This window comes from Schistocerca gregaria, chromosome X (genome assembly GCF_023897955.1).
Source record: "Schistocerca gregaria isolate iqSchGreg1 chromosome X, iqSchGreg1.2, whole genome shotgun sequence".
Lineage (NCBI taxonomy): Eukaryota > Metazoa > Arthropoda > Insecta > Orthoptera > Acrididae > Schistocerca > Schistocerca gregaria.
Window position 1 is genome coordinate 71,280,437 of NC_064931.1, and position 135,697 is coordinate 71,416,133.

The 135,697-nt window shown below is 41.4% G+C and overlaps 1 protein-coding gene across 5 annotated transcripts; it reads left to right on the forward strand.

Annotated features, from left to right (window-relative positions):
- The first annotated feature begins 20,957 nt into the window (after positions 1–20,957).
- Positions 20,958–66,074, forward strand: LOC126298414 (RNA pseudouridylate synthase domain-containing protein 1-like). 5 transcript variants are annotated; one of them, XM_049989736.1, is made up of 6 exons: positions 20,958–21,671; positions 21,796–22,316; positions 28,983–29,129; positions 29,517–29,701; positions 43,031–43,222; positions 43,263–47,437. In XM_049989736.1, coding segments are annotated over exons 1-4 (852 nt in total). In that variant the 5' UTR covers positions 20,958–21,488; the 3' UTR covers positions 29,518–29,701; positions 43,031–43,222; positions 43,263–47,437. The 5 variants fall into 5 exon arrangements, with proteins under 5 accessions (XP_049845693.1, XP_049845694.1, XP_049845695.1 ...); XM_049989737.1 differs by having other exon boundaries at positions 43,031–43,202; XM_049989738.1 differs by having other exon boundaries at positions 43,031–43,182.
- Positions 66,075–135,697: the final 69,623 nt, after the last annotated feature.

Sequence of the window (135,697 nt, forward strand, 5' to 3'; positions counted from 1 at the left end):
TTCGTTACAGGATCATTTAGTAATCGCGAAAGCGTTACGGAGATGATCGATAAACTCCAGTGGAAGACTCTGCAGGCGAGACGCTCAGTAGCTCGGTACGGGCTTTTGTTGAAGTTTCGAGAACATACCTTCACCGAGGAGTCAAGCAGTCAGGATATTGCTTCCTCATACGTATATCTCGCGAAGAAACCATGAGAATAAAATCAGAGAGATTAGAACCCACACAGAGGCATGCCGACAATCTTTCTTTCTACGAACAATACGAGACTGGAATAGAAGGGAGAACCGATAGAGATTATAAAAGTACCCCCCGCCACACACCGTCAGGTGGCTTGTGGAGTATGGATATAGATGTAGAACCTAAGGACATCACACACATCCATGCCTGAGGCAGGATTCGAACCTGCGATCGTAGCGGTCGTGCGGTTCCAGAGTGAAGCACCTAGAACCGCACGGCCACATGGGCCGGCCGTTTGATAGGTGGTGTGACTTCCGTTTGATGGCATAGTTATTTTTGAAGAGGTTATATGGCAGACATATACGTAAAATTTTCAGGCTCATTTGACAAGCAAGCAAGATTCAAATTTCATTTCTCTGTTCAGAAATAACTGTGCAAGAATAAACGCATTGATTCTACTGATTAAAAAGCATTTCAGAGATGTGCTGATGTTTATTTCGCGAAACAGTAATGCTAAGTTTTACAGAGCAGGAGTACAAATCACTCACTCAACACACCAGTATCTTTTGCAGCAACGACAGTTCCATCTTTAACGTGTTGGGGGATGATACGATGACGGTAATATGTTGAGGGCCAGCACAATGTGCTTATTTAAAGCGCCCGTCTTGAGCCTGCATGACCTGTGCAATAGAATATGAATTATATTGGCGAGACTCAGTCTATGGCAGAGGTATGTTAAACAGCTCTTCGATGATATTGTAAAGTATCTATTGGACCATGAAGTGTATGATGAGGATTACGAGTCTACCAGTATTACTTCTATAAATAGAAATTTCGTACAAGTGGAGTTTAAAGACAGTATTCCTAAGTCTATTACTGTTCCAACTGGTTTTCACGAAATATATGCTTAATTTAAAGTATACAAAAAACAGTTATTTGGAAAGCATTGCACAGTGATGAACAGAGTTGATGTAGAAAAAAGAGGACGACAATGTTTTTTTTTATGATCGTTATCAATTATCCACAGTTCACAAGGTACATAATTTTTATTGAAATTTATAAAAGTTGTATTTAATAAATAACATTTTTACGAATTGCACTTGTTTTACGCCATAATACTTATCATAGGAGACTTAACAGTTCAGATGTTGGAGAGAGACAGAGAGAGAGAGAGAGAGAGAGAGAGAGAGAGAGAGAGAGGGAGGGCCTTCATAGTTCATACGGTACGTTTGTAATGCCATAGAGAGCCTTTACAGTTCAGCTGCTTCTGCTGTGTCCATGACACTTAATGGATTATACATGAGATGAGCTTTTTACCCTGAAAGGTCTGAGAGTTATATTTTCTTGTACAGTTCTCAGAGTTTTTTTGAACATATGGCCATTAGCAACTGCCGTCCTATCACGCTCCTACAGCAGTGGGAAGGGTCTGTGACACATTCAGCTGTCAGACAAGTAGATTTCCAATAATGTGGTGAACAGATGTTTGAAATTTTAAGACAATAGGCAGCTGTAATAAAACAACATACAGAAGAACCTATTGCAATGTGAGTCCAAGAACAAGATGGCTGGACTGACAGTGAGTAAGGCAAACTTACAGTTGGTCATGTACATCCATCAGAGAAATAGTTTTTACTTCAGTCTACCCCTAGTTACATGGTTTGTTCACGGCTCTTTTAGATGGTTTCTTGCTGATTTTACCCAATATTCTTCCTGCAGTCACATTGTCATGCCCAAGCATACATGACAAATCACAAACATGTATAGGTATTGAATGGATGAACCGCCCATGATGTTTGTGGCCACAGAGGGGGACAGGAGGAAGAGGAGACTGCTCTTCAGGAGCATCACCGTATCACGGGCCGCATACTCCCTCAACCGCATTCGCATACAGCACAACAATGCACTATCGGGCTAATGGGTTGTACAACCGCTGTATAAAACCGTGTTTTGGCCGTATACTCCACCACCCATTGGAGGCACTGTACCACCCCTTCTGGAACTGCGTTTGAGTTTGCCTCTTTATTATACCATCCGCCTAAAGCACTGTACTAATGCATCTGAAACAGCATTCGGCTACAGTACTATACTCTGCCATCCATCTAAGGCATGGTTTCACACCTTCCGTAACTATTTCTGAGTAAAGTGCTATGCTATACTTCTCAGCTATAGTGCTGCACTGCCTGCACACTTGTGATGGGCTGTCTCCCCTCCCCCTGCCACAAACACTTTGTGTGGGTCTGCTATCTGACACATACGTTTGTGATTTGTCATGTATGCTTCTTCAAACATTTGTTTACCACCTCATTGAAAATCTACCTTTCTGACAGTTGCATGTGCCACAGACTCTTACCACTGCTGTAGGGTTGTGATAGGAAGATGGTAGATAATTGATAATGGTCATATGTTGGATGGAACTGTGAGAAGCTGTACAAGACAATATAATTCTTAGACCTATCAGGGTAAAAATCTCATCTAGAGTCAAATTTGCTGAGTGTCTCGGACATAGGAGCAACAATTGGACTTTGAACTCTCTCTCTGTCTGGTATTGCAAATGTAAAGGCTCTCTCTCCAACATCTGAACTTTCAAAGTCTCACAGGATATGAGTATGATGGAGTAAAAAAAATGCAACTTGTAAAAAACATTATAACAGCTTTTATAGATTTTTAATATACATTTTGTACTTTGTGAACTGTGGAAAATAAATAATGATCATTACAAAAAAAACATCATTCTGTTTTTTCTACATCAGCCCCATTCATCACTGGGCAGTACTTTCCAAACAACCGCTTTTATGTGCTTTAAATTCAGCATGTATTTCACGCAAACCCACTGGAGCACTAATAGGCTAAGGAATACCATTTGTAAAACTGCTGCTTGTATGGAATCACTGTTTATAGGAATAATACTAGCACACTTAGGTATAGTACACATACACACCTATATACACACACTTTACTCATCATCCGTATCATGCACTCCATGTTCCAATAGATACCTGACAGTACCATTGAGGAGCAGTTTAATGTACCTTCACCATAGAATCATTCTCTGTCTGGTGATCTGCATCACTCAGGCCATGCAGGTTTTTGACACTTGGATGCTTTAAATATACACATTGTACTGGTTCTTAGGATGTAACTTCATTGTATCACTCTAAAATGTGCTGACAATGGATACACTATTGCTGCCAAAGTTACTGCTGTGTTGAGTGAATGGTTTGTACTTGGTTGTCATACAGTCTTCAATGTATTTCAGCTTGATTCGTAGCTGATTCCATTCCATATGAATGAACTGCACCTCTGTACCCTATCAGACATGCTCTATTTCCACTGTAACTTCAAAGTCTGTTTCAGATGCTAAACCAACATTAACAAGCTTAGATCCATTAGTGGTCAACTGACAAGTAATGTTGAACAACAGCACTCCATAATGACATAGCAGAGACTTGATGAGTGGTCCAGTCTTTGGATATTGTGGAAAGTAAGGTTCTAGAAACAATTCTGTGTCCTGCTTCAAAATATCAGGTGGTGAATGAGCGAGCTTGTCTGCATTCTGACTTATTGGCGCCAGTGAAGCATGTAGTGGAAACAAAAAGTGTGGAAATCTCTGTGGGAGGCTTACCACTCTTTGACAAGGTCATGTTTGGCTACCACAGGACACCAGCCTTTGCAGCACCTTTTCTCTTTCATGCTACATGTCTATCCACATGCTATTTTTTCCCCTCCCTTGGAGTCTTAGGTATTTTCGGGAATGCACTCTGAAATTTTGGCTGCCCAGCATCAGAACAGTCCCTCAATTGTTTTTTCCTTCTTTCTTCATTCTCCATCTCCTCCATTTCCTCCACTTTAGCGTATGAGGTCTCTTTGTGTTTTCTTCTTCCCTGTGTGATCCTGAAGGCCAGCTCATGCATTTGAAGCATAACAGGTGACTGGGTAGTGAATAATTCCCATCCCCGTATCGACAGATAAGGTTTGCATGTACCTCTGGTGTAGGATCAGCCCAGGTATGGCTGACTGCCTGAGCTATTACCTTCCAAATTGCCACTTGATCCCTTGGTCTGGAGTTCTAGAGGTGTAAACAATCACATAAGGTGGGTGAGTCCCCCCTATGAGGGGCTTTCCAGTAGCAAGCAGTGCGTCATTTGAGAGGTTTGTCTTTTTTTCGGAATGAGACAGTCATCTTCATCTCAGACATTGTCTACTAAATGGTAAACAGAGTGAGGCTAAAGATTCAGTGACTCTCCCAGCTGCACCTCGGTTCCTCACGGTGTCACATACTGAAGGAGGTCAGTCTTTCACTACACTTAATCCGTTTGTTATTCAGAAAGTTGTTGATGCAATTGCAGGTCCTGTGAAATCCTGTTCTAGCTTACATAATGGGAATTTGGCATTGGACACCAATTGTGATTTTCAAGGCCAACAACTGCTTACAGCTTCACTCCACCACAGCTATCCTGTTAGTGGCAAGGCCATCATACACTGAATTATTCATACGGTTTTATTTAAACTTGGCTGCTTGATGGTCTGACTGAGGGAGAAACCCAAAATTATCTCTCTGATCTGGGTGTCACTGCGGCCCATCGGCAAGTGAAAAAGTTTGATGCAAACTTACTGCTGACACGCACGTTTTTCTTCATATTTGACCGAACAGTGCTTCCATTGAAGATTAAGGCAGGCTATGAAGTCATCATGATCCGATCATACATTCGAGACCCTATGTATTGCTGCCAGTGTCGACATTGTAACCACACTTGCGTGTCCTGTCAAAACATGGCCAGAGTGTTACTTGTGATAGAGATGCTCATCAAGATGACTGCCTGCCTCCTTCTCTCCATTGTATCAACTGTAATGGTGACCATGCAGCCTCATCCCGACCAGGAGATCTGGATGAAGGAAAAAGTACCCTACCCTGTTGCTCGCAAGTTGTTGACTAATTGAAAGCACTGCATTTTAGCATCCAATAGCTATAGTACCATTCTTGTTATGCCTCGCACCACGAAGGACATGGCCATGCAGACTTGTTACCTCCAATTCTGTGCAGCAGTTGTGACATAGGTCAGCATCATGGTAGCATCCCTCTCTCTTTCTCCCACAGAAGTGCAACAAGACACCAAATCTTCGCCCCTGGCTCCCAAAAACGAAACTGCGTTCTCACGACCACCTTGACCTCTTGTGTTTCCTTCTGGTCTGTTATGACCTTCCCCCAGAGGACGGCATTCTTTCTGATGGAGGAGTCATGATACTTATTTGGGATGACAACCATAGCCAAATCATCTCATTGAACACTTTGGTGCAAGCTGTTACAGTCCACATTTTCCTTTTTCATTTCACCTTCTCTCTTTGTGTAATGTCTACAACCTTTCGTCATTCGCTGTCACCAGGGCAGATTTACTCCAGCTTATTTGTCAGCTTCCTCACACATTTTTGGTGCTCGGTGAAGTTTAAGGCCCACCATCCCCTTTGGGGCTCTTCGAGAACCTGCCCCATAGGTTCCCTCTTGTCTGACCTTCTCATTCATTTCACGCCATATATCTACACACTGGAGCACCCATGTTCCTTTCAGACTCCATGCACACCTATTCCATTTTGGACCTTCTGTTCTGAACTGCCCAGCATGCCCGTCATCTCAAGTGATCCATTCTTTCTGGCATGTACTTGAGCAACCATTTCACATGTGCTATCAGTTTTCCGACTCCTACCCCACCTGCATGTTAACTCAATTGGCAGATTCCTAAAGCTGACTGGAGACTTTACTCCTCCCTGGCGACCTTCGACAAATAACATTTACCCAGTTGCGATGACCAGGTGGAGTTCGTTATGTACGTTATCCTTACCAGTGCAGAAATTTCCATACCTTGCACCTCTTCTTTAACGCTCCGTGTCCCGGTCCCCTGGTGGACTGACGCATGCCATAAAGTGATTTGCATGCAGAAACGTGCTCTGTATTTTAACTGTCACACTATGATGGTGAACTGTATTCGTTATAAAAAGTTGTGTGTACAGTTTTATCATATTCTTCGAGATAGCAAAAAAGCTAGCTGGATTTCCTTCACTAGTTTTCTTAATGGCTGTAGGACGTGAAACGGGCCGACTTGGAGTAGGAGAGGCACCACAGGACATTTTAATTTACACTGTCTATACTTTTACAAATAAATTCATAAAACTTTGTTAGCATGACAAAGAAGGATTCAAGATTCACACTCATAGCAGGGGAAATTCAAAAACATAACCAAACAATTTTTTACATGTGAAATTTCATCATTTTTTCACTTGGTATTGGCTGCATTTGTTGCTGTAGGTACACTTTTCTTCATAAGTAAGAGAGATTCTTCGATGAATTTTGCACAGCATACAAACCATACTTACAGGTGTATGAAACTGTAGAATTTCCCAAATCTGTTAAAAACTGTGGTAAAAATTGAGATAATTACGTATAAAATTCGAGTTTTCTCTAAACACAAAGTTTAAAACGTAACAGCCCATTCATTTCTCCATACATTAAATAAATTCTACAGTTTCATACGCCTGTAAGTATGGTTTGTAAGCTGTGCAAAATTCATCGAAGAATCGCTCTTACTTATGAAGAAAAGTGTACCTATAGCAACAAATGCAGCCAACAGTAAGTGAAAAAAATCGTGAAATTTCACATTTAAAAATATTATTTTTTTGTTTTTGAAACTTCCTCTGCTATGAGTGTGAATTCTGAATCCTTCCTGGTCATGCTGACAAAGTTTTGTGAATTTATTTGTTAAAATATAGACATTGCAAATTAAAATGTCCTGTGGTGCCTCTCCTTCTCGAAATCGGCCCGTTTGACGTCCTACCCCCCTTAACAGTTTCACTCCCTCTTTCGTCATGTGGGTCAACCTCCATCGTCTCTCTGGGACCAAGATTCATTCCCCGATTTCAGCGTCCCTCACCTCAAATCATCTTCATCATCATCATAATCAATCACATTCAGTTTGTAGGAATAAGGATTGCAGTTTAACTCTTTTCATACATATATATCAAATTTCCACCACACCAAGGCGTGTGCCATCCATCAAAAGGGTGTGTGGGTCACAGTGGTACAGCTGGCTGTGAATCCTACAGTTAGCTGGGAACCTATTCAAATCTGAATTCACCATGTGCCCTAGTGTAAGAATGCAGAGTCTAGTACTTGCAGGGCGACGTCAGTGCTCAGTGGTTTACTATGTTTGAATCTATTGAATCTACTGCTACAAATGCCAGTATGATTCTATACCAGTTGAGCCAAAGTGACCCACATGTCTATATTATAGGACATTTTTCTTTACAAACACCCTTACAGTTAATCAGAAATGAGAGGTGTCTGTTGTTAAAGAATCTGATGCCACTTCTGCTAAGCATCAAACCTAAGGAAGGCGACTGTGTATACTTTGGAAGCCTGCATACAACACATCGTCTAGAATATCCTATAACACTGCTAGTTGACCCCATCTGTTATTCCACCTGCATATGCAACAATGAAAGAACGAATATAGGTCTCTGTCATGAAACTTTAAGTGTTCTAGTTTAGTGAACCTGTGCGACTTGTACTCTACAATATGTATCGCTATGGTGGACATATCTTAACTGTTCTTCGATAATGTTGTCAAGTATTTGTTGGACCACAGAGTTAGCATTCCTGACTTCTGGTTTGTGTTAAATACGGGGTACATCGTGGTTTGGAGTCTGGCAGTGGCGGCTGTTTGAAAGTAATGGGCTATTACTCTTATAGGATGTCACTGTTTTGTCTCATAGATTTACCGTCACTGACAATCATTTTATAGCTATTATGTGAACATACCATAATTTCCTAGCTGTAATCGAACGTGAACTTTGTAAAGCGTTGATGTTTTGCATCTCCAGAAACCTATAAATGGCTTCTGTCCGACTTGATCAATATTGTATTTGGTGTCCAAGGTAGTAATTTCACTTTCTTAAAGTTTGTGATCATAGTGTTTCGAACTTGCTAGCTGAATGTAATTTTAAGGGCTGCTGGATTAAATCAGCATCAGCATGTGTGCATTGTCTGTGTTCTGCACTCCCACCTTTTGTGCATCTGTGTCCTTCTCAAGAAAGACGAAAAATAGTCTGTCGGTTCAAAAAATTGCACTGCTCGTCAGAAGTGTTTATGGAATGTTCAACTTCCAGCTTGTGGTGGTTTTGGAACTGTTGTAAGAATGCGAATCCCTTAACGTGATAATTCAATGTATAGTACTACTGTATGTCAGACATACACCTGTTCTGTGAGTTCGAAGTTATAGTAGAAACATAAAATTTATTGTACTAGCTATCATTGAGTTGGTGCATACAACCAAAGATCTACATCGCTAATTGGCTGCTCAGTTTTGGAAAACGTCATATGTCCTTTTTGGAGACAGAGTAATATCATGTATTTCATCTCTTTCAACCTCAAGAGCTTGTCCAGTCCATTTAATCCAGAATGGCGACACTGTATTGGGTGTGAAAAGAGGTGAAGAGGTGAACTACACGGCAAATTTCAATGTTGTCAGTACAATATTCGTTTTCAAAGCATAGGGCTACATCTGGAAAGGAATAAACTCTTATTTAGGTGGAAACTTCATTGACTTCAATTTGTTATTCGCTGATTTCACCATTGTGTAACACAGAATTGATGCGGTAATATATACCGATATGCTATTCAATAGCTGTTCCCATTTTTGAATAACTCATAGTAAATGTGATATAACTTCCGTAGAAATGATACCACTTTGCTTGCATTACTTCAACGTCCGATTGAGGAATCCAGTCTTATGGAACCCTTAGAAAATCGCCTATTTATACTCTGCAAACTTTTATTCAGTGGCAACTCATCTTGGGAGTCGCATGCGCGTCCCAGCAGCCAGAGATCACTGCCCGGTGAGCTCGAGGGTAGCTTCAGTGCTGGCGTGCATTAGTCATATGCGATGGCTAGAGGTTTCACACCCTATTCTTGTCAGTCCTCTGGCTGTACTCTCGGGGCACGTCTTTCATATTCCCTCCACCAGACTGACTTGGTGGCCTGTGCTGCGTCGGAAGCGTGGATACAGTCATGTGCAGTCAGTTGGAGCTGCAGTCTGGCATGAAGGTAGTTCAGTTTTTCTTCTCGTAGTGTCGTGTACATGTATGGTACTGGTTACAGTTCTTGTAGAAAATATCGTTACTTTCCCATCATACATATTTGACACGTTTTGATGGTTACGATTCAACTTGTCAGTAAGTATAAGTGCACTTTATTCTCAAACGATGCTGCTACACATTGTCGGTTATCAGCCACCATCCATTCAACACCAATTTACTTTAGTGGTAAATTATACAAACATAGTACTTTAACAAATTATATTTATTATATGATTCAGAGACACCGAAGAAGTGTACACCGCACCTTTAGGTTATCAAATTAGTAGTATGCATGTGGTGTCCCTCTCTGCCCGAAGCTTCCACTGATGGACGGTGGGCCGACTACCGACTGTCTGACTCTTACGTCTTAGGTGAGATAGTAGCCCAGGTAGTTGACATCTCTGACCAACCTTCTGGGCGAGCAGGAGTGGTATGCGATGGCAGGCTTCCCAACCATGGAAAGGGGGCTCTCCATGAAAAGGTTTGTTTAAATAAAGATGCAAGTGTTCATGCTACAAAGCATACAGGTTCGACTTCAACACAGGGAATAAGTCGAGGCAGTGCATCTGGAGGGTCTGTCCCTCCTGGTGTTTGTTTAAATAAAGATGCAGGTGAAAGGACTCAAACTTAGAGTTAGGAGAAGCAGTGATCATACACGTCTTAGTGAATAGAAGCTTACAGTAGGACTCAGCCAGTATCTCAAGTGTGGACCAGTATGACGGAATTCTTCACTGTTATAAAAGTAGTCCAACAGATCTGAGCTGGGTTGTGTTGTCATAGAGCCACGGGCAGCATTTCAAGTCAGCCAGCATGACAATGCGCCATTTTAAATTTCCTGCCAATTTATACTTAGGACAACCACCCTCTTTCCATAGGAAATACACCAGCGCAGTTGTTCTGTTTTTTGAATTTCTCGCGATTTTTTACATAGGGCAATTGGCCTCTTTCAGATGGGGGCAGGCTGGAGGTAGAGAAAGCCCATGATGTCACTGATGACGTCGCCGGTGACCTGCTTTGTCCGCAAGTTCCCCTATACTATTATACTTTCGTAAACCAAACATCTATCAGCGGAAAAGTGCTCATATTGGAGTTCAGAAAAGGCGAATATGCTCCTGTTTAAGAGTCTAAGAGAAAAGTGAGGTACTGTCTGCCCCATCCTACCTTCCTCGGTACCTTTAAAAATTCTCCCAAAAATTTTGACATGTGAACATATGCACACTCTTTTTGACATGCGGCTCTCACACCCATAAGCTCTGCTAACTGTAACTCTCTCACACCCGCTAGTCCATCACTGTTAGTCGCTCATACTCATCCACTACTAGTTGTCCTTTCTCACTCATTCAGAAGAACTCATTGACATTAACTCTTTGTATCTCTCTGTCATTGTCTCCTGTCTCACTGCCACAGTCTCCTTCGTTCTGTCCTACTACTACTACTGTCTCCTCTGTCACTGTCTTCTTCTTACTCTATCTTACTGCTACTATCTCATTCATTCCTTCACACTCCTGCTGTCTCTTCTCACCGACACTATCTCTCTCTTCCTCATTGTCATTGTCGTATAATTTGCCTTTTATTATCACTGGCTGTCACCCACTTCCACTTTCTCCTTCTCTTTATTCCTCTACCACTGACATTGTCTCCTGCATTCTTTTCCTACCGCTGTTCTGTCACTGTCAGCTATATTCCACTGCCACTGTGTCCCTCTCTTTCCCTCACACTGCAAATACCTCCATGATTCTTTCTATACCACAACCAGAGTCTACTATCGTCCAAAATTTATTAATTTTCTATCTATTTACCATTGCCACTGTCTCCTTGTCTCTCAACATATAAAAATGCTAATATATTCATACACCAAAATGTTTGGAAAAATTTTTAAAGGTTCGGATGGAGGTAGAATGAGGCAGCTGGTATCCCACTTTTCAGTTAGAGTCTTATAAACCAACAGGAAGATATCTGCATTTTTTGTACTTCAATAAAAGCATTTTTCTAGTGATTCTCTTCTTTCCCCTGCTACAGCAGGGCTTGTCACTCAGTAAAATTTTGACAGTTTACTTATCTTACATGATATACTACGAACTATGTATGATGGGCACCAAGCAGATTCCATATTTTTAGATTTCTGGGAAGTGTTTGACACAATGGCCCATGTACGCTTTTAAGAAGGTATGAGCATATGGAATGGGTTCACGTAAATGTGAGTAGCTAGAACACTTCTCAAGTTATACAACTCAGCATGTTGTCTTCGATGAGAAGTGTTCATATGAGACAAGGGTATCGCCAGGAGTGCCACAGGGAAGTGTGACAGGACTGCTGTTATTCTTTACATACATAAAGAATTTGGCAGACAGGGTGTGCAGCAATCTGAGGTAGTTTGCTGATGATCCTGTGGTGTACAGTAAGGTATCGAAGCTGAGTGACAGTAGGAGGATACAAGATGACTTAGACAAAATTTGTAGTTGGTGTGATGAATGACGGCTAGCTCTAAATGTAGAAATATGTAAGTTAATGCAGGTAAGTAGGAAAAACAAATCCCTAATGTTTGGATGCAGCATTAGTAGTGTCATGTTTAACACACTCACATTGTTTAAATATCTGGGCGTAACGTTGTAAACCAATTTGAAATGGAATGAGCATGTGAGGGATGTGGTACAGAAGGCGAGTGGTCGACTTCGGTTTATTGGGAGAATTCTAGGAAAATATGGTTTGTAATGTCGCGAGTCAAAACGCAATAGCATTTATTGCACTACTTTTCAGTACGGCTCGTAGCTTTGTAGCTGTTGTCGGTGACAGAAACAGCCGCTTGTATCTTAGCGTGACGCATTCACACCTGTCGCTAACCTAGCCGTGGGAAGCGGTACCTGTGTCAATTGGAGCGACAGTATATTCAAGAACCCTAAGAATCTAAATATAGTATATTAAATACTATTCAATGTAGTTAAAAGTCAATGTACTGCCCTTCATTATTAAAAAGAAGATGGTGAAAAAACTCAGCTTTCTAGCGGGAATACTTTCATAGTTAGAGAAAATTACCTAAAACACCCCAAACCGACACTTGTAAGATTAAAGTCAGTTAGGATTCATAACAGTTTGTCTTTTAGTATCATTTGGAATATGTACTGAAGTACACAAAATGTTAGGTCAATTTGTTTTAATTTTAATAATTAGAAATGTTAAATATTTTTCATTTTCGTAAACTAAAATTCAGAAAAGATCAGTATTTATTTAATGTGTTGTTGTGTGAGTAAATGAGAATGAGTGAGAGTGTGTATGTGGGACGTACGAAAAAATTCAATATTATTTCATGCTAAACATTACGTAACTATGTCATGGGAAAGTGTTAAGCAAGCAAGTTGCACTGAAAAATGTAATTTCCCCACCGTGCTGATGACGTGTGTCCAAGAGTACCTTTTGTAAAAAGGCAGCTAGAATGGCCATTTGCAGAGTAACAGTTTTCTAAAGTTATTTCAACATTAGTTTTATTTTCGTTTGGTTTTGTTAAACATTTTATTAATATTTGCATGATGAAGTGACATAAATGCATCTGTAAATGTTGATTGGCGTAAGAAAGCTTTAGCGCGAAAAAGAACTCGAAGGATTGTTTTGATTGGCTGGTCATTTTGAACAACCAGTCAGAGTTAAGCAGTTCCCGCACACTACTAGGTAGTTATACTAGGAGAGAAGCAGACTGAAGACCCATTCCCGCTCAGGCTGCGGAGGTGAGCTGATCGCTGCATGTTAGCGCTAGCTCCCCAGCATGTACCGACGACGCGGAACTGGAGGCAAAGCTGCTGCCCTGCTGCAATTGCTGGGCCTCGTGCTCGGCGCATCAGAACGCGGGGAACACAAGAAGACGGCAGAGCGGAAGGAGCAGTGTTATCGCTGCCAAAAACTTGGCCATGTCGCCAAGTACTGCCGTAATGCAGTGGCATGCCTTCGTTGTGCGCAAGCACACGATTCGCGCCACTGCCCCAAGAAAGACGCCACACGCTGCTGCGCCAATTGCGGCGGCCCTCATGCCGCGAACTCTCGCGGCTGCAGCTACATCAAAAACTGGAGCCGCTGCGACAAGGCTAGACAGAGACAGAAGACCACCAAGAAGGCGGAGACAGCCGAGGTCGTTGCGTCGTCGCCACCCCCCGCCTTTGGCGGATCCTTGGTGGCCGATGACGTGGCTGTACCACCTGACGCAGTCAACGAGGCGTGCGCCAGGGTCCGCGCCGCCGCCGATGAAGAAATTGCTGCCGTCAAAGCCGCAATGGCGGAAGAGAGGGCAACACTACAAGCTGAGCTAGCCGAGGCTCGGCTGCTGGTGCACAGTCTCCGTGATGCATTGGCCAGCCAGCCCCACCCAGCACAGAAGAAGGATGCTGACACGCAGACTGCCGCCCCCGTGGAACCCGTAGCAATACAGGAAGCCACGAGGGTGGAAACACAAGACGCAGCCGCTCAGACAATCGTCATTATGGAGGAGGCCCCTTGCCCCCTCTCCAAGACGCAGCTGCAGAAGGTAGTGTCCATTCACTTGGATACTCTCAGGTCCTACAACGCCCGCCCTCCTCTCACTCCTGTCCAGTGGGAAGCTCTCTTCGTCTCAATAGAACAACAGGAACAAGAAGAAGAGAACGCAAGTCAAGAACAAGGGGCGAGGACCGCCGAAGACGCCAACTGGGAGGATGTGACACATCCGAAAGTGTCACAAGCAGACACATTCCACAAGAAGAAGAAGAAGGACAACAAGAAGAGGCACCCTGACGGCAGGAGGACTTAGAAGACCCTCCTCACCGCGCCCGACACCCATCACCATCATCATCACCATCAAATATCCGCTCTGTCAGTCGCTGACTGACAGCCCCAGGCGTCGACAGGGCCAGTCAAGTAAAGGCCCCTAACCGACGCATACCTGTCAATTCACGTGACCTATCGCCTGTCTCCGACCGGCAATCATACGTATCCATTACGCACAACCGTCCCAGTTATCCCCAAACGTCCCAGCAAACCTCACCCCATCTAAGCGGAGTAAATGTCCAACGACAACAAACTCCTCCTTTACATCCTCAAGAAGAGGAATTTCATGTGCGAAGCAGCAGCAGCAGCAGACTGAAGACCAGTCGCTAGTCAGCTGTCGGACATGCGGGTCATGTTGAACGCTTCCGTCTTCATTATGTGTAAAATGAAGAAATAATTGGCTTCTCGCGTCCAGATTGTGTGGCCAGAATAGCAGTTTCATTTACGGACAGTGTCGTGAAGTTTGGAAGTTTTTAGATTTTTTTTTTTTTTAAGGAGAACCGCGTGTGAACTTGCGGCCTTATTAAAAATTCCACAGGGCATGTTTCATATTCGTTTATGGAATATTTGGCGAGCAGCTTCTGTCAAAGAAATCCTCTGAAAAGGACCGAATGTGATGCTCATATATAGTAACAGAGTATTGACTGTGAAATCGCGTATCCATCGGGTCTGACTTAAAATGCAATTCTGCCTGCTTTGTGTGTGAAATATATGGCATGAACTGAGAACAGTGATCTGGTTAGTTAAGTAAATTCGGGCTGATGGCAAATGTTTATTTTTGAACCTAAAGAAATTAAAGAACTCGTTGCAGAATTTTGCCATTTTTCTAAAGAGATGCAGCAATCGCCCTCCACACGAATTTTGTTATAAGATGTTACAGGACAGCTTGCTACCAGAGTTTACGCGGACCTTGCTAACGTTAGTATTGACGGTGTTTTTCTTCAAAGCTGCTTTTAACATCGGCTGGACAGTATCTACGTATGCAGAAAAACGGGCTAGTGATCAGACGCCGTACTGAGGTAGGCGGAACTTTTGTAGTGCACAGTACGATGAGAGTCAGTGAACAAACATTTACTCCACAATCATAACCCGCCTCGCCGCAGGTTCATCTGTAAGGGAGACCGCATGTAGGACGCTAGTGCGACCTATTCATGAGTTCTGCTCGAGTGTTTGGGATCCGTACCAGATCGGATTGAAGGAAGACATCAAAGCAGTTCAAAGCGGGCTGCCATATTTGTTACTGGTAGGTTTGAACAACACGCAGATCACTGAAGTTAAGTGCTGTCGTGTTTGGAAGGGTGACCATCTGGGCCTGCCGGGAGATGTTGGCAAGTGAGGTGCGCTCGCCCCCTCGTGAGGCCCATTGAGCAGCTCCTTAACTGAGAAGTAGCGGCTCCGGTTACGAAAACTGACAACGGCCGGGAGAGCAGTGTGCTGACCACATGACCCTCTGTATCCGCATCCTGTGAAGGCTGTCGGCGTAGGATGAAACGGCGGCCGGTCGGTACCGTTTGGTCTACCTAGGCCTGTTCAGACGGAACTTAGTTTCTTTTTCAGGACTACAACATGGGATTCCAAGAGCCCCTCTGATGATAACGGAGACACTTTATAACATATTTCTCCTTCCTACATCACTTTATAAGCTATGTTTTCGCCTCATATTGGATTTTACGTGCGTGTTTTACGTGTGCAAGTAGAATATCTGTAAAACGGATAACATTCTCCATCTATTTCCTGTGCATAACAGTTTTGAAATCCGCGGCTCGATTGTAGTAGCCAGAAACCATGTTTGTGAGGTGTTTGTCCATAGCAGGCATAGATGTTTGAAAATGGGGTGATTGCGCTTCTAGATCCACTGCTGCTGGCGAAAAATTGGTAAAAAACGCTTTTTTCGGGTTTTCTCAGGAATCAGTCATGAACTAAATGGTGGCTACATAAGTCATAAGCCCCTTAAGGTGCACTGTAGACGACATCTAATGCAAAAGAACCAACCTATTTGCTCCATTTGCCTAAGCTGGGGTAAGTGTGTAATAGTTAAACTTTGACCCTGTACTCTAGGATAATTACACTAAGAAGACCCTTCTGTTAGTTACATAAATGGTGCTTATCCCGAGGGCTATCCAAAGCAGTTTACCATGCTTTTATACCACCTGTAGAATTCACGTGGAGCGTTTTGGAACACATTGGTAGCTCATGTTGTTGCATGCATACCGATGACCATTAACACATTTTACTGTGTTGACTATTGAGCTTGTGAGAAGACTTGATGTGTTGAGATTTTCTTCGGTTTTTGTTGAGGATTTCTTCTAGCAATTTGCAGTCCCATTAAATAAAACTGAAAATAAGAACTCGAGTACACTGGACAGCACCACCCTTATTGACAACACACATTGCTCTTGCATCGCATGACGTGAAGAACCACTGTGCTAATGAGACACTGCTGGGAGCAAGTTTGTCTCTTCGCAGTATTGGTCTCCATTCGCTACAATATTTGTAAATCAAGTGCACATGTTTAACAAATAGCTTTATTTCACAATGACTGTTATGGCTTATAAGAGGGCGAATGGTTTACTAAGAAGCTAAAATTCTGCAATACCACGTGTACAAAAAGAACAGATTTGTTAAGAGCATACTTCTTCAAAATCGACTGAGAACGTTACGAAATTAAAAACGCATGCGGAACGAAAGTAGGCGTTTTCTTTTCTCACAAGGAAATTAAAGTTTTAAGGAAAAAATAAGTTCATGAAACGATGTTTCGTAGTCTTATACTCTGACACGAATTTGCACACTGTGAAAATCAGGAAGTGGATTTTACCGCTTTTCCCCGTCCCTGCCTGGTTTGGGCCAGTGCAGTTCATGTCACACCGGCGTGCAGCGTGAACGCAGTCTCACAGGGGAGGTGCGACCGCGTTTTGTTTTCATGCAGTGTTATTTCCTGACATTTTGTACGTCGCGATCTGTATTTAAGGTATTCTGTTACCTCTAATCTGGAATTCCTCATTTTGGAAGCATTGCGGCGTGAAAAGAGGGTTGTTAACGGCGCCGGTGTTATGTGATGTTAGTGAAGGGATAGCAAAACTAGTGCTCTCACTTTCCGCTCATGTGGTGTGCGGCGTGTTTTGTATCAGAATTGCAACTTTACCTAGGTACAAACGAATAAAACACTTACATTGACAATCTCCTGTGTCTACGAAGAGTCGTGTGACACACACAAATACGAGGACGTGCTGAATAGTAATACCTCAGAATTTTTTATGGGAAAACTCTCGAAGCTTTTTAAATAAAACAACATAGTCAACCTGGCGAGGAACAAATTTGTCCCAACGAGAGAGCACTTTGTTGATACAGTCACTGTCGAATGTTTGACTTTATTGATTGAGCAACAACCTCACTCCTGCCTACACCGCTTCATCACTATGAAAGTGAAGTCCTCGAAGGTGCTCTTTAGTTTTGGAAAAAGATTCTGTCTTGGTTTTCGGCGTCAAAATGGTGAACACAGCTTTCAGCACTTGTCAAAACGCAAAAGAAATTGTTGACAGATGTCGAATATCGTCTGTTTCGTGTCAGGATTGTTCATTCGGGGTCCCCACCCTGCACACATTTTTCTGCACCGCAGTTCTGCAATGATGGCCTGTACACGCTCTCGTGATGTGCCACACTTCCCTGAGAGCTATTTCTGTGTTATCTAATGATTTTCTCTGACGAGCTCATCAAATCGGTTCCCGTACGCGGTCGTCCACTCCGAACTCTATCACACACATTGAGGTAAGCACCATCGTCTCTTTCATTACGAGCACGAACGCCTCGGCGTCGCACATTACTGACATCAGCGTACACAGCTTTCATTCCCCTACGAATAAACTAGATTTCAATTGGAGGCACGTTTTCTACTGTTAGAAACTCGATTACACCACGCTGTTTCTCACGCAGCGACATACTCGTTGTTACGTTAAACACCGACTAGTTAAACGCTACAATTCTTAACCCTCTAGAAGCAGAGGGTTGCGACTTGTATCAGCGAAGCGGGAAAGTCGACCGAGTAACATGTGATAACCGATACTGAGGCCAGAATAAAAAATTCGCAAGCATTAATTACTTTTCAGCACGCCCTTCTAGAATTTCACGACTACGACGAGAATGCAGAAGTATGCTGCTGGGGATGGAAGCAAGAAGAAGCGTAGTTAAAAAATTATTCGATACCAATCTGTAATCAATTCTATTGACGATTCAGAATAGAAGAAACGGACATGATGTTCATTAACACAGAAATTAAACTGTAAATATTGACAATGTGCCATTCTGCGCCTGCATGTGTTTTTCACCTTGAGATTAATACTTATAATGCGTACTAACTAGACTGTTCGTTGCCTTCGTAATGTCCCCCCTCTTGCTTGGTCCCTAAATGAGGTAAAGAAATTAAAACCGTGTCACTGATGATTCCTTCGAATCTTTCCAGCGACTTTTTTAAAGTGTTATTGTTTGGTGTTAGTAAAGTACACCATTATTCTGCTCATGCGAGGTACTGGATCGAGGTTGCTAGAAGACTTATAAATTGTATTCGAAACCCAAAGTCTCAAGGGAAGTGTGTACTTGATTACCCTAAATTTCCGTGTTAGTTTACGTAGCTGTGTAAATAAAAGCCAGAAGAAACCATAATTTATCCATTGGCGTAGCTCATTCGAACAGCAGCGGAACAAAATTATCAAACGTAATCTTCCATTGACAGTTGTAACGCTATAACCAACAGCTGAGTCAATGGTAAACCATGGCTGTGATCACAAATTGATAGCTATCTGTGGCTGTGGCACAGTCCATACGACATTTCGATTGTTGGGTAATATACTGCGACACGAATTTGTCTGTCGTCACGGTGTTAAATCAACAGAAATTGTTGCAGAGTGCTATCTGCGTCACCGGCTTCTCGTTATCGTCTTTTCTTGTTGGGCTTTTCCTGTGGCCTGAAAACGAGACACTGGGGTAAATGTGCGTATTCTGGGTGACGAAAATTCCAACATTCCATTTTTCCAGTTTCACTGATCATGTTCATCGGTACCAAATAGTAATTAGAAAACTGAATGAACAACAATAAATGTAGTAACAATAACAAACTAATAATGACTGCAGTTTACTGCTTTATTGGAGGTAGCTAAAAATAAAAATAAATAAAAATAGGATGATCCTTCAGTTGTTACAATGCAAGGGTTTTGTTAGCGTTTTTTTTTACTGAATTCCGTTCTAGCTATTTGCAGGACAAAAAGAAAAAGAACTGAAGCGATACACATCGGCAGTCCAACGAGATTTGTACCAGCAACTTCACATTCCTTACAAGGGAATCGTCCAGTCGGACTGTAGAAACCCATTCTGAAATTTTTCACGCAGCAAAAACACACCCAAAGAAACGCTCTGTCAGAACTTTAATTGCTAAGGAGCACTGCAAATCTTTTAAAAAAGATGTAAAAGTTACTCATTTTTACCGAGCACTAGCGCGCGAATCGGCGAATACGGAGACAGCCGCGACAACAGGACGTAGCGCCGCATAGGGCGAAGTCCAAAGTGCACACATGTCATTTTTAAGTGTTAAACCGTAGAAATAATGTTTCAAATTATTAATTTGTTGAACAACTTGGAATTCATATTGACAGCTAACCTGTTGTAGATGCGGATGTTACACAAATGACTAGTGGAGGAAAAGTAATCAAAGCAGCGTATGATGCTACATTACAGTCGATTTCCATCAGTCAGAACTTTAATGTGATGACCTTGAATGTTTTATAATAATTCCTGTAGCATAGTTCGTATGATAATTTTAGGATAATTTAGATTTTGCCAGTTGTGAAACAGCTCCTTGTTTATTTCCTGTGGTCGTCACAAAAATGCGAATTATGTGTTGGATGACAAAACAAACATTTTCCATTTCGCCAGGCACAACTGACAAGGAAAATTAATGTATTCAGGTTTTTCACAGAACTTATCAGTTTTATTTAGACAGAATTGTAATGGAGTAAGAGATGGTCGTGGCCGTTGTTATGCTTATTGTGCTGCGTACCAGGCATACTTCACGCAATTCGTAAACTGTGGTGATGCAAATTGAAATGAAGAAATGACTAAGTTTAAGAATATTGTTCGACTGATAAACCGGAAGTGACAAAGAACTATCAGACACGTTACCTTCTCCGAGGGAAGTGGAAGTCTTACAACGCAAAATGTCGAGCCTGAATGCCTACTGATAACTCCCTTAGAGACCATGAACGGATTGGCCTACATTGTTGTATGAAAAGAGAACAAAGTCTACTGGTTCAGAGACTGCTTTTCTGAACAAGGAAGACGAGTGAATTGGTACAGCATAAACATTTCGGAAACCCATGTACATCTGAGGTACAAGGCATTACTGTATCTAAAATACAGCCATTAGAGTCACAAAGTTTACACGGGCCTTTAGTTATATGTTTTGTAACATTTCGTAGTGTTTTACAATCGATATTGCAATTCGCTCTTGCTGTTAAGCCAGGTTTACATTTAATTGCAACTTTATTTAATTTTAGTGAGTTTTTATCATCATGCCTCCATGGTTATGCCTTATATATTCTTCCAGTAATATTACAGTCACAATGATTACAGTTTAATGGTCGGCTGTCAAGATCACTCTGCCTTTATGTTGTGTACTGCGGATTGCAAGCTTAAATCTGTATCACTATTTTTTATTAATTGAGAAACATAGTGTTTCATTACTTCTGAACGTTTTGAGACGTCAGAATCACCCTAAAGCAGAAAGCTTAACACGTTTGTTTGATAATATGTGCGATGTACGCGTAATGTTGGCAACAGTTGTCTGAAGCTCCGAGTAGTATTTGGCGTCGCTATTCGAAAGTGAATGTCAGCCAGTAGAGATGTCAGTTATTAAACCACGTTGTAAATATTATTGCCAGCTTTTGTTTTATCATCAGACGACTTAATAAATTTATGAAGTTGTTTGTGTGTCAAAAAAAGAGTGTCGTTTCGCCAGTAGGAAGATGGTAGTTGCGTTGTGCTGAAATCCATGTATTTAAGAGTATGTGAATTGTAATTTTTGCGTGCTAGGAAGCAGTAGTTATTATACAGCAATAAGCAACGGCAGTGTTTGTTGACGGGGAGTGAAGTACATCTGACGACAACCAACAGCTGAAATAGTTTGCCATGTTCTGTAGCCACCAAACACGTCTGGGAGGAAGCTTTTGTGCATCTTCTATGTAAATTGTCATTGTGGTATATTTGTTCGGGTTTTTTATCCTTCTGCATCGCCAGCAGAGTTCATAAATGCCGAAACCCTACTTCAGATTACAGTCCCTGCGTGTTAAGAATAAGAATCACAAAATAACCTTTAAATTTTATAGGACTTAAGTGATATCGACAAGGATTAATAATGAAGATTAAAAAGTTTTTTCTGAATATAGTATTAAAGATGTGGCACAATTTTCTCGCTGTTTGGAATTGGTTCCGCGATACGAAGGAAAGTTCAGTCCAAATTCTGCATTTAAGTGAAAATTTTATTATTGCAAATAAATCTTATGACGTTGTTATGAACAGTGATGATCCATCTGTTAAGGTCAGTATGTTACACTATAATTGTGAATATACTTATTTCTCAGTAATATATTATTGTTTATACTGATTTGTTGTGGTAATGGTTTTTGCCTCTTTCTACCTTCACTTCTCAACCGTCCATCCAGGTTTCTTTACAACTGCAACTACGAAAGTTACATCCAGAATTAATAAACCAGAAGCTTGCACATGACTTTCACTTCGTACATCGTTTGGACTTTGCAACAAGTGGTGCTGTTTGTATTGCTTTACACAAACGTGCAGCAAAAGCAGCTGCAACAGCTTTTGAAACAAGAAAAACGAAAAAGTATTACGTGGCCATTGTTCGAGGACATGTTGCTAAAGAGCTTATGGACATTACAGATCCAATTGGTGAAGACAAAAGGGAACGACATGGTAACCATCGCATGTGTCTGGCTTCTGATCCTAACAGCTGCTACGCAAAATTTGCACATACGCGATTGCTAGTTCTTCAGCGTGGGCTTTATGGAACATATCCAGCCACAAAAGTATTGTTAAGGCCAGTCACTGGAAGAAGGCATCAGCTGCGCGTTCATTGCATGAGCATAGGTCACACCATTGTTGGAGATTACACATATAGTAATAAAAACGATAGTTTACCAACTCGAATGTATTTACATTCTTATAGGTGAGTATGGACTGCCATAGAAAATTCCAACATTTTGCTGTGAAATTTTTTTTTGTTAAGAGAAGTATGTTGAATAATAAATTTATATTTTTTTTGAGGAGGGGGGGGGGGACAGAAAATATGTGTAAGTCAGGGATTTCCCAAAGAAATTTTGTGTATTTTACATTTATCCCTTCATCTCTTAATTACGGTATCTTGCTGTTACTGTGTGATGTTTCAATTCCAGACTGGTTTGTCATGCTGTAATTGCACTTTGTGACCAAAAACTTCCAGGCATTTGGGGTCTGGCTTTGCATCTGAGGGTATAAAACACACACACACATAGGCCTACTCTTCATCATATGAAGTTCCTGTCATTATGTGAACAGAGGTAATTGATGCAACCCAGATGTTATAGTGAACTACATCCCTCTGTTCCGCTTATTGAAATCGTAGGAACCCTCAAGCTCAGAGATTTCACATGAATTACATGTACCCAGATCCACTGTGTCTAAGTATAATGTGAAGTGGAAGTAATAGGGTTTTCCAAAACCCATCATTACCATGACAACCTAATAAGTCAACTGATGGTGAAATTGACAGTTACCATACATCCAATTGTTGTTCAAGCATAGCACAGATGTAAGAGACTATGCATTCCATTGACAAGTAATAGGAATTTATTTTCTTGGCTTCCTGCTCTCCAGAAATCCCTGATTACAAAACAAATGTAAAAGTTTACTCAGTGATGCAGTCAGTGCTGCCACTAGTGTAGAAAATGGTTTTGTGTTGTGTTGTTTCTGAGTACATGATGTGACTTACAAATGGAAATGTGCTGTCTGTCTGGTTTATGGTATTGTGTCAACAGTCTAATTCAGTGCAGGAAGTTGACAGTTTGAAAAGGCTTTGTCTGTCTGAGTCCAATATTACTTTTGGTAGATGGAAAAATGGATGTAGGTATTCTTAAGTGTGTTACACAGTTACATGCTTACTATATGTTGGCAATGGTTAGGAAATCTAGATTTTTCTTATTAGTGTGATTATATTCTTGTCCAGAAAGCAGAGATTGTTGTATTATAATTTTGAAGAAAATTAGGATGATTTGCTGGAACTAATGGCACTTGTTCAGGCATATAAGCTGAACATCTTACACACACGGTTTTTGGATTTTTTAATTTTTATATTTATTTTACTTTAAGTTCAGAGCTCCAGTATAGTCTCTCAAAGTGGTTTGATGAAACTTTCAAAAATACTCGAGAAAATAGACTTTGAAGTTTTCTGAACATTTTTTAATATGCTGAACTAAGAGAGTGGTCTGTCAACAAGCAGTGTGGCTATTTGATAGTGTTTACATGATGTGTGGGGGTCATGGGTTTGAATCGTAGCAGAATCAATTTTTTAAACAAAGTTACACATTCTGTGATCTTTTACATGAAGCATAAAATTCAAAAAGATAGAAAAAATATAACTTGTGATTTTTTTTAACTATACAATCTTGATAACAATCTTTTATAAAAGATTGGTAATTAAGCATTTTTGTTTCCAGTAAAAACTGGATTTTTGTGTGCAGTATATAATTATAAATAATAAGACAAGCATTTATAAAATTAGATGTGTTAATTAGCATATATTTGATGAAGTTTATATTAAAATGACAGATATTCAAAGTGAATGGAAAAAACAGACTGAAAGAAGACTCGATTTAGCAATTACAATTCTTGTGTGCTTTGTCTTCTACACGTCACAGAAATGCTAGTAGAACATGAACCTTTGTTTAAAAATTTGATTCCATGTGGAATTGAAGCCAGGCCACCCACATACTGCTTGTTGAAAAATATGTACCATATTTTAGCATATTAAACATGAATGGAAAACTTCAAAGTCAATTTTCTCAAGAATTTTTGATAGTTGTATTGAACTGATTTGGGGGAGGGGTATATTTGAGTTCTGAACTTCATGTATTATAAAAATAAAAAATTACCTAAATCTGATTGCCATGTGGTCCCCTTATTGATCGCGAACAAAAGTAGCAATTATAGGTCTGATCTCTCTGCATGAAAATCTTGTAACAAATATTTACTACACTTCAGCCAGTGAAAGGTAAAGTTTTCATCAACCCGAAGGTTTGATTGAACACCATAGTGCTGTATTAGGCATGATCCTATTGGAGATGGTATGCTATTGCATTCCTCCAACCTTTTAACTGCCATATCTAGCCAGTTGCAAGAGACCTATAGTGTAACATAGACTCCAAAACTATGTCGCTACTCAGCATTTTTAACTGTAGCAAACTTTGCTAAAGGTGAAAATAAATTACTTACATATAAAAACCCCTAGGACTAACTGCTTCCAAATGTATGGCAGCAAGTTCTTTGTACCAGAACATGGTGCAAGGCTACAACAAAATTTAAATGCTGTAGCATTAGCAGTTAGGTGTGCCTCTGTATATTATTATTATCATCATCATCACTTATTTATTTACCTCGAGACGCTGTAGGATCACACAAAGCATTCTGCTTCATTTTAGCACTCTTTCTGACCTTCCATGATTCTCTCATTTTTTTCTTCATCGAGTCTCTTCCCATCCTGTCACTGGTTTCTTTGAGACTTCATTCTCTGACCTAACATTCCACTTTCTGTATTGAATTTTTATTGGATCTCTTTTTTGTGCTTTTTCTATGCCAGGTTTGACTTGTGTGATCCATCATATTGTTGACTTGACCCCTTGTATATGTGTCACAATCCTGTTGGTGAATATGGTTGGTGGTAGCCTGCTGATGTGCTCTGAGCGATTTGAGCATTTGTTTTCTGACTGCTGCTAGGTTTGACATCTTCTCTGTGGTTGTCATAGAGTGTAATGTGTATCCTCCTTCTATCAGCTTTGGGACAAGAATTTTTCTCCTTGTTTTGCGCTCTCCCTACAGTATGCTTTCCATTTTAATTTTCATATGGAATATTAGTGTCTTACTTGCATATAGTATTTCAGGCTTGATTACTGTGTTGTTGTATCTCATCTTTGTTTGAATGGACGTGTGTTTATTATTATGTATGCCTTGCATTTTGCCGTAAGCTCTATTCATTTTTTTGTGGTGAAGTCTTCCATGAGATGTTTTCTGCTCTTGTAGGTTGAAATATTTCACCTAGATATTTAAAATGTGTAACTCTCTTTGTCTTGCTGTATTTTGTGTAATTTTTTGGCATTTAATTTTGAGCAGAAGAATTCAGACTTATGGTAAGAGATTGGGAGGCTTACTTTTCTGCACATTTTTTTAGTATTTCTATTTGTCTGGTGGCTGTTGATTCATTATCAGAATGTGTGGACAGGTCATCAGCAAAAGCTGTGTTTGAGATTTCTGGCTTGTCCCAGGTTGTGTTAGTTTCCAGTGTCCTTGGATTTTCAGTTCTTTTTCACATTCCCCCATTACTTTGTCAAGGATCAGGTTGAACAATGGTATTTATTTATTTCCCCCCTCTCTCCTGTTGCATTTGTAAATGGTGTGTTGGAACAGTTAACTAATGGGAAGCTTGTTTTCATTCTCAAATTTCTCTCGTTCTACTATTGTGGTCTTTCACAAGCCATATGTGGGGAGGGAAGTAACATGTTACTTGACTCTTGTTGGAAAGCACATTGTTGCTTCGATCCTGAGTAGTTCTTTCTGCAGTTTTCTGTTGTGGCATTATACATACAATAATATCAGTACCAAACAACCACATTGAGCCTCCAGTGTTATACTCCTAGTCATTTTTATGTATCAAAAAGAGTAAAAGTCCTATAACATCCTCTTGGAGTACACATGAAAAATATATATCTATATAACACCAGATGATTTCCCCGCATTAAGAGTACATGTAGAGTTATATGTACTAAGAGACTGTCAAATCAATCCCAGAGTTAGTTGCATAATATGTAACATCGAATTTTGGTCACTGTGTGATCATTCAGAACTGAATATACATCTTCATCTATACTCTGCAAACCACTGTGAAGTGCATGGCAGAGGATACACCCTATTGTATCAGTTATTAGGGTTTCTTCCCATTCCATTCACGTGTGGAGCATGGGAAGAATGATTGTTTGAATGCCTCTGTGCATGCAGTAATTACGCTAATCTCATCCTGATGATCCCTGTGTGATGTGTAGCAGGGTGTTAGTATATTCCTAGAGTCATCATTTAACACCAGTTCTAGAAACTCTGTAAAGAGGATTTCTCGGGATAGTTAACGTTTATCTTCAAGATTCTTCCAGTTCAATTCGTTTGGTATCTCAGTGACACTCTTCTTGGGATCAGACCAACCTGGGACCATTCATGCTGCCCTTCTCTGTATATGTTCAGTGTCCTCTGTTAGCCCCATCTGGTATGGGTCCCACATACTTGAGCAATATTCTAGAAATGGTCACAAAACTTCCCCATTGGTCTACCAATAAACCGAAGTCTACCATCTGCTTTACGCACAACTGACACACTGCTGACACAAGTATCTATTTCACTCATCTTTTCAGTGGTATAAGGATCAAATTGGTGCAATGCTCCCAAGTTTTCCCTTGTAAAGGAACATTTGAAAACAGAGTTGTGCATTTCTGATTTTGCTTTGCTAATCTCAATTTCAGTTCCTGCCTCATCCACGAGGGAGTGGATATTATTTTCGGTGCCACTGACGTCATTTATATACAACCAGAATTTCTTTGGGTTTTGTGAAATGTCATTTGACAATATTCTTCTGCAGTAGTCATTGAAGGAATCACACATTGCTCCCTTGACAGCCAAACATGTTTCATTCAAATCTCTATACCTGTAGCCCTATGCTTTATTTTACTCCTATTAGATGAGTTTGTGGCACAACTTGCCTAGAAGAAGGGATCGGTTGGTAGGGCATATTCTGAGGCATCAAGGGGTCACCAATTTAGTATTGGAGGGTAAAAATCGTAGAGGGAGACCAAGAGAGGAATACACTAAACAGATTCAGAAGGATGTAGGTTGCAGTAGGTACTGGGAGATGACGAACCTTGCACAGGATAGAGTAGGATGGAGAGCTTCTTCAAACCAGTCTCTGGACTGAAGACCACAACAACAACATGCAATAATCTCTGTTTCTTTGTAAGTTTCCTTACAGTGACTGTATACCATGGAGGTTCCCTTCCATTATGAACAGTTCTACTGGGTACATATCTATCCAGTACATGGTCAACTATTCTTTTAAACTTGACACGTAGTTCCTCTACATGCTCCTTCCCTGTGCTGAAAGTTTGAAGTTCCCCAAAGAGGTATTTTATTTAGGATACTGAATGTATATATCTTCCTGCTTGTTTTAGTTGTCCTTTGTACTTTGATAATCATTATTGCCACAATGTCATGATTACTGATACCACTTTTGATGTGGATATCCTCAAAAAGGTTAGGTCTGTTTGTTGCCATTAGAGACAATATATTTTCATTATGAATGGGGTTTCTAACTATCTGATCTAGGTAGTTGTTGGAGAAGGCATTTAGTAATGTTTCACATGCTGTCTTTCATGCCCACCATTAACAAAATGCAATTTTCCCAATTAATTATTGGGCAATTAAAGTCTCCACTGATTGCAATATGATTGGGGAACTTGGGTACAGATGAACTGAGGTTTTCTTTGAAGTTTTCGGTTACATTAGGAGAAGTCTGGTGGGTGATAGAAGGATCCAATTACAATTTTATGCTCGCCCTGTTTTATGCAGCTCCAATTTATATCTGTGGATTTGAGTTTCCTGTCTACTGTAACAAATACACCACTTTCATGCCCTATTTGTCTATCCTTTATATATACACTAAAATTTTCTGCAAAAATCTCACTGCTATCAATTTCAGGTGTCAACCAGCTTTCTGTATCTAGTATTATGTGAGCTTCACTGACTTTCTGGAGCGCTTCAAACTCTGGCATTTTATGTGAATGGTTCAACAACTGATACTTCTGGGTTTCTTACAGCTATCGTTATCTGGGATGGATGGAGAGTCACCTAATGTAAAAAAGAAAGAAAGAAAAAAAAAAAGAAAAACAAACCTTGTGCGCATCCCACACGCAGTCAGCTACCTGAGTAGCAGCTTCTTATGGGTGGTGCACACCTGACCCCTTTAGGGGCACCCTACAGTTCACAACACTATTTCACAAGTACAGGAAGTGCAGCATAGCTGTCAAAGAACCTCCGATGTTTCTAGTTCAGTTCTTCCACTTGACTCAGAACCAAAGGCCCTCGATTGGTTCTGGAGACAATGCTGAAAATTGTGAGCTTTGTTGAAACTTCATGCACAAGGCTAATCTTCTCAGTATTCTCTGCCACTTGTTGGAATGACCTAAGAGCCCAGATGACAGGCACGGAATGTTTTTCAGAAGTTTAGAGACTTGACTTTGACCTGGGCACAGCTACCTATTGCATTCTGGATCTCGTGGATAGACAGTGTGAGCTGTGTTTCATAAGATTACTGTTTACAGAATCCATATTGAACATGGAGCGAACAATAATGGGTGCCCGGACATTTTTGGTCACTTAGCATGTGTAGTTCTTGTTGGCTTTACCGTATTTGTCTGAGAATAATGTTTCACATTTTAGCACTTGAAAGTATGTTATGAAGCTGTTAGCACCATGAGATATAAATTTCTTAAATGAGTAAACTCTGTGCATGCCTACAATACAGACATTTTTTTAAAAATATTTCTAGGCTGGTTATACCAAATGACATTGAATCTATAGATATTCAGACTGCAGATCCATTCGAAAATGAAAATAATCCACACACATGGATGGTGGTAGAAGCTTTAAATGACTTAGATGAAAATGTATTCAAGAAATTGGACACCCAAGACTGGTGAGCAACAATTCCATAAGTTATTGGTTAGTTACAGTGGCTAACGTGTCCATAGTATGCAGCTTGCTCTCTGTGGCTTCATTATCTTCTATTGTTATAGTTTCTGAGGAGATTATTTGAATAATATGTGCTGTACACCTATTCCTGAGCGTGTAGCATTATGACGACGATACTTAACACATCTGGGACCGTAAATTCTGATGTGCCACACTTTTTGCTATTTGGCCTCTGTGAAGTAACATTTTGGCCAGAGGGATACAGTTAATTAAATTGTGTGAATAAGAATGTAGTATTTGGGAATGTCCATATGTAAGAATCAATCAGAATAAGTTTCTATAATTTTCTTGTCTTTTGTTAATGCATAATTTGACTTATTCCTCGTTTCAGAAGGTCTAATTTCTTGATGGGATCTATGGACAACGTGAATGAATGAAAAAGATAAATTTACTTTGGATAGAGGTAATTGAAGTGACACATTGGGTCAGACAGTGGGTTTAATTCCCTGTAAAAGTTAATGAAGTGTTGTCCATTAACGTATGTCTCCCTGCTGCAAGGAATTGTTCCGGGAAGAAGTAAGTATGTTGTTGTTAGGTGTTCTTATAAAATTTGAGATATTACAAGTGTGACAAACTATCAACCCATCTTGCTGTTTACAATTTTTTCTGAAGTTATTATTGAAAAAGGTGTATATAACTGGATTCTAATACACCTAGGAAATGTAAAAAAATAGTCAATGGCCAATAGTATGGTTCTCATAAAGCGATTCTGACACATCAAACAATCTTCACATTGACTGATGACAAGTTGCAATCTCTAGACTGTTCTGTTTGCATTATTTGTCCATAGACCATTCAGTAGAACAGTAACAGACATGTCAGATACATTACAGAAACAATATATACATATACCAAACATTACCAAACCATGATAGGATTAGGTGGGCATAGGTCAGGAAATTGGACATAGAATCATACTAGCATTCACCTTAACAGCTAATAAACATACAAAGACCTGTCAATGCTGTGGCAAACATAAATCTTTTCGCAACAGATTCCCTTCTCTGAGGTGTATTGTGTTGCAAACAAAACTCAGAAAAGTGAGCACCAACAGCAGAAACATTCTTGTGCAAAGAAACAAACAGCATAGATCAGGCTGTTCAAACAAGTGCCCCGTGGACGGGAGGGCTCATGGCCTCAGCTCAGAGCTGCAGCAGTGCCGGGAGCTCCACGTCACACTTGCTAGTACTCTGTCCCCCAGTGGACATGCTGGCTCCTCTCGAGATTGTCCCATGTTTCTTGATGAGTGGGCTGTCCAGGAGATCCGGGCAAAGAAAAAAGTACCATACCCAGTCGCTCGCAAGTTATTGGCTAGTCGCAAACCCTGTGTTCTCCCATCTGGCACCTATAGTTTTGTTTTTGTTACCCCCTTGCTCCATGGAGAATGTGGCCAAGCAACCTCAAATTCAGTGCTGAGGTTGTGAAATTGCCCAGTGTCAAGGTAGCATCACCATCCCCTGTACAGCTGTGCACTGAGCCACCAAACTCTTGCTTCAAGGGGCGAAGCCACCAGCTACACAACCGGTAGGCCGGAAAGGACAAAAGAAGTACCCCCGTGAAGACTTCCTACATCCCTCCAGCCAGACAACACCTGAGTCTTCCTCTGCTAACCGCAAAGGCTCGAAAAAGTCCACCAAAGACAAATGGTCTCCTTTGCAGACACGAAGGTCCTCTTCGACAGTGTTCCTACATGATACCTTAGTCCGACCGACTTCTGTGTCGGCGGTGCGCACCGCCAACAGTTTTTTGTGTAATGGAATGTTCGCGGTCTTCAATCCAATAAAGAGGATTTACGGCTGGTTTTGGCATCACAGTGTCCCCTTATACTCTGCCTTCAGGAAACAAAATTGTGTCCTCATGACCTCTTTGAGCTTTGACATTTCCTCCCAGTTTGTTTTGACCTTCCCCTTGACGACCTCAAGGGGAAGGTCAAAACAAACTGGGAGGAAATGTGAAAGCTCAAAGAGGTCGTGAGGACACAATTTTGTTTCTTGAGGCAGAGCATTCCGTCACATGGGGGCATCATGCTGCTCATACGGGATGATGATCATAGTCAGCCCATCTCCCTGACTACCCATCTTCAACCTTTTGCTGTTTGCCTTTTCCTTCCACACCTAATGTTTTCCCTTTGTACGAGGGTCACTCCAAAAGAAATGCACACTATTTTTGTAAAAATGCAGTTTTCATTCTGCACGTGTGAAAGTTTTACAGTGTGTAGATACATCCTTCTCCGCTTGCTTTCAACCTTAGTTCAACCTGTTCCCATAAGTGGTGTCATCACAGCATGTCTTCAATATGGCTGCTACACTTGATGTTCGTCAGAGGCAACGTGCTGTCATAGAATTCCTGTGCTGTGAAAATGTGACATTGGGAAACATCCACAAGAGGTTGAAAGAGGTGTATGGAGATGCTGCTGTCGATCACAGTACAGTTAGTCGGTGGGCAAGCAGGTTACGTGATGAAAGCGGGTACAGCAATATTGAGGATTGTCCTTGCAGCAGAGCAGATATCGTACTGCAAATACTCCCGACAATGTGCAGAGTGTTAACGAATTGGTGACTGCTGACAGACACGTCACAGCGAACGAATTGTCACGCTACGTTGGAATAGGGGAAGGAAGTGTTTGCAGAATAGTGAAAGTGTTAGTGTTAAAAAAGGTTTGTGCCAGGTGGGTTCCCAGGGTGTTGACAGTGGTTCACCAAGAAACAAGAAAAACAATATGCAGCGAACTTTTGGAACAGTACGAGAATGGTGGAGATGAATTTATTGGAAGAATTGTGACAGGTAATGAAAAATGGCTCCATCATTTTTAACCAGAGACGAAGAGGCAATCAATGGAGTGGTGTCATGCAAATTCACCCAAGAAAAAAAAAAAAATTCAGAACCACACCTTCTGCTGGAAAAGTTATGGCTATTGTGTTTTTTGATTCAGAAGGACTCTTGCATGTGGACATCATGCCAAGTGGAACCACCATAAATTCTGATGCATATGTGATGACACTGAAGAAACTTCAAGCTCGACTGAGTCGTGTTCGACCTCATCAGCAAAAGCAGGCCACATGTCAGTCAAAAAACCATGGAAGCGATCACAAAACTTGGATGGACAACACTGAAACACATGCCTTACAGTCCTGACCTGGCTCCATGTGACTATCATCTATTTGGGAAACTGAAAGACTCTCTTTGTGGAACAAGGTTTGAAGATGACGACTCCCTTGTGCACGTTGCCAAAAAGTAACTCCAACAGGTTGGTCCAGAATTTTACCGTGCGGGTATATAGGTGCTGGTTCCAAGATGGCGTAATGCAGTTGAGAGGGATGGAAATTATGTGGAGAAATGAAAAGATTGTTCCTAAAGGATGTATCTACACACTGTAAAACTTTCAAACATGTAGAATAAAAGATGGATAAAAAAAAAGTGTGCATTTCTTTTGGAGTGCCCCTCGTACTCTTCATATCCCTCCATCGTTCAGTGTCACCAGGGCAGATTCCTTCAGCTTATTGGGCAGCTACCTCACCCATTTCTGCTACTAGGTGACTTCAGAGTGCATCATTCCCTTTGGGGTACTCTCTTGGCCGATCTTAATCAACTCAACCTCTTCCATCTTAAAACTGGAGCACCCACATTCCTTTCTGACTCCTCGCACACCTATCCCCATTTGGACCTATCCTTCCACATTGCCCAGCTTGCCCATCATCTTGAATGTTCGTTCTTTCTGACACCTACTCGAGTGACCATTTCCCATTTGCTGATTCCTACCCCACCTGCATGCACACCCAAATGGCAGCTTACTAAGGCTGACAGGTGGCTTTAATCCTCCCTGGCGACCTTCAGAGAACAAGATTTCCCCAGTTGTGATGACCAGGTGGAATATCTCACAAACATTATCATTATTGCTGCAGAACATTCCATTCCTCCCATTTCTGCTTTACCATGCTGTGTTCCAGTCCTTGGTGGACTGAAGCATGTCGCGATGCAATTTGCACGCAGATACGTGCTATCCACATTTCAACTGTCGTCCTGTGATGTCAAACTGCATTCATTATAAACAGATGTGTGCACAGTGTTGTTACGTTCTTTGCAATAGCAAAAAAGTTAGCTGGCTTTCATTCAGTAGCTCTTTTAACAGTTCCAACGCTTCCTCCGTCATGTGGGCCAACCTGCGCCTGCTCTCTGATCCATTTTCCAATTTTTGGCCTGACAGTAGTGTATGATGTCATGGTGGACCATATTGCTATCTGCAACACCTTGGGCTGCCACTTTGCAGAAATTTTGAGCTCTTTCCACTATCACCCTGCCTGCCACCAGAGCACTTGCCCACAAAAGGCATAGGTCCCGAGTTCAAGTCTCGGTCTGGCGTACAGTTTTAATCTGCCAGGAAGTTTCATCTTCAGCGATGTCTTGATCATCTTTATTCATGAAGCATCGACAGTTGCTTTTGTTTTTCCCCTGACAAAACTGTCTGTGTGAATATCTGGTGGTGCAGTTGGTTTCTCCCACCATCTTTACATCTTGGGCCTGTTACTCTTCCATTCGTTGAAACTTCGAAATTCCTGGGGGCTCATGCTCGTTAGGAAACACTCTTGGTCCTCCCATGTGTCTTACCTGGCAGCTCACTGTACACGGTCCCTCAATGTCCTATGTGGCCTCAGTGGTACATCCTGGAGTGCCAGTCGAGGCACCCTCCTCCGTTTGTACCGGTCCCTTGTCCGTTCGAAACTTGACTACGGGTGCTTTGTTTATGAATCTGCACATCCGTCCCTCTTACGCCGTCTCAATGCTGTCCACCATTGTTGCAGCCGTTTGACCACCGGCACATTTTACACTAGCCCGGTTGAGAGTCTGTATGCTGAAGCTCTTGAACTACCACTGTCCTACTGCCTTGGCTTTCTCCTCAGCAGGTGTGCATACCATTTGTCTGCCATGCATGGCCACCCATCCTATGCCTCTTTGTTCGATGATTCCTTTGATTGCCAGTATGGGGCACATACCTCATCTCTGTTACCTCCTGGAGTCCACCTTCGCCACTTGGTCTGGTGGCTTAATTTTGCACTACCTGCAACTTTACTGCTGGGTGTGATCCCTTCACCACTTTCACTTTGTGAAGCAGCCTGTGTTAACCTTGGCCCTCATTCGCTTCCTAAGGACGCTACTCTATTCTCGCTCTATCGCCTTCAGTTTTGCAACCTTCGCATGGAACTTAGTGATAGTACTTCTGTATACACTGATGGCTCTCGGACTGACCATGGTGTCGGGTGTGCCTTCGTCATTGGTGCCCATGTCTTGCGATATCGGCTTCCGGCACACTGCTCGGTATTTACAGCCGAGCTCTTCACCCTGTATCAGGCCCTGCAGTACATCCGGCGACAGAGGCTTTTCAATTGTGTCCTCTGGTCAGACTCACTCAGTGCCCTTCAAAGTCTACTTGTGCTGTACACCACCCATCCCTTACTGCAACAGGCCAAGGAAAACTGTCACTTGATCACTCTTGGTTGATCCACTGTGATGTTTGTGTGGGTTCCTGGTCATGTCAGTCTGCCAGGAAACTAGACTGTTGACGCTGCTGCCAAGGCTGCAGTCCTCATATTTCAGCCCACTAGTTCCTATATTCCCTCCAATGATCTGTGTATTGGCATCTGTCAGAAGGTGGTGTCCTTTTGGCATCGCCATTGGTCGTCCCTTCAGGGGGATAAGCTCTGGCTTATTAAGCCTCTCCCAGCAGCTTGGATGCCCTCCTCTCGGCCCTCCCGTCAGGAGGAGGTCATTTTAACTAGGTTGTGTATTGGACACTGCCTTTTTAGCCATCGTAATTTGATAAGGGGCACTCCCCCACCACTTTGTACACATTGTGCCCAAGTTTTAACTGTCCACCACCTCCTGATGGAATGCCCATTTTTTAACCGTTTACGTTCCCACATGAGTTGGCCATTTGAGTTATTGGCTGTTTTAGCAAATGACGTGCGGGCTGTCAACTGTGTTTTACTTTTTATTTGTGAGCAATATGGCAAAGGCCATTTAATTTTTAATTTTGGACATCCGTTTGTGTATTGTGTCTTTTGTAGCCCTTTCTCCACATCCCAGTTTTTATCTGTCTTCTCTTATGTCACTTGGAATTGACATATAGTCTTTTTTAGCTCCTCTGTGTCTTTGTGTTGCATTGTTTTGACTTGGGGGTGTAAGACCCCAGTTATTGTTGCGCCCTAAAACAAAACAAAATGAGTAACTCTGTCCCTTCAAGTAAACAGATTCATGACTGTCCTTTTTAGTTCTTGGGGATGTGTAGTGCTGGCAAGAAAAAATATCTACTCGCGGAAGCCCACTTTCTGCTTCATTAGAGGAAATGTATCTTTAGTGTCGGAGATGGATGCCCCCAGTGCGTGGTGTCTTGCAAAATGCTTGTTTCTGCAAAGAAATAAAATTTACAGTGCCATTACAATTAAATAGAAGGCCTGCTCACAAGGAAATGGTTTCCAATTTGAAGAGCAGTATACAGGAAGATGGAAGTTAAAAAAATATTGTGATTGAGGATTTTTTTATAACTCTAAGAAAACTTCGTGTATTACTGTAATGTGTTTATTCATTTCATCTGAATGCGAAAACCTAAATGAAGCCGTAATTTGTGCAATTTATAAAGTAGTCCTCATCATAGCACTGACTGGCAAAACATTCTGTTTGGGACCTCCCATTAAATCATTTCTGGTAGCAATAGAAGAATGAGTAGTCCCAAGGGGATTAGCAATTTTTGATGGTTTTTTTTCTCTCAAAGCAAATGGCATCCCATTGAATCCTCGACATGGGAGGTGATCTGGAGCCACAACTCAGCAATAAAGCTCAAAGTCCCACAGCATTTTCTCTCACTATCAGTGAGAGCAGAGATGTATGTGAATGTGCTCTACTTGCTATTGTTATACATGTTGTAGACATGCAAATTATTGAGAAGTGGTACCACTGGATTACATGACAAGAGGGCTCAACATTTTTGAAGTCATGTGAGAGTCAGTTGATAGCGAGAACATTCTTTGAGAAATCTTCAGCCTGTGGCCACAAACAGTGTACCACAAATGGATGGGTATCAGCAGGGTTAAAAAGTAAACTTAAGAGGGACTTTGAAAATGAAACTTGGATGTAATGGACATTGTAATGAATTGTGTATGCAAGGTTGGTGTTATCCATCATCAGTTCAAAGGGTTTCTTTGAGATATTGACCTTTTTTATTTATTTAGGAAATTGCAATGTTTTTAGATGTGAAAGGGGAACAAATTCCTTGCCACAGAGAACCAAAATGGATGTTGCCCATGCTTTTCTGGCTGATATGATGATGTATCTAAATATACTGAATGTGTCACTATAGGAGAAAGATTTGTTGATAGTACATGGGGCATGACAAACTAGGGAGCGCATCAAGTTGAAATAATTGCTTAACACTAATAATGTGACAAAATTTCTCTGATCATAGTACACATTCAGAGATAAGCTCTATTTGAAGTGTTGATGGAGAACAGAAATCTGATGTTTTCACTTGTGTTGATTCTCTAAAGTTAACTTCTGACATATCTTTTGTAAACTGTGGACATATAGTTAATCAGCTAATACATAGTTTTGAGCCACAGTTCCAAAAACTAAACTTTCTGGAGATGCAGTTACAATTGTTTAGCGTTCCTTTTTCAGTTGTACTTGATGATGCATCAGCTGCAATGCAATTATAAGTAACTGACTTACAAAATTCAATTTTATTGGAGGACAGGTACTTCTGCACTATGCCAACAGTCGTGCGCAGTGGTAATACTGGTTCCTGTCAGATCATCGAAGTTAAGTACTGTTGGGCTGGGCTCACTCTTGGATGGGTGACCATCCAGTCTGCCCAGTGCTTTTGGTAAGTGGGGTGCACTCAGCCCTTGTGAGGCAAACTGAGGAGCTACTTGACTGAGAAGTAGCAGCTCCTGTCCCGTAAACTGACATACGGCCGGGAGAGCGGTGTGCTGACCACATGCCCCTCTATGTCCGCATCCAGTGATGCCTGTGGGCTGAGGATGACTTGGCGACCAGTCGGTATCGTTGGGCCTTCATGACCTGTTTGGATGAAGTTTAGTTTTTTAGGTACTTCTGCACTATGGTGACAAGTCATGGGGTAGCGATATGCATGTATACAGATGGCAGTAATATCACGTACACAATGTATAAAAGGGCAGTGCATTGGTGGAGCTGTCTGTCATTTGGACTCTGGAGATTCATGTGAAAAGGTTTCTGTTGTGATAATGGGTACATGACTGGAATTAACAGATTTTGAACATGTAATGGTAGCTAGAGCTACACACATGGGGCATTCTGTTACAGAAATCTTTAGGGAATTCATTTTTCAGAGATCCTCTGTGTTCTGACCAGGGGCAATGCAATGGCCGACTGCCTTCGCTTAACAACTGAGAGCAGTGGCATTTGGGTAGATGTCAGTGCTAACAGACAAGCAGCATTCCATGAAATAACCACTGAAGCCAATGTGGGATGTATGATGAACATATCCATGAGGACAGTGGGGCAAAATTTGGCATAAACACACTATGGCAGCAGACGACTGATGTGAGTGCCTTTGTTAACAGCACAACATTGCCTACAGTGCCTTTCCCGAGCTCAAGACTGTATCAGTTGGACCCTATATGACTGGAAAACTGTGGACAGGTCAGACGAGTCCTGATTTCAGTAGGTAAGAGCTGAGGGTAGGGTTCGAGTGTGGCACAGACCCCATGAAGTGATTCCCAGAGGAATACACACCAAACCGAATCTTTGGAGAGTTTTATAACATGGTTTTTCCAGTTTTTCTTGCTCAGCATATATTCCTAAAAGTTTTGTTCATTATACTCTTCCTAATTCATTTCCAACCAGTACCATGAGGAGATCCTGGGTTTGATACATTTTTTCCATATTGAATGTAATTTGTGTTCTTCACACTGTCAGCCTGTTGGCATTGAATCATGATTGCAGTGACTTGAGTACTTGATCAGTTGTTACAGACAGAGATGCCTCAAAATTGCTCACTATTATCCATCAGATACTAATTTGATTTTATAATCAAAATGAACTGATGTGAGTTCCACAATCTGTGATCTATTTTTCAAATAGAAACCACTTGTTTACTATAATCTTTTATTCCTGTTGCTTCCACATTGTCTAAAAGAAATTCCTGGCTCAGTATTGAAAGCCATACAAAGATCTGAAATAACTCTTACAATACTATTGTTGTTATTTCGATTTGTAATTATTCCATTTGTGTAATCTGTTATTGCTGTTTTTGTACTTCCACCTCTTCGAAATCCATACTGATTACTATTTAGTAGCTTGTAGCCATTGAAGTACTTGGTGATTTGTTGCTTCATCTGTCTGCCAAATACTGAAACTGCTGAAAGCAGTGATATGGGTCAATAATTTTCAACTGTATACCTATTACCACTCTTGAATAAAGGCATTATTGCGTAAATTTGAATCTGTGGGAACAGTCAAGCAGTGAAAGCCTCTCGAGGGCTCACGATTCTTTTGTGAGTGTGTTTGTGGCAAGCAGGGACCCCAAGCTATTGCAACACCTACTTCCTGTTCTGTGTTGCAATCTCTCATCTTTATCATTCCATTCCTTACTCTCCTTTTTATTGTGGTAGCCTTTATGTTGACCACTTATTGTCTAGGTTCTGCTTTCCTTTCTTGGAATATTCATTCATTTACTTAACTTCACCTTTTGGCTGAAGTAATTCGTGGTTCCTTTCTGGGTTTCATCTTCATTTTGCAAATTTTTCTTGTTGTGTGGAATAACTGAGAATAACATCTCAAATATCACATTTTGCATGCAGTGTTGAATGTCATCTGCCCACAGTATCTGCATAGACTCCTATATGCATCTCAAAGCCAACATGGTAGCCGATCTGACTTGACAGGGTCAGTATGTACCTTTCTGGTTGAGCGCTCTGACAACATGGGGATCACACTACTGATGCCTGAGCTGCTAGCTTCTCTCACGTGCCAAGGAGTAGATATCCATCTTCTTGGGACATCAGGACTCCCAGCAATGCCTATTGTGCGAGATAGCCTTTGCTGTATCTGTTTGGGGCCCATGGGGATAGCCCTTGATTGGTGGAGGTGGCATCAGGGTGGACATTTTGCACATTAGACATTACATGAAAACCATGGCCATTCTGATCCAACCATCTCATCAGACAGGTATAGACATTTCAGTGTGGATACTTAATAACCCTGCTGCTTTCCATACCCTGGAAAGAGAGAAAAGGCAGTCGCCTGGGAGTGAAAAAAATTTATCCAATACTTTGTATGTACTCAAACTGATGGGATACTTTTACTGGAATGAAGCCATTATATTTTGTGGAATGTATTGAACATAAATTTGGAGAAGTTTGAATATTTGGGAAAAGTGTGCAGTGGATTGCTATTGATTAAAGCCTTCCCTGCTGCACAATCTACAGCTTTTCAGGTATGTGATAGTCTGCGTGATATATCAGTGATCATTGCCCCACACAAGATGAATATGGTCCAAGGAGTCATATTCCTCAGATTCCTTTGAAGGAAATGTATTTCCGCAAAAAGTTAGGCATAGTGTACAGATGTGATGTCAAACCTTATGTCCCATCACTCATGAGGTGCCTCTGACACATATGCTTTGGTCATATGTCATACCACTGTATGGCAGACCCAAAATGCAGCAACTGTGGATAATGACTCCATGTGGGTAAACCTTATGAACAACCACCATCGTGTGTCAATTGCATGGAACACCATCCTCCACTTTCACCAATTTGCCGAGTTTCCAAGACAGAAAAGACTGTCATATACTTGGTGGTGGTGGAGGGGGGGGGGGAGGTGGGGGGGGGGGAAGAAGAACTGGACACCTACATCTTACCGATATGATGACCAATCATGCAAAAGCCACAGCCATCTCCATCACTACCTCAATTTTTTCCATACCAGTTATCCCATGACCCACATCTCATCAGGAATCACTTCTAGAACCTGCCCAGAGAAGCAGCTTCTTCATCCAGCATCTACCATTGAGAAAGCTCCCTCTCAGAAACCCTCTCTCCACAGACTCACAGATCAGAGGCACAACACCTCCCAATGATTGAAGCAAAAGCAGCCACCAAAGACAGTGAAGGAGGAAGAGGGGGAAAATGAGACTAAAAACTTGACCATTCAATGGAACTGTTGCTCTGCAAGAAACATGCTTCACTGGTGACCATTCCTCAACACACAGTGGTTATTGTGCATTTTATCAGACCCGTGCTGGCCCTGAGAGTGCATCTGGATGGGGGTGTATTCATTGGTTCACACAGATGTCAGCGAGTGGATTCCTCTTCATACCATGTTGGAAGCAATAGTGGTGCTGGTGCAAGCGACCTCCACAATCGCCATTTGCAAAGTTTATTTACCTGCAGGCAGACCACTTAACTCCCCCCCTCCCCCCCCCCCCCCCCCATTCTCTTCTGCTACAGGACTTCAGTGCACACCAGTTCATGTGGGGAAGTACAGTTTCATTTTCTTGTAATTGACCAACTTCTTACTGATCAATAACCGTGTCTCATCAGTGATAGTGCTTGTACCCACTTCAGTGCTGCCAATGGCACCTTTCCAGCTATCAACCAAATAATCTCTTCCCCCAGCTGCATTGCTTCATTACATTGGTCACTGCATGTCAATCTTTGTTATAGTGGCCACTTTCCGGTGATAGTGTCGCTTCCTAGTCAGTGCCAGGTTGACTGACTACCACATTGGATGGTTTGAAGAGCCAATTGGCAGTTGTATGCATCAGCTGTTACCGTTGCCTCCTATCTGTTGGATTGCATTGGCAAGGTAGTGCAAGACACCCCTGATGCGACCACCCACGTTGCTGAAACTGTTTGTCCCCTCTCTACAGTTCCCCTCCATTGCCGGCCGATGCCTTGGTGGACCAGAGAGACATTGCAGTAGGTATTCAGGATCGCTGAAGAGCCCTGCATCAGGCCAACCTTACCACTTTTAAACGACTTCGTGCTAAGGCTCACTTTCTAATTAAATGCAGTAAAAAGGAATACTAACACCACTATAGCTCTCCCTGGGAATGTATGCCTCTTCATCCCAGGTGTGACCAAACTGTGTAGTCTTCTGGACCACAAAAGATCCATAGTTATACCAAGTCTCTTCCTTTAGGATGGGCTCTGTACTGGTATGTCGGAGCAATGTGCTGAACACCTTATCAGTACGTCCTGGGGAGTGGATCAGATGCCCTACCCTCTATTTGCGCCAAGCTCTTGACTGTTTGAAACTAGACTGTGGCTGTTTCATTTATCCATCTGCACGTCTGTCCATATTGCACTGTCGTAGTACTTCCCACCATTGTGGAACACGTTTACACTGACCAAAAACTCTTCTTATGTACGCATCACTTGGACGTTGCTACACAGTCTTGATTTTTGGGACTCCTCTTTGACAAGAAGCTGACTTGGCTTCCCCATATTCATAAACTAAAGACCATTGGTCCAATCCTGCTTGGACCATTGTTGCTTAGTCTATGTCTCAGTAGTGCCTTGGGTTCTGAAATTGTTAGACCCAGTCCATCATCATGGAGTTTGAGTGGCCACTGGTGCTTTTTGGACTAGTCACATAGGCAGTCTCTTTGCTGAAATGGGGATCTTTGCTCTTCAGTTCTGATGATACCATCTCTTGCTTACCTGTGCAATTGCCATTCGACAGTTTCCTGATGATCCAGCATATCCTTATCTTTTTGCATACAGGGGGCGTCAACCGCCTGCACCCGCCCTCTAGTAGGATTAGCAGTTGGAATGTGCCACGCAGCCCTCCCTCTGCCAGGACCTCGATCTATCCTTCTCAGAATATACTGCCCCCTTCCCTATAATCCCCCTCCCTGCCCCCTTGCTTTCTCTATGTTGGTACCCAGGTCACAAATTGGGACCAAGCTGTGTCAAGGTACTAAAGTCTCAGTCACTTCAATGACCTTATGGTGTCTGTCCCTTTCAGTTCTTCAGGAGTACCAGGGTGCTACCATATTTTACACTGACAGCTCTAAAACCATGGATAGGATAGCTTATGCTGTCACATCTTCTCCCTGGAGCAAGTAGTGTTTTTAAGGCATAGCTGATGTCCATTAACAGATACCCCAGTTTTATTGAAGACCTGTCCATTAACAGAGACCTGTGACCTCATTTTAATATGTTGTGACTCATTGAGAAGTCTAAGTCAGGTCATGCCAGTTTGACCACTTAGTGCTTGTGCAAGTGGCACAGGTGCTTTTCCTCCTCCCTTCCCTCTTTCCTCCCATGTAGTGGCTGTAGCATCATGTGTGTGATAGAGACAGTACTCACTTTAGTGTTGTCTTCAGTGTGCTGAAGTGTTCGTTCGGAACCTTATCAAATGGGACACTGTGAATCAGTCTTGTGAGTATTCAGCATGAGCTGAAAAGGTTTGGATTTAGGTGTGCCTTTTTTTAATGCTCAATGGGGAGATTTGTATTTGTTTCTGAAGTCTGATGAGAAAGCACTGTGCTTAATTTGCCACCATACTGTAAATATCAAAGAATTGAAAATGCACTGTCACTACGAAAATAAACATTACTCAACACACGAGGGGATTATTGGACTGAACAGAACTGATTAAAGTCAGAATTGCCACAATCTGAAGAGGTAAGCCTCTTTTATATTGTTCATTCTGTAAGAAAAACAAAAATATTTCTTTTTGTAACTGTACTCATATCTACAGAAACTTGCACTATTTCCCTTTAGATATTTTGCTAAGCTAAATTATGAAACTGTTTAGTGTGGTAATATTTTAAAGTTAATTATTGGTGTTGTTATCCTGCAGATATGTGAGCTGAATTGCACACCGGAAAGTGCAGTTTGAGCAAGCTACATTATTGCACTGAAAACTGCAAAAACTGGAAGACCTTTTATGAACGACTAATTTGTAAAAGAGTGTTTTGTAGAGTGTTTGGAGGTAATGTAGAGTGTTTGGAGGTAATGTAGAGTGTTTGGAGGTAATGTAGAGTGTTTGGAGGTAATGTAGAGTGTTTGGAGGTAATGTAGAGTGTATGGAGGTAATGTAGAGTGTATGGAGGTAATACGCCCATCTATAGTGGCCCAGTTTGAGGCGGTAAGCTTGTCTGAACATACAATTTCTCAAAGAGTGCAAGAAATTGGTGCAGAATTAAAGGAGCAGTTTTGCAGTAAATGTTGTATGTTTGTAGAGTACTTGATTGCCTTTGATGAGAGCACTGACAATCACAGCATAGCTCAACTTACCATTTTTGTAAGGGGTTTAGGAAGATATTTTCCTGGCTGTAGAGGTGGTTTTGAACAATATACACTTGTTACTCGAGTGCCTATACAGCATTGGAACTGATGGGGCCCCTGCAATGCTGTTGCAAGGGGTAGATTTTGTAGGACATATGAAAAAAAAGTACACGAATCTGAGCTTCCCCCAGTTTTGACAGTACACTGTCTTTTTATATCTAGAACAGCTAAGTGCAAAAGTTTTCCACAAGTTTAGGTCCATCGTAGATAATGTTGCAAAAATTGTGAGGTTTTGTAGACAGCAAAGCTTGAATCATTGGGAATTTAAAGGATTCTTGGAGGATATTTAATCAGTTCACAATGATGTGCCATTTTAATTGCGCTGCACGATGGTGAAGTTACTCAAAAGTACTCTGTCTTTTTTCATTTGAGACAAGAAATAGCTCTGTTCGCTGATAGGAAAGGTTTTCTACAGTCAGACTTGGATGATGAGCAATGTATCGCTAACCTCGCTGTCATGAAAGATAACATGGGGTTGCAAGCTAAAAATAAATTAATCAGTGTTATGTGTGACTATACTGAAAGTTTCGTATTGCATCATTTGCTTTTTAAAAGCCAGCTTCAAGGAGGAAATTTGTACAATTTTCCCCTCCCTAAAATTCTTGAATTTAGGTACTTATGAAGACATAAACTGAGTAAAATCTGCACTCAAAGTGTTTATGATGCCATTTTCAGTGTGTGCCCAGAGGATGCCCCATCAAGCCTCCAAGTTGAGCTGATAAAACTAAAGTCCAATTCAGTTTTGACAGACTGCTATTATCATTATGATGGTGATTTGATTTCATTGTATAAAGGCACTGATCAACAAGAATTCCCGAGGATTCACGTCCTTGCCCTGAAATATATAGCTATGCTTGGGACAACATTAGTTTGTAAACAAATGTTTTCAATTATGAATATTAACAAAACAAAACAAGGTCAAGTTCATCTCATGCTTTGTTGGAAGCTATGCTTCAAATTTGCAACTGCCAAAATGATTGTTCCAAATGTCGGAAAATTAGTGGCTTCAAAATGGTGCCAAAGATAAACAGAGAATGTTGTAAATTAGTGCAAAATAAGGAGTGCAATAAAACTATTCTTTTTGTCTGTACACAAAATTGGCATTATTATTATTATTATTAATTTTACTACTGGTATGCTGCCTGACATGTAATGATTGGCAGAGCCCCATTCACCAAACACCACCTCAACTCTCGCCTCCCCGTTTGAAGCCATTCACTGCTTTTACTGGTGTCACCCTGTGATATCTGCTATTTGTGACCTTCTCTGTGAACGTAATCATACTATCTGCCCAATTGTCTTTATCTGGGTCCCAAGTTGAAAGTATCCTAGCGAATTAAATGTCTAGTAGTTCAGCTAGATGCCCCCCCTCCCCATTCACTTTCACAATCCCAGGTGCACATATGTAGGTGCGACTAAGGGCTCTGCTCACGCAAAGATGGCATGACATCTGGTGTGCTACTGTCCCCTATGATAAACTCTGCACTGTCAAGGAGACTACTGCTGCATGACATTCTCCCTCGTGTGAAGGAATCGACCATTGCATATCGCCCCCACACTGGTCATACCAGAAGTAACCCCTAGTATTCTTTTATGTAACAAGCCTCCCACACATCCTGGTTGAATGCCCCTTCTTCCTGACCCTCCATGTTAAGCATGGTCTTCTGAATTCTTTACCTCTCATATTTGTGGCCAACTCAAGCGAAATTGAACTGGTTCTCTGTTTTCTGCATGACAGTGGTTTTTATTCTGAGATATAATGTTTAACCTACCTTTGGGGTTGAGAGGGAGGTGTGGCTAGGGTTGGTCGGTGGTCACTCCTGTCACAAACTGGTTCAAAGACCCTTGACCCTGCCTTCTTTGCCTGCTTCTTCTCTTATTTACATCTATATCTACACTATTCAAGCCACCTTACGTTTTATGGTGGAGGGTACACTGTTTACCCATGTCATTTCCTGTTCCAGTTGTGTGTATTTCATGAGAAGAATGATTGCTGGTAAACTTTGATATTTATTGCAGCTCTCAGCAGACGTGTCTCCTGCAACGCTATCTTCAGCGTTTTCTGGACCATCTCTATTCGTGGAGTGTCACAATTTTTTTTTGCTTTTGTGGTACCAAATCAGTTTGTGTCAACTTCTGGCAGTAAAAGGCATTTCTTCCACCGTCCTTACGTCTGGGCCAAAATGCTCTTCCGTTCGTGGATACAATTACATTCGATAGGAAACTCAGTTGGTCTCTCCACATGTCCTACCTGATTGCATGCTGTACCCGATCCTCAATACCCTTCGTGTCTTGAGTGGTACCTCTTGGGGATCTGACCAGACTGTCCTCCTCCGCCTCTATCGATCTCTTGTCCACTCCAAGTTGGATTATGCATGCATTGTCTACTCCTCTACACGGGTGTCTATCGTACGCTGTCTAAATACAATCCACCATTTGGGGATCCGTCTCGCCATTGATGCCTTCTGTACTAGCCCAGTTGAGAGACTATACATAGTAGCCGGTGAACTACCACTGTCATATCGGCACGGCATCCTGCTTAGTATATATACGTGTCGGCTTTCTTCCATGCCAGGCTACCCAACCTGTGACCCTTTTTTTGATGACATTCTTGACTGCCAATACGAGATGTATGTTTCTTCTCTATGGAATCCCGGCGTCCCCTTTGTCACCTGCTTCAGCAGCTGCAGTTCACACTTCCTGCCACTTTCCGAATGGGTGAGAGCCCTTCACCACCTTGGCTTCAGGCACAGGTTTGTGTTCATTTTGACATCAGCTCGTTCCAGAAGGATTCAATACCTGAGCTGACCTAACGCTGCAAGTTTCTCGAACTTCGCTCACAACTTGCCGATCACATATTTTTGTACACTGATGGTTCCAAGTCCGCCCATGGTGTTGGCTGTGCTTTTGTTGTCAGGGATGATAAGTTTCAATACTGGCTTCTCGACCAGTGCACAATATTTACGCAGAGCTGTTTGCTCTCTATCAGGCTGTTCACTATATCCGGAGGCACCAGCTCACTTGCTGTGTGATCTGCTCTGACTCCCTCAGTGCCCTTCAGAGTCTGGACGATCCAGCTCCAGTCCACTCCATCGTTTGACAGATCCAGGACTGCCTCCATTTGTTCCCGGATGGGTGAGCTCGAGTGATGTTCATGTGGGTTCCTGGCCATGTTGGCATGCCTGGGAACGACACTGCTGATGCTGGAGCCAAGGCCATAGTCCATCTCGGTCGGCCCACCGCTTACTCTGTTGCTTCACAAGATATTCGTAATTTTCTCTATTGGCATATCACGTCACTTTGGCATAACCATTGGTGCTCCATTCATGGGAACAAACTCAGAGAAGTCAAACCTCTCCCAACAGCTTGGTCGCCTTCCTCCCGGCCATCTCGCCATGGGGAAGTAATGTTAGCTCGGTTCCGAATAGGGCACTGTCGCTTTAGTCACCACTACTTGTTGAGTGGCGACGCTGCACCCAGCTGTCCTTTCTATAGCCAGCCATTAACAGTCAGACATTTTCTGATCCTCTGCTCCTTTTTTAGCCACTTATGTTTCAGGGTCAGGCTGCTGCCCACTTTGCCGGACATTTTAGCGAATGACGTGCTAGCTGTGGCTCACGTTTTAAGTTTTTTTAAAAGCAGTAATATGACGAGAGGTTTGATTTCTACCTCCGGTGTCTTGTCGATGTCTTTTAGATACTCTTCTGTAACGTCTTGACGCTTCAGATTTGTTTTTTCTTCCTTTCTGTATTGGACCTTGAAACAGTTTTTTACCCTTGCAGTCCCAGCATTCTGTAGTTCTATATTAGGCGCTTATGACCTTAGATGTTTTGTGCCTGCTTCCCCCATAAAAAAAAAAAAAAAAAATAATCTCTACACTGCTGCAGCTCTACAGAGCCCTTGTTCAATCCCACCTTACTATGGGACTCTGGTTCATTGTATGGAGGCACCCTCAGCGTTGTGTTTACTCGACCCAGTGCGCCACTGTGGCTTTTGCCTAGCGGCAGGTGCTTTTAGGATGGGTCCAGAGACCAGTGTCCTTGTGGAGGCTGGAGTCCCTCCATTGGAGGTTAGGTGTGCACAACTGCTGGCCAGTTACGTTCCACATCTTCGTTGTTCTCCTGCGCATCTGAATCACCATTTCCTTTTCGACCCACGGTGGTTCATTCCTGCATTGGCCAACCAAAGCAGGGCTTCCAATTGCAGTTCGTGTCTGATCTCTTCTTTCCGAACTGGAATCTTTGCCTTTACCAGCTATACTTGATGTCAACTCATGTACACTTCCATGGTGTACACCTAGGCCGCGGCTTCGCCTGGACATTCTTTCACATGGCCCTAAGGACTCAGTTAACCCCACAGCTGTCAGCTGCCACTTCCTCTCGATTCTTGACATGTACCGAGGCCACGAAGTGGTTTACACCAACGGCTCGATGGCTGATGCTCATGTCGGCTTTGCGTATATCCATGGAGGACATATTGAACAGCATTCCTTGCCTGATGGCTGCAGTGTTTTCACTGCTGAGCTGGTGGCTATATCTCATGCTCTTGAGCACATACATTCATGCCCTGGGGAGTCATTTCTTCTGTGTACTGACTCCTTGAGCAGCCTACAAGCTACCAACCAGTGCTACCCTCATCATCCTTTGGTAGTGACCATCCAGGAGTCCATCTATGCCCTGGAACGGTCCAGTCGTACAGTGGTGTTTGTCTGGACCCCAGGTCACGTCGGAATTCCAGGCAATGAACTTGCCGAGTGGCTGGCTACGCGGAAACCGCTTATGGAGATCGGCTTCTCCACAACTGACCTGCGTTCAGTACTACACCACAGGGTTTTGCGACTTTGGGATGCGGAATGGCATAACCTTAGCATGCACTCCAAACTGTGTGCCATTAAGGAGACTATGAATGTGTGACACTCCTCCATGTGGGCCTCTCGCAGGAAGTCTGTGGTTCTCTGCCGGCTCCGAAGTGGCCATGCTTGGGTGACACACGGCTACCTACTGTGGCATGATGACCCACCTCAGTGTTGGTGCATCACCCAGCTGACAGTGGCCCATATGTTGGTGAGCTGTCCTTATTTGGCTGGCCTGTGATGGACTCTTCAGTTACCGGACTCGTTGCCATTAATTTTAGCTGACAACACCTCATCAGCTAATTTAGTTTTGCATTTTATACGTGACAATGGGTTTTATCATTGTATATATGCTTTCGCACATGTCCTTTATCCCTTTGTGTTCTCCACTCTAATACTTTTTGGCTGGGTGTTTTAATGTGTCATAGAGTGGCTGGCCTTTCCTTTTTATTCTTGTGGTTGGTCAGCCACGGTCTTCTGCACTCTTGTTTTTATCACTTCTACCTGTTTCTTGCTTCTCTCTGTGGTTTTCTTTTCCTGTTTTGGCCATAGTAGTGTTGATGTCCCCTGTTGTTCTTCTGGTTCTTCCAGTCTCCTGTTATTGTGCTTTCATTTCTTCTTTCCCTTGTGTAATTATTTTACCTGGAACAAGGGACCGACGACCTTGCAGTTTGCCCCCCCCCCCCCCCCCCTTTTGAACGAACCAACCAACCAACCAACCTTGCCCATTGCCCTGATGTGGCACCAGGTTCAGACTGCACCCACAATCAAATGCTGAAACATCTCTCAGTGGATTGTCAGCGTCACATTCTTGCCCTCTTTAATTGAACATGGAATGAGGGTGAGTTCTCACCTCAGTGGCAAGAAAGCACTATAGTTTCAGTACTGAAACAGGATAAGTACCCACTAGAGACGGATAGTTATTGTCCAATTGGTAAGTAATCTGTAAGTTTCTCGAATGCATGGTGAGTAAGTGGCTACGTTGGCTAATTTGGTTCACCTAGAGCCCACCATCTGGGCAGCTTTTGCACATCATCAGCACCTCAATGTTGTCTTTTCGACCTACAGAAGGCTTATAGCACGACATGGTGTCACTACATTATGCTGGTGGCTATATCCCGTGCTCTTGAGCACATCTGTTCATGCCCTGTGGAGTCATTTCTTCTGTGTACTGACTCTTTGAGCAGCCTACAAGCTGTGGGGTCTACTCTCAATTTATGCAAGAACTTCCTCTAGATCTGTATGTTCTGGGTTCAAGTGAGTTTTTTCTCAACACCCTGATGTCCAAGAGGACGGGGTCCTGCAGGGCTCTGTACTGAATGTCCCCCTCTTTCTGGTGGCCACCAATGATCTAGCAGTGGGTGCGGGGTCTTCGGTATTGCCCTCCTTATATGCCAACAATTTTTGCTTTTATTATTGCTTCTCTAGTATGGGTGTTCCTGAGCGTTGTCTACAGGGTGCCATATGAAAGGCACAGTCTTGGGCTCTCACCCATGGCTTTAGGTTTTCGGCTAGCAAGACTCATGTTATGCACTTCTGTCACTGTTGCATTGTGCGCCAACACCCATTGCTTTACCTAGATGATCAATTACTTCTTGTAGTTGAGACATACCGCTTCTTGAGACTGGTCTTCAATTCCCGGCTGACGTGGCTTCCCCACCTTTGCCAACTTAAGTGAAAGTGCTGGCGATACCTCAATACACTTCACTGCCTCAGTTACACTAGGTGGGGTGCAGAGTGCTCTACCCTTTTGTGGCTTTACAAAGTCCTGATTCTGTCCTGTCTTGATTATTGGAGTCTTCCATATACTTCATCATCATTCTCACCATTGCAGATATTGGACCCCATTTATCAGTTTGGGCTCCGATTTCTGAACGAGACCTGTACACAGCTAATAACCTACTAGTAGAGTCTGGAGTCCCTTCGTTACCCATCAGACACCTACAACAGCTGCTGAATTACACAATATGGATTCGTAGCTTGCCTGAACACCCCAACTGCTGTGTCCTTTTCTATGGAAGGGAGCTCCACTTCCCACAACAGCGACCCATAACTTGGTTTACAATTGCTGCATGCCTGCAGTGTGTCTATTTGGATCTGGAACTTCCTCCACTGTCACTTCTGGTCAGGGAGACATCACATCTGCTCCCATTGATTGTGCCCCGACCTTGGATTAGTCTTTAAGTCTCCTTTGGTCCAAAAGATTCTGTTTATTATATGGTTTTTGCTGCCTGTTCTTAGCTGTCTTTGAGAAGTATCCGGGTTCAGAAGTGGTATTCACTGATGGCTTAACAGTTGACAGACGAACAGGCTTTGCGTTCACACATGCATGGTGCAATGAACTCCCTCTCTGCCAAACGGCTATAATGTCTTCATTTCTGAGTTGATTGTCATTAAATTAGCTCATGTTTGTATGTATATTGGCAAGTGTGTCCTAATCTGTAGCGACTCCCTGAGCAGCCTTCGCACTATAGACCAGTGGTACTCTCCTCACTCACTGGGTACGGCTCACCAGGATCTTACCTCTGACTTCCATCAAGCTGGACGGCCAGCCAGTTTCATTTGGACCCCCAGCTGTGTTGGGATTTTAGAAAATGAACAACCTGACTGGTTGGCCAAGTTGACCACCAGGGTGCCTATTCTGGAAATAGAGGTACCAGAACTGGACCTTTGGTCATTTATGTGGCATAGATTACTGGAAATATGGAACTCAGAATGGTCTGCCCTGTTCTTTCCAAACAAACCGAGGACAATTAAGGAGACCACGTTCATGTGGCAGTCTTCCCTGCATACTGCTTGCAGGGAATCCACCACCCTGTATCAATTCCACATTGGCCACACTTGACTGTCCCTTGGCCACATTCTCAGACATGAGGATCCCATTCACTACTGATGCGGAGCCCACCTGACGGTGGCACACTTTCTCAAAGACGGCCCTCATTTGGCTGCTTTGAAGCGGCATCTTAATCTTCCTGACAGGTTCCCTCTGGTGCTAGCAGACAATGCCAAAACAGCTGATCTGGTCTTACATTTTTGCCTGTGAAGGTGGTTTTTATTCATCCTGTAAGGCAGGACTTTTTGGCCACATTGACCACCTGAGGGGTTGGGGGAGCACCGCCCCCCTCCTCCCGAGGTCCCTTGTCGGCCTTCACTATTTTTCATTTTTTGGTTTTAATGCCTTGTTGTGACTAATCTTTTAAAGTCTTTTCTGTGCTGTCTTTTTTCTGGACTTTGATCTCTGTTCTTTATTGTGTTTGTTACACTTAGGTTTTCCAGAATTTGCCTTTTGCTTTTCCTTTAAAGACTACTCTTGGTTTGCCAGTTAATAGATGAAGGGACTGATGACTTTGCATTTTAGTCCCTTTCATTGGAGAATACAGAAAAACCTCAATGAGGGGTGCTAAAGATATCTTGAGCCATCTTTACTTTTACTGTAATAAAAAATAATCAAGTCACATGCAAAGATTAAGAAAGTTTTATTATGAACTGATTATACACATTTACAAGACAGTGCCATCTTATGATATAAAAAAGTTACAATTATGGTTCTCTTCCTTAAACAATGAATTCTGTGCACCTATTCTTCCTGAAAAATTGGTTAATTACATCATCAATAGGACAATCAATGTCAGGGTGAGTGTTCAACAGAGCTAAGCCATTAAGTCGATCCTCCTCCATTGTCGACGTCAGCCGTGTCTTTGTATGCTTCAATGTTGAAAAACTTCTTTCTACTGTAGCAATAGACTGTAGTCTGTATTTATAATGCTATGTATCGAAGGTAGAAAAACAGTAGAATATTCGCAACTTTTATTGAACAAATGCCAGACAGAATAACGTACTGCGATCACTAGAATGGCCGCAATTTTTCTCGTTTGGTGTGTGTTAGCTATCTATGTGCAGGCAGAAGTGAGTGAAGTATGATGACACAGATGCACGTGCTACATAGGAAAGTGCAACTACTTGATAACTTGATTCAGTCAATTTGACTAATGAAAGAAATAAGTGAACAGTGTTCGGGCTGACTGGCAGGGGTGGTGCGGGTGGAATGCGAGTGGCTCTGCAAGGGGGGAGGGGGTTGTGCGCCCTCCATATGTATCTACCACTGGTCTCTTTCATTCCAAACAAACCAACCAGCCAACCATCTGAAATACTTGTGCTTTCACCAGCAGTGTACTACGTTGTCAAATCTGCCACAGATCGCCGCCTATCCTGCTTTATATAGTGAACAAGCGTTCAACTTCCGTGTTCTGTGTGTGTCCAACACCTTGTGGCTTACTTGTAGTTTCACCATTCTTCAGTTGTTTTCCAAATATGCTCAAGACAGTAGCGCACAAAAGGCTGCCCAGCATCAATGTTTTCTAGATGTTCATTCCCAAGTGCCAAGCCATAACAATCACACCATTGTAAAACATACTTACATCAGTGGATTTCACCATTCGCAGCCTGTATCGTGGCTAGAATGATTCCCAATATGGCTGCTCCTCTTGTGTACTTTCCCTATCATGTCACATGCCTGCAGGGCCAACAGATGGCATCCAGTGCGCAGTGGGTAGTATTCATAATGTTTTGGCTTATCAGCGTATTCTGGGTACTAGATTAGTGATACCAAACGAATGACCTCTGCTCATTTTTTTTGGAATACACATTTCAAAATTAGTGGTGAATACTGAAGAGAAAGCATTGTATGTATTGTTAGCACATGATTGTGAAAGCACTTCCAATGAGGACACATTACTTAGACTATTTATAAAACTAGCACAGTTTATCATAGAGAAATTTCCTCTATAAGAAAGAAGTCTTAAATCAGTATTAATAATTTCTATCTTTGTGGTGTCCACATTGGAAAATATTTTGTCTATAAGACTCGGGGTGTTTTTGTGGGATTGTTAAGAAGAAATGTGTTGATGCTGTGCAATACATTAAGAAATAGCTCCTTTAATCCACAATTATTCACAAGTTTTATATTGAAGTGCCTACAGACAATTATAGTGGATTTTTCACTAAACATAAAGTCCAACAGAGACTATAATATATTAATAAAAAGAGTCTGTCCCCATTATGTGTTCTGTGCAGAGTTATAATTATTACATTACCCAAATCCCCATGTAATTGATTGGCAGCAGCTTCAAAATGCTTTTCAATACTCAATTCTTATGCCTTACAACTCCCTTTACAGTCAACATTAGATTTAAGAAAAAATTCTTTTAGAACTACGGTCTTGTGTGATCTCTCAAAGGCTTATGATTGTGGAGGTCACAAGATTTAGGGAGGTCACAAGATTTGCTCAGAGAAGGCCTAGCATTATGGAATCGCCGGACCTGTAGGTAACTGGTTACAATCATACCATGACAATAAAAGGCAGAAAATATTTATAGCTGGCCCAAATGGCTTATCCCAAAGTGTGCTGGTCTGTGATTTGGTGGTGATTGAGAGTGTGTCCTGTAAAGAATGTAGCCCCCTTAGGGTTCTGTGCTTCGGCACTTGCTGTTCCAAATACATGTGAATAATCTGCTTATGTGCATCATCAAAAAAATCAAATTTTATGACGTTTGCTGATGACACAAGCATTATAATAGATACCAAATGAGTTACCAAACTGGAGTCTAAAGTCAAAGACATACTTCTGGAAATTGTATCCCATTTGGCAATAAACTCCCCTCCAGTTAATCCAAGATAGACTAGTCTTATTTACTTCCACAAAAATCACAGAGACCCAGAAGTAGCACCTTAATTACCTAGCAATAAATCAAATGGATTCTTCTAAATGTCTGTATTCATGTAGATGGCAGACTGAACTGGTAACATGTTTTCCAGACATTGACACGTTTGTCATATGCAACATTTTCTCTAAGAGTCATCTCATTTTGGTGACAGTAGTATCTCACTGAACTTAATTTGGCTATTTTCATTCAATAATGTGTTAGTGCACAATTGTCCCAGAAACGTGGGAGAATTAAAAATGCATAACACAAAGAAGAGCAGTAGAAATCATGTGGGATACTGCCTCAAACCTCATGTTGTAATATTGTTAAACAACTCTGTATAATGACCATAACATATGAATACATTTACTCCCTGGCATGATACATTTTGTCACAAATAACCCTACTCCATTTGAAACAAATTGCAAAACCAAGGCCATAACACTAAAAGGAAAGATGATCTCATCTCTCAGCTGAAGCATGTGGCACTTGTACGAAAGGGGTTAAGCACACTAGTGCTAAACTCTTCACTGCCAAATAGTATCAAAGACACAAGAAATAACACATGTCTGTTTAAAAATAATTTGAAGAAGTATATGCTTGACACCTCATTTTACACTATGAAGAATTCTTTATCAGTGGTAAGCAAAACTTTTTGTTATGACACACTCATACATGCGAAGAATTTAAAAATCCCTTTGTCTGTATTTTAATTGACAGTGACAAGGAAAACATATTGCAGAACACACCACTGTTTGTAAACTTCATTATTACTGCTGCATAATTATTTTTGATTTACTCGTTGGTATTTATGTTCTTTCTATTGATATTTATATTTAATGTATTATATGTATTAATTTATTCATGTCTGTAATTTTTCAGCAACTGAAGAGAGAGTGTGTGTGGAGAAATTTCAGTCTGCAGTTGAAAATATATTTTTATTATGATTTACCAGTTCTGACAGATTAATCTGCCATCTTCATAAGCCTACAAAATCTAAAGATTTATAATATCCCTAATTTTGTAGGGTTGTGAAGCTGTCAAATTATTTTGTCAAAACTGGTGTGGCATAATAAAAATATATTTGCAACTGAAGACTGAATTTTATCCTGAAAAAAATATATGTTTTCATATTCTGTGTGTTGACTTGTTTTCCATCCAAGCAACTTGCTCACTCGTATTGATCTACAGACCATGTATACCATGAGTAAAAAAGAAATAGGAAGTTATGTTATACATTAACATGCCTTCATTTTTAAAGGATGTAAACACACAAAAAGTGAAGTTGAAAATGTTATTGCTTAGCAGGTGCTTGTACTCTTCTCTGAAGCATAGGAAGATATTGTCTTTTTGGATCATGTTTACTGTCTGTTTAACTTATATAATATAAGTTTACTCTGATCTTATTGAACTCCTGTAGTTATAAATTAATTGTATTACTCGTATCATGTACTGCTCATGTGTTCAAACAGTGTACTTATATTATCCACTGGACCAAACTAAAAATAACCAAACATTTTCTTAACTGCTGCTACAAATTGATGTGTACATAAGGTGGCAAAGCAGCAGCAGAGTCTCTGTGGCAAACAACATAACAATAACATGATAGCCTTTTGGTTGCAGTAAAAAATAACTACATGTTCGTAATATAAGGCAGTAATGCTCAATGTGAGAACAAATTATACAACCAAAATGTCAGTACACTACAAACATAAAATGTGAAGGAAGGGCAAGCCACCCACTGCAAAGACTTCATGTTTTACAATGTGTAGATGTCACGTGCCTGGGCTGCCGAGCACTGTGGGCAAGCGGGGTGCACTCAGCCCTTGTGAGGCCAACTGAGGAGCTACTAGATTGAGAAGTAGCAACTCTGGTCATGAAAACTGACAGTGGCTGAGAGAGTGGTCTGCTGATCACATGCCCGTTCATATCTGTATCCAGTGATGCCTATCGGCTGAGGATGACACAGCAGTTGGTCAGTACCATTGGGCCTCCCGAGACCAGTTCAGAAAGAGTTTGTTAGTTGGTTAGTTTGATGTAATGTATGGAAGAACTTGTATGTACCATCTTTGCAATGGCTGCTTCCAACATGATATGACATTGCTAATGTTTGTTCTGCACTACTCACTAGCAACACTCGTTTAAACCCATATTAAACTCTTAATTGAAATCTCTTTGGTCATTCCAATATGGGATTGCCATTGTATCCAAAACCTTTTTAGATGACAGTTTCCTCCTTCATTCTGTCCTGCCTCTTAAATTACAACATGTTAAATCTATCTTTTCATTTGTTGAAAGCTGCAGATTTCCTGGTGAAGTCAGGAATACTGATTTGCTAGGAGCTAGTATATGAAACTGCAGATGTTCAGATGCGGAGAACCTGAAAGTATTTCATATAGTACGACAAAATATATGAGTTTATAAACAGTTAGTAACATACTCGAACTCAGAATGAGAGGCACTGTTTTAACAATTTGGCTAAGTTTTAGTGCCTCATTTTGAACAAGAGGCTTACCTCATATGAGGGATCTTGAAACATGTCTCCTCAAAGTGCTCACTATTTTAAGATGTAGGCGCCACCATAGCATTTTCCATCTCATACCATGAAAAGTGTTCCAAGTCACAACCAGCCACAGACGTTTACATTTGATCTGCAGCATACTCAGTTCTGTAACACAAAGTCACATACCATTTTCCACTAAAACACTTCGTTATGGACTGTAAACAACATGAACATACATAAAGATATATCTTAAAACAAATTTAGTGCATTTCAATGAGATGACTGTGCAAATGTAACCCCAAGTACCATTGTTCCTGTAGATTGCACTATATACTTGTCCACAGAAAAACTAATTCCAGAACCTGCAACAAGAAATCATAGAAAGTTTGTCCATAAAATTCAGTTTTTGTTAGCAGCCTGCAAGAATCTTAATACTTGGGTATTCAAGTGACAAAAAATGGACTTACGAGAGAAATTACTTTAGTTGCAAGCAGAAAATTATCATTAAAAACTTCACAAATTTACAAAACTTCACAAATTTAAACTGATGACATCTGTCTCTGCAGAACTTATATATTGTTATGACAACTAGTTTTTCACTCTTCTCCTCAGTTTTTAACTCTATGGCACATGATTCAAAATGTTTTTTCTGTATTTAGATGGTTCAATTCTGTTTTCACTTTGAACTGCAGTCCTACTCTAGAGTAAATGCATACCCCACCACTTTTAAAAACACTTCGGCAATAATGTGATGCTAAATTAAAGTTGCTTGTATTTATGAGACTTAATTCACTAGCCTTGCACAAGTGTTCAGATAAACAGATACAAGAGACTTCAGCAAGATTGTTTAAAGCTACTTCTAGATCTAGCACTTCTTTTTTGAGGCACTGAATATTCTGACACATTATCCTGACTGGTTTGCAAGTATTTTTTCTTTTGTCATTACCTTGTAATGTGCTGATTTTTCCATAGTAGTTGTGACTTATCTGCAAATTTTCTTGCTGGTCTGTCACAATCTTTTCCTTTTCTTTGTTTGAAGCCATAAAAAATCCTTATTTAATGATGTAGATATACCTTGTCTTTGACTCCTCCTTAAGCAGTGTTGTGTTGCTGTAACTGTTGTTGCTAGTTTAGTTGCTGCTGCTTCTGTTGTTGTTGGTTTAGTTGCTGCTGCTTCTGTTATTGTTGGTTCTGTTACTGCTGTTGTTGGTTCTGCTGCTGCTGCTGCTGCAGCCAGAGGTGGTGGTGGTTCTGCTGCTGCTGACAGGATTCTTCATCCGGTTGCTGCCTTTGTTTCTTTTATTGGCACTATTTCTGTTGATGGTGGATCTGTTGTAGAATCTGTTAGTTTTGCTGTTGTTTCTGCCAGTGGTTTTGTTGCTGTCTCTGATGGTGGTTTGACCATTTGTGATAATTTTACTGCTGTTACCGGTGATGATTTTGATGTTGCTGTTGCTTCTGTTGTTGTTGCTACTTGTGATGAACCTGCTTTTATTGATTTTTGTAATGTTACTGTTACTGTTATTGATGGTGCTGCAGATGTTTGCTGGTGCCTTTTTATTTCATCCAGTACTTTTTGTGCTGCAATTTTCTTCCCTAGGCCATTCAAATGAAGGCCATGAGAAGTGTGGAATCTCCGACCAGTGCCACTAATATCAACAACATAAATATTTTTGAATTGACTGCGTATACTGGAAAAACTCTCATTAGCAGTACTAATCTCTTTGTTCACATAAGACCAGGGTGGCAGATCATAGTGATGTGGAATGTTGACAAAGAGGATGTTTGTTTGTGACAAATGAGTCAGATGCTTTTTCATTTCTGTGTAGGCTGTAGAGGTTTCATTTTTATATGCATCGTTAGAGCGTACAAACAAAGCTACAAAGTCTTTTGAAGTCAACTTGATAATTTCATCAGTGTAAACATTCTTAAATACCTCCGAAAGGGAAGCCCCAGGCTTGACATAACTTGTGGATTTCACAACTGATTTCAGTAACCCATAAATACTTCTTCACTGATGGCTATGTCAGAAATTGTTAGGAGACAACATTTCCACGAGGTTTTTACTAGAAGTAACCTCAGAAAAATGTTGACTCCTAGCATATTATGAAACAGCCATTAGGCAACAAGTGTTTACAGTTACTGATAGTAGGACTGTTCGAGCAGCAGTCCCAAATAATGATGCGCATGTGCAGTGTGAAAATGGCATTCCATGTAGCAACACTGACTACTTCTAACTTAACTCTCCCTGATAAGCAGTGCACTGTTCAGGCAGTAGCTGCAAACTGGCCACAGATGGATGGCAACTGACAGAACTAGTGCGAGAATTTTCCTCAAACTGCTAGTCTTGTGCATGCACAAAGCTACCATTTCATCCCATACTTTCTGCATGTCTACAGTGTTCCCTTTGCAATGGCACCGAGTGAGGATCACAAGTATGTAAAGTCCAGAAAAAAGTGTAAAAATAGCAAGGAAAAGTGTTTATCGAGCAATATAGTCAGTGTGCATTGTGAAAACTTGTGCATGCCATGCTACATAATAAAAAAAGTCACAGAAAAAACTGTGGAACCACAAGAAGTAACAAGGAGAATTACACATGTGGAGCATCTACATTGTCTTTCGGGGAAACAAGTTTAACATTAGGTTCGGATCCCTGCCACTGCAAAAAACGTGTGGTTAAAGGTGTAATGTGCACAATATGTGAAACTGCGTTTCATTATTCATGTGTTAACGTAGATCCTAAATGTAAGATATGGTTCTGCGCAAAATGTAGCAGAGACGAACCTGTGCAAAAACTTAATAAGATGGATTACACAAACAATATCATTGCAGTGTTAGTGGAAGAGATACGCGTTTTACAACACGAGTGCAACAAATCCCTGCAGCTGAACACAATGGGCGTAAATAAATCACTCGGTGAACTTCACTCGGGAATCATAAACTATGGTACCAAAAATACAAATTTGGCGAAGGTACCTTTGCGGTGTGGGTTTACAGCATCATTATTGTTAGGCTATATTTTTTCGAGAAGATGGATCTGCGGGTCGTGTTACTGGTAAATGCTATGAGACTTTTTTGCTTATCATCCATCCAACCCTTCAGCAGTATGAGTGTGTGGTTAGAATTTATTTGTACAAGATGGTGCTGCTCCACACACTGCACAGGCAGTGAAGCAACTGCTGCAGAGGCAAATTAGAAACACTAGAATTATCAGCTACCATTTCCCTGGCTGTCCAGATCTCTTGATCTTAATCTGTGTGACTTTTGGCTGTGAGGTTTTCTGAAAGGTATTATGTTCAGTGCTTAAATTACAAATGTAGCTGAACCGAAGGCATGAATTGCACAACACATACTGAAGGGACCCCATGAGGTACTCCGATCTGCTGTGGATACTGTTTCAATGCTTTCAGCTGTGGCAGAAAACAGTGAACAGCATTGAACATGTCTTCCACCAGTCTTACGCCAGTTGTTGCTTTTTGTGTGGATTTGGCCTCAAAAGACAATTAGAAACAGATTTTTCCGTCAATGTTGTATGATCTTGCCATGATGGATGGGCTTACCTATTTAACAGTCTCTTAACTGTCGAATGGTAAATTTGTACGGTCATGCACATTGCACAGTACTGTTTGTTTAATGTGTAACTCACACAATAGCTGTCGTATTGTGATTCATTTGTAATTTGTAGCTGAATCCATTTTAAGTTTTGACGTTTACTGCATCCATCTAGTGGGAGAAATTTCCTTACCTTCTCCCCCCCCCCCCCCCCCCCCTCCATAACATGCCCCATTCTTCAATACTATTCTGTTCAAATTTGATGTCATTCTGAACAGTGAATCATTTTTAGAGCATTTTGAAACTATAACTATCACCCTGTAAATGAGTTACTGATTTTCTTGTACAAAGCCAACAATCAGTCAAAATTTCATGTTCCAACCACAACTTCAGCACTTGCCACAGAGAGTGTGTTAAACTTCTGACACACCATTTAAAACTCTATGTCCAAACACCAGAGTATATGGGGTTAAAAATGTACAATAAAATAAAAAGGTAGTAATATATTTAATATGATGATGGGTTCACTAAAAAGATCTTCAATCTTCTGGTGGTATTCTATTGAATTTAATGAGGACAGTTTCAGAAATTGAAGAGGACAGTTTCAGAAATTGAAGAGGACAGTTTCAGAATTTGAAGAAGGAAATTATGTATTTTATTTTTTTGTGTACTAAAAACCATCATAAGTATTTGTGTGGCTGTTCTTATAAATGTGTAAAAAATAATGTAAACTTGTTTATTTCTCCTAAAAATGGTCTGATTGTAATACATGTCATGTCTCCTATGCGTTAAATCAAATTATTGAATATTATATGTAACAAGGTGAATAAATCACATTAAAGAGTTTACCCAAGCATTTGACTGAAATAAAATTTGTTGTTAAATCTGTATGGCTGGCAAAAGATTTGAACTTAGGTTCTTGCAATTGCAGGTTGATTATCTTAAGAATTTCCCTCTGTTCAGAGTGATGAGAACAGGCTGGCCATAGGGGCTCTGATGCCCCTATTCCCAGTCTGTGTATGGAAGAGGGCAAGCAAACACAATACAGAAAGAGCATGCAAAACACACATGCTGTGCTTTCACTTTCATACAATACAAATCACACAAGGCCATAGGCTTTTATGGCTGTTAATGATGATAAAAGTTCTTGGTTATTGTTCATTCTTGCAAAATCTTCTGATCACACATTCTGACTTGCATGCTGAGGCCTCCTTCCAGAAACTATCTGTACACTTATGTTCAGTGTCAAACTTTCACTACTTTAAAGACAGTGTTTCCTATCTTTTTTGCTGTAGATTTTAAAAATTAACTATTGAATGATGATATTGAGATCAATGGAAGTGTTCACTGGTGTACTAGTCACTAGCGTGTAAGGTGAGAATTATTGAATTGAATTTTATTTCATCCTGGAGGATTACATGGTGTACAGTGAACGTACATGTAATACAGGACATGTCAAAAATACAAAAACGTACTTCCTAACTATTCTAACATCATTAATTGTAATTAACGATATTTACAAATTTTATGTGAACAGTACTCATCAACACTTCAAAATTTCTTATACATCAGATAGTCTTTTAGATTCTTTGAAAACTTATGTCATGTATGTCGTCACATAGTTTTTTAGGCAGACTTCTTAGTAATTTGATACCTGAATACTGAGATCCTTTCTCAAGGATTGTCAGTCGGTGTGGTATGCTTCATACGTAATTCATCCTCTGTGTGTTGTGGGTGTGTACACTAGCATTTGTTGTTCACTCTGCACAATCTTTTGTGACATATAGTGTAGTTTTATATATGTCCAAGGAGGAAAAAGTTGAGATGCCTAGTCTTGTTTCTGCATGTTTCAGAATTATTTCTTCTTAATAGGATTCTGGCTTTCTTTCTTCCTTTTTTCTTTTCTTTTCTTTTCTTTTCTTTTCTTTTTTCTTTTTGAGTTTCCCCTCACTACCACTCCATACTGCAGGTATGGTTCAAAGAATTATGGTATACTGTGCACCGAAGCTGTTTGTCTGCATACTGTGGTAGCTGCCTTGTCATAAACATGATGGAGCTAAGTTTCTTACATATAGAATTAATATGCTGTTTCCATTTCAGGTTGTTATGCACAGTAATATGTAAGAATCTGTTGGATTCTGCTTCCTCTAGTCTCGTTTCATCCACCTGTAATCCCATGTGCACAGCCTTCGCTTTATTTCTGAACACTGCATACATAGCCTTTCTTAGGTTTATTACAAGTTATTTTACAGGAGCCCTTGAGCTGTGATGTTTGCAGATATGTATGTTCTTCTCTCAAGCTGGCCACACTTTGGTTATTGTTCAGTCATGCCATCTGCATACAATATTTTCTTCCTTTTCTCCTCAACACTTGTGTCATTAACAAAAAGATTAAACAGAAATGGCCCCATTACTGATCCCTGTGGCAGTCCCTATTTGATAGTTTTGGTTTCTGACTAATGTGCATCCCCTGTTGATACATATTGCCTCCTGTTGCATAGGTATGGTTCTATCCACTTCCCTGCTTGCCCTCAAATACTGTAGTTTTCCAGTTTTCTTATCAGTATTTTAAGGTCAGTAGTGTCGAATGCTTTGGAGATATCCAGAAACATTGCAGGTACAACTTGGTTTTCATCTAAGGACTGTATAATGTAATCTGTCAGACAGGTAGTTGCTGATTCCAAAGATCTACTTTTTATGAAACGGTGCTGTGATGGTATGAGAATTTTGTGTTTGTCCAGATAATCAACTAATCTGTTATACATAAGCATTTCAAGGATTTTCCAGAACCCTGATATCAGTGCAACTGGCCTGTAATTATTGGGGTCACCCTTATCCCCTTTCTTGTACACTGGTACCACCCTGCCTGGAAAAAATTCATCTCTGAGAGACCTGTTTGCTATTTCCAGCAATGGTGAGATTATTTGCTCACTTGCTTGCTTCATTACATGATTCAATATTTCGTCATCACCATTTGATTTCTTGGACTCCAGTTTCTGTACAGTTTTCCTCAGTTCATGTTCTGTGACTGGTTTCAGGAACATGGTTCTGCTTGATTTTAGTGGTAATTTAGTAACTTTCTTTTGTGGTCTATTTCTTTCCCATTTTAAGTTCTCTTCCACATTTACATAGTTATTATTAAGTATGTTAGCTATTTCTGTACCATCTGTAACCACTGTGTTTATTTCCATTGATCTGATATATTTCATTGTTTGATACAGCTTTTTTCTGTCTTTCACCTTCAATTGTGTTCCAAGCTGCCTTTGTTTTGTTTCTTGAGTCCATTATGGTATCATTAATTGTTCTTGATGTTGCCTCTCGTATTATTTTTCTAGACTACTTCTGTAGCATTTTACAACTTTCAGCTTCACCCCTTCGTCTCAGATCGTGCATTTTCCTTCATAGTTCTGTCATTTCACTTGTAATCCACTTTGTCTGATTCTGCATCTTTTCTTGTCTCTTTACTTTGTGGAATGCTACATTAAAATGGTGTTTAATTGTTGTAATAAATGAATCATATTTTTCATGTGCGTTCTGTAGGGCTTCATTCGAGGTTTCCCTGCTTAATATTGTTCTAAAGATGTTAATATTTTATTCACTGATGTTCCTGATTCCATTGGTTGCTTGTTTTGGTTCAGATATTATGTCCTTACTTTTGCAAAAGATCAGCTGTCCATGATCAGATATTTCTGTTTGGACTACATGTGACTCGTAGGTAGACCTACTAATATTAGTAATGACCATATCAATAACTGTCTGACGTTGAGAAGTCACTCTTGGTGCAGATATTGTTGCCTCCATATTGTATTGTATTCACAATTCTTCAATACCTTGTCTTGGTTTTGATTCTTTTCCCACGTCAAAACTGAAGTTTCCATGTATAACAATGTTTATCTTCATGTTCATTCGTAGTAAGTTGGCATATTTTTTCAGAAATACGATGATCTTGTCATTTGGTGCTCTGTACATACAAAATAATGTAAAGTCATCAGTCACTACACAAGTAATTTCAACGTCTTTTTCTCAAGCTATAGATAATCTCACACTTTTACTGTTTGCAGTCTTTAGGTTCTTTCCTGTTATAATATATATGGAAACCCCACCACCTTTATCTTTAGATCTACAGACGTTACTGGATAAGATATAGTCCTGTATTGTCAAGTTAGCTATCTGGGTTTGTTAGACCATATTCACTGTTACACAGCATGTTTGGTTGTATTTCACTTACTTCTGCTTCTAGTTTCTTGTTTCCAACGTATTGAATATTCTGATGTAATAGTGTTATATAACTTATCTTTTGTTGACATACATGTTGTGGGCTGCATTCTGAGAGCATATGCTGTAGTCCCTCCTTTTTTGTATTTGTGCTTATGTTTTGCTTCTTCAGCTGCAGCAATTGAGTTTCACCCCCATCAGGATATATTAGTTTCCCTTCCTTCTGGTTATTTTTCAGACATCAGTAAACATTCTGCTGAGTGTTACAGAGTCTAACTGTTTAAATGCATGCCATCCTTTCCGAGGCCATTTTCACTTGGAAATTTGTTTGGGTCTGTGAAAGCGACCAAGACGACCACACTGTTCTTTGACGGCATAATTTATTTTGGAGATATATTTGTCACTCGCTGACCTTCTTTTTATTATTCCCCCAGGTATCAGCCGGAATCCCACAGATACGTCTTACCAAATGAACCATATTTCTTGTTTCGTTAATAATTTCTTCGTCACTGCTGCTGCTTAACGAATTTGTTCCAGTGTGCATAAAGACACTACTGTAATTAGTCTTGGTTCCCCCGTGGATTTTTATTCATCTACTTTCAATTTACCACATTTTTAAAATATTTGCTATGTTGTTGCATTCTAATTCCTGGTCTGACGTTGATTTTGCAGTTGGGGACAGCAGCATATTTAAGCAGCTAGTCACCAGTTATTAGAAACACGTGTTCATACCTTTGCATAAACACGTGTTCATACCTTTGCATAAACATGGTGTTCTCTTTTCTTTTATTGTATGTCACTGTATTCCATTTATATTTATCTACCGACTTTTGGCTTGCTGAGTTTATCGTGACTTTTTAATGTTCATAGGTGCACATGTATTTTTGCCATCTTGCTTTTCCATTTGTTGTATTTCACTTACGCGGGATTGCTTTTCATGTATTAATCTATTGTTTTCTTTCTTTATAGCGAATAATTCTGTTTTTAGTGTTTCAGCTTTATAATTTCATTTTTTGAGTCCACTGCACGTAAAAGATCAGCCGTTTCGTCACATAAACACCTGTGGCATGTCCACGGAAAGACATCACTGATAACCAGTGTCTTCTTTGTGCTTCTGTTTACATATGGTGGTAATGTCCTCTTAGCAATGAGTGTAGGTAGCCACGCGCTGGTGATTTGGAGTTGTCTTCATGGTGAAAATTGTTTGGACATGTAATAATTTTGAATACTTCTCTGATTTTATATTTATGTTTGTATGGTGCTTTTGCAAAACTGTGAACATTAACAAAATCTGTACCCTGTCTGCGTGTTTCATTATGTCCAGATTTGTCTGAGTTACTGATTGCTGGAGCCACACATGCCGCTTACGCTCCTTTCTTTAATGGCATGACCCACTTCTGCTATGTACAAATGTACAGTGAGATGCAAAAAGATTTTCTGGCCTGAATAACTTAAAGAGTCCAAGACCAGAGCATTGTACACGCCCAAGTTCAGAAGTGTTGGTGTTCACAACGGCAGCAGTCTGTGGAGCTCCAGCTTGGTGTTTAAATCATCAAATAGAAGAAATATAGTACTTAGGCTATAGTACATGTTGAAATTCACTGCAGTTTAATTCATCATATCATTTCTTTTGAAAATCATTATTCGAGCATGTAGAAACAGTTGAAATATAGGAGCTTCATGTTGTTAGAATTACTATGATGACAAGCATGTGACATCTTGTTTCAGTTGCTGAGTGGACAGGCTGATGGTTTTTGAACGTAAAGGCCAAGTATTCTTTTTTTTTTTTTTTTTTTCATGTAATATTTTAAACCTTAAATTGCTACAAATTGTGCAGTTGTAGGCATTTCTAGGTTTCACATTCTTTCAAAAGACCCCATTTTATAATAGTCTAGTCTTTAAACCGACAAATGGTCATAGTAAAAATATTGATAATGGAAGTATTTATTTGTAATTACTTCAACCATCACCTGGTGCCCTATAGTTTTCAGCTAAAATAAACATTTTAGCTGATTGGCATATGTCATAGGTCTGCTTCAAAATGGCTGATGTGAATGTTTGTGAGCAAATAACTGCTCTCTTTGAAAACGGTGTTAGTGCATCTGAGGCAGGACGTCAGTATGGTGTTGAAGCTTCCACAGCAAGGAGATGGATTAGACAGTTTAGAGATAATGGTAAGGTAGAGATAATGGTGTACCTGGAAGACCATGAGTCTCTAGACAGAGACTAGATGAAGAATTGGTCAGGGCACCCTAGAATGCTCCTTTGTCACTCATCCGGGAACTAGGAGAGCTTCACTTTTCCTGGTTTGATCGAGACCTGCTCTCAGAAGATTAAAGTACCAAGGAATCGGGTCCCTTCATGCTCTTATCAAAGAACCATTTGCTTTCAAACAAGCTGTCGATATCCCCTGAGGGCCCGGGGGCTACAATAGACCCAATGTATTCCTGCCTGTCGTACTAGGTGACTAAAAGGAGATTCATGTTTCGGCGTTTATGTGATGGTCACCTGTAGGGTTTGAACTCCATTCTTCAAAATTATCCCGAAGAGCGAGCCAATTGGGGAAGGGCGCCTCACGAGGTGCACCATGTCCATTGTGCTTTGAGATCTTTAGCTCACTTTCTCGTCGTCACATTGCAGTCCTGCCCATTCTCCATTTCTTGGGAGAGGACACCTTCCTGGATGCATTTTCCACCATGCGCTATGCAGTGCCGATTTCTGCATCAACAATGACCATGGACATCTTGGCATGGTAGCTAGTCCGTTGTGGGGCTACTATGTACCCTGTTGGTTGCAGCCCCCTGACCACACAGGGATCGCTCTGCTGATGCCTGCACCGTTAACTCCTCACGTTTGCCAAGGGGTAGATGCCTTCCCCCTGGGGCATCGGGAATCCAGGCAAAGGCCATCCTGCCAGGTGGCCTTTGCTGTAGCTGGGTGGTGCCCGTGGGGAGGGCCCCCAGTCGGAGTGGATGGCATCAGGGCGGATGACACGCGGTGAAGCATAGTCCACCATCTCTTGCTGGTGGTGAAACACCAGCAGTCTCTAAGTGATCACAAGCTCACTTCAACGCACATAAGTACGACCCCAAATCGTTCCCCTCCCTAGCCACACCATGGGAGGATGATAGCGGATCTTATTCGCCCCAGTACCTTGTATGTTCGAGAGCTGATGTGGAATCTTTCATGACTGAAGCCTCAGTTTTGTGTTTAACATTTAAAGGACAAGTTCGGGGAGGTGGAGGGCTTGTCCAAAATGAGATCTGGGACAGTACTGATCAAAACAGCATCCTCTGCCCAATCAAGTGAGTTACTTGCTTGTAACAAGCTGGGGCATGTTTCTGTAACCATCACACCCCACAAGGGCTTCAATATGGTCCAGGGTATCATATTTCACAGATACGTTCTTTTGCAGTCTGATGATGAGCTGTGCGCCAATCTACAGAGTCCTTGTCCAATTTAGAATTGACTATGGGAGTGTGATTTATGGTTCGGAAGCACCTTCAGCATTGCATTTACCCTACCCTGTGCACAACTGTGGGGTTCAATTAGCGACAGGAGATTTTAGGACGAGTCCGGTGACCAGCGTACTGGTGTAGGCGGGTGGTCCTCCACTGGAGATCAGACGTGTGCAACTGCTCACCAGTTATGCAGCACACATTCATAGTTCCCCTGAGCATCCGAATTACTGTCTCCTTTTCCCTCCCGCGGCAGTCCATCTCCCACATTGGTGGTCCAGATTGGGGCTAACGATTTCGGTTCATGTGTGGTCCCTTCTCTCTGAACTGGAGTCCTTCCCTTTACCACCTCTACTTGCGGTCCGTTCAGGTATGCCTCCATGGTGTACGCCTCGGCCACAGCTTCGTCCGGACCTTTTCCATGGCCCTAAGGACTCTGTTCTTCCCGCCTCTCTCCGCTGTTACTTCCTCTCGATTCTTGACATGTTCCGGGCCTCTGAAGTGGTTTACACCGACGACTCAATGGCTGATGGTCACGTGGGCTTCACATATATTCATGGAGGACATGTTGAGCAGCGCTCCTTGCCCAATAGCTACAGTGTTTTCACTGCAGTTCTGGCGGCCATATCTCGTGCTATTGAGTACATCCCCTCATGCCCTGGTGAGTTGTTTCTCCTGTGTACTGACTCATTGAGCAAACTCCAAGCTATTGACCAGTGCTTCCCTCACCACCCTTTGGTAGTGTCCATTCAGGAGTCCATCTATGCCCTGGAACAGTCCCGTTGTTCCGTGGTGTTTGTGTGGACTTCAGGACACGTTGGAATCCGCGCCAGCGAACTTGCCAACAGGCTGGCCAAACAGGCGACACGGAAATCTCTTCTGGGGATAGGCACCTCTGAAGCTGAGCTGTGTTCTTTCTTGCACCACAGGGTTTTCTGGCTTTGGGAGGCGGAATGGCATAACAGCATGCATAACAAACTGCATGTCATTAGTCATTAAGGAGACTATGAATGCGTGGAAGTCCCCCACGCAGGCCTCTCGCTGGGAATCAGTTGTCCTCTGCCGGCTCTGCATTGGCCATACGTGGCTAACGCATGGTAACCTACTCTGTCGTGAGGACCCACCTCAGTGTCGCTGTGGCTCCCAAATTACTGCTGTCCACCTCTTCCTGGACTGCCCACTTTTAGCTGCTCTGTGGCAGACTTTTGACTTTCCCAGCACCCTGCCTTCGGTGTTGGGCGACAACGCCTCCACAGCAGCTTTAGTTTTATGTTTTATCTGTGAGAGTGGGTTTTATACTTCTATGTAGGTTGTAGCTCATGTCCTTTGTCCCTCTGTGTCCTCCATCCTAGTGCTTTTAGGGTAGAGGTTTTAATGTGTTGCAGAGTGGCTGGCTTTCCCTTTTTATTCCCTTCTGTTTCTAGCCTCTCTCTCTTATTTTCTTGTCCGCTTTTGTTCCTTTTAATATTCGTTGCCTTCCCCTTGTTCTTGTGGCTTTTCCTTTCTTTCTGTTTCGTGTTATATGTTTCGTCCGTTTTATTCTCACCCGTGTGGCATTGTTTTATTAGGAACAAGGGACCAATGACCTCGTGGTTTGGTCCCTTCTCTCTCTTTAAACCAACAAACCAAACTGTGGATAGACTAGCAATTGGGAGTTTCTGGGACGATGTCAATTGGAGGAAAGTCATTTTCTCTGACGAATGCACAATTGAGACCATGAGCAGAGGTCTCTCTCGTTTACTGCACAGGCGGGCAACAATACGATGTGCGCTTCATGGTCACATGTGCTAGAAGTGTACCCATATGCGTAAAATGTTGAGGCTGGATGTCTTACACGAGTGCGGGAACTTTAGAATGTATCCAAGGCAAGTTCAATTCAGCACACTGAACATTTCCGTGAAAATGTAATTATCTTTGGAGCTCGACTTCGGTAACCTGAAGGACGTCTCACTAACATAATAATCATCCATCACACACAAGCATTAGGACTCGGAGCTGGTTTCAGGGGAGGGAGAATATTATGCAGTGCCTTCCGTGACCTCCAAAGTCACGTGATCTCAATCCCATAGAGCACATAAGAGCTGAACTTAAGAAGACTGTGTGGGACAATTAGCCAGATCCCCCCCGGCCTCCTCATCTTCCTCTTCCTCTTCCTCCTGGAACTGTGGATGTCCTATGGGATTTGCTTCATTCTTCATGGGAGAGAATTGCCCTGGATGAGGAGTTCTTCCATAGATGCGTCAGTTCTATGCCTCGAAGGATCCAAGCTGTTCTTGACGCCAGTGACATGTGCACAAAATACTGAAGCTATATATAGCCTACTCTTCATGTTATTTTATTTCATTTTTCTGTAAAAGGCCTACATAGTTATTAGGCCAACAATATTAATTTCAAAATATAAATATACTTGCTACTGTATTATTTGTATTTTTATGGAAGGTCAGATGAATATAACCTTCCAAGGAATATTATTATTATTATTATTATTATTATTATTTGTATTTATTTAGTTTTTTTATGGGAGGTCAGATGAATATCGCCCTCAAAGGATGATATTTTTATTGTTGTGGGAGGTCAGATAAATATTACCTTCAAAGGGAGAATATTTTTAGACATCATCAAATTCACAAACCATAATTCACTATTTACTGAAGAGAATATTAAAAATATATATATATATATATAATTTAACTAAATAAAGTACGACACATTTGCAACACGATGAGTAGAAAAGGCTGCGGTGAGATTCGATCTGACACATACTGCAGTTACCAGTGCAGTAAGCTGACAAGCTACCGAGGAGCTCTCGATTTCTTCTTTTTAGCGTAACGGTTGAATAGGCCTGCTGTAGTCGAAGAATGAATATTAAACTGGAAACAACAGATACTGGAAGGCACATGCACTCACTTGTGTAAACTGCACATAAGGACTTAGAAAAATGTGCCAGTCAGCTGGCTGTCGAAGTAATTAAAAAGAAATACATTCATTTTCAATATATATGCTATGACCATTTGTCTGTATGTATGAAGATTAGGATATTATAAAATGGGGTCTTTTGAAAGAACGTGGAACCTAGAAAAGCCTGCAACTGCACAATTTGTAGAGAATTAAGGATTAAAATATTACCTGTACAGGTCTAAATAATAATAAAGACAATTGACTCCACTTAGATTTGAACATTTGTCCTTTACGTTCATAAACCATCAGCCTATCCACTCAGCCATTGAAACAGATGTCAAACTCTCATCGTCATAGTATTCTATCAATGTGGAGTTCTTATATTTCAATCATTTCTACATGCTCGAATAATGATTTTCAAAAGAACTTATATGATCAGTTAAAAGCATTGAATCTCGACATATACTGTTTCCTAATTATTATATTGCTCTATTTGATGATGTAAACACCAGGCTGAAGCTCCACAGACCTCTAGAGCTGTGAACCTTCACACTTCTGAATTTGAGCATGCTGTGGTCTCAGTCTCTAAATTATTTGGGCCAGGCAGTCTTTTTTGCCTATACATTTTATTACATTTACACCTAGTGCCTTAGACTTCAGCAATCTATAGCGGTTCCATGTGGTCTTTTGTCAATCTTGGAATATCTCTTATTTTATGGTTGCTGGTGTAAATTCTGAAGTTTTTCTGGTCCGTATGGCCAGATGACAAAAGTATCGTGCAACTAACTGAGACAATGTGACAGCCTTGTAGGCATTGCTCTTAGCCCCATTCTTTCAAAAGCGTCCATGAATATATCTGCTGCTAAATATGGAATAGGAGGGCTCATAGGCAGTCCATCTATGTGTTTATTAAATTTTTCTCTCCCTTAGAGATAAATAGACCACAAGCAATTTTGTTGTAACTCTGTTATGTCTGGCTATACATTCTCCTTCATTGTGCCCAAAATTTCATGTGTTGAGATGTTTGAGCATAATTATTTTGTATCAAAGCTTACCAATGCATGTGTACAGGGTTTTTCATTTTTAAAAATCAGTCCTTCAATTTAGGCAAAATAATTTCTCTGTCATGGTGTGCCAACAGATAGCTAAGTGTGCTGATTCCACTTACAATGGAAACCAGTTGGCATTTTTCTGACAAAACGTGTAGGAAGTACTGTCCTTAAATTAGCATGTTTGACAGTGTGTGTTCAGTCCTGGAAGAAGGCCTTGGTAAGAAGACTGAAATGTCAAATCAGAAGAGTCTATGAAAGATGCTGTACAAACACACAAGAACTTTAATATTACACAATAGTAATGTGTGCTTAGCCTTAAAATGGCTTTTTAACAGTTGCCAGTGATCTCTGTGGCCATTAGGAATCCCTATGGGACAATATTGTTCAAAAAGCCCATTTATTTATTTAACAACATATAATGGGATTGATTTTAACAACCAATTAAAATATTTCCTTATGGAATAATGTTTATATCCATTCAGTGAATTCTAAGACATTGCTTGGTATTTGAGTCAGTAGCGTATCAGCCACAAAGTAATAAATGTGTAAAATAAATGTAAGATGCAAGTACCATAGTATTTAATATATTTTTACGTGTTTTTGTTGTATTATTATGTCTGATGATTGCAAAAACCACAAGAGAAAATGTTAATAAATAAATAAAAGAAATTTCTGTGACTAATTTGTGGTTTTATGAAGTTTTAATAGTTCTAGTATTACATTAGAATTGAAAAAAAGAAAACAACAGTGTGCTCATAACATACATTTTTATTATTTAAAATACGCAACGTGTTTTAAACAGCAGATAATATTGGCGGAAAGTATTTGAGTAGTTTTGAGAGAAGAATTTTCTCATCTTCCATAAGTTCATTGCACTGCACAGGATACAGTGGCTGTATACAGTAGAGAGAATACTCCAAAATAACCAGGATTTCCTTCTCTTGTTAGAAAAATAGGGGAGACAAGGAATCTGCTGTAGCCACTATACAGTGTTGAATACAGTGTGTTAAAAAGAAGTGCCAACCCCATGCAGGCTGTTGAACTATCAAGTTAGATAATCAGGTGTGAATGGGAGGAGAAATGACTGGAGATAAGAGACAATAAAGTGTGTTAGGTCAATTGAACTTGCAGATTATGGTGTTCCTCATTCTTTTCACACCAGCAATACAAAATCACTAATATTCTCACTGGACATTGTTGGCTTAAATGTGGTTTATACTTTGGTGAAGGGGATCCACGAATCTGTGCTGGCTGCAATTTCAGGTGTTTCTGTAAAACATATGTGGTGCACTCAGCCTAGGTGATGGTAAGCCACGTTAAGTAAATTTTACAGGAGAGACATACAAAGGTTCAAAAACTTTCACAAAATTTTCAATATAACAGGTATATTTATTGTATTATAAGAAGGCTAAACACATTAGGGTATTCTTGCCACATGAAATAGAACACTTTTAACTACTGCATGCAGTGAAAAATAATTCCAAGTACAAGGAATACATTTCATTCTGTAGCTTGCTGTTATATATTACCAAAGTTTCAGTGCCAGCAATTGGCTTCACTGATCACAACTCAGGTTCCTCTCAGCATAATCTGAGATACTGTCTTCAATTAATTCATGTTCATCAACCTACTCTGAAGCTTTGAACTGAATCAGGGGTAAATAATATCCATGGTGATGCACCACAGGTACAAAGGAAGCACATATATGATGGCAGACAACTTATTATGCTACTTAGGACTAGGTGTATGATATTTTGATGTTAAGGTTGAAATCCATGATGTCTGCATAGGATGGCCATGCATCTTGTGATTAGCTTCACAGCGGTCTCCATGAACAGTGTGCTTCAGAAAAACTGAATCAGGATTTGAGGCCAAATATTGGAAAGCTGTAGCTTCTGCAAACATTATAGGATCTCCATCTGTTGCTGCATTTCTTTTTACCATGTTAGGAGTTAAGACTTCTACCTTACAAAAGAGGAAAAAATGTAAAAATTGCTAATATGAACCTGTGAAACTACACTAAAAATACAGCAATTTAACAGCGTTATAATGGCAAGCCACAATAACCACTATAGCAGCCCAAGTGTGGCAATGGTTTACAGTCAGTGGGCTCCAGATAAATATCTTACAAGGAAAACTCCCTATTTTGCCCCCCTCAGATTTAATGGTAAAATGGCCCTGTCAAAAAGAAAACACAGTTCAGGGATGAAAACAGGAAGAAGCTGTACAACATCGAGCTCTTTTAATAGCTGTGGCATTGTGTTTGTGCAGTTGGGGTGTTGGATTGTAAAGCGGGAGGTCCATGTTCGCATCTCTCTCAAGCCACTTTTTTTTCCGTCCCACAAAATTATGAACTTTTCATCTGATCATTGACATGATTGTCGTCCTGTTGTCTTGGCAATTGTCGTATTATACATTGGTTATAGAATATGAGTCATGTGATAAGAATATATTACTTTGCAAGTAATAGTGAGAGTAGGCGAGATGCCGCGTAGACATCTTACAGAATTGAAAATAACAAAAAAATTGATGTAAACTATGTTACAACAAAGGAATTCATGAGTTAGAAGTTCCAAAGTGGAATGCAAGAATCACCCGTATTTATGTAGAACAAATAGGAATTACATATATTTGGAGGTCCTATCCTTACAGCTCACTGTTGCAAACAGATGCTACACCACAGTGCAGACATAAATTTAAATAAAGTGAACAGACATGTCAGTGACTAGATGGACAGTTCATAATGTGGTGGTGGTGATGGGAGAGGGGGGAAATTGGGCAAAAGCGAGATTTGAGCACAGATCTCCCCCTTCGCAGTCCAACATCATCCACAATGCCACAGCTATACAAAATAGCTCAATGTTGCACAACTTGAGTTTAGATCATTCACTGTTCCTATTTTGCTTCTTTTTTCACATTTCAGTACAGCTTCTTCCTGTTTCCACACTTGATGTGTGTTCAATTTTTGATGGGGTATCCACTGGGCCATCTGACCATGAAATCTAAGGGGGTGTCATGGAAAGTTTCCCTTGTTAGAAACTTTCACATAGGTCATAGTTCCATTCAGTATTAGTATTATTGAAGAGTACTACATGTACCTCATTGTCGTGATAAGCTAAATAGTCACACGCTATAATATGGCATGCCACATAATCACATTTTGTTGATACTTACTTCTGATAGTCCAATATCACATCGATTTGGCTGGTAATACACATCTACAATATTTTCATCAAACGAGGATTCACCCTCAGAACAATTGGCTTCCTTATTGGTTCCACAATGCAATTTTTTATTTCTATCTGAACAACACGCACTGTTCATCTGCAAGACACCACCTGTGCTTACCAAGCTAAAGTATAAAAATGACTTACTGTATCTTGGTGCAGTAAGTAACAATAGAGTGTGTGTGTGCGTGTGTGTGTGTGCGTGTGTGTGTGTGTGTGTGTGTGTGTGTGCGTGTGTGTGTGTGTGTGTGTGTGTGTGTCACATATTGTCACAATATTTACGCCCACGATGTGTCAGTTAGAACTTTGCCTTCATACGAGTTGGGACAGTGGTTAGCACACTGCACTCGCATTCGGGAGGACGACGGTTCAATCCCGCGTCCGGCCATCCTGATTTAGGTTTTCCGTGATTTCCCTAGATCACTCCAGGCAAATGCCGGGATGGTTCCTTTGAAAGGGCATGGCCGCCTTCCTTCCCTAATCCGAGCTTGTGCTCCATCTCTAATGACCTCATTGTCGATGGGGCGTTAAACACCAATATCCTCCTCCTCCTCCACCTCCTCCTCCTCTTTTGCCTTCATAATGAACCGTGAACACTCGATGATGGGATGCCCACATGTATTGCAATTGCAATCGCTACACACTGGGAAAAAAAAGATAAGAGGTAGTGGGATTGACAAAAAAGTGGTTTGGAAGGTGTTCTACACACGACCATACTAGCCTGCCATGCGATTTTACAGCGGATTTTTTAAGGACAAACAAGGAAACTTTCAATGAATTTGTGAACCTTGTCACAACTTGTGTACACAGCAAAGATACTGTTTGTACGTTTGTTGTATTTCACTGTCCACAATGTAGGAAACAATCTATAAACATGAAAAGAGTAACATACATTATTTTAGAGGACAGGTAAGTAGTGCTGTTATGTATTTCTGCAATAAGTAATTCAAACTTCTGAAGTGAATGGATAAGCAATTGCTGTGTTATTTCCCTGCACTTAAACTCTTTTGTCAAATGTTTCTACAGCTAATTGCTGAATAAGTATTAAGTATGTTTTCAAACTACTTCCATGAATGCACTTTAACAGATGTTTCATTTCATCCATATTTCCTGATGTATTCACATAGTGTCACTGTATCAGTTTTATTTTACAAGTCCACAAATCACAATATCTCGTTAGAGACATTCATTTACTGTGCTGTACCACCCTTACAGGGTACAGTACATTGAGTGAGTGTCAATATTTGTAAAGCTTTGCAGTCTACTTCAGCATATTGCACAACTATGGTTTATACTCAGTATTGCACAATAAACACTGAACGTGTCAGGGCCACTTTATCACAGTGCAGTTGTAGCCATGTAGTCGGGATGAGAGCTGGCACACAAGAGTGTGGTCCTGTGTTACTGGTACGATCTTGCCAGCCTTCTCCGCATCCCCCTCGTGAACATTCCCAGTCTTCTGACCACACCTTGACTTTAAAATGCAGTTGGCTTTGCCAGAAATCCAAAGAAATAAATATATTTTTTTAATTCCACTAAACCTTTCAATAAACCTCTCCACACTGTCTGCCCACCATGCACACTCCTCCGTCTTCCACAGGAGCTGATTGCAGGTTCCAGGTGGTATTAACAAAGACAATTGATGCAAAATGTTTAAGGGCTCCTTTGGACAGGTTGTGCCAACATTTAACAGCAGTCTTAATCTTTAGGAGGGTGCTTTTAGAACAAAAATTCATTATGGTGACTCTTGGGGTATAAAGTTTGGTATCAACAGTTGACTTCAACAAAATGTGTTTACATGAATCATGTTCAGGTTGGCCATGTGGCTACTTTTTTTGTGCACAAAATCGGGAAGAGAGTGCTCTTTTGATTTGTCATGCTGATTTGATGCTGTCAGAGTGAAGGTGGAGCAATGGTGGATGTAGCCAATAAGGACAGTGCAAGGGATGTTGAGAGGCACTCGCCAGGCACAGGCTAGACTGGTGTGCTGGTAATGCCTAGGCATAGCAATGCTGGGCTGTGGTCAGGACCGACAGTGCTGATGCTCCCAAACGAGGGTGGGCAGGTGTAGTGACCAGATCTTGTAGGTTTCAGGAGACTGCAGCACTACATCAAGGAAACACATCAGCTGAGGCTCATGGAGATGTATCATCACAAAAGGGGGTTATTTGTAGTCGGGGTATAAACTTTACAAATTGGCCGTAGTATTAAGTAGTTATTGTTGTGCACAACTTCATACAAAACAGTAAGTGCAGGTGGGATACAGAGTGGTGTGGCAGCTGTCGTTATGGGAAAACTTGACAAGCGCAAAAATAATTAGCGAACAAGATTACACAATAAACATAAGACTGACTTACCTTGTATTTCACCAAGCTTGTGAAGGAACATTATAGATAAGGCATCGAGAATCAGAGTCCAGCTGTCACAGTGTCAAACAGGATAAGTCTTCCTGTCCTAAACATGAACAAAGTTGTTGTAGCTTAATGGCTCAGAATGCAAGTAGGGCTGAGTTGCTGCCACCAACTGTCGTATATTGCAGCAGCAGAGGGCACTCGTGTTACAGAATTGCTGGAAGTTGGCTTATTGGCCACACCCCACAGTGTCCTCCAGATCCTGTGCGACCACTATGAGTGCCTAACAGAAACTTGGCATTCTGCTTTCAACATTGGAATGCCTGTGGGGTGGTATCAATACATGATACCACAGTTATCATGGAACTAATAAAAAGTAGTCAGTGATAAGTAGTTACCCATTTAATAGTCCATAAGCTATTATTGACTGATCATTACTCCCAATATGCAAGTTTACCTAGTTGTAAATTGACAATATAAAGTGCTCTACATAATATCACATTTTAGTTAATGCAGTCCCTTTGTATAGGGTACACAAAAGGTTCAAGTATTTCATGTACAGGAAAGGAACTACGGATGGTGAGTACTTAATGTCTTAACCTCAACCTGGAAGGGAGGGCCATGCCTGAAACATACCATACACCAAAGTGCCTTAAGCATGATATTCATTTGATGGCTGCTGCACAGCTACACCTGGCTGTGGTGACTTAAAATGTTTATGGTAACCTCACATAAATATAAAACATAGAACATGACAGACAATGAGCAGACTTGCAGGAAGAGATGTAGCCCTAGGAAAAATGGTCCTGGGTAATTAATCTGTAGTATTCCACCTAATGTGTGCATTAGCATGGTGAAGGGTGATTTGACCTCATTCTCAAGTCAATAAAACATTGATAGATTGCTAGAGTTGAAACGTGGTGGTGTTTGTTAATGTTGGCAGGCTGTGAGGGTGGAGCAACACAGGGAGGGGCGAAGAGGGGGGGGGGGGGGGGCGGCGGGCTTCAGGCAGGTACAGTAGAAAAGATTTGTTGATGTGTGTGTGTATGTTAAATGGGCAGATAGGCTGACAATTGGTGTGAGTATGTCACACGAGGAACTGTCGAATACACTATTAGTCCAAAAGCCCGATCAGTCTGAGACAAATACACAGTTGAAACAAAGTAAAGCCACTACAATAAGCTGTGGTACTGAGTATAGCCAGCTGTTCCCAATGGGGACAAACTAGGGGAGCTGTAGCAGTTCATTCCACTATCAGTAATTTTTAGCTGTTGTCACCAGGGGGCAGGTGTTGTCGCTGCCTTGCCTAGTCTTTTAAAGTGAAGCGGTCACTAGTCACGTCGCAAGAGGGGGGGGGGGGGAGAGAGAGAGAGAGAGAGAGAGAGAGAGAGAGAGAGAGAGAGAGAGAGAGAGAGAGAGAGAGCACTGAAGAGCATGGCAAAGGCAGTTAACAGATAATTTTTGCATACTGTGGAACCAGGTGTGGCAGCAGCAGTGCTGGGAGCAGCAGGCACGCAGTACAGATCAGCACAATGTCTTTTCTGGGTCGTCGTTCACCCTTCTTTCTCAGGACTGGGCAGAAGGCAAAGGTCTAGCTTCCTTATGTTGTGCACAACTAGTTCAGGTGTGTGCACAGATTTTCCGTTCTGCGAGCTATTTGAACAGATGTTTATGTTTGTATTCAGTGAGTTGTCATGCATGCCAATTTTTTTATTTTATTTTTTTCCCTCTGTGATTTTAGGAATAGTGTGTTGCCCTGTCTGCTCTGTGTAATTCTGAAGTAATTTGTCTTACTCATCTGGCTACCATTCCCTCTCTCAAAAATTATTTACACGGTTAATGTTGCTAAGGTTATGTAATGTGCCCAGTTGTCATCCATAGCTATATCAGGTGCCTCTGCCATATGTAGTTTTTTGTAATTGTATTGGATTTAAAATTCTTGTTCAAGAAAACCAGCTGTTTCAAGGTTTAATATTTGTTTTCAAGCTGTTTTAGAAGCTGCTGGACTCTGGTATTACTGTTTTCCAGCCATTTTAAGCATGTGAGCTCCAGTTAATGATTAAGACCTGAGTGAGTTGGTTATAATATTCCATCTGGGAGAAATTACAACTACCTTTCTCTAGTTCTCTGTTAATGAAGCTTATTCCCTAGAGAATATGCTATTATTGGAAATGTTTTGAGGAACTATTGGCCAAAAGCAGTGCTCACATCGTAGTTGCAGCTCTCTTATGTCCATTTTCCCACCCTTGCTTGTCCTTTCAAGATTACAGACAGAACCGTAGAGGGAAGACCACCTGCCAACTTTTCATAGGATGATAAATAACTTTCCAGTTGATTTACCATCCAGTTTAACAATCGGCATAATTGTATACAATGCATTAAGTCATTGATGTTACCTGATCTTGATACAACTTTCTTGGTACCTCTAATTTCCAGGGTTCCTTTTGTATGCAGTTTCTCTTCAAATCTCAGGTGATCAGAGCTGAAAAAAAGTGCTTACTGAAACTGGGATAAGTTTGTTTATCTCATCTTCAAATTTTCAGACCAATCCCGCAGTTTTCTGTGTTGATGCTGTGTTTGAAATTTTGTGGTCTTAAGTCTTCCAAATCTGTACTACTGTTTGAAGATATGCAACCATTCACTGATTCCTGGGAAATCAGTGTAATCTGTGTTGCGCATAATTTGATATTCGTAGTTTTTCTGATTCACTACATGGTCAAATTACTGCAAACTTCGAAATCTGTTCAATATATATATATATATTTTTTTCTGTGCGTGATCTTCCATGTACATAATTATGTTTAGTACCCCTTCCTTGGACAATTATTGTTCTTTACCACATTCCACTGGAAACAGGATTTTTGGCTCCCTGTCCAACAAGGATGATGTACTACATTGCTCGACACATATGTCAGTATCACTTTCACATGTTAAGCGCGTATCGTCGTCATTGTACTCGTCATGTCCATTGCCCGCACAGTCAAGCGTATATGACACCACACATTCCCCTGACTCATCTTGCAGAAACACTAATATTTCATGTGCCAATTCTTTCTCACTTTGCAGAATTCGTTGTGTTCCTTTCTGACAAAATGTCAATTTTGACAATTGTTGTTGTAGATATAATTCAATGTTTGCTGTCCAGGTTTATAGTGGTTCTGGCTGTCTGGTACATAGAACATCTACACCATCTAGCTCACTAAGAGATGAACTGAAAACAGGTGTTCCCAACAGGGGAATGAGGTATATGTGAGAATGGTGGGTTAGCCACATTTATTTGGAAAAAGTATCTAGTCTCGCAACTACTCAGATACTTCCACGATCTGTGTCAGTATTGAGCAAATCAGGATACACACAATTGGCGGAACACAATGATATTAATCTGAAAGGCTTTAACAATAGAAATAGTGAAGGATGATTCCAAACACTAATGAGAAACTTGAGCACTATAGGAGTCACAAATGATGGCGGTCGAGTTTAGGCTTGTTCTGAGCATTTATGTCAAGCATTCTCCAAAAACCAGTGAGTGTTCGGCAGTGTTCTGACTACTGTACTCTGAGTGTCGTGACAAATGTGAGCATTAAATGTGTTTATAGGGAGTTATTTTTATTTCATTTGTTGAGTTGTTATGGCTGATGGTGGTGGTAAGTGACAAATTCTGGACAAGCAACCAAGAGAGATAATCTTCAGTATGCACACTTTCTTCAAGTGCAGAGCATGTGCACGTGCTTACTGCAAATGTCGCTTAGAATCAGCAACAATGCCATCCCTGTCCATGTCCTGAGCTGTGCAAACCACCATCATTCATGGATTGGACTGTAACAGAACGTCGGAATGTCTTTCTGTCAAGAATATGCAATGAAATGCAATATTTGACAAATAAAATCAGGTTTAAATACAAAAGTGCTAGCATGAGAGATCCTTCATGTTACAAATGAAAGTGAGGGTGTGGTTGTTGTCCATATAAGTGTAAGGCTGTACTAAATGGACCAAGAGTTATTATATTTCTATTGTGAATCCACAGGCATCTATTCTGTAACTCTGAAGTAGGAGAAGTATATTAAGGATAAAGATGATAAAACAGTGTGTAAAAATCATGATCATTCATACATTAACTTTTGAAAAAAAAGTAAATAACTACTGCCAGATCTATGGCACCAACCTGTCTCTCCCACACTTAATGCATATGAATGTCTACCATCACACAACTAGTGTTAGAGAAATAGTGCGACATTACGTGCCGGAGTGCACATGTCTTCTGGTACCAAAAGTCAGTAATGACATAATATGTGTCACTGTAGTGCAACCAATATGTACTTCCCGTAAGAAATGTGAAATAGCAATGACTAGCTTATTTACAAGAAGAGAAGTAAAACCACAATCAGGAGTGATGTGATTCCCTTACGGTTTTCTACGCACAAGTTCTCAACATATATCAAATGAACACACAAGATATGGCACAACCTATCTAACACCATCAAGTATACTGTCCTACATTAAATAATACCGAATCTAAATAAAATATTTCACTCATAGTGATATTCAGTTCATTACATGATATAAAATTATACTATGACTCATAGTCATGGCTAGGCGAAGGTAAGGAGCTGAGAGACCCTCAGTATCAATAAACACAGAATAAGATGTGTCAAAAATACAAAGACAGCAACACAAAGCTAAGCAATTTTACATTAGTACAAGTGAAATATATAAAAATAGCATGCATTGCCAGTGGCCAATGCAGTAGATCACCATTATTAGTTCCAGGTCAGCCTGCTTTGCTACATTCTGTTTTTCCTATTACAGTGAAGGTACTGTGAGATGGTTAGTGCCTTTACCTCACGTGAAGGAGTGTGAAATTCAACGTTGCCTCATAGATATTGCTACTAAGATAGTATTTTTTAACTGCTCACACTTTTTAGTGACTCTAAAGTGCCTCCCCAATAAAATCAGATGCTGCAGAATTAATGTATTTTTCATCTCATTGGCAAGTAGTTCACATACTACATCTCAATCATCAACTATATAGTTTTGTAAGTTTTCTGCTTGTATTCTGCTAACCTTCCTGTCATGCCCTGTTTTTCATTGTGCTGGGTTGGTGATCTTGGTGTGTGGCAGCAACTGCAGTATTCTCTTTGATGAACTTACCTTTAACGCTCATGCATTCAGTTAATAACTTTTTAAAAATGAAGAATAACTTTTTTTAAATGTGGTATCTCCCTCAGAATGGTATTTGGCAAAACTCACCATAATTGGTATTCGTTTCCTATTGTTGTTTTAATGGCTGAATTGAAATTGTTATTTTCGTGACCTTGGGCTTGAGTCATTGCTGCTCATAGGCACGCATGACAGAGAAACAGCCAGCTTTCTTCTGAGTTAGCTGACCAAAGTCCACTCTCCAGTGTTGCCACACAATTGATTTGCAGGCACTAGTATGCTTTCTTGTGAAGTGATTTTTATGGTTCTTTAAGCAAAGTAAATTTATTGACACTAAGACAGTGTAGCAAGGAAAGGACATATGAATGCGGACAAATCATATCTGTTGTATAATGGAGTATCATTGCACACTCAGTTTTGCTCTTAATATTCTGCTGGTAGGTAACAAAGTGTTTCCTAACATTGTCTAATTTGTGACTCTTCAAGCTTTCCCGATGGATATGTTGTAAATATTCTTCACGGGTTTGCCACCGGATCACATTGTGCAAATTCCACAATATTTCCTTGGAACAACTGTCCGACATCTTCAGCTGGCTCAACCTTGCTGGTGGCTAGGTACGACTGACGGTATCCGCACGTTGACGCCCCGTTTCTAGAACATGTGCACAAAGAATGTTCTGGTGTGGAAATCGCACATGCAGAATGATTTGCAGATAGATGGTGCCATACTCATACTCCCTCTCCTGAAAATCGCATTACGGCTCGCCTGCGCATGTGCTGTACGCTGCATTTGCCAGCAATGTGGTCAGACGTTACTCACCGATGGCCGTACAAGACCAATTTTATGGCGGGTCTGTTATCGAAGAATCTTGATTTTCGCATCATGGTTTAACAGCAGCCAATGCAGTGTTCCAGGCTGTGCTCAGTTGAAATCCTGCATCCCTGATGGGGATAAAACTTCTGTCTTTTCATAAATCATGCATTGTCCTGTATTCAGACAGTGTTCCGCAATTGCCAACTTTTCCGGTTGACGAAGGTGAGTATGACGCTGATGTTCATTGGAGCGTTCTTGTACTATGCAGCATGTCTGGCCTATATACGCTGCCCCACATTGACAAGGAATCTTGTACACACCACATTTCCTCAGGCCAAGGTCATCCTTAACCAAATACAACAGGTTTCTCAGTTTTTCAGATGGTCAAAAAACACATTTAATTCCCTATCTTCTTGAGGACAAAATGATACCAAAATATGGCAAAAAGGCGAAAGTGGTGGGTGTCTTCGTATCTTCATTCTGCCCCATAATTGAATTTGCCTGGGCCTGAATGCATTACATATCTCTCTCTCAGAATAACTGTTTTGTCGGAACACTGTGTCCCAAGATTCCATCTGCTTTCCTTCTTACCAAAACATCAAGAAAATATAAAGTACAATTTTTGTCCACTTATATTGCAAAGTTTATATTCGAATGGAGTGAATTCAGATGCTGAAGAAATGTAAATAGAGTATCAAGTCCATGTGACCACCCCACAAATGTATCCACCACATACTGCAGAAAACAAGAGTGGCTGACAGCAGTGTTTTTTCTTCATAGTCCTCCATAAAATAATTGGCAACCACAGGAGACAGAGGGCTTCCCATGGCGACACTGTCCACTTGTTCAAAGTACAAGAATGCTGCGATGAACATCAGCATCATACATGCCATGCATCTTTTTGGGATTGTGTCATTAAGTAAGCAATACATATCTGTACAGCTGATAATATCATCAACGAGGATGCGAGATTTCAACTGAGCACAGCATGGAACCCTGCATTGGCTGCTTTTAAATTACAACGTGGAAATCAAGATTCTTCGATAACAGACCCGTCATAATATTGGTCTAGTATGGCCGTTGGTAAGTAAAGTCTGGCCACACTGTTGGCAAACACGGCATACAGCGCATGTGCAGAAGAGCTGCTATGCGACTTTCAGCAGAGGGAGTTTGAATATAGCACCATCTATCTGAAAATCATTGCGCATGTGTGATTTCCGTGCCTGCGCATTCTTTCTGCATGTGTTCTAGATACGGGCCATTGACATGCAGATACCATTAGACATACCTAGCCACCAGCAAGGTTGAGCCACCTGAAGATGTTGGACAGTTGTTCCAAGGAAAAATTGTGGAATTCACATAACGTGATCCGGTGGCAAACCTGTGAAGACTATTTACAAGATTGTCTAATTTGTGTAACAATAATACAGAGTACAGTGGGTAGTTTCACTGTCGTTGCATTTATTAACATTTCCGGTAACTGCTTCAATGTCGTCTTTTGGTCTTAAGGCTCTGCTTATGTTCAACACGTTAATGTGGGGCTTATGCAATGGGGTTTACCAGATCTTGGGGAAGGTTTGCCTTGAATCAGAGAAGACCTGATAGCAGAAAGACGTAATGGGGGTCCCTTTCGTAAAGAGAGGCATCAAACAAGTTTTATCCCCTCAGTTACATTGTCCATAGCTGTGTCTCTACAAACAACAGATGGCCCTCTCTGGGGAGCGGACTGACCAAAGACAACTGATGAGTTGTAGTGTGGTCTGAGCTAGCTGCTCAGTTGATTTTGTATAACCACCTTAAAGTAGCAAAACTCTTCCAATAACCATGGTGAGAAATTGTGGATCTATTTGAGGTTGGCTTGCTAGTAAGGAATATTGCAACAATCGTTCAATGAGTTGCACACTCAGATTTTAGCAGTAAAATTTTTAAATAAAGCACATGACATTGTTATAGCAGTATATGGTATGAGAGTGTGACGCAGTACGTCTGGCATAAGAGTGCTTGTATGCACACATCAGCTGTGCCTCAAGCCGTGCCCATGCCAAGTAGTCCATACCTGTCGCCCACCAACACTAGAGGGCTCAAGCATGAGCAAAGTATTTGCGATCACATAAATGTTGGAAAATAGTTCATTCAACCTTGGTCCTCAAGAATTGCATTGACACGTAGTAACGTGTGGAAGATGGTTAGCCCAACCCAAGTACAAACATGTATAGCTGTATGAATTCAATATTCAATAAATCTAAGGGGGAAATAACCAATAGTAACAGTGTCCTCATGGTAGGTCAGAGGGAGATGCCCTTCTAAATGTTCAGGGCTCACCAAATTGATATCTGGACTGGATGGCTGAATGTGCATATTGATTGCCTATCAGAAATATTCCAATCGAAGTCCTAAGTATTTAACATGAGAGATGTATAGACAACAGATGTTTTGTTTTGACATGGCAAATTTCTCTTTAAAACAACAATATTAACTGAAAAATTATGAGATGGTATTCAATTGTAAGTATTATATCAGACGCCATACAACATATAATTATGAGCAGAATTCAAGTATTGCCATAAATTTTATATAGGAAATTCGTGTGGCATCGACATTTCCGCTCGAGGTCCAGCCTTTCTTTGTGCGTAACAGGCAAACGTGCAAATCCTCATAAGGTTGTGGACAGCTTCACTAATTTATGGACTGCTGCCAAACTATGATTGATAGATAAAGCATTCTGAATCTGTGGGATTGTAGACAGCTTAGTGTTCTTTCAAGGGTTGACAAAGATATCAGTGTTGCCACAAGAGTGTGGGGGCAATATTCTTCATAGCAACAGGCTTAGCCAAAGTGATGTTATCTCTCACAAAACAAATGAATGGAATGAAACAGTGTTTTTGCAAAACATTCATTACTCAAGACATTTTTGTTGTTAACTGAGCTCACGACAGTATGTTACACGGTTGAAAATGTTACTAATAAACGGCCGAACAAGATTTAGTAGTGATATTACAAAATGTTCTCCGAAGAATCAGTAAGTTCCTCCAGTTGTACAAATAGTGGCTGTAGCCATTTAAGTAGATTTTTGTGAACAGCATAGAGCTTGGGGCCACAGTCAGCCTTGAACAGTCATAGGACAGGCATGATTTAATTAGCAGCATCAACCATTACATGAACAATGGCAAGTATCTAGTTAGAGTGTCAGTGTTGTCTTCAAAAATTCCTGTCTGTACAACATGTAATTTTCTTTGGTAATCCTTGTTGCAGATATTAACAAGATTGGAAGGCATCCATCTCCAACTGAACCCATGTTAAAAGCAAATTGAACACAAATTAAAGCATTATGCAGAAGTTTCATTTCAGGCTATTAGGTCCCATGCATCATATGCAGGGCAGGGCTGGGTAACAATGCACATTATCTGACATGTTCTGGTTGATGGGGCTGCAACCAGCAGTTACGCCTTAAAAGCAATGACCCTGACCAGCTGGTCTGGGCCAACGTGGTCTGAGCTGTCATATGGGTCTCATGTAACCCACATGATGCCACACTTGCTACATATTAAGGCTTCCAAATTGTTATTTCACTCTTATTTTTGAACAGAATAGTATGAAATGTTCTCCAGAGTATACCATGGGTGTCTCAGTTGTGTAGTGTGTCCTGTAAATTTTATCTCAATTAAACACTGTACTCTTCATTACTAGTGAAAACAAAACTATCTTGGTTGATAATTATCTCATAAAAACAGGTATCACTTGTAAACATACTCATTGCCAAACAATAGAAAATGTTTCTTATACATTTAATAAGATCTCGATTAATACTAGATGGTTGTAGCATGGATTATTCATGACTTGTAAGAGGTTGACATAACTTTCAAATAATGCCTCATGACCAGTTTCTCAACCATTTTAAACCATTCCAGTCCTTCTACGTGACTTAGTTTCAGGGGTTAATTTCAAATAACTGTTTTGTTATTCTCTGGTCAATGCCAATGAATGTGCCTATTTGCCTTTGTGCTAAATGAAATAGACAACATTAAAGTGAAACTATACCAAACAGTGTCAGATTGTTGAAAAGTAAAGGCTGCATTTAAGTGTGTAATTAACTTTCTGATAATAGACATTATGACTATGCTGCAAAATGACTTCAAATACTCCATAAAAAAGGCATGTAAATTTTGTTTTCTATCTCTCTAGAGCAATTACATATTTGACAAGTACTTCACTATCTATTACACTGAAGAAAACAGTAAATTTCCTGTTTGTTTCTCTTGTAATTCTTATAGACAAGCTTCAGTAAAACCCTTAGATGAACGACTAACTTATTTTTTACGCATGTGTAAACACTTGTATGAAATTTTAACATAAATATGTGTACTCTTAGACAAAGGTGATATTTGGTAGGCACTTGAGAGGCACTTTACTACATTTTCAGATGACTATCCTTTCTTAAGGTTGTTCAATAAACTTCACAGCAAGTATTCTCCTATCCCAAAGTTATGGACGGCATCTCTCAGTAGTTAATTACTCATTACATGTGACCTGCAGAAGTGTAAATGAGTCTTCAAAAACCTACCGTGCATAACAAGCAAATCATTACTGAGTGTAACTGGAAGTATTCAGCACCTAGTATATTACCTCAGTGTGTTCCTCATTTTAACATTATTATGTTTTCACTGGTTCACTTCAAACTCAAGTTGGTGTGATCTGATAGTGTCTTCATATGTGTGTCGCAACTGAACAGTATCAGCATAATACAACTGAAATAACTCACACCAATTGACCGTTAATTACTTAAACTGTTACCTCTTCTCCACATTTCAACCATTTACATTATTATAAGTGACCTCTGCTTTGGTTACTAACACTTGACACAGGACTAACACTTAATACAGGACTGCACATCACGTACTATAAGGCAGCTCAAGCAGCTTTCTATCAAGCAAAACCACAAAATGGGACATCAGTTAATGTCAGCTGAAACCATCGGTCATACTAAAACACTTTGCTCTATGTATACAGAATGCAGAATATGAAGTGACTAACTGAATTACAAAAATAACAATCTCAAAAAATTATCACTACTCATCATACCTAACATAAATTATTTATCAGCATCTCCACAAATCTGACGTTTAAAAATATATTATGTACACAAAACAAAATTAGTCCCCTGATCTCAGGGTGTAAGGTTGCTTGTTCCTTAAAGCATACCTAGGGTGTGTTGGCAGTAACTTGTCTTTTTTCCTTCCTCACGATCCTGGCATCACTGTGTTTACTCTGTTGTGAACCATGTGGAGGTGGTCTTGGAAGTGCTATAGGAGGTGGCACAGCTGGGCTATCATAAGGCTTTAACCAGTCAAAATGTACTACCACAGTATGATATGACAATTGGATCGCTCCATTCCCAGGAAAGGTTATTAATATAATAGGTTACGGGCCCTCATAGTGAGGTTTAAATTCCTTAGTTTTTTCCTTTCTTGACAACAGGCTTTTGAAGCAGAAAAAGGTCTCTTGGTTTGTACAGGAGAAACATAGTTCAGTTTTCCTACATTGTAGTTGCGTCTGAGTAGCTTTGGAATTATTTTGTTTAACCTGTTTCCAGGTAGCCGTAAGGTGGCAGGCCATTCCCTTCACTTCAGCTATATCAACACCATGTGGTGGCATATCATGTTTGAATGGAGAGTCCATGTCTTCCATAAACAGCTCAGTCGTGTATCTGACTATTACATACTGAAGCTACTAAGCAGTCTGAGTGTGGTTTGTTGAAATAGTAGAACAGCATTCGAACACTTGTCTTATGGACACATTAGAGATGTCAGTTAACTTTTGGATGCAAAGATGTGGTTTGCCATTTTTTGATTCACAACAATTTATATACTGATACAAACAAGGCAGACATAAAATTAGCTCCTTGTTCAGTAAAGATAGCATTAGCACTTCCATATGGCAGAAATGAATGATTGTCAAAGGCACCCACATCAGTTTCTGCAGCCATGTCTGCAAGTAGTATTAGAATTAGTCAACATTTTGAAATGTCTACTAACTTCTGGGAGGATTAGTAAGGGAATTTTGGTCCATGGTGGGAGGTGTCATATTTCCAGACATTGGTTTGTCTGCCTTTGTGCCAGAAGTGGCAAGCTATTCTAGCATTTGTGGTGCGTTACCCTTTGTGGCATGGCTGCAAACTGTTATGACAGCACCATGATGCACTGTTGCAACTCTTGAGGAATCATGGCTCTGTTACTCAGGGGTCGTTTTACAGTATAAGATACCATCTTCTGTAACAAAATCTGGGAGAGGAACATACTGCTGACATTCTACATCTCTCTTCTGTGCTTCTTATAGTTTTTCTATTGAAATGCCATCTTTCTGATCAACCCTATCTTTGTGACTTAGTGCATCATTCTGGTGTAAACAGCCTGGCTTCTATCGTAAATCATAGTCATATTTCAGTATTTTCAGTACCCAGTGAGTTAAGTGACTGCTGGGGTCCTTTAAACTCAACATCCACACAATGGCAGTGACCACAGAGAATTTTCGCACATACAAGTAGCATTTGAAACAGTTTATGCCAAAATTAAGAACTACCAAGTCCTTTTCAGTAGTACTGTAATTTATCTCTGCTGAGTTCATCTGCCTGGAAGCATAATCTATAGGTCTCTCTTCACCATTGTCTTTCTGACTAAGGACAGCTCCAGTAGCATAATCCAAGGCATCTGTGGAAAGAATAAAGTGTTTCTCAAAATCTGAATAGACCAGCAAAGGTGAACTTGTCAAAGCATTCTTAATTTTTCTCACATGTACCCTGCACTCCTCTATCCATTTAAACACAGCACCTTTCTTCAACGGCTTTTTTAACAGGTTAGCCATCTTTTAACATTAGTAGGAACTGGAAAATTCTGAACTTCTTCTGTAAGGCTTTGGTCTGGCTTAACTCCATCTGCACTAATAATATGTATTAGGAAATGAACCTGTGATTTAGCAAAAGAAATTTTTGTATTTTCAAGCTTAAATGCTCACTTTTTGACCTTCCCCAGGGGGCTCACAACTCTTTTGTCAGTTCACACGATACACATGCGGCACCAAGCTATTGTGGCTCTTTTTTCCTTCCCAGGTTGCATTCCCTTCTCCATATCCCCCCCCCCCCCCTCCCTCTCATCTCTCCTTCCCCTCTCCCCCTCCTTGCCCTCTCTCTGTGTCGATGATTACATCGGCTTGGCTACCCTCATGTTTTTTTCTGTTTCTTACCATTTTGTTTCCATCTCTCTCTCTCTCTCTCTCTCTCTCTCTCTCTCTCTCTCTCTCTCTCTCTCTCTCTTTCTCTCTTTCTTTTTCGCCTCCACCTTTCTATATTGGAGTGTGTGATCCCTCTTTGGTGTTTGGCCTCCTCTTCTAAATTTTGCCTCCATAGTGTAAGCGAACTGAGGAGGAACAATTTACTTAGCATCTTCGGTGTGTGTCCTTATCACCTATTCTTAAAGTCGTTGACCTTTAATCCTATATAGCCAGTGCAGTAGCCAGTTCATGTAGTGGGGCCATTCCTGGAGCATTGAAACTCCCAGAAATGCCACTGTGCCAGAGAGCAGACCCCCTGGCAGAGTGAGTGGTATCGGGGTGGACCCTTTTAGTATGAAATGCATTAAACTCCAACAAACTGGTCATTCTTCTATAGCCATCTCTTCAGTTTGGGATGGATCTTTTAATGCTGCTACTTATGACCCTGTGGCCTTCCGTTCCCTTGCTACCCAGTGGGAGGAAGGTAAGGCTGGCGAGCTTGGAATGAAATCCTTTCCCCACTACTTGGTCTGCAACAGGACTGACGGGGACACTTTCAGTGCCATCCTGCTGTAATTTTTGTGGAAACTATCAAAGACAAGTTTGGCAAAGGTGACTCTCTGGGTAAGATGTGGTCAGGTTCACTGTTATTCAAAACTTCTTCTGATGCCCAAACTGTGGCTCTTCATGCCTGTGACTATCTATGCAACATCCCGGTGTCCATTACTTCCCACCAGTCCTTAAATATGGTCCAGGAAGTCTTTTTTCATAGGGACCTCAACCTTCACATTGATGAGGAATTCTGGGCCAATATGGAACAATGGGGAGTTCAGAAAGAACAATCACATTTGTACAGGCACCTTTATTCTGACATGAGGGATGGTACCCTCCTAGAGAAGGTCAAGGTCATGGTTTATCAGTGTGATGTGAAGCTGTACAACACACCAGAGATGAGGTGTTTTCAGTGTTTGTGTTTCAGGCACATGTCTTCCCACTGTACAGCAGACCTTCTATGTAGTGATTGGGGACTCCCACTCCATGAGTGGAGCCCCTGTGTTCCATTGCCTGTGTGTGTTAATTTTCATGACCTTCACTCTTCGCACTTGTCAGATTGCCCTGTTATAAGTAGGAAAAGGAGATACAGGAGTATAAGCCATTGATCATTTATCCTACTCTGAGGCTCATCAGAAATATGACCATCGTCAAATTGTGTCCATGACCTCTAACTCTGGTATGTAACCCCCTCTTTCCTCCTAGTATCCTCTCCCCTTTCTGTGTAGTTCCGACACCGTCCCTTCCAGGTGCTGCTCTTGCTGTCCAGCCAGACAAGTGACCCCCTTCTTTGGTGTGTGCTGGTAACAGGTCCCCTCCCAAGACACCTCTCGCTGGCGCCTCCTAGACTGGAGGCCAGCTGCCACAAGTCAGCCGCAGGACCCATAGTCCATGCACCCGAAGGTCGCCCACAGGACCTGTAGTCCATGCACTCCAAGGTCACCCACTCGCTCTCTAAGTTCCAGATCTCACTGAAGCATGCTCTCTAAAAGAGAAGAAGAAACATGAGGCCTGGGACAAGACCCCACTGGTGCCCTCAGAGGTGCTGACTCACCCTTCACAACATGATTCAGACCTCTTGTTTGTGAATGCCACTCCATCCTTGTTGGTGACTGATGGTGACCCAACTGTACGACCAGCTTCTGCCTGTACTACCATCACCGTCTGGAATTGTGATCCCTTATTTCCTTTTACTCTGCAGACTGGGTCATTCTACAGGAATCTTTATTTCACTGATGCCCACTCACCAACCCTTTGCAGGTTCCATGCTGTATGTCAGTACCAGATTGTCCCTTTGAGGGTTTCCAATGGTGTTTGCACATTGATAGGTACGAATGTTGATGTTTGGAAATTGTTACCATCCGGGTCCACTTGGACTCTATCGTCACAGTTTGCAATCTCTATTTCCCTCCTGACAGGCCACCTACATCTGCTGCCCTGCCTTCCTTCAGCAACTCACCCTTCCCTCCCTCCTCCTTGGGAATTTTTATCCACATCACACCTTGTGGAGCTGTGCTTTTATGTCTAGTTGGAATGCCCTCATGCACCAGTTTCTTGTGGACCATGGCCTATGCCTACTTAATGATGGTTCCCGTACCCATTGTGGTAACACTTGTGGCACCTTCTTTGCCATTGGTCTTTTCATTACTTTCCCTCCCCATCACCCTTCATTACACCGGTCGCTGCACAATGACCTCTATGAGAGTGACCATGTCCTTTTCATTATCTCTTTCCCTTCCCACCTCCCAATGACCAGGTTACCTCACTGCACTTTCCATCATGCTTATTGGCCTCTGTATACCTCCCAGGTCCTGTTTACCCTCTCTTTGTCAGGTTGTATTGATGAAGTTGTCTATGATGTTTGTGATATGATTATTCATGCCACTAGCAATGCCATCGCCTGCTCGTGGCACCGCCTGCTCGATCGTCCCCTTTTGCTGCTAGCCTGTCCCGTGTTGGTGCACAGCCATTTCCATCGCTATCCATGATCGTTGTCAAGCCTTGCAATTCCTTAAGTCCCAGACTACAGTGGGGCAGTGGAACAGCACAGAGTGGAGCTGCACATTGGGCAGCTGCTGCACTTCTGGTTAATACCTGAGTATAGTGGGTTAGGGAGCAGTGCAGCAGCCGGCAGGCTCGCTTGCCTGCATGGATGGCAAATGCGCATGCTGCCCAATCTGCAGATCTTTCCCAAACGATTTTAAATAAACTCTCAGTCAAAAAATTTGATTCTCGTGTACCTCGTAGGTTTACTCATCAGCTTCATGATGAATTGCATATCATTCGTTAATGGTCATAGTTACTGTGATGTTTCAGAATTAAGTAACCTACTTCAAGAATTTCCAAAAGTTTGTGTGAAAAATGTGGGTCAATGTGAATTTGCATTTAGTTCTTGTTAGGCCATATGTTTCTGCATATGAAATGTAGTTAACATACTGAATTATTGTTTAAACATCGAAGGATGTCACTCACTATCACTAATCTTGGAAAAAGTGCTCATATGTACAGCACTTCATTCCAAACTTGCGCAACAGCAAAAAAGCCAGAAAGTTATATTTGTAACATTCCTCATATCTCAAAAATGGTTTGAGATATCGAAACAAGATTTTGGCAAATGATAGTATGCAAAGAGTAGAATATTTTGTCATATGATTACTAGGTGAAACTGCCATATCTAACCAATATTTGAGCTACTACAGATTTCTCCAACGAAGTAATGTCATTTTTAATGGCGATCGATAGTTGATGAAATGAGAATTGTTACAGAGTACGGCTGTGACATTCATGATAGGATTTACAACCATTGTACTATAAGCAGTTGTAGATCCTCACGGGACATTCATTATAATCGATGTTGGGGAATATGGGAAGAAAAGGGATAGTGGTAGATTTTATTTTTATAGTGTATTTCCTGTGATGCAAGAAGGGGAGCGTAATATACCACTAGACTCTTTACTGCTAAATACATAAGTTGGATTGCCTTTTGTATTCATTGGAGAGTAGGCATACCCATTGTTGAGGTATGGCTGTGACATTCATGATAGGATTTACAACCATTGTAAGTATTGAGGAGTCAACTACCAAAATGTTGTGTAATTGCCTCCAGCCACACCACATGCAAGTGCCTTTTCCTAAATACTGTACATGATTTATATAGCATTCAGAACTTCCCAACTGCAGTCAATGATGTTGACAGGAAATACATTCATGTAAAATGCCCAGAAAATCTTGATACAATATTTCATAGTTACAAAAATTTTCAATGAGTTGTACTATAAGCAGTTGTAGATCCTCGCGGGACATTCATTATAATCGATGTTGGGGAATATGGGAAGAAAAGGGATAGTGGTAGATTTTATTTTTATAGTGTATTTCCTGTGATGCAAGAAGGGGAGCGTAATATACCACTAGACTCTTTACTGCTAAATACATAAGTTGGATTGCCTTTTGTATTCATTGGAGAGTAGGCATACCCATTGTTGAGGTATTTTATCAAATATTACAGTCAACAAACACTTTTCCAGACCACAACGATTAACAAAATGTACTTTTGCAGTATATTGGAGCATATTTTGGAAGTCAGTGGAAACTCCATCAGAATTTGCTGATGATATTGCGAAATGTACGTGTTCTCCACAGCACTGTCATTGTCCTACAAGGATCCCTGAGTGTTGATGAGCAACATACAGTAGAAACAGTGTGTCCTATGCAAGGCATTCATCAGATGATGAAACTTCAACAGATCTTCAAATAACACTGTCCAATTGAGACAGTACTGAAAACTTTTTATCATATAATAAAATGTAATTTTCATGTGTTTCTCAGTTATGCTGCTTCAACTTTATTATTGCCTCTCATTTTAAAACAATGATAGAAACAAGAGATTAATTAAATACATTCTGTACTTATAGTCCGTAATTCTGCTGCCACCTCATCACAGAACTTGACCAAAATGAATCAGTTGTGATGATATTGTCTCTGATGATCCCATAAAGGACGCCAAGTAAAAAACAGCTGCTATAAAAGCTTCTGCTGATACCGTTTTCTCAACAGTACAGCAAAAGAAACACAGTGCCAGCAACAGTACTGACGCTGCTACCCCCAGTGACAGGTGAATGCTGCCAGAATTGCTCAACTGCAGCCAGAGTCACTTGAAAGCTCTCGCCACTGTATTCAGAGACTAACATGTTTGATTCGCTCAGCGCCACTCTATGCCACCCTGCTCCCTGTTGCCCTGCTTGCAGTGTCACTATAATCATGTGCACTGAGGAGCACTGGTTTGCTCCAATATAACCACAGCCTAAGCTTCTCCGTAGGTTCTTCAGTCACTTTGTCACAGGTGCTGGTTATGTGATGGTCTCGGCATCAGCCTCCGATCAAGCTGCCTTCCTCCTCCAGAAACAGTGGGCTGAAGCTTCCCACTTACATTTTACCCCATTTCATGCAGAATCCTGCAGTGAACCTTTTACAGAATGTGAACTATTACTTCTGTCCTTATCCTCGTCCCAAGATTCAGCCCTTGGTACCGATTCCATCCATAAGAAATCAATTGGGTCAACATCTTAGTCCTCCACAATGACAATATCTCCTCTAGGTATTTAACCATATTTGGCTTCAATTGTTTTCCTTTTTCAATGAAGGGACAGTATTGTGTTCCTGTCCTTAATCTCAGTAATGATCCATTGTTCCTCAATAGTTACCGCCGATCAGTCTGACCAATGTCCCCTGCTAGTTATTTGAGTGGATGGAGGGTTGTTGGCTCTGTTAGGTCCTCAAATCATAGGACCTTTTGTCCCATTACCAATGTAGCTTTTGGGAAGGATGGTCTTTGATCGATCATCTACTATTGTGGGAAGCCGAAGTTCGGCAGGCCTTTTCTCAGCACTGTCATCTTATCACAGTTTTCTCCGCACTTCAGAGGGCCTACAGCATAACTTGGCACCATCACATCTTATTTACGCTCTGTTAGTGGGATCTCGATTCCATCTCCCGATTTTTATGTGCCAGCTCGTATCCCACAGGTTCTTCCTATTTCAGCCTGGCACTGTTCTCAGTGCTCTATGGATGCAGTAGAATGGTATTCCACAGGATTCTGTGTTAAGTATCCTCCTTTCCCTCATCACTATTAATGGACTCATGGCCCCTATCAGACGGTTGGTAAACCCTGCTCTGTATGTGGATGATTTCAATATCTTGGCTAGTTCCCACTTGGTGGCCGCTGTTGGACAACATCTCCAGGTTTCATCTGACGCAGTTCTGCATGGACTCTCTCGCACAATTTTCAGTTCTCCCCCGTAAATAGTGGGTGGTGCATTTCTATCACTGTACTATGGTCCATCCTGATCTAGAGCTCTACTTTGACTGTCATTGCCTGACTTTGGTCCCCCAGTTCTGTTCCTTGGGTCTTCTTTTTGGCAACAAGCATACTTGGTTGCCCCACATCCACCTTTGGAAGATTGTCTATTTTCGTAAACTGAATGTTCTTTGCTTACTTGCCCATACCTCATGGGACATGGATCGTTTGACTCTTCTCAGCCTTTATTGGGCCTTGGTTCTGTACTGTCTGTCACTCGTTTGTGATTGCTTAAATAACGTTCACCAGAGTGCGCCAGGGGGCTACAAGCGGGCCTATGAGCAGTATGGACATGCGCTCTCTGAAATTGTGCATATCATGAGGGAACGTACATCACTCCTTCCTTCTAGGGGATGGGGAAACCCCATACCTACATACGTACATACATAAAATATGAGGCACAGAAAATGCACAGTACAGGAAAGAAAATCACTGGTTCTGTGCAAGAAAAGAAAAAGAAAACAACAAACCGATCTCACAAGGCACTAAGATCATGAGTCACGGAAAACACCAAGGACAGTGCTGATGTCCATTTCATTGTTCAATGCTAGCAACTGCTGCAGTATGTGGCAGGCAGGCCCTTGCTGGTAGGGACGGAAGTGATGAGGGGACAGGTTGGTGCATCATCACCCCATCTCATGAGGGGCTGTAGGACAGGAGTGGGCATGGTGTCTTCGTAGCAACGTCCTCGAGGTCAGCGGTCGGCACCAGAGGTGTCAGAGACGACAGCCACACAGGACACAGTGGTGGCTGCAGTGTCGGATGCAGTGGGGGCTGCACCAGTAGCAGCAGTCGAGGAGTGGGGGTGGGGGCAGAAACCCCTGATGGCGATCTGCCAGGCAGCGACCCTGTCTGCAGCGCAAACCGTGTTGCCTGTGACACAGGAACAGGCACCAGTGGTGGTGGGAGAGGTGGTGGGCCCTCCAGCATGGGCCCCACAATGCATGGCTGCAGCTGGTCGAAGTGACGAGATGTTCACCTGACAGAAGTGTGGATGACACACAAGTGCTGACTGCAGCAATGCTAGATGACAACAGGAATCCAGTTCAGTTGGCTGCCAAAGCCATGAGCCCAGACAGGCACACCCGCCAGATCTGTCGCACAGCCAGTAATGCTGACAGATGTGGCATTGGATGCATCCATATAACAACTCTGCCGGGCTCTTGTTCCCCACCAGACTGAAATGGTGCAAACTCCAAAAGTGGTCTGAAGCAGCTTCAGGTTACCTTCCAGATACATACTACTGCATCTGAGTTTTAAATGTCCGAATCATGTGTTCAGCCTCACTGTCAGATTGAGGATGAAATGAGAGGTGCCAGATGGTGAACACCACTAGCCTGACACAAAGATGCAAATTCTCAAGAAATAAACTGGGAACCAGTATATGGAATTCATTCAATTGCAAAAATATTAGACATCACCAAAATAGTGGGCACTGCAGATGTGGACGGACAGTGCACCTTGGAAACCAGTGAAACTTGGAATAGGTGTCCACTACCAGGAGCCAACACTGATTTAGGAAGGGCCCAGCAAAATCAACATGTAGACACTCCCATGGGTGCTGCTGCTTTGACCAGAGGGAAAAAGAAACTCTTGGGGCTGTCTTTTCCTAAACACAGTAATTGCTAGTGGCGATAAACTGTCTAATGTCCCCATCTTTGCCTGGCCAGCACACATGCCAGCGGGCAAAAGCTTTGGTGTGAGAGGTCCCCAATGACTGACATGTAGAAGCCGCAGTACATTATGGCATAAGGAAGTGGGAATCACAACCCGGGCAGCAGCATCCTCCGTAGCTAACAAAATAACACCATCAAATACAGAAAGGTGATGCTGGAGGGAGATGTAATTACACAAGGGATCTGATGCATGGCCCAAGGACTTTTGCTGGGTAGCTGTGCTGCACAAAAGAAAGAACTGAACTACGTATAAGATCTGTGGTGACGGCCGGTGCTATCATGGTACTAGTGGTGGGAAAACCATTGATCACATTATGGTTCTCAGTATCTAAATAGAAGCAAAGAAACCTGTCCTGATCAAATACTGGATCCGTCCCAATTGGAAGGCGGGATAAGGCATCAGCAGTGACGTGTTGCACTGTCAGCTGGTAATGGATCTGATAATGATAATGGGAGTGGAAGAGAGCCCACCTCTGCAAATGATGCACTGCCTTGTCCAGTATGGACAAAAGAGCAACAAATGGCTTGTGATCTGTGATTAAATGGAACTTAGAACCTTAAAAGAAGACGTGAAATTTCTTGAGGGTGAACACAATCACTAAAGCCTCCTCTCAAATCTGAGAATACCCCTGCTCAGCGGAAGTTAAAGTCTTAGTAGCATAAGCAGTGGGTTGCTTAGACCTGTCTGCATATTTGTGTGCCAAGACCATGCTGCGAGACACCTGTACCCAACACGAGGTGCTGACCTAGCTGAAAAGTGGCCAGACAGGGCAGATTGGAGCTTAGATTTAAGCAAAGTGAATGCTTGGTCACAGGCTGGGGACCAAAAGAAAAGGCATATTTTACTCAAAAGTGCATGCAGTTGCTGAGAATAGTGGATGCATCCTGTAAAAGCCTACGGTAGTACTCAACTTTACCTAGAAATGCCTGCAGTTCATTAATGGAGGTTGGCCATGGCAAAGCTGCAATTATGTCAACATGGGGATGCAGTGGTTTGACCCTGTGTGACAAACCTCAAAATCTAGGTACTCGATTGACAGCTCAAAAAATTGAGATTTGGTAAGATTGCACTTGAGACTCACACGGAGCAAAAAAGGAAACAATGTTTTGAGATTGCTAAGGCAGTCTTTGCTGGAAGAACCTGAAACAACAATATCGTCGAGGTAATTGATGCAGCAGGATACACAGGCTGGCAGCTGTTCTAAAAAATGATGAAAAATTGTGAGCACTTAAGCGACGCCAAAAGACACGCGTTGTTGTTGGTATAGGCCGAAAGTTGTATTGACAATGAGAAGGTGCCGTGGGTCTCATCCAAGGGGAGCTGGAGGTATGCTTCTGACAAGTCAATCTTGGGAAAGTAGTGGCCACCTGACAATTCTGCAAGCAACTCATCAGTGTGCAGTAAAGAGTGTGTATCTATCATGGACTATGTATTAATTGTGACACTGAACTTGCTGCAGAGGCAAAGCTTACTCGGCTTCTTAATGATGACCAGTGGTGTAGCCTATTCATGACCGAATGACATCGAGGGGGGGGGGGGGGGGGGGTAGGTGGACTCTTTCGTGGTAATGTGGGCCTGAAAACCAGTAGCAAAGTCTTGTCCAGGGGAAAACAGAGAAGAAAATTCAGAGCAGAGGGACTCCAGTTGGTGATATGGAACTTTGTCTGACACTAAATTTACTTCATCGGCACTAGAGTGACCAAAAACGTTAAATGCACCTAACCTGAACAGGTCTTTGGTATGGGAATGTTCCACAACAAGGAAGGTGAGAGGGCGAACAACAGATTTGTTAGAGACAGGAGCTGAGAACTACTTAGGAGCGGCATCTGCTGTTTATTGTAGCTAACCAACTTCCATGAATCCTATGTAAGGGAGGGGAGCCCAAGTCCATGTGTTTCTGCGTTTACTAAAGTCGCTGCTGTTCGTGAGTCTGCTTGCATTTTTAGCAGTTTATTAAACACACGCAAGTCAATAAACAATTTGTTCGGGGAAACAGTCGTTGTAGAGGTACAGTTTATGTCCATTGGTAATACTGTGTCTCCCATGATTGAGAAGGAGTCACACACTAATACAATGTGGCTTTTCTTTTGACACTTGCTGCAAATTGCCCAACACTTAGGGCATGCAGCATGCTCGCGTTGTACGCAGCAGTACAAGCAAGATGGAAGGGGGTCACGTAGCCACTGCCGTGACGTGGTCTGTTGCTGCTGTGGCTGTAACCGATGCTGCCCCAGGCGACTCTGAGTTGAATGTTGTACTTCTGAAATGGCATCCCCAGCATCCTGAATACTTGCAGTATGTCTAAGAGGAGTTGAATGTGCATCTACCAATACACCTCCCCCCCCCCCCCCCCCCCCCTCCTTGCTCCGCCTATGCAGCAATCTCATCACCTGTGGTCCGTGACACTTCAAAGGACTGTACAATATTGAGTGCATCCATAAGTCTTGGATTATCTTTTTTTGCAGATACCGTGTGATCTGCATAGGATATGTGATGGGTACTAGCAACAAATTAATGCAACAGCTCAACCTGTTGAATTCTGCAGCCTAGGCTTTGTACAGCTGGTTTGGGTGTTTCTGACAGTGGTAAAATTCTACATGCATCACACTTTGGGCATTTCTGACAATGGTAAAAATCTATATGCATCTCAATGACATGTTTTGTCATAGTAATTGGTTGAGAGGAGCTTGCACAGTTCATCAAATGATAAGCTGGCTGGGCTTAGCAAAGGCACAAGTTGGCACAACAACTGATACATGCATGGTGAAAGCCAGGAAAGAAAAAAAGCACTAAACAGGTTTGTATCACCCATGCGAAAAGCGTGGAAACTTTGGTGTAACCATATCTCATAGGAGTCCCAGTCTTTAGCCGATTCATCATATGCTGGAAAGGGCTACAGTTGCACTGACAGGAGGGTATCTGCCACAAACATGCAGATGCCACTTGACTGAGAGTGGTGGTAAGAGCCTGTTGTTGTTCCATGAAAGCTTGCTGCTGGGCAATGAGACACTGGAAAATTTCTTCCATCAAAACATTTGTTGGTGACTTAAAATGACACTAACACATGGAAGAAACATAATTCTCACTCATCGCCTAGTTATACCAAGAAAAAACTCAAGTTATGGAACAGAGTACTATATAGAGCAGCACATCAGATATGGGTTGTGCATAGCATTGAACAAATAGATTGGACAGCAGTAATACAATGTAAAGAATAGGCTGAGCACTCTGCAGCCACTTAAATAATGCTGTTTTTTTGGCAGCTCAACAGACCAGGTGACCTCTATAAGCAGGCCTGTGAGCTACATGGATGTGTGCTGTCTGAAATCACACATGTCATGAGTGAAGGTACATCGGATCTCTTCCAGGTCAGAGTTTGAAAGCCTTGCTCCTAAGGTGTTCGGTTTTTTGTTCTGCCAGCTCTTATGAGAGTTTCAGGATGCTATTGTTTTTTGCACCAGTAGCTCTAAATATGCTGATCATGTGGGATATGCCTTCATGTCTTCTCTCAACACTGAACACAACCTCTTGCCTGCCACATGTGCAGTGTTTACCACGGAACTTGTGGCCATTTACAAGGCCCCCTACTTTATTAAATTTTCCACCCCCACCCAATGTTTGTTATACATACACTCAATGAGCTATGGGGGAGGGGGGCATCTGCCTGATAAACTTTGTGTGCTCAAGGGGACTGTTGCCACATGATGTTCTTCCCTCCACTTCTTCTGTCAGAAATCTATTGTCCTCTGCTGTCTTTGTCTCTGCCATACCAGGTTGACCTTTGGTTTTTTACTCCATAATGAGCAGCTGCCCCTCCCCCTTTTGTAGTTGTGGGGCCCTCCTCATAGTGATTCATATTTTGCTGGACTGACCCCTCCTTTTGGCCCTTTGCTCCAAACGCGCCCTCTTACGTACTAGCACATAAACATCATATGGTTACATTGATCCTCAGCTTTCTTTGTGAAAGTGGTTTGTCTATCCAGAATTAAGTACCTAAATTTCCTTCTGCAATTAGAGTCCCTCAGTTAGAATTGCTGTTGAGTTGGTAGCATTCAGCACTGCCTCCACACTGGTTGTGTACCCCACCTCCCGTTTCCAACATTTTGTCTGGTCTTTTATGCCATTTTGGTTCCCCTGTTCTTGTGCCTTCTTCCCCTGGTGTTATCCTCTTTGCATCATGGTTACAATTTAGTGTAGGGCTCAGGATGGAGCAGCGGTGGTGCTGGAATCCTATTACATGTAGCGCCTCTGCGATACCCCCTCTTCTCACTCTTGCCCACCTCCCCCCACCCCCTTCCCACATCACACCCATCCTGTTCTCTACTCTTCCAGCCACCCCAACATTTCTTCTGCCTCTTTATTTGCCCGTTTCTGTTCCCTTTGACTGGGCTGGGCTGTTGACGTTCCTTCCTTGGTTTCTGCTAACTTGGATCATGGACTGATGACCTCACTGTTTGGGCCCAACATCTAAACACATGCCACTTAGTGGGTTACAAATCTCTCAGCAGCAGAAGCAGGTCAGCGAATCTTTAGAGAGTGGCAGACACATTCCATAAACCAAAAGACGCATAAAATTGCATGCAGTTCTAGAAGGAACCACGAAAGCTGTCTTTGGAAGATTTTGTGGTCCAATTGGAATTTGGTGGTAACCAGAGTGCCTGTCAAGGTGGTAAAAAACCTAAAAATCTCTAATCTGTCCAATGTTTAACTGATACAGGATGTAGGGTAAGTATCGGGGATCGTTGACAACACACTATTGGTGAAATTGTTGTCTGTATGGTTTCTGAGTAATCAGCTTTGCATTTCCTGTGGGAATTAATGCTGCATGAAGTTAGTTGATGGCAAGTACTGCCATTCCTTAAATAACCATGTATATTTCTCTGAAACTAGGTACAAAAGAATCTGTTCTGATTTGGACAAGTGCACTAACTTCTCATACAACTGATTCCTTAGTGAGGATGCATTGGTGTGAACCTTTCTTACTGGCATCTACTTTTTTTTGCTATGTTTAAACTGTTGTTCACATTAGCAAGTATACCTCCACGTGGAATTCCTAGCTGTCTTTGGCCAAAGTTATCAACACACATTGGTGCACTCAAGAACATTGTTCTGGCTGAATGGATCAACCAAAAAGTCAGACATCAGTGGTATTCAGGTTTTAACGTCAGTCCAGAGAACTTTTTCCCATACCTCTGCTGATTGTAACAGAGGTTTAGTTTTTAATACCCATACACTCAGTTCTGCAGAGCCTGTGAAAGTGGCCCCACACTGAATGCACGGTTTGTGTCTTATAATCTATCACCACCTGAAAAAGGTGTAGGAAGTCGTTCCCGATGCCTGTCACCCTGGGACAACAAGACTCCTTGCAAAGACCATCCTGCCAGGTGGCCTTTGCTGCAGCTGGGTGGTGCCCATGGGCAGGGCTTCTGGTTGGAGTGGCTGGCATCAGGGCAGACGACACACGATGAAGCTTACCACGTCATCACTTGCTGGTGTTCTAAGTCTCAGTACGATGCAAGGAAGTACGACCCTAAATCATTCCCTACCATGGCCAGACCACGGGAGGAACGGCAGGCTAAGGATGGCAGCGATGCTCATTCACCCTGGTAATTCGTATGTACAAGAACTGATGGGGACTCCTTTGTTTCGATGAAGCCACAGTTTTTCGTAGACCATTTAGATGACAAGTTTGGAGAGGTGGAGGGCTTGATAAAAACAGCATCCTCTGCCAAGTCACAAGCATTACTCGCTTGCGACAAGCTGGGAGTTGTTTCTGTTACCATCACGCCCCATAAGAGTTTTAGTATGGTCCAGGGTATTATATTCCACAGGGACATTCTTTTGCAGTCTGATGACAAGCTGCTTGGCAACTTAGAGCAACGAGGCATTGATTTTGTCCGGCACGTCCATCAGGTCTGAGGGATAATCAGGTTGCCACTGGTGCCTTATCTTGGTCTTCGAGTGTGACACATTGCCCGCGAAGGTCAAGGTGATGGTCTACAGATGTGATGTAAAGCCATATATCCCTCCCCCTGTTCGGTGTTTTAAGTGCTGGACGTTTGGCCATATATCTTCCCACTGTACTTCCAGCGTCACATGTTGAGATTGTGGACGTCCATCACATCGCAGTACTCCATGTGCCCCGCCTCCCATCTGTGTCAACTGCGGAGAGTATCATTCTCCTTGCACACCAGACTGCAAGATTAGACAGAGCGAAAGAAAAATCATGGAATACAAGACCCTGGACCAACTGACCTACACTGAGGGTAAGAGCAAATTTAAGCGCCTGCGTCCTGTGGTTATGACCATCTCTTATGCCGCCACTACAAGAACAGTTGTAGCCCCATCAGTTCCGCAAATTCCAGTCGGCTCTCTGAGACGGAAGACTACACCTGCCTCCTTGATGGTGGGGGGCACATCTCTCTCTGTTGCTCCCACACCACCTACCTCGGGAGCACTGGCCCCGCAACCATTGGGGACACCAGACCCCACTTCTCCGCTGGAGAAGCGTGTCTTCTTCGGCACCTCTTGATAGGAAGGGGTCCCTCCCTTCTCAGGTTTCTGCTAGTGGGAAAGATGACTCCCGCCCATGGCTGAACTGCCCAAAAGTAGATGGTCGTAGTGCTTCACTATTATCCTCAGTCTTGGAGACTGAATCAATCAAGCCCTCCCAGCTAGAGAAACTGAAGGAGCAGCGAGAGAAATCCAAAAAGAAGACCCCCAAGACCAAGGAACTTGCGGTGGCACCCTCACCACTGCTACCTACAAGCTTTGCTTCTGAGGATGACGTGGAGATTCTGGCGTTCACTGAGGACTTAGATCTCGCCAGACCCTCAGACACCATGGATAAAGACTGCTCAGTAAATAAATTGGTGGCAGCAGGTGACATTTAGGCGTAAACTGCCTCATCGAATGTTCCATGCCTTCCCAGCCTCACGATCATGTCATCCTCCAGTGAAATTGCGGCGGTTTTTTCCACCGCCTGACTGAGCTACGGCAGCTGTTAAGCTTTGCACCTACTTTCTGCATTGCCCTCCAGGAAACCTGGTTCCCGGCAATGCGGAACCCTGCCCTCCATGGCTATTACAGGAACCACAGTGACTGTAATCAAGTGTCAAGTGGAGTTTGCATCTATGTCCTGAACTCAGTATGTAGTGAACCTGTGCCCCTTCAAATCCCTCTTGAAACTGTGGCTGTCTGGATAACGATGATGCAGGAAAGAACTGTCTGCAACATATATCTTCCTCCAGATGGTGCATTACCCCTGAACGCATTGGCTGCATTGATTGATCAACTCCCTAAACCTTTCCTACTTTTGGAAGATTTTAACGCCCATAACCCCTTGTGGGGTGACACTGTGCTTATTGGCCAAGGCAGAGATGTCGAAAATTTACTATCACACTCGACCTTTGCCTCATAAATACAGGTGCCCCCCACACATTTCAGTGTAGCACATGTCACATATTCGGCCATTGATCTCTCGGTTTTCAGTCCTGGCCTTCTCCCATTTATCCACTGGAGAGCACATGACGACCTGTGTGCTAGTGACCACTTCCCCATCTTCCTGTCACTGCCTGGCGTCAGGCCCACGGATGCAGCCCAGATGGGCTTTAAACAAGGTGGACTGGGAAACTTTAACATCTGCTGTCACCGTTGAATCTCCCCCACACGGTAACACTGATGTGATGGTTGGTCAGGTGACTACAACAATCGTTTCTGCGACATAAAACGCTATCCATCGCTCTTTAGGGTGCCCCCGGTGAAGGATAGTCCCTTGGTGGTCGACGGAAGCTGCTGAAACAATTAAGGAGCGTCGGCAAGCTCCACAGCATCATAAGAGGCATACTTTCCTGGAGCAACTCATAGCCTTAAACGGCTCCATGCCTGCATTCACCATCTTATCAGACAACGCAAGCAGGAGTGTTGGGAGAGATATGTCTCGACCATTGTGTGCCATATGTCACCTTCCCAAGTCTGGGCAAGGATCAAACGTGTTTTCGGGTACCAGACCCCAACAAGTGTTCTGGGTTTTAACATAACTGGCGTGTTATCCACCAATGCAAACGCTATTGCCAAGCACTTCGCTGAGCACTATGCTCGAGCCTCTGCGTCAGAGAATTAGCCCCAGCCTTTCACACTCTCCAACGGTCGCTGAAAGGGAAAGTCCTCTCGTTCACTACATGCCACATTAAATCCTATAACGCCCCATTTACAGAGTGGGAGCTCCTCTGTGTCCTTGCACATTGCTCCGACACAGCTTCTGGCCCAGATCGGATCCACATTTAGATGATTAATTATCTCTCATCTGACTGCAAGAGACTTCTCCTCGTTACCTTCAACAGGATCTGGTGCAATGGCGTCTTTCCATCCCAATGGTGCTCAAACCCGGTAAAAACCGGCTTGATTTGGGTAGCTATCGGCCCATCAGCCTCACCAATGTTCTTTGTAAGCTGCTGGAATGTGTGGTGTGTTGGCTGTTGGGTTGGGTCCTGGAGTCACGTGGCCTACTGGCTCCATGTCAGGGCAGCTTCTGCCAGGGTCACTCTACCACTGATAATCTTGTGTCCCTCGAGTCTGCCATCTGAGCAGCCTTTTCCAGGTGCCAACTCCTGATTGCCATTTCTTTGATTTACGAAAAGCGTGTGACAGTACCTGGCGACATCATATCCTTGCCACATTATACGAGTGGGGGCTCTGAGGCTCTCTCCCAATTTTTATCCAAAATTTCCAGTCGCTTCTTACTTTCTGTGTCCAAGTTGGTGCCTCCCATAGTCCTATCCATATCCAGGAGAACTGAGTCCCACAGGGCTCTGTATTGAGTGTTTCTCTATTTTTAGTGGCCATTAACGGTCTAGTGGCAGCTGTAGGGCTGTTCATCTCTCCTTCTCTAAATGCCGATGACTTCTGCATTTCTTCCTGCTCCTCCAGTACTGGTGTTGCTGAGCGGCACCTACAGGGAGCCATTCACAAGGTGGAGTCATGGGCTCTAGCCCATGGTTTCCAGTTTTCGGCCACGAAGTCATGTTTCGTGCACTTCTGTCATCATCATACTGTTAATCTGTAACCAGAACTTTTTCTTACTGATGATCCACACACTGTAGTAGAGGCTTATCGATTCTTAGGACTTGTTTTCGATGCTCAATTGACTTGGCTACTTCACCTTCGTCAGCTTAAGCAGGAGTGCTGGCATCACCTCAATGCCCTCTGCTGCCTGAGGAACACCAACTGGGGTGCAGATCACTCTATGCTGCTGCAGCTCTACAGAGCCCTTGTTCAATCCTGCCCTGACTATGGGAGTCTGGTTTATGGTTGCTGTTGCGTTTACTCGACCCAGTGCACCACTGTCCAGTTTGCCTAGCGACAGGTTCTTTTAGAATGAGTCTGGTGACAAGTGCCCTTGTGGAGGCTGGAGTCCCTCCATTGAAGGTTAGGTGTGCACAACTGCTCACCAGTTAACTTGCACATGTTCATAGTTTTCCTATGCATCCGAATTACCATCTCCTTTTCCCACCTGTGGCAGCCCATCTCCTGCTTTAGCTGCCCATGTCAGGGCTAACGATTGTGGTTCACGTGTGATTCCTTCTGTCTGAACTGGAGTACTTCCCTTTACCCCCTATACTTGAGGTCTATTCACGTACGCCTCCATGGTGTCAACCTAGGCTGTGGCTTCACTTGGACCTTCCACATGGCCCTAAGGACTCAGTTAACCCTGCGACTCTCCGCTGTCACTTCCTTTCAATTCTTGACGTGTACCAGAGCCATGAAATGATTTACACTGATTGCTCGATGGCCAATGGTCATGTTATCTATGCCTATATTCGTGGAGGACATATAGAACAGCACTCCTTGCCCAATGGCTACTGTGTTTTCACTGCAGAGCTGGTGGCCATATTTCGTGCTCTTGAGCACATCCGCTCATGCCCAGGCGAAATTATTTATCCTGTGTACTGACTCCTTGACCAGCCTACAAGCTATCGACCAGTGCTACCCTCGTCATCCTTCGGTAGTGACCATCCAGGAGTCCATCTGTGGCATGGAATGGTCCAGTTGTTCAGTGGTTTTTGTCTGGACCCTGTATCACATTGGAATCCCAGGCAACAAACTTGCCAACAGGATGGCAAAACAGGATACATAGAAACCGCTTCTGGAGATGGGCATCTCTGAACCTGACCTGCATTCTGACTTATGCTGCAGGGTTTTTTGACTTCGGGAGGCGGAATGGCATAACAGTACACACAACAAACTGTGTGCCATTAAGGAGAGTACAAATGTATGGAAGTCTTCCATGCGGGCCTTCGCAGGGAATCAGTTGTCTACAGCCGGCTCTGCATTGGCCATGCTTGGGTGACTCAAGGTTACCTCCTGTGCCATGAAGATGCACCTCAGTGTCGGTGCGGCGCCCGTTTGACAGTGGCCCATCTTCTGCTGCAATGCCCCACTTTGACTGCCCAGCCACAGAATCTTGGGTTACTGGCCTTGTTGCAGCTAATTTCAGGTGGCAATGCCTCATTGGCTTATTTAGTTTTACTTTTTCTCCTTGAGGGTGGGTTTCATCATTTGATCTAAGTTTTAGCGCATGGCCTTTATCCCTTTGTGTCCTCCACCCTAGTGCTTTTATTGTGTAGGTTTTAATGTGTTTCAGAGTGGCTGCGTTCCAGATGTGACATTATTGTTCATATTTTTAAAAAAAAAATTGTAAATATTTTATTGAAACTGTTAAAACAGAAGTAGAGACATCTTGTTTGAAGTGAAATCGATACTGAAACTCTTTGATAAGATTAAGATGAATGTATATATTAAGAAAAAGGGTGCAATATTTACTTTTAAGTATTGTAAAGATATCTATTTGTTATAATTATTAAATGTAAAAAGGCGCTATAATGTAATTATCTATGTAATAGTTACTGGCACTCACTTAGGGCTGTATGAGATATGTGTAGTATAAAAGATGGAATAGTTCCATTAGGAACGGTAAGCTGTGTAAGCGTAGGAAAAGGTGGGAGCAGAAACGTTTGGCGTGCTTAGGTGGGTGCGAATAAAGTCAGTCGGTGGCCAGTGATCTTAGAAGCAGCATGTACAGGGCCAGCACAGTGTGGGGTGTGCCGTATTGTTGCACCTTGCCTCAGTTGGAAACTGCAGCTTATCACAGCCTAGTATGGGGAGAAAAACGGGCTGTTGATTATAAGATGGATCATCGCTATGAAGAGGAAATAAGTCCGACATGGATAACTGCTCTTGGCCATTCTGATATTATTGCAGTTGTTGCCACTAATGCCATCGTCGCTGATCACAGCTTACAGGGTACAACATTATAGCTATGTATTATAGTGTGTGCCAGGAAGTTGAAATGTGCTTTAAGAATAATAACCATCATCCAAATTAACAATTGTGTCCACCTGGTAATTTATCCCGCTCATAAACCAAACAGGATCCTAACCTGGTACATGAAAATTCCGAGTTACCTGTATTCAGCCAAGACTGTGAAATCTTTAATATATTGTTGGCAAATCAGTGATTAATCAGTGTAACAATTGAGGGAAAGAATAACTGAGAATTTCATAATTAACATTGCTATTATTTTCTGTGTTAAAATGATTACGTAAGGTTATGCCAGATTCAGAGACCATATTATATGAATTGTTTGCTGCTTTCACATTACATATTAATGAAAGGAAATAGTAAGCTGATGATTAATGGTGATGAAAAGTAATGTTAAACAGTTTATAGTGAGGCAATGAAATGTTGAGTACCAAGTATGTTGATGTAAACCCCCTGTTCCCCCCGTCCAAATTTACTTCTGTTTGATTAAGCAATTGGGTGCTGTAGTTTTCTTTTGAGCAGCCAAACTTTTCTTGTATTGCTGAACTAACTTTTATCTAAATCTAAAGTGAAGTCTGTTAGGTAAGTAGGGAGTTGCAATCTTTTCTGCTGTCCTACTCAGCTTCATTACTTGTGCCTAATTAGACTGGTGAATAATAGTGTTCCACCAAGCACATATATTGTTATCGATGCAGAATAGTAGTCTAACTACTGTTATTTGCCATACCTCTGAACTAATGACTTATTTGAAGAACTGAGTTAAAGTCTGATGCTTATTCCTTAGGTTAACACACACAGTTATTACACTTGTTTTTGTGGTTTTGCTGTCTGGATAGGTAACCATATTTCTGTTTGTTACATTGCTTACTATTAACAGTATAGTATAAGAATACAGTTGGCTTTGCATGACAGTATGTTTTGTAAACCAATTCAGAGAATACAAAATACACACAAGTATTACATCTGGTTTTACGTATCAGGATAGTAAATAACACGCACAAGTCAAAAGGAGGAATTTTACACAGAGTGGCTGACTTCTCCTCTTTATTCTCATTGTCAGCCAGCCATGGTCATCTGCTTTGTTGTTTTACTCTCTTCATGCCATTTCTTGTGTTTCTGTGGTTTTCTTGTCCCCCTTTTTTCCAATTACACATTTGTTGCCCTTCATCATTCTTGTGATTTTTCATTTCATTCCGTTTTGTGTAGTCAGTCTTGTTTGTTGTATTTTCACACTTGTGGCATTGTTTTATTCGGAACAAGGGACTGATGACCTCGTAGTTTGGTCCTTTTCCTCTTGTAATTCAACCAACCAACCATTTCCTCTCCTAATCCAGTTATATTATAGCATGGCTGCTTAGAGATCTGCTACCTGTGTCATTTTTCATCTGGGCCCTTGCATCATGTATGTTATTTTGCATAGCACTCTGCTGTTGATAATTTTGCCTCCAATTTTGCGTGCAGCTATCGCTCGTGTGACCTACTGTACAACTCGTTGTACATTATGACATGCAACTGCACTCAGCTGTGTGATTCAGTTGTCCACAACGTTGGCAATTAGGATCAGTCACAAAAACTCAACATGGCTTGTAGTTTTTTGAGAAAAGTGAGACAAATCAAACTGCCTCCTCACATAACACAGCCAGTCTTTCGGCTTCATATAATGAGATAGGGGAGGCCACCTTAAATTCAGAAGCGATCTGATGGTTTAATCCGTGAATGAATATGTTAATAGCTCTTACCTCAGCTTTTTCAGTTTTTCAGTTAGTATTTCATTGCATCTGCATCTGGCAGCCCCCTCCCCCCTCCCCCCCCCCCCCCCCCCCACAGGTAATAGGATATGATTCGTATGTAATCTGCAAAAGCCTCAAAATCTTCACAATTTTTCTTGTGCAAAGTGGACAAATGATCTCTGTAATAATTAACTCCTCTCTTGTTAGAATAGTGCTCTACCACCCTCTTTGTCAGAACATCAGATGTTGTTGCATTCCTTAATGCATCCACTGATTGTACATGGGGGTGTGCATCACCTTAAAGTTTCAATTTGGTTATCAACAACTGGAATTCATCCATCCAAGTACGTAAATTCCTAACGTGAACAATGCTCTGTAAAAAAAGTAGTAATATGCTCACTGGGCTTCCCTAAAAAGGGTTGAACCATAGCAACCACCAGAAAAGTACTCATTAACTTTACATTATGGGGCAGCACTGGAGATTTCTGTTTTAATTTTTGTTGCTTGCTCATGATATTGGCAATTTTATCCAACATTACACTCAGGGGGTCGCTGCTACCAATGTGAAGAAGGATCCATTACCTCCTCTTTTGGATCCATATTATTTTACACCTTATTCTTCTAGTGCTAAATTTAATAAGCAAAGCCATACATCCTATATCTCAGACATTTTACAAGAAGATGGTAAAATTCGTCCCAGCTTTACCCAAAAACAAGGGAATGAAAGAGACTGCAGGAAGGATGGTATCAGCACTTGATACAAAAATTACTGATTCACTGCAGAGGTCCTAGAGGTACTTCCAGTAGTTTGGCTTGACACCTGCCTGGTCTTGCATTCACATTGATGAAGTAAATCAGCAATCTGTTCCTGTAACTGTAATTTTTGTAACAAGAATCCATTAACCTGCTCTCGAACTAGAGTGGCATTATCTACAGCCACAGATTCAAATGGCAGCAGCTAGCAGAAAGACGGCAGCAAAGAGGAGGCATGCATGACAGTGAGACTTCAGCTTTTCTCATGTTGGTTGCAGTGGTGGGAAGATGACAGTGCTGACAAGGACAGCGGCGTGGCACGGCACATCAATGGTGATGAGGGTAGCAATGTCAGTGTATGCATGGGCCAACAGTGGCATGATGGCAAGGCTCAGTTTGACATCGAGCAGTGTAGCAGGTTGCTCATGCCAGACTGACACTCTAGTTGGTGTGGAGGTATTGTGAAGGCAGCATGGCAGCAGCTTAGCTCATAGAGCATTCCCATACAGCGAAAAGGACCATTTGTGGCCAAACACAATGGTAGTATGCATTCACACATCCTCACCTGCTGTGGTGTGTTCTAGGTACATCTGACACCAAAGTTATTTGCACTTAAGCAGCCCAGCCCAATATGGCCAAGCCACAGGCTAACAATATACATCCAGCTGTCTTCCATGTGGCAACTACCTACAAGTGAGTGTGCCAATAACCTGGGCAGAACAGTGAGTTCTAATCCTGCGTCTGATGCCAGTTGTGCATGGATGGATTGAGATTAAGATTTATGTGGGATGTGGACATCCCAAAGAATCAGGAAATTCGTCAAAAATACAAAAATGTAAGTTTTTGGTTCAATGACTGTTATTTATTTCTCCATGTCCTACTACTAAGTGATACAGGAAGATACAAACCGTGGTGTGGCAGGAGGCTGCCACAGCCAGACTGAGGGTCATATTGACAAGAAAGAGGAAAAGGCTAACACATCTAGTTGAGACAAGAGCTGGTAAGCTAGGGAGAACCCTTGTGGTACCGGTGCATTCTTGGCAGCCCACTCTGCTTTCCCATGTGACTATTCCCTGTCCTCTGATTGGCTGGTCTGGTAGAGGGTACTTTGGATTAGTCCCTCTGTCACCAGTGCTTTGTAGTGACATCCCCTGTCTGCAGTACTTGATGTGGAAATGCTATTTGCATGGACTGAGTGTGGGTAGGTGTGGTAAAAAAAATTTAATTCCACTAAATCTTTCAGTTAACATTTCCACCCAGTCTGCGTGCACATTATGCACACACACCATACATCTCATTATGCACGTCTTATCTTTGAATTGGGTACTAGTGGCTAGAGTGCTGAAGCAATAACCTACAGGATATCACTAAAACTACTGAACTACTAATAGAGATTGTTAGTGTGCACACCAAATAAGATGCTAGAAGTGAAGAACAGAAATTTGTTTCAATTATTTTAATCACCTGTTATTCTGTATCATTGAAAAATTGCACTGCAAAAATGATGCAGTAAATTGTTCAGCTCAGTTTGCCATCCTTTCAGTACATTTGTAAAAATGAGAGAAATTCCATGTTACCATGCCAAAAAGAAGGTCTGGATTTATAATATCAATGTTGCCTCTCAGATATGAGCCACAATGGACAGGTTTAACATGTAAATATTTATTCCTTAATGTAATTGTTTAGTAGGTGCTTTGGCAGACAACTTCAACTCCTTAATCAACTGACTGAGAATCATTGCAAACTAAGTCTGCCAAGAAGAATTTTTTAATGTTTAACAGTATCAGTGTCGACATGGAAGACAAATGTTCTTCAACTGTTAATTGACAAAAATGTCATTTGTGTGCAATAATGCAATTGTAAACAACACAGCTCATGGTCAGGGGACATAACTTCGGCAAAAATTGGAGTACTCGAAATTACATTACTGGACCAATATTCCTTTATTCTCAGCTTTTTAACATGAACCATGAGAAGCTAAATATCAATGAAGCTATACATTTCCTCAAAACATGTATCTTTCCAGGTGGATAGTTGAGAATGAACTGATTCTGACGTATTTGCCATGGTGAAAATGAAAAATCGGTTCGTTTCAAGTGCTATAAATTTCAACAAATCTTCTGATAGATATAGCATGAAAAAGGATAGAACACTTGAATCAGGTGCTAGTTGGCAATTATGTCCTGAAGATGAGTCATCAAATGCATGAAGTGCTGGACTGAAATTACGTTTTTGCCAGTCAAATTTCTCATTCTCACTATGGCAGGGCCTTTTGTGGATCGATTCATCTTCACTTTCAGAATCTGAAGAAGAACTGTCCTGGCGAGCTCTATTAGGTGAATCATGTGGAGGTGTATTAGTACAAGACTCTTCTGATGAATCTTCATTGTCACTATATTCATTGAAGATGCCACACTCACTGTCACTGACACTCCTTGTCAGTATCTCGAGTATCTCTTCAACAATGCAATGACGCCAATGTATCATTTGTCTGTGGAATTCAAAAGTGACAGCACTCTTAAAAATCCTGATGAAACAGCATACGGATAAACAAAACCACAGAAACAGAATGCAGAAGATCACATGAACCAACTAGCACGGACGTTGAACAGCAACTGTGAAATCCATAGAAGAGTGTTTCCCAGATAGAAGGGACAGCGGCACAGAACAATAAATAGGGTACATCCATCCCAGGGAGTGCACGGGACAAAAGAACTTGTGACAGGTCAGCATGCAGCCCTGAGCAGCTATTGACGTTCGCAGGCTCACAGGCAGTGGAATTGGCGGCGGTATAAGCCGTCATTAGAACTCAAGTACTGGTCAGGCTGCACAGTGAATGCCGTCTGCAGGGTCCACGGGAAAGCCCGGTTCAGTGGAGAACAACGTCCGCAGGCCCTGGGACAAGGTGGAGAGCCACAGCATATCACGTGTGCAGTACTCAAAGGGTTAAACAGACATTGTATACAACAGGTCCTTACAGAAACTACTAAGCATAACTCAAGCCAACTTCTGTAGCTCTCACATTCATCATAGACAACTTCATTCAAGGAAACATACATTACTGACAATATTAAATACACTTAAGTCCACCTCCCTGTGGCTTTCCAGTCATCTCATTTACATTCATGTTAGTTTTGGTCAGCACCTTAGTTCACTATTAGAACAAATGTGTCAATGTAGGTTTGTGCTGATTGGTTGAAAACCCGCTCTGCTGATCACCTATGCCAGGGATAGGAGGGAGGAGCATTGTTGCCTTAGTTGTCTCATGACTCAACAAGTCTGTAATGAGATGGTATTGTTATGAGTCTGTACAAGGGCCTGGGCAAGAATGGGAAGATCGTCTAAGGATGCTGTCAATGGTTGAACAAAGAAACAGTGCTGGAAATCAGTTCTGCTTCTTGTAGTTGAAAGACTGCAATCAGTGTCTAATCACAATCCCTGTTCATTACAGGATCCACCCCCTGCTCTTTATTCTATACACTACTTGATAGCATGTCTGCCACTACGTTTCCAGCACCCTTTATATACTGCATCTCATAGTTAAATCGTTGCAAATACATAGACCACCTCCTGAGTCTACCATGTTTGAGCTGACAAGTATTTAAATAAGTTGGAACACTATGGTCCACAAAAATCAACACTTTATGTCCTAACAGGTATTGCTCAAACTTTTGCAAACCGAAAATAACCACTAAAGCTTCCAGTTCAGAGATGCTGTAACTTTTCTCCACTTGTTGTAATGATGGACTTGCAAATGTGATTGTTTTGTGGACCTGTTTTTCTCCAACCACCTCAGTCTGGTACAATTCTACCTCCAGGCCATAACCACAAGCGTCTGATCCTAAACAAAAAGGTTTTGAAAAGTCAGGATGATTCAAAATCGGGCTGTTCACTAGTGCTTCCTTAAGTCTTTCAAAAGCAGTTTGACATTCCTGGGGGCCCACTTGTAGGGAACATTTTTCTTCAACAATTCGCTTAAACAAGGATCATTTGAATAACTGCCTTGCCACAATTTTGCAATAAAATCTAAACAAACTGAACATTCCCTTTAGTTTCTTACGTGTGGTTTGTGCTGCATAGTCCCTAATAGCATTTATTTTACTTGTATTGGGCATAATTCCTTCCCCCTTACTATATGTCCCAGGAACTTAATCTCTTTTTTGACAAATTCTGTCTTATCTAACTTCAATTTCATGCCCCCCCCCCCCCCTCCCCATTTTAATAGCATTTAACACATTGTCTAACAGCAAACATTGCTCTTCCCAAGTGGAAGTATAAATCAATACATCATACACGTAAACAGTAATTCACCTCAATAACTGATCACCTAAAACATGAGACATTGCCCTGACAAATGCACAAACACTGATATTCAACCGAGGCACAACCTTATACTTGTAACATCATCCTTCAAACAGGAACAATGTACTCTTTCTGGATTCCTTAGCCAGAGCTAGATTCCAGTATTCACACACAACATCCATAGAAGTAAAAAATTTAGCCCCTTTAAACTTCTGTAATAGTTCTTCAGTGTTTTCTGGCCTGTCACTCTCTGGTAAAACAATGTTATTCAATGCCCTAGCGTCTAAAACCAGCCTAATTGAACCGTCCTTCTTAGGTATACAACCAATGGGTTATTGTACACACTAAGAGTCTTTTCCATTATCCCCCTAGCAAGCATTTTCTGTATTAAGACTCGAATGGCTTCCTTATGCACTTCTGGAATGGCAAATAGGTTTTTGAAAAAAATTGCATCTTCTTTCACAGTTAAATAGCATTCCTAATTTCAAACTAATCCAGGCTGATCTGAAAATACCTCACAATGTATATTCAAAATTTGTTTTAAATCTTCCTTTTGTATATCACTTAATCCGGTAAGTTCCTCTACTTCTTGAACTATCCTGATTCTGACATTTTCTAGTTCAGAAAGATCCACTTCCTCCCTTTCACCATATTCATTATAGCCATCAATTGAATTAGCAGTCCTACAGAGACAAATTGGAATGTCACTCTGTTCATTGTTTACATCGGATTAACCCACAATGTTACAGTGTACATGACAGAGGTGAAGTTGATTTGGATGGTGGCACTGCAAGCCATCGGGGGCTGAAAGAAGATACATGCAAGTGCCAAATCAACGGACTATCTCACTTCGTGCCCACCATCTGCTGCCACTAGAAAACCTATAAAAGGCAATATCATGCAGTGCGAAGCGATACTTGCGCTCTTCCTTCAGTGCCGGATCCTGAGGAGGGTGGAGCAGTGTCCAGTGGCGGCAGCCATTAAGCAATTCCACTGGAAATGGTCCATCTCGTGGGTGCAAACGATATGAGGCAAGAAACAGTTGCAATGCTTGATTCCTGGTATGTGCGGAATGAAGTTTGGCCATCTGATGCTTGAAGGTTCTGACAAAACGTTCCGCTTTGCCATTTGACTGTGGATGAAATGGTGCTCTAGTTATGTGCTGTATGCCATTGCATTCACAGAATGTTTCAAATTCGTTTGACCTGAACTGAGGGCCATTGTCTGACACTATGACTTCAGGTAAACCTTCTAGGCAAAAAATAGAGGACAACACCTGAATTGTGCTGCATGACATTGCCGAATTCATTGGCACAGCAAAAGTAAACTTGCTATACGCATCAACCACATTTAACCGAGGCGTGTTCCAAAAAGGTTCCGCAAAGTCTGTGTGCACACATTGCCATGGTGATTGAAACTTAGGCCAAACAGAGAATTTCTGCAGAAGAGTGGACTGATTTTTCACACATGCGTGACACTGTGACAACATCTGTTCTATATGGGTGTCCATTTCCTGCCAAGTACAGTGTCGGCGCGCTAACTGTTTTGTACAAACAATCCCCCAGTGTCCTTGGTGAAGTAACTGCAACACTTATTTTTGCAAAGCGTTGGGAATCAACACACTTGACTGTCTGCTGTCATTTTGAATAAGAATCATACCTTTGCTGTATAGCGAGGCTATGCCAATGTGCAAAGTATCAGCACACCACACAGTTATTTTCCAGTCTGAATCAGCTTCCATGGCTTGTGCAATTTTCCTGTAGTTCAGCAGAAATAATTGAAGCAATCCAGAATCTTGAGCATCGATGTGACAACAAGATGCAGCAGAAGTGTCAAAGTCTGTATCAGGCCAATTGGAAAATGTGAAAGTGCGTCCACATTACCATGTTGAGCTGTCGGATGATACACAATCTTGTACTGGTATTGAGGCAATAGCAAAGCCCATCTTTGAAATTTTTGAGCAGTTCATACAGGAGCCAGTTTTGTCAAATGAAACAAGCACTGCAAAGGCTTGTGATTGGTTACTAAATAGAATTTTCTGCCATACAAATAGCGGTGGAAATTGGTGACACCATACACAATAGCCAAAGCCCCTTTTTCAGTTTATGTATAGTTACCTTGAGCTTTGGACAACATTTTTGATGCAAAAGTGTTAGGCCTGTCTTCATCACTGCACCGATTCCATAAGAAGAAGCGTCAAATAGCAACAGAACTGCTTTGTCAGTGTCAAAGTGAACTAAGCATCAATCACTGAGCAATGCCTCTAAGTTTTTTAAAAGTTTCTTGACACCCATCTGTCCATACAAAGGGGACATTCTTGCAACAGAAGCAATGCAATGGAACTGCAACGTGTGCAGCATTTGGTATGAACCAAATATAATAGTTCATTTTTCCTAAAACTGACTGCAATTCTGTGATATTGTGAGGAACTGGCAAGTCTTGGATGGCTAACAAATGTAACTGAAGAGGATCTACACCTTGACTGTTTATGATATGACCAAGATACTGCAACGCAGGTTTTAAAAAAATCACACTTGTCCAGTCTACACTTTAGTCCTGCCTCAGATAACACACGAAACAAAGCACGTAAATTTGCAGTATGTTCATCAGGTGTATGACCTGCTACGACAACATTGTCCAAATAGTTTGAACAGTTTAGCGCTTGTGCAGGCAGCTGTTCCAAATACCATTAGAAAATGGTGGGTGCGGAAGCACTGCCAAAAGACAAATGCAAATATTTAAACAAGCCCACATTAGTATTTACTACACACGCTTTTTGAGATTCTTCATTGAGCGACATTTGAGGATATGCTTTGCGCAAATCAGTTTTTGGAAAGTAATGTCCACTGCCTAATCTGCCCATGATATCCTCTGGGTGTGGCAATGGATAATTGTCAGTGACAGTTTTTAGGTTGACTGGAGACTTACATTCAACACAAAGGTGAATATGACTTGAAGATTTGGGGAGCAAAATCAGTGAACTTGACCATTGATTAGCTGATATGGGTGCAATAACTCAGCTATCCGGCAATTCTTTTAGTTCAGCTGCTACTTTGTCCCATAAAGCAATGGGAACAGATCTCGCCAGCCAAAATTTTGTCTGAGCACTGTCTTTCAGAGTAATATGTGCAACAAAATTGTCAGCCTTGCCTAAACCTTCAGAAAAGAGTTCTGGGAATTCTTTTAGCAAGCTAGCTACACTGTAGCATTGAATGCAGACACTGACAACACAATGTCCTAATTGTTAAAGCCAATCAAATCAAATGAATCAAGACCAAATATGTTCTCACACTTGCGTGATTGTAGCACTGTAGAAGTCACTGTTCTCGTATGTGAGCAATACATGGCAGGCCAAGTACATGTTCCTAGAATGGGAATTTCTTGTCCATTATAAGCTGTAAGGTTTGTGCATGGGGAGTCTAATAGTTCATATGTGTGATGATTTAGCAATGTGTCCAACATGTCCAACTGAAATTTCACATGTTTCCCACAAAGAAGTACTTGAGCAAAAAGTTGTTTGACTGGCGTTTCACTTGCATACACTTGCTAGTTTTGTGAATGCCTGTTGCTGACTTTGAATATACTGCATTAATGACTTGGGTCTTGTAACAAAATTTTTGTGAGTGGGCTGAATTCTTATGTTTGTTTTGTTGCAAACATACAGGTTGTACATGGCCTTTCTTACCACAAGCATAACACTGAGCCTGTCGGGAGGGCAGTCTTGACTTATGTGCTGTGAATAGCACCGAGGGCAAGACTTAATTATGTTTGCCTGTGTAGCAAACTGCTTACATCGTGTGGAAGGCTGTTTACTGGGCGTGGCGAGCTGGGCCAATTGAAACTAAGGGACTCAACCCAACAAATAGTTGGCCACTCAGATTTATGAGCTGACAAGGCACCTGAATCAAACTGATCTAGTATTTGCATTACCTGCTGAAATGATGGACCAGACTGTTTGTTCTCTCTCTCTCTCTCTCTCTCTCTCTCTCTTCCCCCCCCCCCTCCCACCCACCCACACACACACACACACACACACACACACACACACACACACACACACACACACACACCAAGTTCCATAGGACGAAATTGAGGAGCAAATCTCCAAGGTCATGGAACGTGTCAGTACATGAAATTACAACATAAAAGTAATAATAACAGATAAAAATAAATGTTCATGAACCCAAAAAATGGCTGTCCATAAGATTAAGTAAACACAATCAACAATACAATAAGAATTAGCTTAACTTTTCAAGGAACTCCTCGACAGAATACAAGGAGTGACCCACGAGGAAACTCTTCAATTTCAATTTGAAAGTGCTTGGATTACTGCTAAGATTTTTGAATTTGAGTGGTAGCTTATTGAAAATGGATGCAGCAGTATACTGCACATCTTTCTGCACAGGAGTTAAGGAAGTCCAATCCAAATGCAGGTTTGATTTTTGCTGTGTATTAACCGAGTGAAAGTTGCTTATTCTTGGGAATAAGGTAATATTGTTAGCAAGAAATGACAGTAAAGAATATATATATTGAAAGGCCAATATCAAAGTACCCAGACTCGTGAAAAGGGGTCAACAGGAGGTTCATGAACTTGCACCCCTTATAGACCGAACCGCCTATTTCTGAGACAAAAATATCCGTTTAGAATGGGATGAGTTATCCCAAAATATTATACCATATGACATAAGCGAATGAAAATAAGCAAAGTAGACTAATTTTTGTGTCGAAGTATCACTCACTTTTGACACCATTCGAATAGTAAAAATGGCAATATTAAGTCTTTGAACAAGATGTTGAACATGAGATTTCCATGACAGCTTACTATCTATCTGAACGCCTAGAAATTTTAACTGTTCAGTTTCACCAATCATATGCCTGTTCTGTGAAATTAAAATGTCAGTTTTTGTTGAATTGTGTGTTAGAAACTGTAAAAACTGAGTCTTACTGTGATTTAACGTTACTTTATTTTCTACAAGCCATGAACTGAGGTCATGTACTGCACTATTTGAAACTGAGCCAATGTTGCACACAACATCCTTTACTATCAACCTAGTGTCATCAGCAAACAGAAATATTTTAGAGTTACCTGTAATACTAGAGGGCATATCATTTATATAAATAAGGAACAGGAGCGGCCCCAATACTGATCCCTGGGGCACCCCCCACTTGACAGTACCCCACTCAGATCCCACATCACAGAGAAAAGAGAATAAAGCATTTTCAGTTGTTAAATGACTTCTAAAGCCGAACTGTACATTTGATAGCAAATAGTGTGATATAAAATGATTAATTATCCTTTTCAATAACTTTTGCAAACACTGATGGCATAGAAATAGGTCTAAAATTATCTACATTATCCCTTTCTCCCATTTTATAAAGCAGCTTTACTACTGAATACTTTAATCGCTTAGGAAACTGACCATTCCTAAAGGAAAAATTAAAAATATGGCTAAATACAGGGCTAACATGTGCAGCACAGTACTTTAATATTCTGCTAGACACTCCATCATAACTATGAGAGTCCTTAGTCTTCAGTGATTTAATTATTGACTCAATCTCCCTCTTGTCTGTATCACAGAGGAGTATTTCAGACATGAATCTCTGAAAGGCATTTGCCAAGAAAGCCATATGATTCTTGTAGAAACTAAATTTATTTTTAATTCACCAGCAATGCTCAGAAAATGATTGTTAAATACTGTACACATATCTGATTTATCAGTAACAGAAATATTTTTACTGTGAACTGACTTTATATTGTCGACCTTGTGCTGCTGACTAGACACTTCCTTCACAACTGACCATATGGTTTTAATTTTATCCTGTGAATTAGATATTCTATTTGCATACTATATACTCTTTGCCTTCCTAATAACATTTTTAAGCACGTTACAACACTGTAATGGGTTACTGTAGCTTGATTATGACTACTTCTAACATTTTGATAAAATTCCCACTTTGTTCTACAAGATATCCTTATCCCACTAGTCACCCACCTGGGCTGCCTATTACTGCTAGTACCCTGTTTAGAACATTCTAATGGAAAGAAACTCTCAAAGAGCATGAGAAATGTGTTAAGGAAAACATTGTATTTATCAACTATGTTATTGGCACTATAAACATCCTGCCACTGTTGTTCCTTGACAAGGTATAAAAAACTCTCTGTTGCTGTTGGATTAACTTTCCTACATAGTTTGCAATTAAATATGATATTTGTTTGAGTACAAAAGCCTTTTAGTGTTAAAATTTGTGCATCATGGTCTGAAAAGCCAGTCACACTTCTACTAACAGAATGCCCATCTAGTAATGAAGAATGAATAAAAATATTGTCTGTGGCTGTACTACTGTTCTGCTGCACCCTAGTTGGAAAAAATACAGTCTGCACCAGATCATATGAATTTAGGGGATCTACTAACATTCTTTTTCTTGCACCATCATGTACAAAATTAATACTGAAGTCACCACATATAACTAATTTCTGGTACTTCCTACAAAGTGAATCGAGAACCCTCTCTAGCTTGAGCAGAAATGCTCTGAAGTCAGAGTTAAGTGACCTATAAATAACAACAATTAGAAGTTTAGTTTCACTAAATTCAACTGCCCCTGCACAACATTCAGATATGTGTTTGGTGCATTGTCATAATATGTTTGTGCACTCGAATGGAATACTGTTTTTTAGGTACATAGCCCCCCCTCCCCACACACACACACACACAAGGAACTCCTTGAGAAAAAGCCAGCTTATCTGTATCCTGGTAAAGGAAGCCTCTGAATTGTCAAATTATTTAAGTGGTGCTCTGTTATACCAGTAATTTCAGAGTCAACATCTATAAGCAGTTCACTAATTTTATCTCTAATACCCCCTATATTTTGATGAACTATGATAATTCCTTCTCTACTTGGAAACCTTACATCCTCAGAAGGTGAGCCCTTTGTTAGAGTGACTTCCTTTAAGCAGGTATACCTGTCAGCTGACTTCAATCTAAAAAAGGTGCGGATCTAACACCAACTGCTACAGGAATTTTTCCATGAGTGACCCCACCACTGCCACCACCACCCACTACACTGACACCTATAAGCTTAGCCAGTGAATGAGTGAGCAGGGACCCCAAACTACAGTGATGGTTAGCTGTTTAACGCTAACACATCTTAAGGGGAAATCCAAATCGACATAATAACTCTCGATAGCAACAGGTAACCTGTAGTCTAAGTCATACTGAGGACAGGGATGAGCCAATGGTGGGTACATTTTTGTTAGAACTGGATGTTTCTGCAAAAGTAGCTGCTGGTAGTTCATACCAACAGGGGGAGACAGCATGCTGCTGTCCGGATCATTACATAGAGGCTTTCAATTTAGCTTCCATTTGCTGAAATCCTCGGTTGTACTTCATATATTGATTATAAGTGTAACATGTTTGTAAGTATACTGTGACTTCTGCAACAAGAAATTATGTGATCCAAATATGCCTGATTCGATGCCAAACTTGGGAATGGAGAGAGAGAGTGGAAGTTACATGCAGGGATGAATATTAATGCCAGCTGATACCAATCTACATCACTGTGTGCATTTTCAAAAGGAAAAGTTAGTAGAACTGAAACAGTGACCAGTTATGGTAAGTAATTATCTCTTTAGCTTTGTTTGTGTACATGTATGTGTCATCACCTTGTTGTGGCTGTTGAATTTAAAGGACTCCAGTAGCTGACTGACACATTACTCTTTAAAACTAGTGAAATATGATTATGAAGTAAAGGGTGATTATAATTAAAGTTAATCATTCAAACCTCTAGTCAGAATGAAGTCAGATTGTAACGGAATATTTCTGGAGAAAGGGGAAAATGTATGGCAGAAGAAAAATAGATAGTTAAAAAATTTAGCAAGAGATGACACTGTAAGTGGTTGACTACAAACAACAAATGAATCATACAACAATTCCTAAGGTGTATGTTTGACGTTAAACAAGCTGTACTACTCAGTGTGCTTGGGTGTACAGGTGTGATACTGTTAGTTATATAAGCCCATCCATCACGGCAAGGTTATCAATTGTCCTGAGCCCACAACAACATAAAAAGCATCACTCACATCAGTTTTTAGTTGTCATGAGGCTAAATACTGCATAAATGGCATCAATCAAAATCAAATTTGATTATCAATATGCTGTCCACCATCTTCTGCAACAAGTTAAAATCAAGAAACAGCATGTTCCACAACTGATCGAAGTGTTTCTGGGGTCACATTAAGAATGTGTTGCGCAATGTGTGCCTTCAATGCAGTGAAGTTTGCAATTGGATCACTGAACACAATATCTTTCAGATTGCGCCACAGCCAGAAGACACACAGATTAAGACCAGGTGATCAGAACGACCAGGCTGTAGAGAAATGGCAGCTGATAATTCTAGCATTTCTGAAATGGCACTTCAGCAGCTGCTTAACTGGATTTACAATGTGAGGAGGTGTGGCATCTTGCATAAAAATGATCCCATCCATGCTGTTGGAGAGCTGGAATGATGTGGCTGTGCAAAAGACACTCATAGCACTTACCAGTGACGGTACAGGTAACAGGATCAGAAGCACCTGTCTCTTCGAAAAAAATATGGCCCTATGATAAATGGTGCCATAAACCCGCACCACACAGGATGAAGTGGTACTGGTTGATTTGTGTGTGGATTTTCTGTTGTCTGTATTCGACAATTCTGTATATTGACATATCCTATCAGATGGAAGTGGGCTTTGTCTATCCACAAAATCTTCCACGGCCAATCATTGTCCATTTCCATGCGAGCAAGAAATTCTAAATCAAAGGTCATTCTTGCTGGCAGGTCAAGAGGAAGCAACTTGTGCACATGAGTAATTTTGAATGGATAGCAAATAAACATGTTTCGTAGGATTTTATGCACAGTGCTCATGGGTATGTCCAATGTCTGGGCAATTCTCTGTGCACTACACATTTGCACACCACCACTTGTCTGCTCTTAATGTGGCTGTGGCCACTGCTTCCACTGACATCAAATCAATTCGTTTCCTCCCTCTACCAGGTTGCACACCAAAAGAACCTGTCTTTTTGAATTTATGAATCGTTTTCACCAAACCCATGGCAGTCATCAGACCAGTGCCTTTTTTCAAACTCTTCAGTGTCCAGAACTTCTGCAGAGCAATGTGTGCACAGTCATCATTCTGTTAATACAGCTTTATAAGCAGAGTGAGATCCCACATTGAGACAGTCATGGTGAACGTTGCAGACATGAAAGGAGGAAAATCAGTGTACCCGGCATGTTTATACCAACTTCAATGGGTCGTGCACATGACAGGTGTTTTCATTTATGTATTCTGACACATACAGTGCCATCTATTGATCAATTTTCACACTATTTTTTCCTTCTATATGTTTTTCCCATTCTCTGATAATATTCTGTTGCAATTTGACATCATTCTGACCAGTGGTGTTATTTCTACAGCGTTTTGAAAGTTTAACTTTAATTACAATCACCCTGTATATCATAAAACTGGAAAAATGCACCAAAATGCAGATACCTTTAGTAGAAAGGTTCAAGTAGTGCAAGCTACTGAAGTACTAATACCAGAATTAAAAAGACACTAAAAAAAAATACTCTGAATGTCCACAATATGCCACAGGACAGTGTATTGAACTGCAAAATTCCATTGGGAAATTGGATGGTGATACCAAAGTCACTCCAGACCTGTATCAGTGTTCAATGCTATGATAGCATACAAGTTTCCATGGTGGCAGATTCACTGTGAACATCTATATTACCATGCGGTATTCATTGCCCAATTGGCTCTGTCACATTGATAATTATATTCACAAGTGTCTGCCTTTCACTCAGCAGTCACAACCAGTGCAGTCACGTATTTGCACACCTTACCAGAAGCATCCAAACCATTTGAAACCACACAAGAGAATTACTGTCAGTAATTGATCACCTTTCCAGGTACACAATATTAGTGGAGGTTGCTGATTTGGTGGCTGTACCTGTGGTTAAAGCATTTGTAAATCACCTGGTACTACAGCCTGCAAGCCCTGACACTATTCTGACTGATCAGGAAACAAATTTCAACTCCTCATTACTTGAACAATCGTGCAAACAGTTTAGAATTAAAAAGCAGAGAAGTACCTCTTTTCATCCAAAGGCTAATGACCACATTGAACATATTCATAAAACCATTAAACAGATGTTATCCTATTACATCAAATGAACACCCTCTGAATGGGACAGATACATTCCTTCTACACAATCAGTTTAAAATACTAGAATTCATAAGTCAAGAGGGCATACATCATTTGAGGTAATCTGTTGCCACCCAATGAGCGCCCATTTGAAATACACAAGCTACTGCCGAGTGTGGACTCAAAAGAAGTGAGGAGTTAACACACAGACTTAAAGCCTCTGGTGGCAAGCCTGATGTAACAACATTAAGGCTACAGCCAGGCAACTGCAGATGAAAAATGAAAGAGCAGTGCTATTGCACAATTGTGCAGTTAAGAAAGGCAAACTAAAAAGCTTACTTCAACTTTTGAAGGCCCTTTTCAAGTTACACATGTGACCCCCTGTCAATGCAGAAATACAACTACCAGATCCTCCTGTGATAGTGCCCTTTAGTAGGTTAAAACCATATCCAGGGAATGCTGTGCCACCACAACTTGTTGCTCTGATTGATCCACCTAGAGACAAGCCACCTGCTGTCAGAACAGTGCAACAAAGAAGAAATGGAATCCACCACCACAGGCATGGCTTAGATACACTCTCTGATCTAGGCATCCTTATGTGCTATGGTTGTGTGACAAGAATCTTTATGAATCCTATAAAGTAGTCTAGATGCTTTAGTGAAATGCCATTAATCTTAAATATAATTGATGTCTCTCAATTAAATGCCATCTGCTTGTGCCATACAAACTGTTGTATATACTTTATTTTGACCCTTTTTGGATATTTGTATTTAGAGAGAGTGAATAGAGGTTACCTGCTCCATTACTGCATCACTTATGGAAAGTTTTATCATTACTTCATATGTTACACAAACTAGTCCTTTAATCTATGCCTCACCGTTAACTGCCCTGGTTGTAAACCTCAATTGTGAGCACATGCGTGTGGTGTAAGTCTTACCACTGTCACCCTTGGACCCAGCTGTAAGAACAGGAACCCAAGTGCTTGTGTCATAATCAATAGATTTTCCTTTGCTGTAGTGCTCTTGGCTCAAAAGAATACCAGCAGCAAAGACTGAGGCATCACAGAAGTGTGTAAATGGTTTTTCAAAGTTATGATTTATCAATAGAGATAAACTTATAAAAACTTCTTAAACATTTTGCATGGTAGTATCACATTCTGCAGACCATTTGAAAGTTACTCCTTTCTTTAATAGCCTTGACTGTAATGGTATAATCCCTTGCGAATTGATGACAATACTTACTTAATCACATAAAGCTTTATAATTCTTTTACATTGGTTGGGGAAGAGAAATTATCCATGGCCCCCTCCAATTGTAGGTCTAATTTTACCCCATCAGAGCTGATAATGTGCCCCAAGTACTGGACTTGTGTGACTCTGCAAAAGAACACTTCTCTAATTTCAAACGTATAAGGGCATTCTTTAACCTCATCAATTTGTTTTTCAATCAATTTGCAAGTTCTTCAGTATTTCTAGAGAAAATGATGATATCATCCACATAAACCAGACAGGTAGTGGGTTTCAGACTTATTAATAACAAATCAGCAAACCTTTGAAATGTGGCAGGTGTATTCTTTAAACTAAATGGCATCCATAAAACATGTACAAGCCAGAAGGTACAATGAAGCTGTTTTGTATTGTCCAGTCACATTACTGTGCCACTTGTCAAAAGCTTGAATAACCACCTTTCACTGTGTGAACTGCTGTGAGATGAGTAGGAAGGGAATCAGCAAAGTTCTGGAAGGTACCAACAGGAATTTGGAGCTGTGCTGACTACAGTGCCATGGCTAGCTGCACTATGTTTCTCAGTTGAGGATCCCTGGCGTGAATGGCCCAACTGAGGTGGTCCCACAGAATCCTGATTGGGTTTAAATCCAAGGAGTTGGTGGCCAGTGGAGTACAGTAAACTCATCCTGATACTCTTCAAACCATGCATATACACTGCAGGCTGTGACACGTTCCATTGTCCTGCTGGTAGATGCTACCATACCGAGGAAAAATAAACAGCATGTGGGGCTGGACATTGTCCCCGAGGATAGAAGCATAGTTGTTTCGGTCCACTGTGCTTTCCAGAATGATGAAATCACTCAAGGAATCCACAAAAAACATTTCCGAGACCATAATGCCTGCTCCTCCAACTTGAATTCTTCCAGCAGCTGTTGCAGGGTGTTTACTTTCAGATATCTGATACAGTACATGCCAATGACATCTGTCTGATAGAGCACAAAATGTGATTCATCTGAAAAGGCCATCTTTCATCACTCAGTGGATGTCCAGTTGTGGTACTGGTGTGCAAATTCCACCTTCGTCACCAATGAAAGCAGCCAGTATGGATGCATGAAGCAGGTGCCTAATGTGGAAACCCATATGCCACAACATTTGCTGAAAGGTCATTGAGGAGACACTGTTGGTAGCCCCTTGGTTCATCTGGGTGGTTAGTTGTTCAACAGTTGTATGTCTATTTGCCCGTACACATCTCTGCAAACATCATTCACCCCTATCATGTAGGGCCAGTGGTGCCCCACAGTTGTCTTGGTGTCAGTTTTGGATACTGCCATTTTGCCATGCACAGTGTACTGTAATTACAGAAGCACAGAAACAGTTTTCAGCTTAGTTGTTTTGGAAATGTTTCCATCCTTGGCCCGAAAGCCAACGATCATACCCTTTAGGACATCTGGTAAATTGCTATGTTTCCGCATTATGACACCAGCTTCACTGTTTTCTGCATCCCCACAACAAATTTTATATACATTGCATCGCTAGTGCTGCTGCTTGCCGTCTGTGAGTGGTTATTGCAGGTTGATATCGAATGTAGGTGGTGATTGCATTAATGTGACTGGACTGTGTAGGACAGTCCTGAGGGGCTACTGGGATCTGATGGTAGCCTGAGCACATATGAAGAGTAGTGATTAACGTACTGTTTCCTAACCTGTTCTATATTTCATGAATATGCAGCATGAATAGGTATCAGATGTGGTGACCTTGTTTATGGCTCTCATGTCCACACATAGGCAGCAGCTCTTCTCATCATTAATAGGTTTGCTGGCTGATGGTTAAATAATTCCTACATCAAGTTGTTGTTGTGGAAAAAAATACACTCATTGGTACAGTAGCGAGTTCTTTTTGTTTCACTAGGAGTTCAAGTGGATATTATAATACATAAAATATTAGAGTACTTTATTATAACATAAAGAAGATGAGTTACTTAACTCTGTACCATCCATTCCCACAGGAATGTCATGAGTATTTATAATTGTTACTGAACATTAACATACCACTTGATGCTGACAAGATACAAGCCCCTTCACTCAACGTATAATTGACAATAACTTCTTTGCAGAGATCTGAATAATTCAATGTTTGCACTGCTGGTGCAGTAAGAAGACAATGCTGTCATCTTCACTGATGGTCACGGGCTTGGCTGAGTGGTACTATGGTTATCCATAAGTAGGAGAGTGGAAACAGCAGTGTATTGAAACTCTTCTGGGCATGGCTACGCCAGCATCACTTATTTGTTGCTGTGGCTGTCAGCAACTATCCTCTCTTGTGGTTCTGTTGTGAGGTACCAGCCTTGCTTTGGCACCCCACTCTTTGGATGACACCACAGTTTGTTCCACAATGAACTATAGTTGACACGGAATTTTGTATGGTTTCTGGGTAATTGACCTTGCATTTCCAGTAGGGATCTTGTGCTATACAAGATCAGTAGCAGTAGTATTGCCTCTCTTTGAATAACTGCCATACTCCTCTAAAACCTGGTATAACAACCTTTGTTCAGAGTCAGTTAAATGGAACAACTTATTCTGCAACTGTTCCTTCAAGTGTGGCATGTTTGTATACATGTCTTGGACCGGCAATTATTTTGTTCCTTCCTTATCCTGCTTTGCAGAAACAGATTCTCTATTTGTGGATATTCTTGTACGCTGGCAAGTATAATTGCCTTTGGTATTGTTACATCTCAAGTTCCAAAATTATCTAAACATGCAGGAATTTGTATTTTCTCTCCCATGGTTTCTGCTCTGCCCAGGCTTTATTTCACATGTACTTGCATTCTATCAAGGACATAATTCTGAGTGAACAGTTCAGTCATAAAGACAATCCACATAGGCTCCTAGATTTTGACAGTCAACCAGAGAACTTTCCTGGTACCACCAGTTATCATTACAGAGCTGGATGCTTTCAACACCGAGATATGCACTGTGTCAGAATTTAAGGGAATGGGCCCCTTCCTGAGACTTCCTCATGACTGTGAGGTGCTGTCATCACTAAAATAGTGAATTGTTCCACCAATTTTGACAGTGTGTGACTGGAAATCAATCAAGTCTTCATGTTGGATCAATAAATCATTTCTCAGTATGACTTCAGAATCAGGCCTTCTCTGTCTAATCTCTTCCATCTCAAATTAATAGATGGTGTAATTGATTTGCAACTTAATTGAACACACACATGCAGGGTTTATAACTTCAATATCAAAACCACTATTGTGACACTAGGGCAGTTTTAATGGCTGCTTGTTGCTGGGAGAAAGAAACACCAGGCTTATCTGGGCGCCCATATACACTAAAATTCAGACTAGTTTTCTTTACATTTCTCCTCTCATAATCCTGTGTGCCACCTCCTTAACCTCTGTAATTTGCAAGGTTAACTGACTGCACTGGGGGTGGGTTTGTGTGAATGAGCCTGCCCCTTGCTATATCTCTGATTAAAAATCACATTTTCCCAGCAACAGTGATGACTGTCTTGACCACAAAATGATCTGTTTCGGTACTGTGAACAGTGCAGTTTTAAATGCCCAATTTCCTGCCAGTTGGCACAGTGCAGTGCTAAAGATGTATCAGCTGTGTGACCAGTGAGCTTGCATTGGCCACAAACTGATTCATCAGTAGGCACATGGCACTGTTCACTGCTAAGTTCTGGGACAGCAACAAAGCATCCAGCTTCCTCATATAACAAAGTCAGGTTTACTGCTTCATAAAGTGAGGTGGTGGAGGCTAACTTCACTTATCTACCATTTTGCGGGTTCATACCACAGGTGAAAATATCAGTTCTGTTGGCCTCAGATCCTTCAAGGAGTACATCATTGCAGTTTGTATCCCGACAAAGGCTATAAGTGTTGCATGAGGTAGCCTTTATCCGGTTCACAAACTAACAAAGATCTACTCGCAATCTTTAAACAAGGGTGAACAGCTTCTTACAGTAGTAATTATCACGCTGCTTATCAGCATACTGCTCTATTAAGCCTTTTGCCAAGAGTTAAAATCTTTTGCCATTTCTCAATGTGTCAACTGACTCTACATAGATGCATGCATCCTTGATTAACTTAAATCATGCCACATTCAACAGAAAATCGTCAGGCCAAGTGCAGATGTGAACCACATTGTGGACCTTTGCAAAAAGTTTTTCACATTGTTTTTGAGTTTTGCCAAGAAGGAGAATAAAATTAACTGCAGAAAAACTATTTGCACTGGTAGGCAGGGTAGTAGTCGAGCTGGTTTTGACTTCTCTAGCTTCACCAAGGGTAGCTTGAACACTGAAATATACCTCCTGTGGATGTGCTTGTCTTTGCAAATTAATATTCTGTTCTTCTAATCCCATATTTTTGATGAGTAGGTTGTTAAATTTTATTGCAAGGATCCAACAAAGTCTTCTTCCTCAGTTTCAGAAGTATTATTGTTCTGATAGTGTGTATGAGTCATGGCTACATAAGAAAGGGGGCGAGGAAGGCTACAGTTAACAATAATGACTCAAAATAGCACAGGAAATAAAACAAACCCTACAGCGTAAAGATTCTCTTTGCCTCCTGGCTGCTAGGTGGCACGTACATTCACAAGCAGATTGCTGAGAGGACGTCAAAGCAGAGTTACACTCACATTAACAGTGTTGCATATGAAGGCAGCAGTGATGATGGTGGCAGTAGTGTGTCACATTGGATTGGACAGCCTGCAGACAGCAGTGATACGGAAACAGTGGTGGAGTCAAGAATCCTCAACGGCAATGGCAGCAAGGTCGTCTAACATGGCCCAGCATTAGGCAACAGGCAGGCAACAACTAGCAGTGAGGTGAACAGAGCCTGGGCAGTGGTGAGGAAGTGGCCAGCTACATTTCAGTATGGCTGGAGGTAGCAATGAGTACAGCATGAGTCAGGTTGGCTCACGCGTAGCAAAATGGGGAGCTCATGCACACATGTGTGTTGGATGTGCTATCCTGGAGATACACACAGCGTGTTGAGGATAGAGTCAGTATGCTTCACAGCCCTGGTGTAACTCAATCCAGTGGTGGCCACAGGCTGCACAAGAAGTTGTGCCAGGTGCTTGCCAATTACTAACATGTGATGTACTGGTGACATTCACCCTAAAAGGACCACTATTCCAGTTCAGATGATGAAGTGAATCCCACGTATCTGATTCCAGAATTGTTCAAGGAGGCATGAGAGATGAGGGAGTAGGCATCTGTATCAAGATGGTTCGATGAACAACAAAAGATCGAAAGGTTAACCAAACAAAAAATGGCCCCTGAAGGGGTTTATTTCCAAAAGTGGGTATACATTACTACCTAGAGAAGGGGAGATATAATCACTAGGTGCAAAGTCTAAATGGTGGCATGGGATAGCAGAAAAGGTGTGTCTTAGTGCTAAAAGCACTGGTGAGCAAGAGAGAGCCATGTATCCATGCAGACCCTTGCATGTCTGCCCCAGGGCACCATGTGACACCTCCTTCACTGAAAGTGTCCCTTGTTCAGCAATTCCCCATGGGAATTCTTGACATGTCAGCATCCCACAGTGAAGGTGTGAGGCTGTGGGTGGCTGCCAAGTATCCAAGCTAGATACCATATTTCAATGAAGAGAAACATCTTTATTTTTCAAAAACCTATCACATCTATCCTTGCCAGGCAGGAGGCACCAACAAAAACTAGTCAATTTCCCCTCTGTATTGCTGCTTGGTGGTAGGATATCATCATTGCTAGCTTGTGGGGATACAATACTGGTAGAGCATTTGCCCGCGAAAGGCAAAGGTCTCGAGTTCGAGTCTCGTCTGGCACACAGTTTTAATCTACCCGGAAGTTACACAATACTTAATATTTTTTTCCTAAATCACATTTTAACAGCAAAAGTGCTAACCCATGCCCCTGTCACTCTAGTTTTCATTTTAAAAGAGATATTTTGCTCACGGATTTTACCTGAGATGCTGTTATTGTTAGAGCACACTATGTTTTCATCACTTGATAGATATTCTCCTTAATAGTTGACCCATTGTGTATACTCCATGAATTGAACTTAATGTTTCAATTTGGTCCGGTTATTGTCAGCATTCAGCATACCATGTAGTGTTTATTGATATAAATTGAGTAAAGAAATTTGTGTTTATTATAACAGAGAATGAAAAATGGATAAATACATGAATTAAATAGTAAATGCAGCCTCTGTTTTCACATTTTAGTCCAACCCCTTAATCTTCTATTGATCCTGCCCATGATAGTTAATACTCAGTATTTATTTATGCCAAACTGAGCCTCTTTTCTTGTTTACATTGTCACTTAGCCCCAGATGTTAGCTGCCAATGTAATTGGTATTTATAAAGTCAATAGCATCATGCTGTCCAAAAGTAGTAGTTCGTGTTATTATTAAATTGGATTATTTCAGCAATTTGCATTTCTTGTGTGTTTGGAATAACATATATGTCATTTTAGTACTGATTAGCACAAAAATCCTGTGTCTATTCCTAGTGGGTTTGCATTAAATTCATACTAGCAAAATTCTGCATTTTAGCTACTTGTTTGTAATATCTGCTTACTCACTGTTTACTATGTGATTTTTCTCCCTCTGGAGGTGGTCTTTGTAGTTATCAATTAGAAAACATTTGATGCCCAATACATTATAATGAGCAGGAATAACAAAGGCTAGATTTGTTCTCTCACATGTTTAAATGTGCCATCCTGCAACTGAATGGCATCACTGGCAGTATGAATATGTTGTTTCAGTGTCAGTTAGTTAGTTAGTTATGTGTTCCATTGATCAATAGCACAGAAAAACTGTTATGATGTGGAACATGTCAAATGCACAAGAAATGTTCACAGGAAACAAGTTTTTTACATTATAGTGTTATACCTAAATATTTCTATTATCTATCCCATTCCCTTAAATGGCACAAAATGCATATATTATATCTCCGCCTACAAGATGTGAGACTATGAACCCCACACATTATTCTAACTACTTTCTTTTGAGCAGTGAATACCTTTTGCCTAAGTGTTGAGTTGCCCCAGAATATTATTCCGTATGACATCAGAGAGTGGAAGTATGCAAAGTATGTTAGCTTACTAATTTCTACATCCTCAGAATTGGCAATTATTCTGATTGCAAAAGTTGCTGAACCTAGTCACTTTAGGAGATCCAAAATATGACTTTTCCAATCAAGATTCTCATCTATATGTACACCCAAAAACTTAGTATGCTCTACCCTGGCTACTGACTTCTTTTGATGTGTTATGTTTATTGAAGGAATTATACTTTTTGCAGCATAAAATTGGATGTGCTGTGTTTTTTCAAAGTTCAGAGCAAGCCCATTCGTAGAAAACCAATTAATAACTTTTCCAAAGACCTTATTTGTATCATTTTCTATTGGACTTTCTCTTACTGGATTAATAATTATGCTTGTATCATCAGCAAACAGTGTCAGTTCAGCATCTTGTTTCACATAAGAAGGGAGGTCATCCACATACATCAAGAATAGGAGGGGACCCATGATCAAACCTTGTGGAACACCTAATGTAATTTCACCCCAGTTAGATGAAGTGGCAAACTCCATTGAATCACTTGAAGCATATGAAGAGACATTTTGATTCCTGTTCTGTAGATATGACTTAAACCACTCATATGCTGTTCCATTTATACCATAGAATTGTAATTTCTCTAACATAATCTCATGGTTCACACACTCAAATGCTTTGGATAAGTCACAGATTATTCCTACTGGTGACATTTTACTATTTAAAGACTCTATTATATGGACAGTGAAATTGTACATTGCTGTCTCAGTGGAACAGCATTTCTGAAATCCGAACTGTTATTTACTAAGTATCCCATTACTGTTGAGATGGCTAACTACTCTTGAGTACATTACTTTCTCAAAGATTTTTGAAAATGCTGTAAGCAAGGATACTGGCTAGTAATTATTGACATCTGTGGTTTCCCCATTTTTGTAAAGAGGCCTGACAATGGTGTATTTTAACCTGTCTGGAAAAATACCCTGAGTCAGTGATGCATTACATACG

What these genes read in the sequence shown, in the direction of transcription:
- LOC126298414 (XM_049989739.1), top strand. Translation starts at nt 21,489, where the DNA reads ATGAAGATTAAAAAGTTTTTTCTGAATATAGTATTAAAGATGTGGCAC. An exon ending in GTGATGATCCATCTGTTAAG is followed by an intron (nt 21,672 to 21,795) that starts GTCAGTATGTTA and finishes CCGTCCATCCAG; the next exon opens with GTTTCTTTACAACTGCAACT. An exon ending in ATGTATTTACATTCTTATAG is followed by an intron (nt 22,317 to 28,982) that starts GTGAGTATGGAC and finishes AAATATTTCTAG; the next exon opens with GCTGGTTATACCAAATGACA.